Raw genomic sequence first — 144,179 nt, 5'->3', positions numbered from 1 at the left:
AAAACAGTTGGTGGTTCCAACTAAGTACCGGGGGAAGCTCTTAAGCTTAGCCCATGATCATCCCAGTGGCCATGCTGGGGTGAACCGAACCAAGGACCGGTTGGGGAAGTCCTTCCACTGGGAGGGGATGGGCAAGGACGTTGCCAAGTATGTCCGGTCTTGTGAGGTATGCCAAAGAGTGGGAAAACCCCAAGACCAGGTCAAGACCCCTCTCCAGCCACTCCCCATAATTGAGGTCCCATTTCAGTGAGTAGCTGTGGATATTCTGGGTCCTTTCCCAAAAAAGACACCCAGAGGAAAGCACTATGTACTGACTTTAGTGGACTTTGCTACCCGATGGCCAGAAGCAGTAGCTCTAGGCAACACCCGGGCTAACACTGTGTGCCTGGCCCTAACAGACATCTTTGCCAGGGTAGGTTGGCCCTCCGACATCCTTACAGATTCAGGATCTAATTTCCTGGCAGGGACCATGGAAAAACTGTGGGAAACTCATGGGGTGAATCACTTGGTTGCCACCCCGTACCACCATCAAACCAATGGCCTGGTGGAAAGGTTTAATGGAACTTTGGGGGCCATGATACGTAAATTCGTCAAAGAATACTCCAATAATTGGGACCTAGTGTTGCAGCAGTTGCTGTTTGCCTACAGGACTGTACCACATCCCAGTTTAGGGTTTTCACCGTTTGAACTTCTGTATGGTCACGAGGTTAAGGGGCCATTACAGTTGGTGAAGCAGCAATGGGAGGGGTTTACGCCTTCTCCAGGAACTAACATTCTGGACTTTGTAAGCAACCTACAAAGCACCCTCCGACACTCTTTAGCCCTTGCTAGAGAAAACCTAAAGGATGCTCAGGAAGAGCAAAAGGCCTGGTATGACAAACATACCAGAGAACGTTCCTTCAAGGTAGGAGACCAGGTTATGGTCTTGAAGGTGCAACAGGCCCATAAGATGGAAGCATCAGGGGAAGGGCCATTCACGGTCCAAGAGCGCCTGGGAACTGTGAACTACCTCATAGCATTTCCCAATTCCTCACTAAAGCCCAGAGTTTACCATGTTAATTCTCTCAAGCCTTTCTATTCCAGAGACTTACAGGTTTGTCAGTTTACAGTCCAGGGAGATGATGCTGAGTGGCCTGACGGTGTCTACTACGACGGAAAAAAAGACTGTGGCGTGGAAGAGGTGAACCTCTCAACCACACTGGAACGTCTGCAGCGGCAACAAATCAAGGAGCTGTGCACTAGCTTCTCCCCATTGTTCTCAGCCACCCCAGGACGGACTGAACGGGCATACCACTCCATTGACACAGGTAATGCTCACCCCATTAGAACCCCACCCTACCGGGTGTCTCCTCATGCCCAAGCTGCTATAGAACGGGAGATCCAGAACATGCTACAGATGGGTATAATCCGCTCATCTACCAGTGCATGGGCATCTCCAGTGGTTCTGGTATCCAAACCAGATGGGGAAATACGCTTTTGCGTGGACTACCGTAAGCTAAATGCGGTAACTCATCTGGACAACTATCCAATGCCACGCACCGATGAGCTATTGGAAAAGTTGGGACGGGCCCAGTTCATCTCTACAATAGACTTAACCAAGGGGTACTGGCAAGTACCGCTAGATGAACCTGCCAAGGAGAGGTCAGCATTCGTCACCCATGCAGGGGTGTATGAATTTAATGTCCTTCCTTTCGGCCTTCGAAATGCACCCGCCACCTTCCAGAGGCTGGTAGATGGTCTACTAGCAGGACTGGAAGAATATGCAGTTGCTTACCTTGATGATGTGGCCATTTTTTCAGACTCCTGGCCCGAACACCTACTACACCTGGAAAAGACCTTTGAGCGCATCAGGCAGGCCAGACTAACTGTTAAGGCCAAAAAGTGTCAAATAGGCCAAAACAGAGTGACTTACCTGGGGCACCAGGTGGGTCGAGGAACCATAAACCCCCTACAGGCCAAGGTGGATGCTATCCAAAAGTGGCCTGTCCCAAGGTCAAAGAAACAGGTCCAATCCTTCTTAGGCTTGGCCGGGTACTACAGGCGATTTGTACCACACTACAGCCAAATCGCTGCCCCACTGACCGACCTGACCAAAAAGACCCAGCCAAATGCAGTTAAGTGAACTGATGAGTGTCAAAAGGCCTTTACCCAACTTAAGGCAACGCTCATGTCTGACCCTGTGCTCAGGGCCCCGGACTTTGACAAGCCATTCCTAGTAACCACGGATGCATCTGAGCGTGGTATAGGAGCAGTGCTCATGCAGGAAGCAACAGATCACAACTTCCATCCTGTCATGTTTCTCAGCAAGAAACTGTCTGAGAGGGAAACTCACTGATCAGTCAGTGAAAAGGAATGCTACGCCATTGTGTACGCCCTGGAAAAGCTACGCCCATATGTTTGGGGACGGCGGTTCCAGCTACAAACTGACCATGCTGCACTAAAGTGGCTTCATACTGCCAAGGGGAACAACAAGAAACTTCTTCGTTGGAGTTTAGCTCTCCAAGATTTTGATTTTGAAATTCAGCACATCTCAGGAGCTTCTAACAAAGTAGCTGATGCACTCTCCCGTGAGAGTTTCCCAGAATCTAGTAGTTAAAAACTGTTCTTAAAATGTAGAAGTCTGTTAGTTATATACTTAGTGGTATATGTAAAGGTGCATGTGTTGCAGTAATCTGTTTATTTTAAAGTTCTAGAAGGAAATCGCCACCAGTGAGCTTCCCCACTGTCTGCAATTTGGGGGGCGTGTCATAAACAGATAGCTAAGGGTTAATGTCTCTTTCACCTGAAAAAAAAGTAACCTGAAGCACCTGACCAGAGGACCAATCAGGAAACAGGATTTTTTTTCAACTCTGGGTGGAGGGAAGTTTGTGTCTGAGTTCTTTGTCTTCTGCCTGAATCTCTCTCAGCTAGAGAAGGATTTTTCTATTTCCTGCTTTCTAATCTTCTGTTTCCAAGTTGTGAGTACAAAATTGTTTGTTGTTTTGTATTTACATGTCTATAGTTGCTGGAGTGCTTTGAATTGTATTCTTTTTGAATAAGGCTGTTTATTCAATATTTCTTTTAAGCAATTGACCCTGTATTTGTCACCTTAATACAGAGAGACCATTTGTATGTATTTTTCTTTCTTTTTTTATATAAAGCTTTCTTTTAAGACCTGTTGGAGTTGTTCTTTAGTGAGGAACTTCAGGGAAATTGAGTCTGTACTCACCAGGGAATTGGTGGGAGGAAGAAGTTAGAGGGAAATCTGTGTGTGTTAGATTTACTAGCCTGACTTTGCATTCCCTCTGGGTGAAGAGGGAAGTGCTTTTTTTTCCAGGACTGGAATTAGAGAGGGTGGACTCCCTCTGCTTAGATTCACGGAGGTTGCTTCTGTGTATCTCTCCAGGAGCACCTGGAGGGGGGAAGGGAAAAGATTTATTTCCCTTTGTTGTGAGACTCAAGGGATTTGGGTCTTGGGGTCCCCAGGAAAGGTTTTTGTGGGGACCAGAGTGCCCCAAAACACTCTAATTTTTTGGGTGGTGGCAGCAGTACCAGGTCCAAGCTGGTAACTAAGCTTGGAGGTTTTCATGCTAACCCCCATAGTTTGGACGCCAAGGTCCAAATCTGGGACTAGGTTATTGACACACACCCCCTCCCCCAACTCCACTTTGGACCTGCCTTGACTCCGCCCCTCCCTCCCCCATTGGATCCCTCCCCAAATCCCCACCCTGGCCCCACTTCTTACCCAAGCATGCCGCATTCCTCCTCTTCCCCCTCCCTCCCAGGCTTGCGCTAATCAGCTGTCTGGCGGCACAAGCACTGGAGGGAGGTGGGAGAAGCAGGACGCAGCAGCCGGCTCAGGGGAGGTGGAGGCAGAGCGAAGGTGAACTGGTGCAGGGGGGGCGGGGTTTGGAGCTGCCAGTGAGTGCTCAGCCCTCACTAATTTTTCCCATGCGCCGGAGGCTCTTGGGGTTTTGTTTTGTTTTTTTTTTTTTAAACACACACACTTTTGTTTTTTCCTCTGGCACCAGCTCTTGGTGTGGGGGGGGGTTCTCTCTCCACCGGAACCCCTCCCCTACCCCCCACATCCCGATATTTCATGTCTCTCGTCTGGTCACCCAATGACCCTCAACCAAAACTAAAACAATCAGCCAATGGACTCAGAACTTCCATTTTGACAATTCTTTTTTAATGAAAAATCCTCAACATTTTGAATGAAACTTTTTGCTGAGCACTGTTTATCAGCGAGCATGGTCACGCCCTTCATCACTCACAAGGGTATTTCACAATGCAAAACAAAAGCAACCAAATGAAAGTGGTCCTTTTTCCTTTCACTATATTTTGCACAGATATTTCCACTACTTCATGACAAACGAATTAACAACCTTCAATTTTTTATGACATTTGCGATTTTAATTTCAAAATGTGCAAAATTTTGAAGAAAAAAAAGTCTCTCTCTCAAAACTTCATGCACACAGTATTGGAGCAGAAGCAATGGAAGGACTGATCCCACATCCATTAAAGTCAGTGGGTGAGATCCTAAGCATGTTTGAAGTTAATAGCAAAATTCTATGACTTCCATTTCATCCAAATGGGCATCCATCTGTTGACTTCAATAAGCATTGGATACAGTGCTAACTGTATCGCTCTATTTTGCATTATAGGTAGATCTAATTAAATTATTTGTTGTGGTTAAATCATCTAGTGGATGTAGCCCTGCTTCTGTGTCAAGGCATTTGAAAACCAGCGCTGGAAAAATGTGTGTTCTTTGAACTGTTTGAATGAAACAATTTCAATCTATTGGATTTTTGGCAACTGTTCACTTGGACTGTCTGATTTTTGTGGCGTGTGATTGGTTACCTGAGTGACATAATTTTGTTTCTGCTACCTAATTGAATAACTGAAACTTTAAGATCTAGAATAAAAAAATCCCAAGAAATGAAGCAGAGTGAATAATGTCAGATGTCAAGAGCGTAAAGCAGAAGTGGCTTTTGAGATCACATTGTGAAATAATAGGAACAAGGAAGGGGAACCTAGAATAAATCTTTGGGGAAAACCTAGAGATTGGTCTAGTCAATGATGCATATTCATATCATCTAGGGTCTCATCCACCATCCGATTAAGTCAGTGGAAGAGCTCCCGTTAACTTCAGTAGTGTAGGATTAGTGAGCAATGTCTGACCATACAATATTGGAACATCTGGGCTACTATTCCTGAACAGTAGTTCACACTGCTCAGTGTGAAAGCATGTGAGTGACATCTATATTTATGGCAAGACACAACCACAGTGATATATGAGAGAGACTAAAACCAGCGTGGAAACTATCTGCAATGATTTCCATAAACAGCCACAGGAAATGAGTAACTTAATAAAACCTGCTTCCAGGATGTGTTAAAATAGAACCTGATGCTGATCCACTGCTTATTATTGTGGTTTAATTTCATTTTCAAGGGTTCTGCTTTTAACAGAACATTCAGTCCTCACCTTACAAAAACTGCCTGACGCTCACCTGCTTTATTTCATTCATGTTACACAGACGACAGGGTAATCCACCCTATTGCCTTTCTACCTACTTTGCTGTTCAGCTCCAGTTACAACAAACATACCTGGAACAGCAAGTCATAAAAATCTGAAATGGTTCTGCATATCACAGGGAAGGAAGTGCTGGTTTGGGGCAGCAATACCAAGAACTTTGATGGTTCCATAATGTGTAGTTCTTATAGCAAATGCAAAATCTTATGCCATTGATGCCCATCTCTCATAAGAACATAAGAACAGCCGTACCGGGTCAGACCAAAGGTCCATCTAGCCCAGTATCTGTCTACCGACAGTGGCCAATGCCAGGTGCCCCAGAGGGAGTGAAGCTAACAGGCAATGATCAAGTGATCTCTCTCCTGCCATCCATCTCCATCCTCTGATGAACAGAGGCTAGGGACACCATTTTTTACTCTTCCTGGCTAATAGCCATTTATGGACTTAGCCACCATGAATTTATCCAGTTCCCTTTTAAACATTGTTATAGTCCCAGCCTTCACAACCTCCTCAGGTAAGGCGTTCCACAAGTTGACTGTGCACCGTGTGAAGAAGAACTTCCTTTTATTTGTTTTAGATCTGCTACCTATTAATTTCATTTGGTGACCCCTAGTTCTTGTATTATGGGAATAAGTAAATAACTTTTCCTTATCCACTTTCTCCACATCACTCATGATTTTATATACCTCTATCATATCCCCCCTTAGTCTCCTCTTTTCCAAGATGAAGAGGCCTAGCCTCTTTAATCTTTCCCCATACGGGACCCTCTCCAAACCCCTAATTATTTTAGTTGCCCTTTTCTGAACCTTTTCTAGTGCTAGAATACCTTTTTTGAGGTGAGGAGACCACATCTGTACACAGTATTTGAGATGTGGGCATACCATGGATTTATATAAGGGCAATAAGATATTCTCAGTCTTATTCTCTATCCCCTTTTTAATGATTCCTAACATCCTGTTTGCTTTTTTGACCACCTCTGCACACTGTGTGGACATCTTCAGAGAACTATCCAAGATGACACCAAGATCTTTTTGCTGACTTGTTGTAGCTAAATTAGCCCCCATCATATTGTGTGTATAGTTGGGGTTATTTTTTCCAATGTGCATTACTTTACTTTTATCCACATTAAATTTCATTTGCCATTTTGTTGCCCAATCACTTAGTTTTGTGAGATCTTTTTGAAGTTCTTTACAATCTGCTTTGGTCTTAACTATCTTGAGTAGTTTAGTATCATCTGCAAACTTTGCCACCCCACTGTTTACCCCTTTCTCCAGATCATTTATGAATAAATTGAATGGGATTGGTCCAAGGACTGACCTTGGGGAACACCACTAGTTACCCCTCTCCATTCTGCGAATTTACCATTAATTCCTACTCTTTGTTCCCTGTCTTTTAGCCAGTTCTCAATCCATGAAAGGACCTTCCCTTTTATCTCAGGACAGCTTAATTTATGTAAGAGCCTTTGGTGAGGGACCTTGTCAAAGGCTTTCTGGAAATCTAAGTACACTATGTCCACTGGATCCCCCTTGTCCACATGTTTGTTGACCCCTTCAAAGGACTCTGATAGGTTAGTAAGACACGATTTCCCTTTACAGAAACCATGTTGACTATTGCTCAACAGTTTATGTTTTTCTATGTGTCTGACAATTTTATTCTTAACTATTGTTTCGACTAATTTGCCCAGTACCGATGTTAGACTTACCGGTCTGTAATTGCCGGGATCACCTCTAGAGTCCTTTTTAAGTATTGGCATTCCATTAGCTAACTTCCAGTCATTGGGTACCGAAGCCGATTTAAAGGACAGGTTACAAACCTTAGTTTATAGTTCCGCAACTTCACATTTGAGTTCTTTCAGAACTCTTGGGTGAATGCCATCTGGTCCCAGTGACTTGTTAATGTTGAGTTTATCAATTAATTCCAAAACCTCCTCTAGTGACACTTCAATCTGTGACAGTTCCTCAGATTTGTCACCTACAAAAGCCAGTTCAGGTTTGGGAATCTCCCTAACATCCTCAGCCGTGAAGACTGAAGCAAAGAATCCATTTAGTTTCTCCGCAATGACTTTATCATCTTTAAGCGCACCTTTTGTATTTCGATCGTCAAGGGGCCCCACTGGTTGTTTAGCAGGCTTCCTGCTTCTGATGTACTTAAAAAACATTTTGTTATTACCTTTGGAGTTTTTGGCTAGACATTCTTCAAACTCCTCTTTGGCTTTTCTTATTACACTCTTGCACTTAAGCTGACAGTGTTTGTGCTCCTTTCTATTTGCCTCACTAGGATTTGACTTCCACTTTTTAACAAAAGTCTTTCTCTCTCACTGCTTCTTTTACATGGTTGTTAAGCCACAGTGGGTCTTTTTTAGTTCTTTTACATTGCACTGTTCAGGCAGTACTGGATCAGACCTAGGGTCAAATTCCCATTTTCACCTCCCCCATTTGCAGTCATGGAGAAGGCAAGGGCAATTTAATTCTGGGACCACTGTTACTCTTCCCACAGGCAGATGGTGAGCAGGTATCATTGTAGTCCTGCTATAGGACTACAACTTCAAATGCTAAGGTCTCCCACTGGGGCCCTTACTGAGAATGCCTAGAGGAGGTGCTGAATTAACACATCTCACAGCTGACCTGCACCTCACCCCCAACACATTGACTATTGAAATGAGGCTGCCAATTTCAAGCCCCCCTAGCAGTGAGGCTTGTGGGCAATTTGCACTACTGGGTCCAATTTAAGGCCCGTCTTGACAAAGCCCTGGCTGGGATGATTTAGCTGGGGTTGGTCCTGCTTTGAGCAGGGGGTTGGACTAGATGACCTCCTGAGGTCTCTTCCAACCCTAATCTTCTATGATTCTACTGAGGCCTGCAACCTAGCTTTTGCCCTTGGAGTGAATCAAGCCCCTAACATTTTCTGTAATCCTGGATTTGCCATATTTTCCTGTCCCTTGCAAAGCACATGCTCAGAATGTCATAGTTTAGGAAGGTCATAATGAAAATGGGTACCATCATCCTAAATGTCATCAAAACTATTATTTAGGGCCGTTAACTCAAGCGATTAATGAAAACCAAATTAACTAAATTAAAAAATAGTCTTGATTAATTGCAGTTTTAATCTCATTGTTAAACAATAGAATACCAATTGAAATTGCTATTTAATACTATTTCTTTTGTTTATCTTTTTTACAGTGCAAATATTTGTAATCAAAGATAATATAAATACTTACACTTTGTATTCTGTGTTGTAATTGAAATCAATATATTTGAAAATGTAATAACATCCAAAATATTTACATAAATGGTATTCTATTATTGTTTAACAGTGCGATTAAAACTGCAACTTTTTTTTAAGTCTCACAATTAATTGCTGTATCCTGATCTGTAGATTATGTATTAATTATATTGATTACTTAAGAATTCCCATTTATCACTTTGAGGGTTGACAGGTTTTTATTCCAAGAGCAGACCCAGTATTATTCAAATTATTATATAGTTGGGAATCCTGATGTGCACAGATGCAATACTCACACTATAAGAATTCTGCTAAATGTATTAATAAACTATTTGTAAATATAGAACAGTCACAAACCTTCTAACCCAGCAAGGTAGATAGAGAGAATACAGAATGTACATCTGCACATCCATATACTCACACCATCCCTTGCAGAACAGCTTGAAATGTTAGCCATCATCTTCCTCATAACCATTGTCTTGCCCCTCATCACCAGTGGCCATCATTTTGACACCTCCCCAGGGCTACATCTCTCTCCTATTGCCTGTAGTCTGGGATGCCACTTTTATAATATGTTACATTGATGCATATTCAGTAGGTGTTTCACACCCCTTTCTTATTTGTATTTCCCCACTGTACTAATGTTGGAGTGTCCTTCTGCTATAGGTTAGTACATCAATGATCTCAACTTATTATCATATATGTCAATTCATTGCCATGGCTCTCTTGTGGTGATGTATGTGCTGATGTAACTCTCGTACCTGTTATTGTTATGTACTTCAATTTGTTGCCATGACAATCTTGTGGTTGAACTCATGTTCCTGTGGCTGGAAATTCCTCTTAAACAGTCTATTTTCAGCTCCCCAATACTTGAGGTTTTTCGTTCAGTCATTTATCTGTGCCAAAGTTCTTAGGCCTCTAGCCTTATGCTAACTTGCTGAAGCTAATATCTTACAGGATACAGACCTGTAGGTCCTTGTATTACTGATGAATATAATAAAAGGCAGAATATAATGCAAAGCAGTGAATATAATAAAGGCAAGCTAGCCCTATGGGCCACATCACAATTGATTTTTTTAATTGTTTGACAGCCCTACTATTATTACATCACTATGCTCCTCGAAGACCCAACTGAGATCAGGGCCCCATTATGCTGGGCATTATACAAACATAAAGTATGACGCAGTCTGTGCCTCAAAGAACTTACAGTCTCAGTAGACAAGATGGACACTGGGTGGGAGGGGAAATAGACGCACAAGAGATGAAGTGACTTGCTCAAAGTCATACAGCAGGTCAGAGGCAGAGCTGGGAATAGAATGCAAGTGTCCTGGGTCTTAGTCCAGCAGTCTACCAACTGCACCCCACTGCCTCACAATACACTGAATGGAAAATATCTGGCAATAATAAATTTTCAGGGAAATCTTACAAAACGTTCCATTTTTGTGGTTTATAGATAATCAAGTTGCCCCTTTTCTGGCCAGGAAATAGAGCTTCGTTTTTAAATGACTTTTTAAATTAAATTTTTTAAACCTTTTTTTCTCCCCAGGAACATAAGACCTCTAAATTGCATGTTTCATTGCTCTGATTATGGTCTTCTAAAATCCCATTTTCTCAACATACTTAAATATGCTTAATGCTAATCAGACCCTCAATCTATCTCTAGAAATGTGTTTGGGCTTTTTAAATCAAAAAGAGTCTCTAATTTTTATTGAGACAGGGGATTATACTTGCAAGTACATTTAAGTAAAGCATTATCTTCCCCAGTTCCACTTCTCCGCTCTTCATTTAAATCTGACAGGAAAGCAAATAAAAGCTACAGAGTGCTAATTAAAGAAATTTGTCTCATAACCTGGTCATTTGCTGTTCTAATTTTTTTAGAAAAATAAGATTTTATTAACTAACAATAAATGATTTAAGAATAAGACCACTTTTTAAATCATAGTACAAGGCTGCAATTGCTTAGATAACTCTCAACTGCTTTACAAAAGCATATAGCTGGCAAAAGATGCAAGAATTGAAGGCTGACATTTTTAAACCTGAATTATTAGATGCTTTCTTCACAAGGATTTGAATGCATTTTACCTGACTGCATTTAATCCCACAAAGTTGATATATGATAGCAAAGTCTAGCACACAATAAATTTCACCCTGAGTGGACAGAGGTGCTGTCGAGTCTTATCTTTAGAATGAAAGCAGGAGACCTTGGCAAGATTCACTTCTAATTAAATTTTACTCTCCATTGAGCACTCTGCTGAGGTTCACAGTTTCTGGCAGAAGAGGATAGTCTCAGGCTGTCTTCCCACTCCTGATAGATCAGATGGTTTTTCATATTTCCATAAACATTCTCACATCTTTTCACACCATCAAAGCATCAGAGTACCTTCCCAACACCTTCTGGGTAAAATGGGCCTTTTGTATGTTGCTTCTGGAGCTAGCTAAATTTTAAATGTTGGGTGAACCTTTCTAAATCCATGAGTTCCTTGCTTTAAATTATAGATGATGACTAAAACCTCGAGCACAAATATATTATATGAACGATTTACACATCTTCCCCAGTTACTATAAGTAGCCTAATGTTTAAAAAAACAAAACAAAAAAACCCCCACATTTTCTTCTGCTTTTCAGTACCAAAAGAGATCCCTTTGTTGAAGGAAGAAAAAGAGTAAATATGTTGAAAGTGCATTGTTTTAAATATAATGAAAACAGGTGTCACTTCATTGTTGTATTTATTAAAACAGTGTGACCCTGGTGCATGGAATGTGCTCCCAGTAAACATCTGCTAAGTCTTTTCATTGTCCTCTTTCAAATCCCTCCTTAAAACTCTCCTCTACTGTGATGTCTGCTATGGGTATTCAGTTGTGTGCCAGGGCCGCTGCCCATTAGGATGTTCATAGTCATTTTCACTGTTACCTTGTGTTTCCACCATCTGTTGTGGCCAACTGTTGTCTGTCATCTTATACTTAGATTCTTCCGGGCATGGACTGTCCTTTTGTTACATGCTTGTACAGCACCTAGCATAACAGGGCATTGATCACTGATGGGGGGTCCCAGCTGCTACCAAAATACAGAGAGTAATAATTCATTGAGAACAATATTCACCCTTGAGCAGAAGGCCAGTGCAAGCTTTATACACCAGAGTTAGGAACAATAAAGTGATGCATACATGACGGCCATGCTCTTGGCCACCAGGCTGGAACTGAACTGACGAACTCATGGCCTAAAAGCACGAATTACTAGACCCTGAGCTAAAGCTCTATAGGTAAGGTTGTAACCACTGTTCCCTCTAATTTTTCCCACCCATGTGTGGAATGAATTTTGTTTTGTGTACCGCTATGAAGGTGATGTGTCTCACATAACAAAATTCATGTGGTGGGGGTGGGGCCAAGAGGTTTGGTGTGTGGGAGAGGGCTCAGGGCTGGGGCAGAAGGTTGGGGTGTAAGGGTTCTGGCTGAGGTGTGGGCTCTTGGATGGGGCTGAGGATGAAGGGCTCAAGACTGGGATAGAGGATTGAGAAGTGTGGAGGGGGGGTGAGGGCTCCAGCTGGGGGTGCGAGCTCTGGGGTGGGGCAGGGGTTTGGGATGCAGGAGGGTGCTCTGGGGCCATGGCAGGGAAAAAGCACTCCCCTCAGCTCTCTCTCCCCACAGCAGCACCTAGGCTGTGGGGAGAGGCGTCTCTCCCCGCCGAGGCAGTTCTGGGGCTGGGGCTGCAGGATAGGCATCCCGCCCCCGGCCCCAGCAGGTCTGGGCCAGGGCTGGGTTCGGGCTTGGGGTGGGGCATCCCAGCTGCTCCTGGGTCTAGGCTGAGCCATTCTGTCCTCGCCTGGGCTGCACCACCCCAGCCATGGCTGGGACTGGGCAGGGCCACTCCAGCTGCGCCTAGGTCTGTGTCACCCTGACTGCAGCTGCGCCCAGGCCGGGGCACTCCAGGCATGCCTGGGGCCAGGCCAGGCCAGGCCAGTGAGTCCATGCCTGGATCGGAGCTGTCCGAGTCATGCTTGGGGCTGGGACGGGACGCCCTGGCTACAGCAGGTCTGGGCCACAGTAGAGTTGGGGCCAGTGGAGGGGGAAATATCTGGCAATAATCAAAACAGAGACTGATAAACAGTGTCCCATGATATAATTATATGTGGCACTCTGAGAATTCCTGACATTTCCTCAGAACAACACTGTGATATTGATAAAATAAATATCACAATGAAATCTGGTTGAAAAATGGAGAGGGGAGCAGAAACTGTTCATTCTAATTCCCCCTCCCCCTTTTTCTTCCTATGGGAATTTGGATGCAGAATTTTTGCAGATATTTTGAAATATTTCAGCCAAGTCCAGTGATGACCTACATTTACAGACGGGATGATGAGAGATCATTCAAGGCTAAGATACAGAGAATTTCCTCCCAACTAACTAGTCCAAGACCACCACAAAGCAAGCAAGTGGAGAATCTTGAACTAGAACATCAGAATTTCATGTCCACACTCAGTCCACCAGACCAACGCTTCAAATTGATGGGACACTCTGAGGACCAGATTCAGTCTTTGGATCAATGAAAGCAATTTTAACTGAAGTTAGTGGAAGTTATATTTGTGCCAAGAATGAATTGGGCCTTTAGTGTTTCAAGAAAATTTCGGCACCATCTAACTGAAAAACACTTGCTAAAGCAAAGTTTCTTTGCTAAGAACATCACTTTAAGATAACTAAAATTAACTTTCCCTCTGTCGTTTTCTTTCACAAATACTCATGGCTTTGCCAGGTTTGCCTTATGGAAGGGCCTGGAATGTTTCTCTCTTTGCAAAAAGTGTCTTTAAGAGAGAAATATTACACTAGTGGCGCTGAAACGAAAGTGATCATTTTTGCTTAAGCAAGAAAACAGATCTATGTTAGCTAGCTTTCCAAGGTCATAGTTACTGACTGGTTCTATAAAAGAGTGAAAGATATTGGTCTTGCTTTCTTGACACCTCCTTCATGTTGCTGATGGATGGTGTCTATTGTTACAAATGAAGATTTCCTACAGAATGGCAGTCAGGGCAAAAGACTGGTATTTTCCAAGAGGAGAAAGCAAACCTGCCAACTTACAGTGTGTCAAGAAAAGATCAGTTTTGCCTCTCTGAACAGCTAATATATCAAAATAAAGAGCAAATTGGTAAAAGCAACACTATCAACAGTGCACAGCCCACCTACCACTTCTGTCCTTACAGCTTTTTGCCTAGGCTCTGTCTTCCTTCAGGTGTTTTACAACAAACATTTCATCATGGGCTAGATTGTAACTTGGGCCACGCAAGTGACTAAGGAAAAGTAGAAGCAACAAAGAATCCTGTGGCACCTTATAGACTAACCGACGTATTGGAGCATGAGTTTTCGTGGGTCAATACCCACTTCGTTGGATGCATGTGAAGGAGAAGTAGGAAGCTCTTGCACAGGCTGTCTGGATCTTGGGTCTTGGCATTTAGGAGTAGGAAGGTACTGTGTGCTGGCTCACTCTCACCCACAGCAGCTGACGAGGGGGGGAGGCAGGAGAGGTGGAGCCTTGGCTCCACCTTCCCCTTCTCTTTGTGCAGAACAGCAGATGTGGTGTGGGAGATGGTCATAATTTGCTGCTGGTATAAGCCACCAACAAATTATTACTCCCCATGCAAGGGGGAAGTGAGGAGAGATTGTGACTCAAAGGTACCCTCACCACTGAACTATTGGCTATTTTGGGGTGGGTGGGTGTCTTTCTCACGTTTTTTTGAAAAAAAAATCCAAAGGGTCTCATTTTTGTTTTAATGAAGAATAAAACAAAATTTTGCAAAACCTGGGTATGTTTTGTGAAATAGAATTATTGTTTTTCATCCAGCCAATGCCAGATGTTACCCAGCTTTTTAATGGGGATCCTAATATTTACCTGCCCCAATGTGCTCACGGTCTAAAAAAGAAAGGAAATGGATGAGAAACAAACAAGCCAAGATATGGGGTAGGAGAGACAGGGTAACAATATTTGGATATGTGCAATCCTTAGTCAGGAGCAATGATTACAACTTTCCACATGCCTAGCCATTATTAGATTATAATTGCCCGTGAGTCTCAGGGCAGAGATGAGTTTTGAGCTGTGACTTGAAAGAGGATAAGACACCTTATGAATTTTCAATTCTAATACAGTTTTCAGTAGCTCATCAACAGATTGTACTGCCCTAATAGTGTGCCGTATCCACCTGTTTTCTGTTGTCTTTTACATGGACTGTAAACTCCACAGGGCAGGAGCCATCTCTGTGATAGGCTTGTACAGTGATTCACTCAATAGGACTGAGGTCTCTAGGCATTACTGCAGTGCAGATAACTTCTGTGTCAGGTTGAAATGTTCCAGGGTGCAAGTCTATTTGAAGGTGATATTTCTGAAGAGTTTGATTAAAATTTGTTTATTGCGCACGGTTTCTGAGAATACCGGAAAGGAAAAGAATACAGTTCACCTGTTTAAAAACAAAACCAACCCCCACCCCCATCTGTAGCACCAAAACAGTCAGGGGAGGGGGGAAGATGAAACCTGGCAGGAAAATAGGTTTTCAGGAAGAGGGATACTTTTCAGTATTCCAGTCATAAGAGTGTTGCTAGATACAAGCTTGGCATGTTTATAATGGAGACCTGGAAGCAATTATAGAGAAGCATTGTGGCCCAGTGGCTAGAGCACAGACTGGGACACAAGTGACCTGGTTTCTATTCCCATCTCTGCCACTGGCCTGCAGGGTGTCCTGGGGCAAGTCACTTAACCTCTTTCTGCCTCAGTTTTCCTATCTGTAAATACTGGAACTATGATACTGACCTCCTTTGTAAAAAGCTTTGAGATCTAGTGACAAAACAGTGATAGAAAAGAGCTAGGTATTATTAAAAAATGCACTGCCGTATACATTTTTCATACATCATCTGCTAGCTCCACTACAGAGACTGTTCAGAATTTGAGTCCTAGGCTGCAGACCTCCTAAAGCCATAGGAAAGAGTCCTTTGTAAGAATTGTTATTTTTGGACCAAGTAGTCATTAAAGGAACAAATAAGTTTGAGATCACTAAGACCTTGGCTTCACTGATAAAAATGTAGTATCCTTAACTCATGGTAGCTAATGCATGGCAAAATCATAGTGAAGTCAAGGTAGTTTGCAGTTTTCACACCAAATTAGCAGGTTCAAGATAAACCGCACAGTCTTTACCTCAACCTGCTAACTCCTGTGAAAACTACAGAGTGCCTCATGTTCACCGGAATTTTTCTTGTGTTATCATATGTTAGCTAACAGTGGTGCAATCACACCTCTTCTCCTAACGAAGATGTGCCGTATAGTGGGCAGAGCCAGTGCTGCGTAGGTACTTTAACTGTGCCTCTCCATATTTTCAAACCTTTGGGTTTCTTGTACATTTAACCTGGCTTCTGAAGGGTTGGGTTTTTTTTTTTTTTTTTGCTTACTGCCATGTACTTCTAAATATGCTTAGCCCATAAGTTACTGACATACTCCCAAACTTAATTTTACCTAGATGTTTTTAGTCTGGTAATATAAGTGTATTAAATACCACTTTGGGGCATTCATCCTTCATGGTGAACAGTTCACTTTGGATCTTGTCACTTTTGTAGGTGGCTGGTTTAATAAATAAATTGCCATCTCTTCATTGTTAAACTGATTGGTTGTACTGCTGTGTCTCAGAACCCATGGCCTGGATCGGGACCCCGTTGTGCACCTGTCGCCATAGACAAATTCAACTCCAGCTCTGGAGAGATTAAATACAGACTTATCAGGCTGCTGCACAGTTTTACCCATTCCCTTGTTCCTAAAAGATTTCTCATTTATTAAAAAGAAAATTTGGTTAATTGTTAATTAGAAATGCATACAAATGTGATAATAATTAATTAACATAATCAAATATGACAAACTTTTAACAACAAGCTTTACTTGTTCTCCCCTTGATTTCTTGAAAAGAAAATTGCAAAAGCTCTGGTTAATGCTCCAGTTACCTTGAGGGCTATGACCTTCAGATACAATCATGCAAAACAAGCAAAGGCAAAGCAGGAAAATCACAGCTGGTGAACTACAAAGGCTGTAGTTGTACATAGAGGGCCCTGTTCTCCATTGCCTTTCACTGACTTTGTCCAGGTGAAATTGACCATTCAAAGTGAAAAGCAATGGGGAATCAGGCACACGGAGTCTGATGCCGAAAGGTGCTGAACATCTGTCATGAAGGGTTGAGAGCTCTCAACCCCATTGACATTGGGGCCAAGCTTGATTCCGCTGATGTAAACAGTGACATTCCCAATGACTTTAATGCAGGGCTGGCTCTAACTTTTTGCTGCCCCAAGCAAAAAAAAAAAAAAAAAACAAAACACACCAAACAAAAAAAAAAAAAAACTACCACACACCTCGCTGTAACAACCCCCTCCAGCACCACCCTCCTGAATCAAAAACAGAAACAAAAAAACAGCACCGCCCTACCCCACCAAACCAAAAGCAACCCCCTCAGCACCACCCTGCCCTGCCAAACCAAAAACACCCTCCCCCAGTGCCACCCCACCCCACCAAATCAAAAACCACCCCCTGAGAGCTGCCCCGCCAAACCAAGATTTACCGCCCCTTACAAGATGCCGCCCCAAGCACGTGCTTGGTTGGCTGGTGCCAGCCCTGCTTTAATGGGACCAGGATCTGGCCTTTGGCGGCACACTGCAAGACTAGCTTCTCAGAGCTTCTTTTCACTCCACATGATTTTCCTTTGTAGGAAGTGTGTTCACACAAGGATTGGGAACACTTAGTTTGAATAGGAGGAGACAAATTTATGCAACTGAGCCTTTGTCCAAAACTCAGGCTAAAAGTTTAAGGCAGTCAAGGGTCCCATGCTGTTCTAGACCACAGTACAAATGGGAGCCTGAAACCATGGAAGGAGAAATGCCACCTCTGTGCTATGCCTCTCACATCCAGAAACATATCCACAGGGACTTACAGGTTTGCAGCTCAATACAGCTGGAGGGAACAGGGCAGAGACTGCCTAGTGTCTCAGGTTTTGTCGGCAACAAGGCCTGTGGCAGCACTGTGAGCTCTGCTCCCAGTATCCAGCAGAGGCCAGTTTGACTTGAACTGTAGGGTGGTCTCTAGCAAGATTATTATTATTGTTGTTCCTCAAGAGCCCTGTCACGTCAGAATGGACAAGTCCCCCAGAGTGACCTTCTCAAAGCCACACAGTGAGGGTCCAGTCCTGAAAAAGGCTGAGTTCTGTCAACTCCCATTGGCTTCATTGGGTGTAGAGGATATTCAGCAATTTACAGGATCAGGCCACAAAATCAGAGCTGGGATTAGAGTGTTCGACTCAAAGCCTCATGTTTACTGCATGAGTGTATTCACCTTGTGGTGTGCAGTTAAGGCCTAATTAACTGATGCAGTAGTTATCATACAAGTTGCGGGGGGAGGGGAGGTCCTTTAGCAAAGCTAAGAGGCTCAGCAAAGCCCACAATAAATAAATAAATAAAAAAATCAGGTGTAGGATTTTAGTTTAGCTTCTATAAAGCCTGAAAAATGGCAGCAAAAAATATATGAATTGCCCATCCAAAAGTGTCCATTTGAAAGGCTCCAGATTGATGAATGCAATAAAACAAAGCTTTTATTTATACTACACTGTTTAACTAAAACTTATCCATTGCTCTTGGCAGGCCTCAGATGATACTCTTGGAGGTAACTGTAATTGGGCTCCTGAAATACAATGACAGAGAAACTTGTGTTGGAGGCTTCATTGCATTCAAGTTGTGTCATCCCTGAAACATAGACATTTCTGAAGAGTCTGGGAGTCTTTCCAGTATATCTTTTCTATGTGGCTACTGATAGCTAATTTTGAAAGGGATCCAAGCTCAATGCTTTCAGGTAAAGGCCATTTCAGTGTTGCAACAGTAGCAGGAGGTCCTGTTCAATTGCCCTCACTCAGTTCCCCCTGGGGCAGCAGCAGCAGCAGCAGCAATTTTTATGCAAACAAACAGAAGGCAAAAACCATTTAGCTACTGCTACCTAGGTTCCTCCACTTAGTCCATCACCATAGCACCGGGTTAATGAATTTACCCCTCACAACATTTATTCTCTGAGGTAGATCATCATTATGATCCTCATTTTCGAGGTGGACAAACTGAGGCATAGAACTCAAGTTCACACAGCCCTAGGAACGTAACTTAGGTTTTCTGAGTTTCCATCTAGTGCCTCAACTATAAGGCCATCCTTTCTGTTTAGCTAAAATAACAGCTGTATTGCAATTACTTCTGTGCTGTGGTTAATAGTGTATCAACATAGGGCAGGTAGGATATCAGTTACAAAATTAGAAGGGCTAGTAATCTCTCCGGTGAAGCTCTCATTCTCTCATACTCTGAAAATCTTGTTACTCTCCATAAACTAAGGCACAATAAAATGCCTGGATCTGAATGCACGAAGGAGCATGTTACCTGCTTGCAGCTTCTCCTGTGTCCAGAAAAGCCATGCTGCATTACTATCCTAACAAGCAGTATGACTTTGAGCACCATAATAGCAAACATCTGTGTCCACTCCCATAGTGACCAGTGAGAGCTAATTTTCTCCAACCGGGACAAATCATCATCTTTAAGGATGACAGCGTGCGTCTCTGTGATGTATAAATGTGCCTTCCCCTTTAGCCTGAGAGAAAATTTGTTCAAGCAAGGGAGCAGAAACAGGGGCATAATAGCAAGGGTGCCTCTTGTGGAAAACCAGCTGTTAGCTATTTATCTTTGTGCAGTAAATGAGCCTTTATCCAACATACAGCTGTTCCTTCCTATCCTGCTTGTTAGTTACACCAGCTTCATGCATACAAGAATGATCAGTAAATGGTTTTCTCAGTATTTAAAGTTTTACATCAGAGGGGTACCCGTGTTAGTCTGGATCTGTAAAAGCAGCAAAGAATCCTGTGGCACCTTATAGACTAATAGACGTTTTGGAGCATGAGCTTTCGTGGGTGAATACCCACTTCCTCAGATGCATGTAGTGGAAATGTCCAGAGGCAGGTATATATATGCAGGCAAGCTAGAGATACTGAGGTAAGTTCAATCAGGGAGGATGAGGCCCTGTTCTAGCAGTTGAAGTGTGAAAACCAAGGGAGGAGAAACTGGTTTTGTAGTTGGCAAGCCATTCACAGTCTTTGTTCAATCCTGAGCTGATGGTGTCAAATTTGCAGATGAACTGAAGCTCAGCAGTTTCTCTTTGAAGTCTGGTCCTGAAGTTTTTTTGCTGCAGGATGGCCACCTTAAGCTCTGCTATAGTGTGGCCAGGGAGGTTGAAGTGTTCTCCTACAGGTTTTTGTATATTGCCATTCCTAATATCTGATTTGTGTACGTTTATCCTTTTCTGTAGCGACTGTCCAGTTTGGCCGACGTACATAGTAGAGGGGCATTGCTGGCATATATTACATTGGTGGATGTGCAGGTGAATGAACTGGTGATGGTGTGGCTGATCTGGTTAGGTCCTGCGATGGTGTCGCTAGTGTAGATATGTGGGCAGAGTTGGCATCGAGGTTTGTTGCATGGATTGGTTCCTGAGCTAGAGTTACTATGGTGCGGTGTGCAGTTACTGGTGAGAATGTTTCAGGTTGGCAGGTTGCCTGTGGGCGAGGACTGACCTGGCACCCAAGGCCTGTGAAAGTGTGGGATCATTGTCCAGGATGGGTTGTAGATCCCTGATGATGCGTTGGAGGGGTTTTAGCTGGGGACTGTATGTGATGGCCAATGGAGTCCTGTTGGTTTCTTTCTTGGGTTTGTCTTGCAGTAGGAGGCTTCTGGGTACACGTCTGGCTCTGTTGATCTGTTTCCTTATTTCCTTGTGAGGGTATTGTAGTTTTGAGAATGCTTGGGGGAGATTTTGTAGGAGTTGGTCTCTGTCTGAGGGGTTAGAGCAGATGCGGTTGTATCTCAGTGCTTGGCTGTAGACAATGGATCGTGTGATGTGCCCGGGATGGAAGCTGGAGGCAATGGCTTGCCAACTACAAAACCAGTTTCTCCTCCCTTGGTTTTCACACCTCAACTGCTAGAACATGGCCTCATCCTCCCTGATTAAACTAACCTCATTATCTCTAGCTTGCTTGCATATATATATACACATCTGCCCCTGGAAATTTCCACTACATGCATCTGATGAAGTGGGTATTCACCCATGAAAGCTCATACTCCAAAACATCTGTTAGTCTATAAGGTGCCACAGGATTCCTTGCTGCTTTTAAAGTTTTACACCTGTTCTTAGTACTCTTTAGTTCTCACATATATTAGTTTAACTACACTGGCAGTTTATCTCCAGGCAGAAAAGACAGGGTTGTTTCTATTTTCATGGAGATGAATGAATAAAATGTTGTTTATTATTTAAGGTATTACAAATTCTAGAGGCAGTTATTCTATCTTCCCATCCATCTATGAATTTCTAATGCTTCTGTGTCATATTGTGACCTCAAAATTCTATTTGGAATGAAAAGTTCCCTGAACTGGTGGTTTGTCCAATGAAACATGCTCCTATGCATATGTCACATCATTCTTCGTCTTTATGTTCATTCAGCTATGCATTTCAGCATCCTTCTAAGCCAGCTACGGTGCCTTTTCTCATTCAGACCACAGTACTGATTTTAGAAGCACGCAGGTCGACTATGTATATTTTCTACCCACAACTAGGTAGCACTATATTGGATACATCTAGTCTTCACACCTGTGCCTCTAAAAGATAGCTGATGATAGAAACAGTTCTTTATGAAACAACATCGGCCTCCCCCTAAAACACAGGCACACGTCACCACTCAGAATATAGGCCCCTATGGGTGAAGGGGGTTTGCTGGGTATTGTTTGAGTAAAGGGAAGGAGGGATGAGAGAGAGAGAGGGGCAGAAGAAACAGGTCAGTAACACACAGAGAAGGCAGTAAGAAGCTCCAGGCACAGCCTTCTCACTGAGAAACTGGCCCTTAGTAAGGCCCAGAAAGAGAGTTTGGGGGCCAAGTGCTGGCTGAAAGGAGCTTGGAGCTGCAAGCAGAGAAACTCTCCTGTTGTTCAATTCCTCCTGTGTTCAGGGAAACAGGACTTTGTATGTTCTTTTTAAATAAACAGGACTGCATCAAAGATACCTGATTCCATTATCTATTTCTCCTCCTAATGGAGGCAACCTGCAAGGTTACCAATTTTGGCTAACTGCTGGGGTGAAAAGGGGTAACAGAACATACCTCACATATTTCCAAGTTGGGCTGGCCATAGCTCTGAGCTATGTAAGAGACTGCTTAGGACTCCATACCTTGGGGCCTGACACAGACTTGTCTCTCTCAGACTGGCCCAGTCTCCCCCTCTGTTAACAGGGCAGAAATGAGAGCCATCTCTTCTCTAGTTTGCTTCTGCCCTACTAATATCAAGACCAACATCAGAGAATACCAGCAACTTATTTCCTGATTCCCCCTGGAGCCTTTTTATAACGTCGAGACTCCACTGCTGCTCAAGATCCCAAAAGCCACAAGGCCATCTCTCTAACTAAGTCCATTTTTTAAGACAACGAGGTTTGAGGGGATTAGAAAAGAGATGATAATTGCAAATCATCCCCACACATAAGCAGGCCAAATACAGCAGGGTCGAGTAATTCATCCATCCCACTTCTTGGAATTAAAAGGTCTTTCTTATAGATTGAGAATAAATTAAACATGAATCTATAAACCAGAGCACTCTAGTAAACTCAGAGAGTAATGAGTAGGTAACGGGAAGCACAGCATAACACATGCAAGGATATATTTGCTCATTAAGCGCTACACATAAATATGCGGCCTTCTATTCTGAAGGACATGAAGAATGGGGCTGTAGGTCGAAAACACTAAAGAGGCACAAACAAACATTTGCTCTCACACATCCACTCACATTTGCTCTTGTCAAAACAGACAGACATGGAAAAAGAAAAGGAGAACAGAGGGGACACATTCTATTCACTGGCATTTTAAACTGGGGAGCATTGCATAGTATGGAGTTTGAGCTTTTCTGAACCTCTGGACTTAATTTTTGGGGGATTGCAAAAGTAGTTCGAGTATTTCTAGAATTTAAATGTATTTTTACCAAGTGTAATTGCTTTTGTAAAAAAAAAAATACAAATAAAAAAAAAAAAGTTTTCCTTACCAAAGGGGAACCTGTAATGTATAGTAGTGTCACTCATAGCATCACCAGGGGATACATTCATTTCCACTTTTGGGAAAGGGACCCTCCCCCTTGAAAAGCTAGCATGGAATAAATGGATGTCCCACACACACACCCCTATATAGATTTATTTACTCTGTTCCTTTTTTCCCCCATCATCTCCATTTGTTTTCACTCCATCCACAATCTGCTTGTTTGATTGCCCTGTTTCTCATTTGATTTTCTCTCAGCCATCTTGTTCACTCTCTCCAATGCACCCGATAATATTCAATTCAGGTTGAGATTTTGAATCCAGTGTTCAAACGGGTTAGTAAGAGGAAAGCTGGGGACTCCATGAATCCACTTTGCGATTGCTCTTTTGTGGATGGTGCTCAGACGCTATGGTGATGTGGGTCAGTATAAAACTTTAACATCGTTAGAGCCAAATGAGCTCTCTCATCCCTAGTGGAAACTGTCCTTTCCTTTCCCTAGCTCTCTCCCAAGGGAAAGGTGGATGTCCAGTAGCATAGCATACTGCTGTAATCCAGAAATTAGTATAAGTACTTTATATTCCATAGGTTCCCTATGTCCTAGAGCACCTGGAGTCCTGAATATTAGTTGATCTGATTAGTAGTGGAAATTCAGATTAGCAAAGGAGACTTTGCATAGCCGCCTTTCTAATGGTTCTTCCTGTACTAATTAGCATGGCTAGTGCTGCCTGCTGATGCATAAATAGATTCTTGAGCCATGAGAAAGTGTAATAGAAGAGGACAAAGGGGAAATCTCACCATTTCTGTAGGAGAGATGCCTGGGAAACTTTACAGTGTTGCAAGGGGCTGCAGTGATGTTCCAGAAAAGTATCCATCCAGCCTGTGTGGCTCAGAAGCAGCTGCAATGTCACTGATGCATTTATGCCTGCCAGGTCAAGAACTCCACCCTCCAAGTCAGAGAATGGACCCACCAGCACTAATACATATAAATCAAATATTTATCTGCTATTTTTCCGTATACGACTTTGGTATTTCCAATACGTTACTGGGGAAGGGCTAAAAGGGGAACGGCTAGTCGGGGGCGGGGGGGGGAAACACTTGATTAAATCTCAAGACTACAAAATATTCAAAAATATTAAGATCTGACTCAGGGTGTCACATTTTCAAAAACTCCTTAATGACTTCAGAGATGAAGTCTTATTTTCAAAGGTGATGTGATGAGACCTACATGCCTGAAAGCCAACAAGACTTAGGACGCATCTATACGATCAGTTAGTGTGTAGCAAGCTGGGGTGTAAATCTGTCTTGTACTAGCCTGATACGCTCCGACTGACTGCATGGATCCTACTGCCACGCATTGGAAGTTCCCTAGTGCACTTTGGTCTACTACTGTTTCAAAGTGGAGTAGATTGAAGTGCAGTAGGGAAATTTTCAGCATGCAGCAGCAGGGGCCGCATAGCTAGGTAATGTGTTGCAGGATAGAGCAAGGTAGATTTCACTCCAGCTCCCAGCACACTCACTGGTCATACAGACGAGCCCTAAGTCATTTAGATGCTTTTGAAAATATCACCCCAAGATTAGAGTTGGTCAAAACCCTTTTGACTAAATGTCTTCTGTCGACAAAGGTTGTTCCATTGAAACCGAAGTGTTTCGCAAAGATATTGATTGTGACGACATTTTCAGTAGAGAGGAGTCATGCTTCTCCACGTGCATGGAATGAGCTCTCAGTCCTAAGTCTGTCAGACCCTTCTCATACTGCTCCTCTAGGACCTGCTCCAATTGCGAGTGAGGACAATGGGCACTGAACTAGGCCTAGGAAGACTTATTTCTTCCTAAGGCCCACAAAACCAACCCATGTTGTCAAATGCCTCCTCCGGTCCAATGCTGTATAAGAATAGAAATAGAGAGAAGAGCAAAACCACCTACTGTGCTATCCAAGCACCTTCAACACACACACGGATGATTGGGCCAATAGACATAAAACTGGATTGTTTGCATTACTTCCAGGTTAAGTCCTGTACTCTTCATGTGAAGGGAAAAATCTTTGCTGATTCTATCAGTGAGTAAGCTGGGCATACTGCAGTATTTCAGTCTTGTCATTAAAGGACTACATGCGCCTCTCTCCACTTGAACAGTGCGTCAGGAAGCAGAAGAACCTGAATCCTAGCGGAAGGGTTAGGGTAGAGCTGTCCTGAAGGAAAAGGTGACTGTGTGGTATTTTCTTTGCTATCCCAGTCCTTTGAAGGGTAGCTTCCTCCCTCCCTCCCACCCACAGAGGATAACATGGAAGCTTTGCTTTGTGTAGCTGAGCAGACATAACCAAGGCAGGGTTGTTGTGATGACATATCACTCATTGCAAGCGTTGGTCTTTTGCTCTTTACACTACAACACAAATAATAAAACCACAGTGGGGCCCTAGCAACCCTGTTTACTAACTATACACAAACATCTGAGGCTTGGCTATATACTTGCTTTGACTGGTTTCTGGTGGTTTTGAAATATTAACCAGAGTGAGTGTCACTAGAGAGCTCACACTATTCAAAGGGATAATACCCTATTCCTAGATGCTGCAGCAATGTTTTCTCATGACAGCAGAGCATGCGGTGAATTCTACTGCCAGGAGCAGGACTGATTCCCTCTGCAACATTTATACCAACTGCAAAGGGTGTGTGAAAGGCCAGGCTACAGCATGGTACCTGTGTGAGCTGTGCTGCCATTGCTGGCAAGGGTGGCCAGAGCATATACAGATAAGGGGTTTGTGGGCCCTGGGCCATAACAAGTGGGAGCTCTTTCCCACCTCTTCCACCTGCAGTCCTGTTCCCCACTGCTCCTCCTTGGTGCTTCTGCCAAGGAAATGGAGTCAGGATATGGGGGCTTGTCCCTCCATCCAGCACTCTGCCGAGGAGTGGGGCCCTGAGGCTTCCCCTGCCCACCCAGTACTCCTGCTGGGGAGCAACGTCGGGGCACAGGGACTTGTCCTGCCCTGCTCCCTGACAGGAGCACCGAGTGGGTTTCCAGGTGTCCGGTTTTCAGTCAGAACACCCAGTTAAAAAAAAGGAACCTGGTGGCTCTGGTCAGCACCACTGACTGGGCTATTAAAAGTTGGTGGTTTGTGGGGTTGGCAGGCTCCCTATCTGGCTCCATGTGGCTCTGGGAAGGGGCCAACATGTCCCCACTCTGGCTCCCAGGTGCAGAAGTGGCCAGAGGGCCTCCAGGCACTGCCCCTGCCCTGAATGCCGGCTCCTTAGCTCCCATTGGCCAAGATTCACAGTCAATGGGAGCTGCAGGGGCGGCACCCACACCTAAACACCTTCTCAGAGCCCATACCCTGAGCCAAGCCCCCTCCTGCACCAAAACACCCTCCCAGATCCTGCACCTCAACCCCCAGCTCTGAGCCCCCTCCCACACCTAAACACCCTCCCAGAGCCCTACTCCCCTACACTCTGAATCCCTCAGCCCCAGCCCAGAGCCCCCTCCTGCACCCTGAAACTCTCATCCTTGGCCCCACCCCAGAACATGCACTCCCAGCCAGAGTCCTCACTTCCCCTGCACCCCAACCCCCTGACCCAGCCCAGAGCTCCTCCCATACTCCAAACCGCTTGGCTCCAGCCCCAAGCCCCCCTTCTTCACCTCAAACCCTTCGTCCCCAGCCCCGCTCTGGAGCCTGCACTCCCTGCTGGAGCCCTTACCCCCTCCTGCTCCCCAACTCCTTGCCCCAGCCTGGTGAAAATGAGCAAGTGAGGGAGGGTAGGAGTAAGCAAGTGACAGAGGGAGAGGGGATGGAGCGAGCAGGGTTGGGGCCTTGGAGAAGCTGGTGGAGCCAAGGATGAGGGTTTTAGGGTTCAGGAGGGGGCTCTTGGCTGGGGCTGAGGGATTCAGAGTGTGGGGGAGATGCGGGCTCTGGGAGGGTGTTTGGGTGCAGGAGAGGGCTCAGGCTCCCCCTGCTGGGCAGGGCAGGGCAGGGCAGGGCAAGAGTGCTTGGTTTTGTGCAATTAGAAAAGTTGCCAACCATAAGCACTGGGTTGGCAGAGCAGGGCAAGTTCCTGCTCACCAGTAGGAGTGTTGGGCAGGCAGAGTGGGTCAGGACACAGAGGTGCCCATTTTTCTGGGGCCCCCTCAATTGGCTGGGGCCCCTGGGCACAGCCCCATTTGCCCATTGGCTAATCTGCCACTGGGCCTGAGGGGGTGCAGAATTAGAGAGGAGCCGTGTGTGTGTATATATATATATATATATATATATATATATATATATATATAGCATGAGATCTGCAGGCTGTTGGCTGGTATTTCAACCTGCACATTCACCAGAAAAGTTCCCCTCATTCTGCACCCAGCTATCATCCCCAGGTATACTGAAGGAGCAATGCAGCCAACTGACCCCTCAAAGAACTTTGCACATCTCAACAGATCTATGATCCCATTCCAATCTATTTGAAATAGAAGCATGGGGTCCTATATATTTACATATTTCTCATGGTTTGGAGCAGATTTTCGGAACAGTTCATGGGAAAGCTGGTCCTGAATGTATTTCAGAAATTCTGTCTAGTGGCTAATTTGACTAAATAGTGATGTTTTACTTTTCACTTGTTTATATACTCCAAGATTTCAAAGATATTGTGTGCAGTTTAATTAGTATTTTGGGAATTGGGTCTGGCAGGCTTCACGGTTGCTTGTAGAGTGGAAATTGTCAATTAGCAGTATGCTAATCATTGCACATGGGTCATGTTTTCTCATTTGCACCTTTTACCCTATGCCCACTTTCAGAGTGTAAATTGGATCCCCTATAGTTTGGTGAGAAAAAGATAAATGGCTTGAGTTCACTTACACATCAGTTGTGCCTGGCATCTCATGAAATAGCAATGAGCACACACCAAGCAAGGGGGGGAAAAAGTCAGTTTCTCATTTCCATCTTCTCCTGTGATTCATGTAGGTTTTTAAAATAATCGTTGCATCTTGCAAACTTTTGTAGCGCTAGAGAATATACTGTACTTTCACTCTGCAAGCTCTACGTGTTCCTTACAAACATGGTTGGTTTTCCTTGCAACACACACCATATAACGTTAATGTGCCAAGTGCTTAAAAAGCCACAATAGAATTCTGTGGCAGCAAATCTGTGTGCGGCAGGAAAGGAAGATATAGTGAAAGGTATATTGTCTGTGACTATTTCAGTAGCATTAACAGGAGTCTTAAAAGGGAACCCACAGAAAAGAAAGAGCTTACTGGTGGGATTTTTCAAAATGCTCAGCCTGGAATTGCTTGCTATCAAATCAATAGGAAACCCCCCATTAATTTCAATAGGAGCAGTCTTGGAACAGTCTTGGGCAAAGCTGGGAGGCAAGATCAAACCAGTATCTTAGATGCCTATATACAAATGCAAGAAGTCTGGGTAATAAGCAGGAAGAACTGGAAGTGCTAATAAATAAATACAACTATGACATTGTTGGCATTACTGAAACTTGGTGGGATAATACACATGACTGGAATGTTGGTGTGGATGGGTATAGTTTGCTCAGGAAGGATAGACAGGGAAAAAAGGGAGGAGGTGTTGCCTTATATATTAAAAATGTACACACTTGGACTGAGGTGGAGATGGACATAGGAGACGAAGGTGTTGAGAGTCTCTGGGTTAGGCTAAAAGGGGTAAAAAACACGGGTGATGTCGTGCTGGGAGTCTACTACAAGCCACCTAATCAGGTGGAAGAGGCTTTTTTCAAACAACTAACAAAATCATCCAAAGCCCAAGATTTGGTGGTGATGGGGGACTTCAACTATCCAGATATATGTTGGGAAAATAACACCGCGGGGCACAGACTATCCAATAAGTTCCTGGACTGCATTGCAGACAACTTTTTATTTCAGAAAGTTGAAAAAGCTACTAGAGGGGAAGCTGTTCTAGACTTGATTTTAACAAATAGGGAGGAACTTGTTGAGAATTTGAAAGTAGAAGGAAGCTTGGGTGAAAGTGATCATGAAATCATAGAGTTTGCAATTCTAAGGAAGGGTAGAAGGGAGTACAGCAAAATAGAGACAATGGATTTCAGGAAGGCGGATTTTGGTAAGCTCAGAGATAGGTAAGGTCCCATGGGAATCAAGACTGAGGGGAAAAACAACTGAGGAGAGTTGGCAGTTTTTCAAAGAGACGCTATTAAGGGCCCAAAAGCAAGCTATTCCGATGGGTAGGAAAGATAGAAAATGTGGCAAAAGACCACCTTGGCTTACCCTTGAGATCTTGCGTGACCTACAAAATAAAAAGGCATCGTATAAAAAATGGAAACTAGGTCAGATTACAAAGGATGAATATAGGCAAATAACACAGGAATGCAGAGGCAAGATTAGAAAGGCAAAGGCACAAAATGAACTCAAACTAGCTATGGGAATAAAGGGAAACAAGAAGACTTTTTATCAATACATTAGAAGCAAGAGGAAGACCAAGGACAGGGTAGGCCCACTGCTCAGTAAGGAGGGGGAAACAGTAACGGGAGACTTGGAAATGGCAGAGATGCTTAATGACTTCTTTGTTTCGGTCTTCACTGAGAAGTCTGAAGGAATGTCTAATATAGTGAATGCTTACGGGAAGAGGGTAGGTTTAGAAGATAAAATAAAAAAAGAGCAAGTAAAAAATCACTTAGAAAAGTTAGATGCCTGCAAGTCACCAGGGCCTGATGAAATGCATCCTAGAATACTCAAGGAGTTAATAGAAGAGGTATCTGAGCCTCTAGCTATTATCTTGAGGAAATCATGGGAGACGGGAGAGATTCCAGAAGACTGGAAGGGGGCAAATATAGTGCCCATCTATAAAAAGGGAAATAAAAACAACCCAGGAAACTACAGACCAGTTAGTTTAACTTCTGTGCCAGGGAAGATAATGGAGCAGGTAATCAAAGAAATCATCTGCAAACACTTGGAAGGTGGTAAGGTGATAGGGAATAGCCAGCATGGATTTGTAAAGAACAAATAGTGTCAAACTAATCTGATAGCATTCTTTGATAGGATAACGAGCCTTGTGGATAAGGGAGAAGCGGTGGATGTGATATACCTAGACTTTAGTAAGGCATTTGATACGGTCTCGCATGATATTCTTATAGATAAACTAGGAAAGTACAATTTAGATGGGGCTACTATAAGGTGGGTGCATAACTGGCTGGATAACCGTACTCAGAGAGTAGTTGTTAATGGCTCCCAATCCTGCTGGAAAGGTATAACAAGTGGGGTTCCGCAGGGGTCTGTTTTGGGACCGGTTCTGTTCAATATCTTCATCAACAATTTAGATGTTGGCATAGAAAGTACGTTTATTAAGTTTGCGGACAATACCAAACTGGGAGGGATTGCAACTGCTTTGGAGGACAGGGTCAAAATTCAAAATGATCTGGACAAATTGGAGAAATGGTCTGAGGTAAACAAGATGAAGTTCAATAAAGATAAATGCAAAGTGCTCCACTTAGGAAGGAACAATCAGTTTCACACATACAGAATGGGAAGAGACTGTCTAGGAAGGAGTATGGCAGAAAGAGATCTAGGGGTCATAGTAGACCACAAGCTTAATATGAGTCAACAGTGTGATACTGTTGCAAAAAAAGCAAACATGATTCTGGGATGCATTAACAGGTGTGTTGTAAACAAGACATGAGAAGTCATTCTTCCGCTTTACTCTGCACTGGACAGGCCTCAGCTGGAGTATTGTGTCCAGTTCTGGGCACCGCATTGCAAGAAAGATGTGGAAAAATTGGAGAGGGTCCAGAGAAGAGCAACAAGAATGATTAAAGGTCTTGAGAACATGACCTATGAAGGAAGGCTGAAGGAATTGGGTTTGTTTAGTTTGGAAAAGAGAAGACTGAGAGGGGACATGATAGCAGTTTTCAGGTATCTAAAAGGGTGTCATCAGGAGGAGGGAAAAAACTTGTTCACCTTAGCCTCCAATGATAGAACAAGAAGCAATGGGCTTAAACTGCAGCAAGGGAGATTTAGGTTGGACATTAGGAAAAAGTTCCTAACTGTCAGGGTAGTTAAACACTGGAATAGATTGCCTAGGGAAGTTGTGGAATCTCCATCTCTGGAGATATTTAAGAGTAGGTTAGATAAATGGCTATTAGGGATGGTCTAGACAATATTTGGTCCTGCCATGAGGGCAGGGAACTGGACTCGATGACCTCTCGAGGTCCCTTCCAGTCCTGGAGTCTATGAGTCTATGAGTTATGAGCAGTTTGGGGTATCCCATACAAACTGCCCTGTGTAAAATGGTGAACTCACTGTTAGATAGTTATGATAAAATTAGATGATTAGATTAATCAAGACCGCCCTGTGAAACAAACCTACTGAGATTGTAAACACTGTGGGGCAGGGATTGTTTAATTCTGTTTCTACAGCACCTAGCACAATGGAGTCTTAGTCTATGACTGGGATCCCAGGACCTCCAGCAATACAAATAAAATAATAGACAGTGGAACCCCACCAGTTCGACTCCCCTACTTGCAGTGTGTCTATTCCTCTAGTTTGGAAATACTGTAAGATGAATGACTCACAAAGTTAAGATTTGATTGTGTCAATCCTATTTTCACCTCTGCAGCATTTAAAGAAGCCACCCTTCCCTTTCTGTCCCACAGGGCAACTGTCATCCAAACACCCTAATCATGTGCTGCAATGTTTTCCAGTGTACCTAGGGGCTGTATAATAGTACAATGAAATTAACTGGACAAAAACTGATTATTCATCCAAGCAAAAACAGTAAACGCCACAAAGAGAAAGTAGAACCATAGAGTTTGCTCTTATGAGCAACATTTCTCTTTTCTCTGATTTCCTTTCGAAACAGCTTCTGCACGAATACTTCCTACAGTTTCAAAATAAGGCTCTGCATCTATCATAGATCCGGTCAGACTCCCCTGCTGATAGATCACCCGATTGCTGTGAGGAAATCCAGCCTCTGGACCACGGTGTGTTTTAAGCCTTCCAGTCTGAACAGAGCTCAAGCACCGTCCCTGTTTTGGGGGCCCTAGGCACCCTCTCTGGAGGCAGATCTTCTGTCTAGAGCCCTATCCTCAGAGCTTGGACCACATAGTGCCTTCTGCTCAGCCCCTGGACCCAGTGCAGACTCCATAGATTCCTCTGTAGCTTAGACACACATTCTCCCATAACTCCACCCAAAGGTATGAACCTTTGGGTCTACCTCTTCCAGGAACCACATGGTAGCTATAGTGTATAACACACAGACACCTTGCACACAAGTGTAACACATCCTCATGCTTAAATAAAGAGCAATAAATATACAGAGGGTACAGGTCATATGGAAAAAAAAACCAAACAAACATCCTGAATGCAGTGGCCCTCACTCTAGCTCACTCTTCCCTTAGGAGACCATCTGTGTTCAGGTAGACAAGGGTCCCCCTGACTCATGCAGCAGCTTCCCTCATCTTAAACTGGGGGAAAATAACTGAAGACCTCCAGATTAAAGCCACTCCAGTCTCAGCTATCAGGTGATTCCCTGGTCAGCCTCAGGTGCCCACAGAATTCTACCTGGTGACTTCATTGCCAAGCAATCTTTCCCCTGACAAACCAAATCTGCTGTCTATTGTCTAGGATGTTTGTATTTCAATACAGGAATACCCAGATTTTATGATCTTCTATTGTCAGCCCTGTACTGCTACGTTTGGAATTTCAGTCCAACATGGAGGTAAAGAGGCAGCAGAGAAGGTAAAAACTTCACATCCAAAATGAAGTCTGCAGTCTGACACATACATACATAATTGAGAGAGGGGAAGGGGAGAGAGAGACATCCCAGTCAAACTGAATAAAGTTGTATGGATAGATTTCCCCATATCAAGCATCATACTAAATAACAGAAAAGATACTAAGTGTTCCAGCAACTACAATGAAATCTGTTGTTTGACAGTATTGTAAAGAAGTAGCACGTCTCTCCCTATTAAAGAAAGAAGGCTAGAAAATTATTGGGAAAGAGTTAGTATAGATTTTCAGAAAATAAATATTTTAAATTAACTCTTATGATATATCTTTTTTCTGACTGTTTAACATGACACTTATACTAAAAGAGATGGGGGAGGAGGGAATCCTGAGCTGTTGATTATAGGATTTTGACAGGCGTAAATGGGTAACCATTCTGATAACTCCACTTACAACACATACCTGTGAAAATGTCTTGGTTCCCCTAAAATTCAGGGTAGCAGTCCTTGTTCTTGACTGAAGTTACCTTCCTGCTAGTTGAAGAGCTCACATGCATCTTTGCATTTGACTTCTGTATGCACACTTCAATTCCATTTCATTTTTCAGTAGAGACAAAGTTAAGTATTTGCACAATATACAAGCTGGCATTTTCTCTAAATTAATGATAGTCAAAACACATTTTAAGACCAACATAAATACAGCGAGAGACCAATATATGTATACTAGTACCTGGAGCAGTCTGCAGTAAAAAACTGACAGAGACCAAAGTTTCTGAAGTTAGGTGCCAAAGTTAGGCCCATAAATCCAAATGTAGGCACCTGTGTGTAAGTGACTTGATATGCAGAACTACTGAGCACCCATCGCTCCAGCTGAAGAAAATGAGCGCTCAGCACATTGAAAAATACAGTCCCTTTTATGAGCGCCTGAATTTGGAATTGCTGGCTCCTAGGCCACAGCGTTCTCAGAGCCCACCTTGGCTGACTGGTGTTTGTGCATTACCATCTGTACTGATCTCCTTTAAAGGACAGCCTTTTGTGTTTAATGCTAGACATTTAATTCGTGCCCAATATTTGCAAGCAGTGTACACAGTCTAAGAACAGTAATTAATCCTTAGGCCACCCCTGTGAGGTAAGGATTATAATCTCTATTTTACAGCTGAAGAACCAGAAACTCAGGGAAGTTGTATGGCTCAGGGAAGTTGTGAATCAGAGGGAGGAGTGGGATTAGGATTCAGGAGTTTCTTGTTCAACCCACTAGACCAGGCTGCCTCTCACCAACAACGGAAATGGGAAGTTATTAGATGAGAAGTAGGAAAGGTAGGTACTTACTATGGGTCTGATTCTGCACCCACTGAAGCCAATAGCAAAACTCCCATTGACTTCATTGGTTCAGGATCAGCGCCCACTTCAGAGCTAATTAAATCCACTGAACAATTTGACCCATTTCAGTATAAATGTCAGCCCAAGGCAGTATTGCATCCCCAAGCTGGCATTTCCATGTGCCTTGAATACAACTCAAGTTCTGAATGAAGAAAAATATCCTGGGCCTACTCAGCTAAGTCATTTTAATTGAACAGACCTTTTAAAGTTTTACTGCTTTCCAGAGCACGGGCATTTTTACAACCTGCATATTTGGTGGCATTTGATTTTAATTTACAGCTGGATGAACTTGTGTCAAGCTCTCTGAAGTCTATTCTTCATATTTGAGTTTCATTTTCTGCCACGTCCCTTTATGAGCTTTCAAGATCATTAAAGTTTTACAAGAGTCCTAGTTTTCCTGACAAAGCACAAAATCTCCCTATAGAGACAGAGCCAGTAGGGAGACATTTATCTTTAGAGTAAACTGATTGTTCAGAATCATAGCTTGCCTTTTTAAGCCCTAACTCAGATCCAATGACTGGCATAGCTTGTGGCTTCCACTGCTTGTTATAATTTTTGTTCAAACGTTTATACCATAGATGTCTTCTTGGTCCTTTTGTTTGAAGTCTAAATGACAAATATTTAAGGCCAGATTGGAACCCCCTGATTTCCAGTGATGAATAATTATTCATGAGCAGCACCATTGACACACACAAATGGGAGCAAGGGCTTCACAGTATGATCCATAGACAATAATGATTTTTCAAATGACTTTTAGTGCCTAAGCTCAGTGGGGTAGATTCTGATATCCTGACTCCTGTTGGGCAGCAATTTACTTCACAGGTGGTTTTCATGGAGGGTGCAAGCATTGCAGGACTCACCCCTGTGGCACCTCCTGCTGGTGTCTATCAGGAATTAGCTCCCTCTACAGGCCAGTGATCTGCCTTACCGCTGGCCCCCATGTCCCTCCCAGGACCCCAGTGCCCCTTTCTCTGGAATGCTGCCCCTCTGGCCATAACCTCTCAGTTTCCCCTCCCAGGGGAACCTCCACCCTCTATCCCCACCTTGCCTCAGTGTAAAGCTACTGCCAGTCACCAACTAGTCCCCATTCCCTGGGGCAGACTGCAGTGCCACCCACTCATCCCTGTCAAGGGGGTTTGGACCTGCTGCCTCTCTCTGCAACCCAGTGCCTCTATGGGGCCTTGAACAAGGCCCTGCAGCCCGGGGAGTTGCCAGCCTGGAGCTCCCCAGCCCTGCCTCACTCCAGGCACCCTGAGCTTCCTAGCAGCCAGGCACTGCTCTCTCCCAGCCTGGAGCAAGAGTGGCTCTGCTCCTGGCTTCCCTGGCCTTTATAGGGCCAGATGGGTCTGTTTGGGGCATGGCCACAGCTGAGGCTGTTTCTCCAATTAGGCCAGCTTTCCCCCCTGCCCCAGCCCTCTCCAAGGGCTGGCTTTTAACCCCTTTCAGGCCAGGAGCGGGTGACCACCCCGCTACAGAGGGCCAGACCTTACGTTTCTGGTTGCACTTTTCCCCTCACCTCCTTCTGTACGCACTCCCTATCCGTGGCCCCACGAAGTCCCAGGGCCTCCTGGTCAACCTCCTCCTCGCCCTGGCAAAAAAGGCCATCCACGCGACCAGGGAGGGGAGGTTGGCCGATGGAGACTCCGGTGACTGTGGGGCTTGCTTCCGCTCCATGGTCCGATCACGCATCCGGGCGGAGTTCCTCTGGGCGGCGTCCACTGGCTCCCTTGATGCCTTCGAGGAGCAGTGGGCGCTGTCCGGCGTTCTCTGCTTGGTGTCCCCGTCAGGTTCCCTCCTTCTGACCCTTTGACCTCACTCCTGTCCCTGTTCTTTTATTAGCTGTCCCCCGAACTCAGTGGGTTCTGTGGCCCTGTGATTCCTCCCCTTAGGCTGGGGGAGGATCCTTTAGCAGTGGGCGGGCTTCGCCTGCCCACTTCCCAGACACCCAATAGATACAGAGGGCCAGACAGAGGCCGTCCCTGCAAAAAGTGTGTTTGGAATGGAAAAGGGTGTAAGAAGCAGAGCCACACAGTGTTTTGGGGAGGCTTGGCACAAAATCTGAAACTTGAGTTCCCCCCCCAACACACACACACACACACTAAGGATGCAAATAAATAAATAAATAAAAATAAAAAGCCACCACTGGGCCTGCCCATACTCATCCAGCAGTGGCAGGTCCCATCCCAGGGGTCTGGGCCTGGCTCCCCACCAACAGTTATGCAACTTGGTGCACAGGGTCACAGTGCCATTCAGGGCCAAATCATCAGAAACCAAAAACTGAGTGGTGCTGTGACTCCTGTACCACTCCCTCAAATTTGGTATGGCTGCCCCCTCTGGCATGACAAAGGGGAGATGGGCCAAATTTGAGTGAGTGCTGCTGCAGCCTCATGGGATAGGTCACAATGCCACTCAGGTTAGGGATCATCTCCTATGGGAGGACCTGGGGCACACTGCCCCCTTCCCCACCCCAGGCAGTGCTATGCATTCATTGAGCTTGCCCTGAGGGCAGGAGTGGTTGGTATGTTCCTTCCAACATGCTTCACCTGTGTCCTCAAGGAGGCACGGTGATTTCTGGAGCTCTCACCACGGTGACTCCATTTCACCCCACAGCTCATGCTGGAGCCAGTGTGAACCCAGAAAAATTCAGGGTGCCCAAAGAGGCTTCAAAATGGTGAGTTACTGTAGATACTGCTAGTATTAGGAGTGCATAGGGAAGTTTAGCCAGAGTCTGTTCAGCCATACAGCTCACACAGATTCATGGCCAATTAGAAGCTATCTGAGGGAACAAACCATGACACTGGATCTTGGGCTACTGCTATGTGACCCCCCATTTCTAAGTGCCAATGAACCTTTAACTTCCACATCACGTGGGCAAAAGTATCCGTAGTTTAACGTCCAAAACAAAGGACGGTCTACCTCTAACATTGTTCTCCTGCTACTGCATGTTGTTTAATGTGTGAAGGAATCCCAGCTGGTGAAATACACATACCAAAGTGTTGGAAGAAGGTGTACGTTAAGGGAGTTAGACTCCCTTAGATCTGACCTATACTACAGACTTACATTGGTATAACTATGGGGGCTGTGAAAAATCCACACCCAGGGACATGGCTATCACCTCTCAGGGAGGTGGATTAACTACACCAGTGGGAGAGCTCTCTCCCATCATCACAGAGTAACTTTACTCAAGTACTACAGTGGCGCAGCTACATCAGTGCAGTTGCATCGATTCAGCACAGTAAGTGTCAACCTGCCCTTAGATCAGTGGTGGGCAACCTGCAGGTCACATGTGGCCCATCAGGGTAATCTGGTTGCAGGCTGCAAGACATTTTGCTGATCAGGGGCAGCTCCAGGCCCCAGCATGCCAAGCACGTGCTTGGGGTGGCAAGCCACGGTTGCGCTCTGCCGGTTGCCGCGAGGGCGGCAGGCAGGCTGCCTTTGGTGGCGTGCCTGTGGAGGGTCCGCTGGTCCCGCGGCTTCGGCGGACATGCCTGCGGGAGCTCCACCGAAGCCGCGGGACCAGCAGACCCTCCACAGGCAAGCCACCGAAGACAGCCTGCCTGCCGTGCTTGGGGTGGCAAAATGCCTAGAGCCGCCCCTGTTGCTGATGTTGAACATCTGCAGGCTCAGGCCCTCTGCAGCTCCCAGCGGCTGCAGTTCTCTGGTTCCTCCCAACAGGAGCTGAGGGAAGCGGCAGCCAGCACATCCCTTAGACTATAAGTCACACATTGGTAGTGGAGATGTAAATAAACCCAAAGGAGTCTAAATTAGGACACACTGCTTCTGAATTTAGCCCATCATGTTTAGCGAGTTTAAAGGAATTCTTGGAAACGTTTCTAAATAAATTACTTTAGAGAACCTGCTGATTTACTCTTTACTGCTGCTTTATCTTTCCATTGTCTTATAGTTTACCTGGTTAAGCACTGTACTGCAGTGTGTGACATTTTCCTTAGTCTTTTTCATGAGGCACAGTATATTCCTCCTTTGTTGACTACAGTAAAGATGAACACAGGGGAAATGGAATGAAAGGCAAACTCAGAGCACCACTGGACACAAGCACAGGAAGTCAGCTTCAAAACATCTCCTGATACAGGAGATGATTAACACCACAAGGCAGGCTAATGTATCTCCAGCCCCACTTAGCTGAAGCCCATAATCATTACTGAACTTGCCAAATGAGATGTTTACAGGAAGCAATTCACCCATCCTATCACCTTTTGTTGTTATGAAGAGCATGAGAGGGGTTAGAGAAGATGTATATAGAGGTGAGTGACTTAGAATTCAATGCCTACAAAACCTCCCTCTGTATAAGTATCAACTGACTCATATAGAAGCAGTGACATTTTGCTGAGGTACCATATACACTAGATGGCACTTCAGAGGGAAGATCTCTCTCTCTCTCTCTCTCTGTATATATATATAAAGAAAAACTTCCTGTGGGACGATCTGTTAGTCTGTGGAATAGACTCCTAAGGGAGAGGCTAGAAACTACATTGTTTCCTGCATTTTAAACTAGACCGGACACATCTATGTCCTACAGAAGAGTCCTGAGTTGGATAACGAATGGATTAGGTGAAACCAGACAGATCTACACACCTAGGATAATTAAAGACCAGCAATTTAGGGGCACCTGATTCACAGAGGCCAATTGGAAGTAGAATCACAGAATCATAGGGTTAGAAGGGACCAAAAGGGTCATCTAGTCTAACCCCCTGCCAAGATGCAAGAACTCCAGTTGAGTCAATGGATTAAAACTGGTGTACATTAGATGATAATTAAGCCTAGGATGCTAAAAAACAGTTCCTAGCAGTCTCCTATACAATGAAAGACTGCATCTGGACACAATGATTAATATCAATAAGCATTTTAGCTCAGGTACCAGAGTGATGGGCGTAGAATAGAACAGAAACACCATCAGTGAACAGCAAGACATAGAAGAAAGACCATCTATGGTCAGTTTGTTGGTATTAGAGTTGTATGGATACCAATGCTTTTTTAAAATCTCAGAAGTACCTAGACAGGTTCATTCCTCGGTGGAGGGGGAGGTTAGTAGAGGCATACAGCTCAACTGGACTCTGTTATGTAGCAGAAGTGTATACTTCCATGAGAGTAAAGGAAATGTGGGGCACTGAAACACCCAGAGCCTGAACAAGAGAAACCGGCAGATAAAAGTATTTTTATTTTTAGATTTATTTCTACATTTTTATTTTTATCAAACAGATATGGATTTTACCTTAATATGAAGAATCTCTGTGCTCTTACATAGTACAGCTGGGGTCATTGCTATTTAGGAACTATAGCACTCAGTAAAAACCAGGTACTTTTGAAACACAGGATTGTTCCCGTTCTGAAGAGCTCACAGCCTAAGCTGTCTGGCATTCAGGCCGAGATGGGGCTGCAGTTGTCTCATCTGAATAGAGGCTTCAAATTTTTCTACACTTTGCTAAATCCCAACTCATCAAATAATATCAGTCCTTCCACTGGTAGTGTTGACCGATATATGCTGGTTAGCATATTATATCATATCAGTAATGTATATTGTCTGCACCATTTATATCATCATGCATTAAGCACAAATATTATAACAGTTATATAGCCTAAACTGGTCTATACATTCACTATAATTCTGATCACTTATGCTATGTATCCCATAACATCTTGCATTTGCTAAAATAAGTATTTGGCATAGGCAGATAGGAAACATGTCAAAATCATGATCCATTCGATCAATGGCTTAGTACAAGCGAGGGAAGTACCTTCATGGACCAGTACCTGCTTTGGATACCAGCATTTCAAAGAAAAGGAAGGAGCAGAACAACAAATTAGGGAACTGGGGCAAACTGATGGGTTGGATTTTAGTGATGTGTGAAGAGATGAGTAATGTGTAAAATCATCATGTAAATAATACCAGCTGCAATGTGAGACTCTGGGAGCACACCTTCTTCATCAGGTAAATGGAACATTGCTGCACAAGGCAGCTTCCTGGAGACTGAGGTTGTACAGAACCTTTTCTCTGTACAATATTATTGACATAGAGCAATAAATCCAACTGACATTGGTTATTTGGTCTCTTGAGTATATTTTATAATGAACAAAGTATAGTCAAGCGATTGACTATGCAATTTATCAGCAGCAGTAACAGAAAAGATGGCTGCATCCACCACATCAGATAACTTGTATGGGACTGGTAAAGAGCTGGACATCAACAGACAGTGCTAGGTTAGGCATTACCACCTAAGTGTGGTAGGAATAAAACACACCAGTGCCAATGCTGCTATATAGTCTGGAATAAGAAGCTGCTGTTGAATTGCAAAGCCATGTGACGAGGAGAAGTCCGGCTGCTCCCACACTGCTTTAGCTGCACCCAGCCAACTGGATCCACTTCACATTCAATGCAGGTGTTACCATATTGCGCAATTCTCTTAAAACCACACAAGACACCAAAAACTAGTTACAATGTCTCTTTAATAAAGTAAGCAAGTGACCGTGGCTGGCCCGTGTGAAGTCTTGCTGGTGAAGCAGTTGTCACAGCAGATGGTATCCTTTTTTGTTTTTTTCCAGGCTGCAGTAATGGCAATGAACCAGTGTGAATATTGTGCAAAGGTTGTAAATGTCACAGTCTGTCTGGGCACCTGTACAAGAATCTGACTGTATGGAGCAGATGTCAGTGATATAAAAAAAAAATCCCCACTGCAAGGCTATCCTCCTGAAGAGATACTAGCTAGTGGACCCCAGAGCTGGCCCTGCTGATCAGCTCACTCGGGTTTGCAGTTGGCGATGAAGGTGAGGATACAGCAATTCACTTAGGCCACGTCCAGACTAGGGTATTAAAATTGATTTTAGATACGCAACTTCAGCTACGTGAATAACGTAGCTGAAGTCGAATTTCTAAAATCGAGGTACTCACCCGTCCAGACAGCGCGGCATCGATGTCCGTGGCTCTCCGTGTCGATTCCGGAACTCCGTTCAGGTTGATGGAGTTCCAGAATTGATGTAAGTGCGCTCGGGAATCGATACATCGCGTCCAGACTAGACGCGATATATCGATCCCCGAGCAATCGATTTTAACCCGCCGATGCCACGGGTTAGTCTGGACGTGGGCTGAGAAAATGTAATATCAGATTACATAGACAAACGTCACTCCAACAAGAGATAAAGTAGGATGGCAATTAGATCTATCAGTCTTCTGCAAGCAGGGTGACCAGACAGTGAATGTGAAAAATCGGGACAGGGGTTGGGGGGTAATAGGAGCCTATATAAGAAAAAGGCCCCAAAATCAGGACTGTTCCTATAAAATCGGGACATCTGGTCACCCTAGCTGCAAGTTAGGACAATGGTGCCTCTTACTAAGCAAAATATGGTGCTGGTGACTCAGCAAGTGGGGATCTTCTCTCGTGTAGAACTGAGTGAGTGGCTCAGCAGAGTGGCTCCGGAAACTGTGCTTGGCAAGTGCTGTTTTGCAGGAGGTGAATGGAGACAGAGGGTTATTTATTTTGGGATGCACGGAGGTATTGCAGTGAGGAAAGCCACATAAGACCTAGATATATAGGGATGTAAAATCCAAGGTGTTGTTCATTTATGATGATTAAAAAGTCCCATAGTGATTCACATTCGCCCTTGGGGAATAAAATCCCCTAAATAAAGAGAAAAATATTTCTGAAACTCATACTAGCTTTGTAAAATTTCCAAACGCAAGCAATCGGTTGTGAAGTTCACCCAGATATTTGGAAATCTATATCCCATATATCAGTTCAGATGTTGGAATATCATTAGATTTGCTTTATTTTCTTCAAAATACAATGGGCCAAATTCATTGCTGGTGTAAACTGGTGCAGCTCTGCTGAATAAATAAACTGTACCGATTTATATAAGTTGAGAAATCAGCCTGCTATTTTTTCTGTATTATACCTGGAACATGTCACACTAGCTACAGCTAAGGCGGCATAAGAATTTATTTAAGTTGCTTATAACATTTGTAAACTCTGACCTCTGAGGCTGAAATGTTCCAGGTCTGGCTTCTTTCTGAGGGTGAATATTTTGAAAAACTTGGAGTAAAAAAATAATTAGTGAAAGAGACAGGGACGCAAGTGGACCATGTGCCATGAATGAGGGAGGGGGACAGTGTTTTCATATGCACTTGGATGGTATGCAGTACAGGAGTCAAGCACTGAATAATGAAGATAGAAATATTGCTCAGATGCCTCTTCATTCTGTGTCATCCAGCCTGTCTACTGAATGCCGCAGGGGTCCTGCAGGGATTATCCCAGTGGTGCCCAAACTTTTCCTGTCACACCCCCCTTACTGATAACAAAATCTGTTGCCCCCTGCCCATTACTGCACAGTTGGCTCAGCAGAGGAGCTTGGGCTGCAGGTGGAGCTGGGGTTGGAGTGGAGCTGTGTGTGGGGTCAGAACTGATCTGGGGCAAGAGTGGAGCTAGGTGGGCCCCCACTATGCACACCCAAACATTCCTCTGTGCCCCCCTTGGGGGGGGGATGCCTCACAGTTTGGAGACCATTCAACTATAGTTTGTAATCACATAATTAAAGACCCTCAAGACCCCAATTCACAATCCAGCTCTGTATCATAATGGATAACTATTGCAATAATAACTTTACTCGCAGTTTATTATTCAGCTATTAGATCCCTCTGTGTGCTGTACAAAGATCCAAGTAGGGTTTAGTACCTGGTAAATAAAGGAGACAAAGCTGGAGTGCAAGCTCTGTGACAGCCTGTTTGTATCCATTCGTGTAACTGCTTTCTATATGCCTCCTGATTAAGATAGACTGTGATTCGGTATATCACAGTGTGCACAAGGAAGCAGAGTTAAAGTTGCATGAGAAACCTTAACTTTGGCATTTTCTCACTTGAGTGTTTTGCCTCTGCACTCTTAATGGTCTGTTCAATGGGGGCAGCAGGTTATCTGGAACTGCAGTATGTGATCCATGCACAGTATTACTGATCCAATATGGTCCTTTCTCAAATATGCAGTTAAAACAGAGATCCAGTAGTACTGTATCATAAACCAAAATTCTATTGACATACAAAAGTGATGGTGCATGGGGAAATTGCTAATAGCTCCTAATTAATACCACTGCAACATACCTATTAGAAATGGGACTGTGTCTCCAACTTAACCTTCTCCTTAGAACAGCGCATCCTATTGTAAGAAGCAATTACAAATAAACCCATTGTGAGTTTGCTTTTGAGCACAGACTGCCCAAAGGTCTACAAAGCTAGCTCTGTTTCTGAGCAGAGATCTCAGTTTACATATCTCATTCCCTCCCATCCCACCTCAACCTTTTTTTCCAGTTTATAGCTCATGTTGGTGCACACTTAATAGCCACCTGCTTATAGTCCATCACAACTTCAGCTCTCCCTGAGCTGAACTGCTTCTGTGTGCACATGCTGAAGCCCTTCCCATAAACCCTTCACATCAGGAACTGGATGCACCGTTCAAAGCAAAATAGGCTCAATTCACACTCGCTGGCTCAGTAAGGATTCACCCATGCTGCATGGAAATGGGTGTTTCCACTCCTCCTTCCCCTTAGCGATTTCAGCAGATGAGAGCAGTTTAAATCTCAGGCTGGAAGCAACAGAGGTTTCCAATTAGAGGAGGCTGCACCAAGTGAGCATAACCCCAATGACCATAGCCAACCACTCTACCACACACACAGTTTAGGAGTTGCAATAGATGTGCTTAGGCTCCTCACGTCAAACATGAAATTGCACCATGTGGCTTGCACCATTGCTACCATTCAGTTGACTTTTTGCAAGTCAGGGCTTCCCATGAGGCTTTATGCCACCTTCTGCCCACAGGGACTCTGACCCAAATCATAGAAGATTAGGGTTGGAAGAGACCTCAGGAGGTCATCTAGTCCAACCCCTTGCTCAAAGCAGGACCAACCCCAACTAAATCATCCCAGCCAAGGCTTTGTCAAGCTGGGCCTTAAAAACCTCTAAGGATGGAGATTCCACCACCTCCCTAGGTAACCCATTCCAGTGTTTCACCACTCTCCTAGTGAAATAGTGTTTCCTAATATCCAGCCTAGACCTCCCTAACTGCAACTTGAGACCATTGTTCCTTGTTCTGTCACACCCAGTAAAAGAAAAACGTTACTTTCAGCACTATTGGGGCCTCACTTGGCTAGCCCAGTACTCTTTGGTTGTTTCTTCAATGGTGCCAGGGCTCTCTAGCCCAACTCCAACCACCATCCTTTCCAGTCCTTCTAGCGGAGTGGTTGTTCACACTTGACACTCATTTAGGAAAATCTAGTTAATTCATTCATAATGGAATCCCCCTTCCCATGTCCAAGAGCTGGGTGCTTAATAAGGGTACAGTTGATAAACACTCCTCCCCCACAAAAAAATCCCACAGCTGTCAGACACAATGTACCCCCTATAGGCTTCATTTTAGAGGAGTGGGTTGTTCACTGGTGGTTTTATTTTCATACTGCAAGCAGAATTAGTTAGAAGAATAGAATGCCAGCTCTGACAAGTGGCCTACTGAGAAAGTCTTGAATACTAACTTCACATAGTACATAAACTGTACTTTAAAGCATGGTCCTCCTCTGAAAACACAGTGGGCTCAGTTTCCACTTGTCCACCAGCAATTTCCATAGAAACCATGCCAAATTACAATTTTAAAATACTTTATTCGCTAATGGCCTACCTGCAGACTCAACCCAGGCTCTGAGAGTCAAGCTGGTTTCTTTCCCTCTTATACATCAACACCAGGAATAAAAGCTCTGCAGGCCAAATTAGACCCTTTGTGGAACCTGTGCAGCCTCATTGTCTCCAGTGCATTTGCACAAGTGGACCTGAATGGAATTAGGCAAACAGCTGCACAAGGTAGAGTAGAAGCGAGCTCACTCTCTCTTAGCTGGATTTGCCCTGCAGAGCTAACAGGCATGAAAAAGCAGCAGAAAATCCAAACAAATCCATATTGTAGTGACTAATGTTAGCAGATACAGCTCTGCAAACACACTGAGAGTAGATCTGCTGAGTAAGAAGATGCCTTTTCCGCAGAGATCCTTTTCAGAGTAAAGCATGTCCTTTAGAGGGATCATATGGCTCATGGGCTGTGAGAGCATTCAGCGAGGGTAGCAAAGTACATCCTAGCTAGCCAGCCCTGCTAGATGTTCCAGGAGGTACGCATATTAATCCTGGTTTATGTGTAAGCTTTGGAAGATCTCATTGTCACACTGGTATCACTACCCATAATTCAAAAGGCAACATTTACTAGTAACCACCAAACCCCACCCCAGATACACCACAATTCTTTCTTCGTCCAAGTACAGTGAAATACTATGGTATCTCAACTACCATGATGCAATTGACTTAACCATTGTACCTCCTTTCAATTTACATAAGTACTTCATTAATTTAATATACCACATTTGCCAGATTTTATATGGGCTCTCATCAGTATACAATAGAATAAGTAAGCACGTTTCTAATGAATTCACTTGATTGCTTTGAAGCCTACAAAACATGTAAGTTACTTAGTACCTGGACAATATGTACATGTTTTATAACTATTTTTTCAATTTTCTTCAGCTCCAGGCAAATTCTACCATAAACAAAAGCTAATAAACCTTGATTTAGAAGCCATAACTGCCACATGATATTGTGAGAGCAGCAAAATAGAAGACTGCATGGCAACTCTCACTTTAGTTAAAAGTACTTTTAATGACTTCATCCTTCATGGGTGCCCAAAGAACCCTGTGAAATAAACCTTTAACTCTTACATCGGTTCTGTCTTAAGGGTAATGAGCCATATGTGAAGACATCTGCAATGTCTGAAAAGCAGTATCATTAATTAGAGAGAAGACAGGACACTTTTGGACTGCGGGGGTGACGGGGGGAGACGAGAAAAAGTCCTTTCAAAAAGTCATCATGGATGAAGAAGGACAGAAACATAATACTTGTCCTTTGTATTCTATGAAGGGAACATTGCATACACATTTTTTATTTCCTGCATGTATCAGGGAATAATGTTATTGCAGTATGACTGACCAAGTCACCACAGAGAATGTGGAGAGCAAACTCTGTGAAAAGGTTAGTCAAAAACATTTGTTATTTGATTTGTACTAAAACCTCTGAGTTAGTTCTGTATAAAGTCTTAAGGGAGATCCAGTTGCAGACTGCACACTGCACAGATAGTATCTTCTTTCCTCCTTCTACTCCTCCTTAGCATAAAAGCATAGCCACTTGGGCATTCTTACCTTGGAGAATATTTTGGCAGAGTTTTCTGTGGAAACAGAAGACTCAATGTTTGCTGCTGACTGTTGGACTCCATTTGGGGTCATGTGAAAAAAGTGTGGCTATCTATATCTTTACACAGCCATCGGGTGTCAGGAATGCAATATTGCAAGGAAGGCAATGCTGGCTTACCACTGGAGCACGGAAAACTGCCAATTATAAGCGGGTGTGGTCTTGTTTTAATTCTGGGTTCTTCGGTTTTTATGGGTGGTTTGTTGGCAGTGGCGCATTGCTTTCTCCTCTCTTGGCTGAAGGAAGAAAGTTAGAAAGTGTTTTAATTGGTAGAATAAAATGCACACAAAGAAAAGGGGAAGAAGTTGCACGGGCATGTGCACAGGGCTGATTAGCTAAGACCAATAAAGGGTGGACCCATGGGACTAACTTAAAACTGGTTTCTAGCTTGGAAATTTGACATATATCAATAGCTTGTATCACTCTTATGAGTTCACTCTAGCTTAACTTAAACCAGGACTTCAGCCAAGGCCAGAAGAGACAATTGTGATCCTCTAGTCTGACCTCCTGTGTAGCACAGGCCACAGAACTTCCCGCAGAATAATTCCTAGAGCAGAGCTTTTAGAAAAACATCCAACTCTGATTTTAAAAGAATCAATGCTGGAGAATCCACCACAACCCTGGGTAAATTGTTCCACTGGTTAATTACACTCATCATTAAAAATGTATGCCTTATTTCCAGTCTGAATTTGTCCAGCTTCAAACTTCCAGCCATGGATTGTGTTATACCCTTCTCTGCTAGACTGAAGATTTGTTCCCCATGTAGATGCTATAGAATGTAATCAAGTCACCACCTTAACTTTCTCTTTGTTAAGCTAAATATATTGAGCTCTTTGAGTCTATCATGGTAAGGAATGTTTTCTAACCATTTAATCATTCTCATGGCTTCTCTCTGAACCCTCTCCAGTTTGTCAAGGTCCTTTGTGAGTGAAATGTGTTCTTTTAGGATCTTAAATAAAAAGGTCTTTTTTATAGATAGTTGCAAAGGACTTCTGCATTCTATGTGCCCTTTCTCTCCTCACTGATTCTACACAGCTAAGTCCATGGTCCAACTTTTCCACTATACTTTTCTCTATACCTAAACGTACAGTGGGTTTGATGCACAACAGTATCTGAGTATGCCTGTTTTTCATTTAGTGAGAATAAATGCTCATGACATTACACCTTTTTACTGTGGGTGACACCATTGTGGCAGGTTCCCCCTGGGATGCCACCTAAAACTGGGGTACCACTGAGTCCTCTGACCCACTAGCCTGGGCTCCCTCTCTCCCTGTGCTGCTGTGGCAAGCTGCAGACCTGCTCCTGTTCCTACACTTCCACCGGCATTCACACAGGTAGGGACACACCCAGCTGCAGTTACATGCAGGCTCTCTGATCAGTCACTGCATGAACCAATAATAGAAAGGCTACAGCCAAGGTAACTCTCAGCTTCCCAGGCAAGCACCCTCTCTGGAGCATAAACTCAAAATTATACTGTCTTGCACTGCACAGGGAACTGTACAGTCTAAAGCTCATAGAGTTTGTCCCTGTCCTCCAATGTGAAGAGGAATATGCAACAGAATTTTCCCCTTGAGCTACAATTTCCCATGCATTTCATTCAAACTCACTGGTTTAGAATAAAAACGTAAAATAAGTTTATTAATTACAAAAAGATAGATTGTAATTAGTTTGTAGATAGATTGTAAGCAGTTCAAAGCAGATTACCTAGTAAATAAACAAAAATGTAGACTAACCTTAACATACTAGAAAGACAGGATTTGAATTAACAATCTCTCACCCTGACTGATGATACAGGCAGGCTGCAGATTCTTAAGGCACAAGCTACACTTGCACTGCCCCAGGCTTTCAGACACAGGCTAGAAATCCCTTTAGCCTGGGTCCAGCACTTCCCCCAGTTCAGTCTTAGTTCCTCAGGTGTTTTCAGAAGTCCTCTTGTGTGGGGAATAAAGAAGAACAGATGATGTCATTCCCTGCCTTATATAGTTTAGCATATGGCAGAAACCCTGTGCCCCAAACCTCAGTTTGTGGAAAAATACTGACATCCGAAGATGGAGTCCAGAGTCACGTGGCCTGGTCACAGGCCCTTGCATAACTTGCTGTGTCATAGCAGCCATTAATTACAGGCTGTCTGGAATGTTTTCAGGAAGGCTCACCAGGTGATGGATAAGCTTCTCCTAAAACCTATTGCTTTCCCTAATGGCTCATTACCCTGAATAGGCCCTTCCCCACCCACCAGCTAGACTGAAAGCATCTTGCCTAGTGGGCATTACCCAGATGTAACTACATTTGAAATACAGATACATAGAAAATATTCATAACTTTAGATATCAAAATGATACATGCATATAAATAAGATAATCATATTCAGCAAATCATAATTTTTCCAATGACACCTTACATGACCTGTCTTGCATAAAATGCATCATAATTATGCTCTAATCACATCATAATAATATAATTATGAAGAACATCTAAGTATGCCTGTTTTTCATTTAGTGAGAATAAATGCTCATGACATTACACCCTTTTACTGTGTGGTGTCCCCTTTTGACACTAAAAAAAACTTATGAAAAGGAGGAATAAATGGTGTTTTATCTGGATTTCTGGCAAATATTTCATAAAAGAATTTACACAGAGTTAGGTGATGCAGTAGGTCAGCACACTAATCTTTCACCATATGCAGCCTATGTTCAAGTCCTAATTTAGGTGACATTTAGTGGTCTCATGAGAGAGTACACTCCATTTCTTCAAAGGGACTCATGTTCAACTGAGCACTGCAGAATTTGACCCCATAAAATTTGGTGATATTTGCAGCCCACTCCCCAGGCCAGGGTCAGCTCCAGGCACCAGCATTCCAAGCTGGTGCTTGGGGCGGTATTCTGCAATGGGCGGCAGTCCCTGTTGTTTCGCCCCCAAGCAGTGCGACGAATTGTTGCCGTGGAGGGCGGGGGCAGTCCATGTGCCCTGAGGGCTGCACGCGTGTTTCCACGGTGGCGGCAATTCGGCAGCAGCTTCTATGTTTAGCTGTGCGCTGCAGCTTCAGGTAAACATAGAAGCTGCCGCCGAATTGCCACCGCCGCGGAAACGTGCCTGCTGCCCTAAGAGTGCACGGACAGCCACCGCCACCACCACAGCAATTCGGTGCGCTGCTTGGGGCGGCGAAAACTGTAGAGCCAGCCCTGCCCCAGGCAAACCCCATACTGGACTGGCAAGCATTGCTAAATCAGAATTTAGATCAGGGGTGGGCAAACTATGGCCCGCAGGCCACATCTGGCCAGTCGGACCTTTTGATCTGGCCCTCAGCTCCCATCGGGGAGCAGAGTTGGAGGCTTACCCCGCTCCACGCAGCTCCCAGGAAGCAGTCGGCATGACCCCCCTCCAGCTGCTACGTAATATGTGGAGGTGTGGCCAGGTGGCTCTGCGCACTGTCCCATATGCAGGCACTGCCGCTACTACCCACTGGTCATGGTTCCCAGCCAGTGGAAGCTGCAGGGGTGGTGCCTGCGGATGGGTCAGTGGGCAGAGCTGCCTGGCTGCATCGCAGAGCTTGAGGGAGGACATGCTTCTGGGAGCTGCTTATGGTAAGCGTCCCCTGGAGCCTGCACCCCCATGCCCCAATCTTCTGCCCAGCCCTGATCCCCCTCCTGCGCTCTGAACCCCTCGATCCTAGCCCAGAGCCCTCTCTTGTACCCCAAGGCCCTCCTCTCCAGCCCCACCCCAGAGCCCACATCCCCAGCCAGAGCCCTCACACCCCTCTCCCATACCCCAACCCCCTGCCCCAGCCCTGATCCCCCTACTGCCTTCTGAACCCCTCAGTGCCAACCAGGAGCCCCCTCCCACACTCTGAACTCCTCATCTCCAGCCCCACCCCAGAGCCCGCACCCCCAGCCAGAGCCCTCACCCCCCAGGTGCCCCAACAGCCTACCCCATCCCTGATCCCCCTCCGACCCTCTGAACCCATTGGTCCCAACCAGGATCCTCCTCCTGCACCACAAACCCCTCATCCATAGCCCTACCCCAGAGCCCTCACCCGCCCTGCACCCTAACCCAGAGCCCCTCCCGTACCATACCTCCTCATTTCTGGCCCCATCCCAGTGCCCAAACCCTTGGCGGATCCCTAACCCCCTCCCACACTCCTACCCCCAATTTTGTGAGCATTCATGGTCCACCATACAATTTCCATACCCCAATGTGGCCCTCAGGCCAAAAGGTTTGCCCACCCCTGATTTAGGGTCTCTGGAATGTCTATCCAATGGGACAACCGAGGAGAGAAGGGTGTAGAATCTGAACCACTGGGCCTGAGTCAAGACAACTTATTCTAAAGCTGTAAAATTAACACACAACATTTGAAATGTTTGAAACAGAAATCTCCATGATGAATATTCTCCCTTTGATGTTACTCTCACGTCCTATTAACACTACACACAGACATATACACATCTGGATTATTCAGAATTCAAATAATCTGCTGATCATTTGCTCCCCAGTCACGTTCTTCCAACAAACAACTTTAATGGCAACCGTTCCAGATTTCTGAAGGAGAGGAAACACGTTCAAAAGTCAGGATGTTTTATGGTATGTTCCTTCCTGAAAATAAAGAAGCCACTGTAGCAATGAAATTACACAGCAAATTTTCACGGGTTTGCGCTTCTCCTGTAACCCAATTAAGGGAAATGGAAATTTGAAATGTTATTCTTAAAGTCATCAGTCATTCAATAATGTAAATAAACCCTACCTAGCATTGTTAAAAAACTATTGTGTGCTTAGACAAAGCATAGTTATGTTCAGGGAAAGAAAATTAATATGACTGCTCTATGCAATAGAAACATGCTAGTGAACCCTTCCAGGAAATGACAGGGCTAAAAGAAGGAGACACACATGGGATGAAATTGGAATTTTAAACAAATAACATTGAAAATAATGACATATACCTGCAGACCAATTAAGATGATAACCTTCATAAAAATACCACTTGAAATTGGGATGTACCACACGCTATAGCAGGGGTAGGCAACCTATGGCACGGGTGCCGAAGGCGGCACATGAGCTGATTTTCAGTGGCACTCACACTGCCCAGGTCCTGGCCACCGGTCCGGGGGGCTCGGCATTTTAATTTAATTGTAAATGAAGCTTCTTAAACATTTTAAAAACCTTATTTACTTTACATACAACAATAATTTAGTTATATATTATAGACTTATAGAAAGAGATCGTCTAAAAATATTAAAATGTATTACTGGCACGTGAAACCTTAAATTAGAGTGAATAAATGAAGACTCGGCACACCATTTCTGAAAGGTTGCCGACCCCTGTGCTACAGTCTCTCTCTTGCCGTTTTTGATTTTTAAAAGGAAAATCTGTTTCATTATCAAAAATTTTCCTTGTAAGGGATATTTTAAAATACTAGACCTGACAAAAATGTTCATGATAAAAACATATTATGAGTAAGGCCCCCATCCTGCAAGCACTGTGCTTAACCTTAAACAGATGAGTGTTTAAATGTTTGCAGTTTGGGACTGAAATTTGCCTTTCACATTTGCAAAACTGCAGCATGTTTTGACGAATGTGTGTTAATGTCCCCTGAAGACAGCATGGTCTAGTGAACCAAGCAAAGGAGTGAGAGATATTAGGTCCTGAATTCTCTTTCCGATTCGGCTACAAACTAGCTTTCATACAACTTGGCATTTATTTATGCCTCACAAATACCACCGTGACTTAGATAAATATAATTACAGATGGAGAAACTGAGACTCTGAAAGAAAAAGGACCTGATTCTGATATTTCAGTAATGTTAATTTTATACCAGCATATCTCAGCTGGAGTTATTCCTGATTCACCCCTGTGCAAAAGCAATACTGAGTGCAAAGTGATTTAGTTAAGATCATATTGATCAAATTAGTGCCTTCATCAGAATTAGAACTCGGGTCTCCTACCACAGAGAACCCTGCCTAACCTGCTAGAGCACACACTTTCAATTGGCCCATCACTGTGAGAGAGACTAAGGCCAACCCCCTCAAATGTATTTAGGCCCCTACCTCACATTGATTTCAATGGGGTTAGGCACTTAAATACCTCTGAGAATCTAGGTCTATGACCCCATCTGCACTACAATAAATAAGAACCATGCGCTAGGCAGAACACAGTACAGATAGATCCTTCCTAGCAGTAACACAGATTAAGCAGTGAGCAGAACCAGACAAACCTCCACCCTGTATCCTGGGTAGGACTCTAGTCTGCATCCACCCAGGGGGAGGAGCAAGGTGGAGTCTAACACCCCATTGTACAACAGCCAAAACACCCCGAGAGCAGCTGGTCAGCCCCTCTGCTAGCACCAATGCAACAAATAGCATGTAGCAGGTGAGGCTTGGAAACTGGATGCTGCTCAAGTGCTGACCCTCATTCCCCCAGCCGAAGATCTCGCCCCCACAGCCAACCTCACTAATATACAGACTCAGTAGCAACAGTACCAAGAAGGGTGCTTCAGTGCTACCCACGCTGAAAGAGCATAGAGAAGAGGGGAACTCTGAGGGGTAGACATGAACAGCCACTGCTTATTTAAAACCCACGTGCTGCTTCGCTAAAACACTGCTTTAGAAAAAGCCTTTCATTTTGCCAAACAGTTTTTGTAAGTCTGCCTCTGTTCTCTAATAGAAGATACACCTGCATAACTGAACCTTGTCTGTGTTTCCTTCCTATAGGTTCATCAGCAGTAGCATTGTACCTGGGTTGCCCCCTCCCGCAGCAACTGAGCCATAAATTGGCAAGTCACCAATGGGAGAACATAGTGTAATTGCACATAACTGACAGGACAGCAGAGCAAGCAACTACTCCAGGAGTGGAAACGTTAATGCCAGCAGTGTATAGATGTGGCAGCAGTCATTTTTGACTAGGGATGAGATTTGGAGGTGTTTGAATTGCCAGATTGCAGTGTGATACCTGCAGTGCTATATTTAAAACTTATTTGAAAGCCGGTGTGCAGCTGGTGAGTCATTAGAAAAACTCATAAATTGCTCTTGTATGCGGTTCCATTTAAAGACAATGGATCATTCTCATCTCTGACTGTTCTTCACAAATCCATGTAATTTAGTTTTTAATGGAAACAGTGTTGCTTTTGTTAATTATTTTTTTCCAATACATGGGAAAAGGTTACACAGTAATTTGTTTTAGGAGTCATCTCAAGGATTTGTGAAGTTTTCGGGTTTCCTGTTAATTGTAGAGAAACTGTCGGCAGCAGTTTGTCTTTTAAGACAGAGTAAGATGTGTTTAGAAAACATCTCTGCATAGAACAGTTTAGAGATCACATATTTACTTCATTTATTTATAATGGGCAGATATTCCTGCTTATACCTTTAATGGTCTGTCGCTAAAGTAAGTCAGTTAGGGCCTGCATTTTGAAATGTGGGTGTGTAAAGGGATGAATTGCACATTTATAAAAATCAGGCCCCAGGCTGGGCACCCAGAAAGTTGAGGCACCAAAATTACACTGGAAATCCTGGCCGCAAAAGGTAACTTCATAAGGGTGGGATTCGGTTCTCTTTTTATGTGTTTTAAATGTAAAATGCTGCATAAGTGCTGCTAAATATTGAAACATTGCACAACATGTGGCATAGTGAAGCTTCCCATTCATGTCTAGTAAGGGAATTAGTTCCTGGACATGAGGCAAACAACCTACTCTGGCCATTTTTATCACCAGGGTACTGGCCATCGAGTGAACTCAAAGGTATTTTTAACAATCAGGAGTCTAGGGGCACACCGGGAGTCATTATTACATGGCTTCTTCTCAATTTATAATTTTCTGAGGGGTATAATTCCTTGGCCCCACTCTTGATATAACCTGTTCCACTTTCATGGTCCTACTCCTTCATCTGAGGAGCAATTTAGTACTTAAGTGTTGAAATCATTGTTTCTTCTTTCACTCTCTTCCCTTAATGCACGCTATTATCAAATGCGCTTTTATATGAATTAACAGAGGCCAATTAGCAAGAGCTTCAGATAAGCTTTTCTGTGCTTGATTGTGTAGCAGAGATATTAAATGACTGATGTTTTATCTTAAAGTTACAAAACCAAAATAACTAGCTGGTATAATTGAAGTCTAGAAGTATCCTCATAGGAGCTACATAGTCAGAAAATGATTCTAATTTATGTTTAAATGGATGGAAATTAAGGAAAAGAAATTGCATAGCAGTGAACTTCTATTGCAGCTGTCCTTTGAAGACAATTGTATAATAGACACATTATGAATGCAAAATAAATATGATTATTTGGCTATGCATAAATATAGTAATAATCTTATAGGAACTATTGCAAGCATTTCCAATTTGTTTCTAATCCAAACTAAACACATTAGTAAATGACATATTGTTCAAGGTCTTGTGTTTGTAGAACTCAGGTTACACTGATGAGCATGTTTAGGTATGCTTGCAAATCCAACACACAATGGGTTACCACCACAGTCTCAGTACACGAAGGCTAAAGTCTAGAGGGCTTAAAAACACACACAGAACATCAGAAAAACTCATAGGTTCTATGGCACAATTAAGCCTGCTGTGTGTTTTTTACTAGACTCTGCTGTCTTCTACCAGAGTAGAGCAAACATTGCATTTATTGCTTATGTAAATCCATTGATAAACTGAAATTTATAATTTCTGAACATTGGCTACAGTCATGTTTTGACTTTCAGGGATGCTTCAGAGAAAAGCTTAGAGGGCCTGATTCTTTAGTCACCTATGCTGATGTAAACTCATCTGACTTCTGTGGATCCCAGGACATCTACAAGAGGCCAGGGGTGAAGTCAATGAGAGTGTGTCATTGACTTCGGCATGGTCAAGATTTCACCCTAAATGTTGTAGGGAGAGGGAGTGGAGACAGTGCTCTGAAAGCATCTGATTCATTATTCCATGCGATGCAGGGTTGATCCAGGCATAGTCTTTTTGTGTACAATTCATGACCAAGGAAAGTGGGTTAAGTCTGACAAATAATTGGTTTGTAATGAACCATTCAGCCGGTCGTAATGCTACAATTCATTATGCACACACACAAATCTAACTGGCAAGCAAAATGAAAACAGCAAGTGTCAGATGTACAAGAAGAACAAATCTAGGCTTAAGAATTGATAAAACAGACTTTCACAGTGATTACTAGGTGGATGGAAAGCTAAACTATGCAAGCACAAATCCTAATAAATTAGATTCTTGTTGGACATAATCCTAGCAGATAATAGACAGTCCTGATGGAAACTCCTTTCATTTTTAAACAAAATACAAATGATTAATAATAGTAACAAAATAAATTGAGTGAATTGGGAAAAGGAAAGAAGACAGACAAGGAATTCTCATTGACACCTGCCACATTCCAGAATAATTCCCAGTGCTGTCACTCTAGTGCAAGAAAGAGCAGAATCTGGCCCAAGATTTTCACAGGAGGATTCAGTACAACATGAGACAAAAGAAACAGTGAGGGCTGAGTTGTGGCTGCTAGAGTCTCTGGATAATTGGGGTGAGAAGAGGTGCACAGTCCAAATTGTGGTGGCTGAAGGCATGCATTAGGTTTGCATAATGTCTCCCAGAGTAAGGGGGGGCACAGAATTTTAGAAATGTTGGGCTGGAAGGGACCTCAACAGCCCCATGTGTTGAGGCAGGAGCAAATCAACCAAGATGGAGAGGATAGCTCAGTGGTTTGAGCATTGGCCTGCTAAACCCAGGCTTGTAAGCTCAATCCTTAAAGGGGCCATTTAGGGATCTGGGGCAAAAATCAGTACTTGGTCATGCTAGTGAAGGTAGGGGGTTAGACTTAATGACTTTTCAAGGTCCCTTCTAGTTCTAGGAGATAGGTATATCTCCAATTATTATTATAGACCATCCCAGAGAGGTGTCTGTCCAACATGTTCATAAAGCCCTCCAGTGGGGACTCCACAACCTCCCTTGCAACTCTGTTCCCCATCTTAACTATCCTTATAGTTAAAAGGTTTTTCCTAATAACTAACCTAAATCTCCCTTGCTGCAGATTAAGCTCATTACCTCTGGTCCTCTCTTTAGTGGACATGGAGCACCACTGATCACAGTTCTCTTTATAACAGCCCTTTACATCTTTGAAGACTAACAGGTCCCCACCTTAGTCTTCATTTCTCAAGACTAAATGTGCTCAGTTTATTTAACCTTTCCTCATAGGTCAGGTTTTCTAAACTTTTTTTTTAATCATTTTGCTTCTCTCTTCTGCACTCTCTCCAGTTTGTCCTCATCTTTCCTCAAGTATCAGAGGGGTAGCCGTGTTAGTCTGGATCTGTAAAAGCAGCAAAGAATCTTGTGGCACCTTATAGACTAACAGACGTTTTGGAGCATGAGCTTTCGTGGGTGAATACCCACTTCCTCAGATGCACCATGCTCCAAAACGTCTGTTAGTCTATAAGGTGCCACAGGATTCTTTGCTGATCTTTCCTCAAGTGTGTCACCCAGAATACTCCAGTTGAGGCTTCACCAGTGCCAAAGAGTGGGACAATTAGGTCCCATGTCTTACATAAAATACTCCTGTTAATACATGCAAGAATGATATTAGCCTTTTTTGCAATTGCATCACACTGTTGAATCATTCAATTTCTGATCCCAGGATAACCCCAGAATCTTATCAGCAATACTACTGCCTCGCCAGTTATTCCCCTTTTTATAGTTTTGTATTTGATTTTTCCTTCCTAAGTGTAATATTTAGCTCTTGAATTTCATCTTGATGATTTCAGGCCAATTCTCTAAAATGTCAAAATTTTCAGTTCTAATCTTGTCCTCCAAAGTGCTTGCAACCCCTCCCAACTTGGTGTCAGCAGCAAGTTTTATATGCATACTCTCCACTTGATTATCCAAGTAATTAATGAAAATATTGAATAGTACTGCATCCAGGACTGACCCCTGCAGGAGCCCACTAGATTCACCCTCCCAGTTGGATAGCAAACCATTGATACCTTCTCTCTGAGTACAGTCTTTCAGCCATTAGTTTGCTTATGAGCATATCGTGTGAGTCTGTGTCAAAAACTTTATTAAAATCAAGATATTTCACGTATTCTGCTCCCCTTCCATCCACTAGGAGAGTACCCCTATTCCAGTCAAGGGACTTATCCCACCAGATGCCAGTTAAGTCATAATTTATCTGATGTGCTAATAGTTCTAGTTCTTCCTGTTTATTCCCCATATTCCTTGCATTTGTGTATAGACATTTAAGATGTTATGCAGGTTCCCCTACTGATTTCCCTCTTGTTGCTCCTGTGGCTCTCCTGTTTACACCACCTGTTCAGCAATGCATTAATCTCCAGGATGTCTGTGTCCCTGTCTAGGCCCTAACCCTCAACCAGGAGGGTGAACAAGAACACAACCTGTGCCCCCCGACTCCTTCACTAATGTTCCTTTGCTGATCTGCTCAGGGTCAGACCAGGCAGTATCATTAGTACCCATGTGGATCAGCAGCATGGGGTAGCAGTCAGAGGAACAGATGATCCTCTGCAACCTTTCTATACAGTTTCTGACATGGGCTCCAGGAAGGCAACACACCTCCCATAACATAGGTGTGCTGGGAGCCATTGAACCAAACTGTAAACCCTATATATAATGGAAACCACTTCAAGCCAGGAGGTTCAGCAGCACCCCCTGCCCTCCTAGTTTCAGCAACTCTTCTGGGGCATCATGTCAGGTTAGCAGATGGATGCCTCCATCCCCCTCAAAAGGGAGTCCCCGACCACCAATATCTATTGGGTGTGTTGGCCATGAGCCTCCCAGCCTTGGGGGAAGGCTGTTGTTTCTCAATGCAAGGGAGCGCTGCTTATTGTCCGATGTAGCCAGAAGCCAATTCTCCTTCCTCCTCTGGTGTCACAGTTGTTATCAGTAGTAGGCTAGCATCCTCTGTCCCAGTGTTTCCACGTGCATTCTGTCAATGAAGTCCTCATGCTGCCAGATGCTACGAAGATGATTCACCTCCTCCTACAGAAATAATACCTGCTTCCTGAGGGACTCCACCAACAGACACCTCTCACACCTGGTGGTTCCCCTTGGCTGGCCTTTGCCAGTGGGTACAAGCAGGCTGCATTCCCATGCAGCCCACTGGTGAGTGGTATGGTTCCCACTGTGCCCAATCTACTGAGGATGTGAGTCTGTTCTATTCCCACGTAGTAAACCTTAGCTCAGTGTTGCTGCTTTTGCTTTTGGATCTCAGTGTCCCTGGTATAGTCCCTGGTATGTCTGTCAGGATGACAGCTGTCACATAAATGGGGACTTGGCTGGGATTTCAACTGCTGTAGGCCTCAGACACTCAGGATAAGCTTCCTTTATCCAGAGGAAATATGTACCCACTGGTAAATTTGTATGATAGGTCCCGCCCCATGTTCCCTCTTCCCAGAGCTGTTACAGTCTTATCTATAGAACCTTGCACCTGAGGCTCACGCTTTTACCTTGGGAGGTCCCTGGTTCAAGCCTCAGTGTGTCAGCTAAAATGGCAGCTGTCACAATAGCTGGTACTCAGGATGGTATGGTCATGGCTTTGTTCCCAATGTACCTGACATACTCCCCTCACGGGTGTGCAGTTCTGTGGGAAGCAGCAGCTGGACCTTGCCTTTGCATTCCAGGAGGGTGGGAAGCTGCATTATGTGTGTCTGCTGTGTTGTAGAAGGGAAGGAAGGAGCATCATATACTTTCTTAGGAATTCAGAATGCAGCCCAAATGACTGATTTTTTGACCACAGTCAAGATGAAAAGCGAAGTCTGAGAGCACAGTGTGTATAGGCCACACCAGACAGCTGATCTCAACATTGGCAGTGGAGCCACTATCACAAGGTTGTTACAAGGAGGAGGGAGAAAAATTGTTCTTCTTAACCTCTGAGGATAGGAAAAGAAGCAATGGGCTTAAATTTCAGCAAGGGTGGTTTAAGTTGGACATTAGGAAAAATTTCCTAACTGTCGAAGTGGTTAAGCACTGGAATAAATTGCCTAGGGAGGCTGTGGAATCTCCATCATTGAGGATTTTTAAGAGCAGGTTGGACAAACACCCGTCAGAGATGGTCTAGATAATACATAGTCCTGCCTTGAGTGAAGGGGACTGGACTAGATGACCTCTCGAGGTCCCTTCCAGTTGGGAGGGCTTTGAAGAACTCTGTCAAGCTGCTATGTCATGGAAAATACAGTACTTCCATGGAAAATACAGTACTTGCAACATGAATACTCATGCATTCTCGTTTAAACTTCTCGTACCACCTGCTCTCAGACATACAAACGTAAAATTCTCTTCTGCTGGTGTTTGTGTGACAAAACTCAATAGTCCAGATGTTTGCAGAAAGTGAATATCCATCCATGACCTCTAGCAGAATCCACTGCAAGATCCCAAGGCTTGCCTTTTGTAAAACGTGAACCATGTCAAATGACTGGAGCAGAGATGGTCAACCTTTGGCTCTGGAGCCACATGCAGCTCTTCAGAAGTTAATATGCATAGGCGCTGACTCCAAGGCTGGAGCTACAGATGCTAACTTTCCAATGTGCTGTGAGGTGCTCACTGCTCAACCCCCTGCTCTGCCCCAGGGTCCTGCCACTACTCCACCCCTTCCACCAAGGCCCCTGCCCCTTCCCCCAAGCCTGCCATGCCCTCGCTCCTCCACCCTCCCCACCAGAGCCTCCTGCATACTGCAAAACCACTGATTGTGATGGCTGTGAAGCATGGGGAGGGATGGGGAGGCGCTGATGGGTGGGGCTGCCGTTGGGCAGGAGGTGCTGGGGGCTAGAAGGGGGGTAGCGGATGGGGGGCTGCTGACGTATTACTGTGGCTCTTTGGCAATGTACATTGATAAATTCTGGCTTCTTCTCAGGCTAAGGTTGGCCACCCCTGGAGTGGAGTAAAATAAAGAGCAGTCTCTTATTAGCATTCCTACATGTCACATCGCTGAAGCAAATCCATCTGCTAGTGCTTGATCCTGCTTCTATTATAGTCAATGGAGTAATTCCCACTGCAGATGCAAGCTCAAGTCCTTAGATATTACAGGAATGGGTCATTTAAAATGCCTGAGATTGATTTTCTAAGTTCAAGCAAGCACTTGCAGAATTTTTGGTTTTTTTGTGGTATTTGCTAAACCCAATACTAACCAACACGCAGGCGGTGATGTTCAAAAATCTTCTAGATTGCCCTAATTCAGAGTAAATCTCCCATGAACTCCAATGGAAGCAGTGTCAGGCCAACTCTGGAGGGCTTTTGAAAATCTCACCCTTGATGTAAACTGGTGAAAGGCTAAATTCTCAACTGTGACAACAACTTAGGCCATTGGAAAGAGATGCATTTTTGCAGCCAAAACACACTTACAAATATATGCTCACATCACAACATAGCATGCTGACCAACAATATTGCATTGGTTTTTTGTACTGCCCCAACTGTCTGTCTGTATCCATCTTTTGTCTCTTGCCTTATACTCCGATTGTAAGTTCTTTGGGGCAGGGCTCTTCTGTCATTTTGTTCTGTGTTTGTACAGCCCTTAGCACAAGGGGTCCTGGTCCATTACTGGGGCATCTAGATGCTACAATAATATAAATATTATTCATAATAATAATAGTAATAATGTTCAATAAATAGAAACCTTGACCTTTTTTTCGCTTAGCTTGAAGCAGAGGATTATACTGAGTACAATGTACTGACTAGAGTCTGTATGTGTATTTGATTAAAGAGTCTAGAGTGGGGACCAGACTCTGGTTCTGTATCTGATAGCGTGTATCAAATCACAATGCATGTATTTTAATAATTAGTTGATGTGTCTTTGAAAATGCATAAGCATTCAGTGAAACCTACTGTAAATTAATTGTTTCATCGAGTGTATTTAGGATACTTTAAATTCAGTGCTAACAAAACCTTCCCAGCTTTCAGCTCTGAAACATTAGCCTTATACAATTTCACATTGCTGTAAATCTCCGAATGACAAGCAGATGAAGATAGACACCTTATTATGTGCAAAAGCTATAAAAGATGGAGAAACTGGTTTATCTCTGTGGTAAAGTCATGAATAAACTGAATGAATTTGGCAAGCAATTCATCAAAATATAAACCACACTGTAAAACAAATTTATATACTCTTTAGAAGCTTCATCTAAAGCCCATTGGAGTTTTTCTATTGACTTCAAAAGGATTTGGATCTAGAATTAAATGAAGATTTGAAGCCAAATTCAGAGGTGAGGTGTAAAGTGGTTTGACTGAACCTAAGGTGGGATAATTTACACGTTCATCCCTTACCTTTAAAGCACTTACCAGAGCGTAACTGACCACCACTTACATATTTCCTCTCCATTTGGCTCTTTGACCTGTTGTGGATTGAATAAGACAAAGATAATTTTCTTTTACACTCATTGACATATCATTTCTTTTAACTATAGGTCTCTATGCCTCTTTGCTGTGGCATTGCCTCAGTGCCTATAGCATCCACTGCTGTAATGTTTTGCCTTCACTAGTGTAAAGTGCTTCCTAAGAACTCATCCATAATATAAGATGAACATAAATTGTTTAACTGGCCAAGTGTTGTCCTACAGACTTGGACCTAGCAACTCCGTCACCTGTAGGCAGAGAGAGAAACTGCTTATGTCTCCTTGTTAATTGCTATGTTCTTCACATGTTGATCCATGTCACTTTAACACTGCTAAGTCAAAAATAAATATTTTGAAGGCCCCCTGCTGTCAGCAAGAATTGGGTACATACAGCTGTAGAAGAGAGAGGATTTTTTCATATACCATTAGCCAAGATAATGACTGATACGAAAAGAGGTTCCTCCAACCTGTCTCAGAAAACTTAGTAGGAATGCCCACTAATGGCTGCCTGCTGTAAATGTCTCTCAAGAAAAGGACTGTTCAGAAAGAATAGTGTTTCCCTTGTGTTTACAAAACCAGAGTGAGCTCTATGTACTGGACTTAGGGGTGCGTTGACACTAACAGGGCCGGCTCCAGGCCACAGTGCTCCAAGCGCATGCCTGAGGCGGCACGCCGCGGGGGGTGCTCTGCCGGTTGCCAGGAGGGCGGCAGACTGCTCCGGTGGACCTCCCGCAGACGTGCCTGTGGAGAGTCCGCTGGTCCCACGGCTCATGTGGAGCATCCGCAGACATGCCTGCGGGAGGTCCACTGGAGCCGCGGGACCGGCGAGTGGCAGAGCGCACCCCGCGGCGTGCCGCCATGCTTGGGGCAGCAAAATTGCTAGAGCAGGCCCTGGACACTAAACCCAAACTGAACCCAAGCATTGTGCTGCACACCCTTTATTTACTTAAGAGGGTCAAGGGGAAAATTCTAGGGCCTTTCACAGCTCAGAACTGTACAGGTTTGTAAAAGATAGGACAACATTGTAACTGCAACACAGCGCTTGGTGAAGAAAACTTTGCTGGCAGCCTTGAGGACTGAAATCGTCCTGCTCTCCATAGTACAGGCACAACACAGGCAGCTGTAGTGCAAGCTGCCCCATACTGCCTTGCCAACATGCCTCAAACCTGTGCCAGGGGCTGTGACACAGAGGCTTCTGGGCAAATCGCCTCTGATTCTTTGCAAACAACTCTCACCTCAGTCCTGTCAAACTCACTACATCCTTTACATGTCTCACAGGAGATTTGTCTATAAAGAGTAACATGTAAGGTCTCTTTAGAAAGCTCATAACTTAGCAAGACCCATAACCATTGTGAGATGTATGTACAAGTAATATTTAAGGAGTAGTATATTTACACGGAAATTGTGCTATATGGTCTTGGAGTAAAAATTAGCCACCAGGACATAATACGTCTCAGTGAAGGCCCATCCCTAAAAGGAGGGGATAGACACCATGCCCTAATTAGCCAGTGATGTAATGCAAGGCTCAGTTGTACAGCCTTGCTGTATCCCAAGACTTGCAATCGAAAACCATCAGAGAAAATTGCAAACAATCAAAAACACTTGAAGGTAAAAAAAGGAACATTACAACAGCCAGATTATCACCCTGTTTATGAACAAAGACAAAAGACTGTTTAGGAATAAGACAGAGTGGGAAAAGGTGCTCTGTATCCTTTCACTGAGGAGATATTTTGGGGACCAGAGATGTTCTCATGAAAGATTGGATCCTGGTTCCTGTGAAGTCAACAGATTGAACTTGGGGGTGGGGGGAAACCTACTTAATTAGATAGGAAAAGTAACTATTAATAAGTGTAGCCCCAGGTTCACATTTTATGATTTTGTTTTGTGTTGCAAACATTTGTTTCCATCACTCTCTCTTGTTTCTAGTGGAACCTTCATTCTTTCTTAAATAAACCTTCATTTGGTTTGTTATAAATGTTCACAAGTACTGTGTAGTTTACAGGAGTGGTGGCTTAAGGTAAAACTGATAAACTGGGGTACGCTTTTCCTCTGGGGGCAGACAATCTGGGATTTTTGTAAGCAGCCTGTGTCAGGGGCTGGGTATCATGATGGAACAATCCAAAGGGACTTGGGGATTGGGGTGTACTATTGTTAACCTGCAAGATGAAGAGAGGCGGGTATAGCCCAGAGGGGAGTGCTTGAGTGACTGAGACTGGTGGACTTAGGGAGATGATACCCAGCCAGGCACAGGCAAGACTGCCTCATGTTGGAGGCAAGGGGTAACACTGTGACTCACAGTCCTGGGTACCCCAAGAACCATCACAGATGTGACAGTATAGGTCTGTTTCCAGGGCTCTCTGCTGCTTTCACCTAGTAATGTTACCACCTGTCAATAATCAGGAAGATAAGGGTGCTTTGTGATATGACCACTTGTCCACTGCAGACCTCGCCTGAGCTCAGTTCATTACATGTACACCACTAAACCACGACTGGATGGCAATGACTGAGTGTTAGGCTGACTTCAAACCAGCAGCCTGGATGGGAGAATATATCCCTCTGCCAGACCCCTGAGCCAGCCAATCTTCCCACTTTTACTCTTTTTCAGAAAGTCCTCTTTCTATCTGAGTTTGCCATGTGAGCAAACAGAAGACATCAAACCACATACATGAGACAATCTCAGGAGCAAACAGACTGACAATAGTGAATATTGTAACAGGATTGTTGGGAGATGTGCCACAAAGCTAGGGTGACCAGATACCAAGTGTGAAATATTGAGACACATTTTTTTTTCGAGGGGAGGAGGAGTGTACAGTTGTGTATATAAGACAAAGCCCCTAATATCAGGACAGTCCCCCTACACAAGCTGGACAGGTGAAAGGGTAGGGATCATACAAAAAGCAGCCCACTGCTCCTCCAGATTGGGGGTTCAACACTCAGCCAATAACTCATTCTCATGAAAAAGTTAAGCTATAGAAACACAAGGGAACCATTCTCCACGCAGCATGATAGGAACGGCAGAGCCCTGGATATGCCCTAAGCACCATCTGACAGTGCGGGAAAGAAGAGTTTGGGTTCAGAATTTTGTGGTTAGGCTACACAAGGCCAACAAATTTTCACACAAAACCCAGTTGCATTTGTTTCTATTTTGAATCCCCAGCAAACTTTCATGTGATAGCTCTGATGGAGCTCAGGGGTTCTCAAACTGGGGGTTGAGACCCCTCAGGAGGTCACAAGGTGATTATATGGGGGGTGTTGAGCTGTCAGACTCTACCCCAAACCCCATTCTGAATCCAGCCTTTATAATGGTGTTAAATATTTAGAAAAGTGTTTTTAATTTATAAGTGGGGTTGCACTCAAAGGCTTGCTATGTGAAAGGGGTCACCAATATAAAAGTTTGAGAACCACTGAGCTACTCTCAGGATCAGTCCCTCTGTCTGTTACATTTTTATTACGCCAAATGAAACCATACACAGCCGAAGAATGTATTTCAGACTAAGGAAAGCAACGAAAAAGGACAAATATAAAGTCTGCATGAGAAAAGGCAGTGCAACGCAACTCTAGGAACAAAGTGGCTGCCATCTCTATATGCAGGTCCAGTTCTTTGACAGCTTAAAGATACAATATATGGGAAATGAACATTTCATAGCTACATACATCAAACCTGTAAAATCCATTCTTGTAGTTCCATGAAAAATGGTTAAGTAGATCTCGCTATATGTGTTTTGATATACATAATACTATCTATAATTTCCTGCACAAATGAATAGCAGAACTGACCTCAGTATATTGAATGTTAGTCATCAGGAACCCCACGGTACTTCATGTTTTGTTAGACATTGTTATTACCTGCAAGATGCTTTTAAAAATTAATGGTTTACTCTTCTCCATATTAATTATTCATCATTATTATTATGGCAGCACCAAGACCAAAGTCCCAGGGTGCTAGACACTGACCAAACACAGCACTAGACGGTCTTGCCCCACAGAGCTTCCAGTCTAAAGAGTCATCCACAGGCACTGACTTTTTTTTTTCCGGGTGGGTGCTCCAACCCCACTCTGCCCCTTTCCCAAAGGCCCCTCACTCCATCTCTTCCCGTCCCCACTTTGCCCCCCAGAGCACCCTGCCCTCCCACCACTTCTTCCTGCCCCCACTTAGCCCCTCCCCTGAGTGCCCTGCCCTCCCACCACTTCTTCTGCTCCCACTCTGCCCCTCCCCTGAACAGGCCCTGCCCTTGCTCCAGCTCTTCTTGCCCCTACTCTGCCCGCATCCAACCAGCACCTCCCACCCACTGCCGAACAGCTGCTCAGTGGGGCCTGCCAAACAGCTGATTGGAGGGGCCAAGCAATTGATCAGCGGGTGGCTGATGGATGTTGAGCACCCAGTATTTTTTTTCCATGGGTGCTCCAGCCCTATAGTCAGAACAGACAAAGACAAGGGGAAAGGGTATAACTTATAAGCAGAAGGAATAATACAATGTCTAGCAAATGGCATGCTAATGCTGTGGTTTTTTCTATTTTGGGGGAGTGGGGTTTAGTGCGAAGAGGATAAGTTATACAGAAGAACAAGGGAAGGGAAGGGGATGCTGATTGGAGGTGGTGGGGACAGGGGAGGAAGGAGGACTGAGCCAGGGGCAGGAGTGAAATGAGGCTGAAATGAAGAGGCTGGGCAGGAGGAGATGGAACAAACAGCCAGTTAGCACACAGGAGAGAACAGCTAGTCAAAACTATAGAAAATACTCTGATAGTATCGGTCCCTGCCTCTGCGGCTGCTCCTGCCAGCTCCGGTAATGACAGTAAGGAGAAACATTGATTTGAGAGTCTTTCACACGGCATTGCATGTTTTCTTTTAGCAGTCTAACTATGATCAACAGATCGGAACTCCCCTAAATACGGTACTTTAATATGGATAGCTTGTGTTTCTAAGACTACACTGACCCTTTGGCTCAACTTGGAGTGAAGGGCAGTGCACAGTTGCTTTGCCCTGGAGCCGCCCGAGGCTGGAATGATGATGCAGAGAATCACAATTCTGCTCATACTTCAGCGTTGCTTGAATGATTACTACAGCCCACAAAAGAATGCAACTTATTTGACCTCTTGTCATAACCTTAGTCCCAGATTTGGACCTTAGCGTCCAAAATATGGGGGTTAGCATGAAATCCTCCAAGCTTAGTTACCTGCTTGGACCTGGTACCTGCTGCCACCACCCAAAAAATTAGAGTGTTTTGGGGCACTCTGGTCCCCCTGAAAAACCTTTCCTGGGGACCCCAAGACCCAAATCCCTTGAGTCTCACAACAAAGGGAAATAATCCTTTTTCCCTTCCCCCCTCCAGGTGCTCCTGGAGAGATACACAGACACAAGCTCTGTGAATCCAAACAGAGTGAATCTCCCTCTCTGTTCCCAATCCTGGAAACAAAAAGTACTTTCCTATTCCCCCAGAGGGAATGCAAAATTAGGCTAGCAATCCAACACACAGATCTCCCCGATTCCTTCCTCCCACCAATTCCCTGGTGAGTACAGACTCAATTTCCCTGAAGTAAAGAAAAACTCCAACAGGTCTTAAAAGAAAGCTTTATATAAAAAGAAAGAAAAATACATACAAATGTTCTCTCTGTATTAGATGATACAACACAGGGTCAATTGCTTAAAAGAATATTGAATAAACAGCCTTATTCAAAAAGAATACAAATCAAAGCACTCCAGCACTTATATTCATGCAAATACCAAAGAAAAGAAACCATAGAACTTACTATCTGATCTCTTTGTCCTTACACTTAGAAACAGAAGATTAGAAAGTAGAACTACTTCTCCAAAGCTCAGAGAAAGCAGGCAGCCAGAAAAACAAAGACTCAGACACACAATTCCCTCCACCCAAAGTTGAAAAAATCCGGTTTCCTGATTGGTCCTCTGGTCAGGTGCTTCAGGTGAAAGAGACATTTACCCTTAGCTATCTGTTTATGACACGCCCCCCAAATTGCAGACAGTGGGGAAGCTCACTGGCGGCGATTTCCTTCTAGAACTTGAAAATAAACAGATTACTACAACACATGCACCTTTACATATACTACTAAGTATATAACTAACAGACTTCTACATTTTAAGAACACTTTTTAACTACTGAATTCTGGGAAACTCTCACGGGAGAGTGCATCAGCTACTTTGTTAGAAGCTCCTGTGATGTGTTGAATTTCAAAATCAAAATCTTGGAGAGCTAAACTCCAACGAAGAAGTTTCTTGTTGTTCCCCTTGGCAGTATGAAGCCACTTTAGTGCAGCATGGTCAGTTTGTAGTTGGAACCGCCGTCCCCAAACATATGGGCGTAGCTTTTCCAGGGCGTACACAATGGCATAGCATTCCTTTTCACTGACTGACCAGTGACTTTCCCTCTCAGACAGTTTCTTGCTGAGAAACACGACAGGATGGAAGTTGTGATCTGTTGCTTCCTGCATGAGCACTGCTCCTATACCACGCTCAGATGCATCTGTGGTTACTAGGAATGGCTTGTCAAAGTCCGGGGCCCTGAGCACAGGGTCAGACATGAGCATCGCCTTAAGCTGGGTAAAGGCCTTTTGACACTCATCAGTCCACTTAACGGCATTTGGCTGGGTCTTTTTGGTCAGGTCAGTCAATGGGGCAGCGATTTGGCTGTAGTGTGGTACAAATCGCCTGTAGTATCCGGCCAAGCCTAAGAAGGATTGGACCTGCTTCTTTGACTTTGGGACAGGCCACTTTTGGATAGCATCCACCTTGGCCTGTAGGGGGTTTATGGTTCCTCGACCCACCTGGTGCCCCAGGTAAGTCACTCTGTTTTGGCCTATTTGACACTTTTTGGCCTTAACAGTTAGTCCTGCCTGCCTGATGCGCTCAAAGACCTCTTCCAGGTGTAGTAGGTGTTCGGGCCAGGAGTCTGAAAAAATGGCCACATCATCGAGGTAGGCAACTGCAAATTCTCCCAGTCCAGCTAGTAGACCATCTACCAGCCTCTGGAAGGTGGCGGGTGCATTTCGAAGGCCGAAAGGAAGGACATTGAATTCATACACCCCCGCATGGGTGACGAATGCTGACCTCTCCTTGGCAGGTTCATCAAGCGGTACTTGCCAGTACCCCTTGGTTAAGTCTATTGTAGAGATGAACTGGGCACGTCCCAACTTTTCCAATAGCTCATCGGTACGTGGCATTGGATAGTTGTCCGGACGAGTTACCGCATTTAGCTTACGGTAGTCCACGCAAAAGCGTATTTCCCCATCTGGTTTGGGTACCAGAACCACTGGAGATGCCCATGCACTGGTAGATGGGCGGATTATACCCATTTGTAGCATGTTCTGGATCTCCCATTCTATAGCAGCTTGGGCATGAGGAGACACTCGGTAGGGTGGGGTTCTGATTGGGTGAGCATTACCTGTATCAATGGAGTGGTATGCCCGTTCAGTCCATCCTGGGGTGGCTGAGAACAGTGGGGCGAAGCTAGTGCACAGCTCCTTGATTTGTTGCCGCTGCAGACGTTCCAGGGTGGTTGAGAGGTTCACCTCTTCCACGCCACCGTCTTTTTTCCCGTCGTAGTAGACACCGGCAGGCCACTCAGCATCCTCTCCCTGGACTGTAAACTGACAAACCTGTAAGTCTCTGGAATAGAAAGGCTTGAGAGAATTAACATGGTACACTTTAGGCTTTAGTGAGGAATTGGGAAATGCTATGAGGTAGTTTACAGCTCCCAGGCGCTCTTGGACCGTGAATGGCCCTTCCCATGATGCTTCCATCTTATGGGCCTGTTGCGCCTTCAAGACCATAACCTGGTCTCCTACCTTGAAGGACCGATTTCTGGCATGTCTGTCATACCAGGCCTTTTGCTCTTCTTGACCATCCTTTAGGTTCTCTTTAGCAAGGGCTAAAGAGTGTCGGAGGGTGCTCTGTAGGTTGCTTACAAAGTCCAGAATGTTAGTTCCTGGAGAAGGCGTAAACCCCTCCCATTGCTGCTTCACCAACTGTAATGGCCCCTTAACCTCGTGACCATACACCAGTTCAAATGGTGAAAACCCTAAACTGGGATGTGGTACAGCCCTGTAGGCAAACAGCAACTGCTGCAACACTAGGTCCCAATTATTGGAGAATTCGTTGATGAATTTTCGTATCATGGCCCCCAAAGTTCCATTGAACCTTTCCACCAGGCCATTGGTTTGATGGTGGTACGGGGTGGCAACCAAGTGATTCACCCCATGAGTTTCCCACAGTTTTTCCATGGTCCCTGCCAGGAAATTAGACCCTGAATCTGTAAGGATGTCGGAGGGCCAACCTACCCTGGCAAAGATGTCTGTTAAGGCCAGGCACACAGTGTTAGCCCTGGTGTTGCCTAGAGCGACTGCTTCTGGCCATCGGGTAGCAAAGTCCACTAAAGTCAGCACGTACTGCTTTCCTCTGGGCGTCTTTTTTGGGAAAGGGCCCAGAATATCCACAGCTACTCGCTGAAATGGGACCTCAATTATGGGGAGTGGCTGGAGAGGGGCCTTGACCTGGTCTTGAGGCTTTCCCACTCTTTGGCATACCTCACAAGACCGGACATACTTGGCAACGTCCTTGCCCATCCCCTCCCAGTGGAGGGACTTCCCCAACCGGTCCTTGGTTCTGTTCACCCCAGCATGGCCACTGGGATGATCATGGGCTAAGCTTAAGAGCTTCCCCCGGTACTTAGTTGGAACCACCAACTGTTTTTGCGGCTGCCATTCTTCCCGGTGTCCACCAGAAAGAATTTCCTTGTATAAAAGTCCTTGGTCTATAACAAACCGGGATCGATTAGAAGAGCTGAGAGGCGGTGGGGTGCTCCGTGCCGCCGCCCAAGCTTTCTGAAGGCTGTCATCCGCTTCCTGCTCAGCCTGGAACTGTTCCCTTGAGGCTGGGGTCACCAGTTCTTCCTCAGACTGTGGACTTGGGCTTGGTCCCTCTGGAAGCGATGTAGGTGATGGGGTTGTTTCCGTTGCTGGTGTACCGCTCTCCGCTGGTGCACCTGAGGGTATTTCAGGCTCTGGCTGAGCCTTTTGGGTATGACTGTCTTTTGCTTCTGCCAGTTCTGGCTCGCTGGCGCCCTCTGGCGTTGAGTTTGAAGATGTGGTTGCACTTGCTGGTGCTGGTTGCTGTTCCAGTTCCGGGCCTGGGACTGGAGATGCTGTGGCTGTTTCAGTGGTAGGCATGGAATCCGGGTCCACTACCTCTGTCTGGGTCTCTGGTAACACAGACGGGGCCTCTGTGGACGGCTCAGGAACAGGAATGGGTCTGGAAGCTTGCCTGGTTTGGCTACGTGTAACCATTCCCACTCTCTTGGCCCGCCTCACCTGGTTGGCCAAGTCTTCCCCCAGTAGCATGGGGATAGGATAATTGTCATAGACTGCAAAAGTCCACATTCCTGACCAGCCTTTGTACTGGACAGGCAGTTGAGCTGTAGGCAAGTCTACAGCTTGTGACATGAAGGGGTAAATTGTAACTTTGGCCTTGGGGTTGATGAATTTGGGGTCAACGAAGGATTGGTGGATAGCTGACACTTGTGCCCCCGTGTCTCTCCACGCAGTAACCTTCTTTCCGCCCACTCTCAAATTTTCCCTTCGCTCCAAGGGTATTTGAGAGGCATCCGGGCCTGGGGATCTTTGGTGTGATGGTGGTGTAATGAATTGCACTCGCATGGTGTTCTTGGGACACTTGGCCTTGATATGTCCCAGTTCATTACACTTAAAGCATCTTCCATCTGATGGGTCACTGGGCCGAGGTGAGTTACTGGAGACTGGTGAGGTTGAAGGGTAGGGTATCTGTGGCTTTACTTGGGTGGTATGTGGGGTCTTTGGCTGTCCTCGGTTGTAGGGTTTATGGTCTGTGTGCCCCCTGGGGTAATCGTTCCCCTTGACAGTAGCTTTCTTGCTTTCTGCCAGTTCCATCCATTTGGCTCCAATCTCCCCCGCCTCAGCGATATCTTTGGGATTTCCATCTTGTATGTACCGTGTGATGTCTTCAGGAACACCATCCAAGAACTGCTCCATTTGTATGAGGAGGTTCAGTTCTTCCAAGGTTTGAATGTTGTTTCCTGTTATCCAGGCCTCATAGTTTTTGCAATGTAGTAGGCGTGTTTGGGAAATGACACCTCGGGTTTCCACTTTTGGGTTCTGAAGCGCCGACGGGCATGATCTGGGGTTATCCCCATTCTGTATCTGGCCTTGGTTTGAAAAAGTTTATAGTCATTCATTTGCTGCTTAGGCATTTCAGCTGCCACCTCTGCTAAAGGTCCACTGAGCTGTGACCTTAATTCTACCATGTACTGGTCTTCGGGAATGCTGTACCCAAGACAGGCTCTTTCAAAATTTTCCAAGAAGGCCTCGGTGTCATCACCTGCCTTGTAGGTGGGAAATTTCCTGTGCTGTGGAGCAATATTTGGCGCCGGGTTGTTAGGGTTGGCTGGCACATGCAGCCCAGCTTTTGCCAAGTCCAGTTCATGTTTTCTCCGTTTTTCCTTCTCTTCATGTTGTTTTTCCATTTCTTTTTGTTGTTTTTTCCATTTCTTTTTGGTGTTTTTCCATGTCTCGGCGGTGGGCCGCCTCTTTTTCTTCTTGCTTCCTTCTGTGGGCCAACTCTTCTTCTGCTTGTTTCCTTCGGTAGGCCACCTCTTCTTCTTCTAGTTTTCTTTTGTGTGCTGCCTCTTGGGCTGCCTGTTCTCTTTGGAAGGCTGCCAGTTTCATGCTTTCTTCCTTTTCTTTCATCTCCATCTCTTTTTGTTTTATTTCCAGTTGTCGCCTGTGTTCAGCTTTTTTGATTTGTTCTTCGGTGTCGATTTTTGCCTTAGAAGTCATGGTTCCTGTTTTCTTGTGTTGGGGTGCCCTCCGGTGTTTATCTTCTGAACTGCAGGTTCTGTTGCCTCCTGAAGTCTGCCTAGCAACAGTGCTTTTTCCTTTTCTCTCTCTAGCTAATGTTCAATGAAGGGAAACCAGAAAAACCACTTTATTTGCATGCCTATAAGTGCTGGTACTTGCCTCCTAATGGGAGGGCTATTGCATGACAAAAGACCCTCAACAGTCTCTTAATGGCTTCTCGCTTAACATGCAAGCCACAAACTGCCAGAGAGAGCAGAAAAAAAAATTCTCTCTGGTTCCCTTTTAAAACCAACTGTTTCTCTCTGCTAAAAAGCCCTTAGCAGAGAAAAGAAAAATATAATATTTCTACTGGCTTCTGGATTCTGTCTATATCCCACCTGCTGCTACACCATGTCATAACCTTAGTCCCAGATTTGGACCTTAGCGTCCAAAATATGGGGGTTAGCATGAAATCCTCCAAGCTTAGTTACCTGCTTGGACCTGGTACCTGCTGCCACCACCCAAAAAATTAGAGTGTTTTGGGGCACTCTGGTCCCCCTGAAAAACCTTTCCTGGGGACCCCAAGACCCAAATCCCTTGAGTCTCACAACAAAGGGAAATAATCCTTTTTCCCTTCCCCCCTCCAGGTGCTCCTGGAGAGATACACAGACACAAGCTCTGTGAATCCAAACAGAGTGAATCTCCCTCTCTGTTCCCAATCCTGGAAACAAAAAGTACTTTCCTATTCCCCCAGAGGGAATGCAAAATTAGGCTAGCAATCCAACACACAGATCTCCCCGATTCCTTCCTCCCACCAATTCCCTGGTGAGTACAGACTCAATTTCCCTGAAGTAAAGAAAAACTCCAACAGGTCTTAAAAGAAAGCTTTATATAAAAAGAAAGAAAAATGCATACAAATGTTCTCTCTGTATTTAGATGATACAATACAGGGTCGATTGCTTAAAAGAATATTGAATAAACAGCCTTATTCAAAAAGAATACAAATCAAAGCACTCCAGCACTTATATTCATGCAAATACCAAAGAAAAGAAACCATAGAACTTACTATCTGATCTCTTTGTCCTTACACTTAGAAACAGAAGATTAGAAAGTAGAACTACTTCTCCAAAGCTCAGAGAAAGCAGGCAGCCAGAAAAACAAAGACTCAGACACACAATTCCCTCCACCCAAAGTTGAAAAAATCCGGTTTTCTGATTGGTCCTCTGGTCAGGTGCTTCAGGTGAAAGAGACATTAACCCTTATCTATCTGTTTATGACAATCTGGAATTTCAAAGCGCTGCCCCGGCAGCGCTGCGGGAGCGCTGCCGCGGCAGTGCTTTGAAGTGTGAGTGTAATCAGAGCAGCAGCGCTGGGAGAGAGCTCTCCCAGCGCTGCATGTAAACCACATCCCTTACGGGTGTAGCGTGCAGCGCTGGGAGCCGCGCTCCCAGCGCTGCTGCCCTGATTACACTGACGCTTTACAGCGCTGTATCTTGCAGCGCCCAGGGGGGTGTTTTTTCACACCCCAGTTGCAGCGCTGTAAAGTGTGAGTGTAGCCAAGGCCTGATGTGCTGCCTGATATCACCATTTAGGGTTTCCTTATTTCTTGTCTAAATTAAACCATCATTATTATGATAGGTTTTGTGGTAGCACTCAGGATATGCTGGGCACCGTCAATACATGCAGGAAGAGACAGCCCCAATCTGGAGAACCTCACAGCATAAGGCTTTATTTAGGAAATCATGTAAGAAAGTGTTTAACTTCAAGCATATGTTTCAATGCATTCCTGAATTGTGGTCTAAGTGCATGAGATGAATTGCTCACTATATCACAACCCAAAGCTAGTTTAACCTAAATATATTTTTCTCTCTCTCCTGTTTGTGTATAGGAGCCAAAACTTCCAAACCTGGGTTCCTAAAGTTAGGCTTCTAAGGTACCTAACTGGTTGGGAACTGTCAGGCATTCAGCCCAAGGATCAGAGTGGGTGCAAGATCCAAGCACTGGAAACTAGGGGCCAGGGTCAGTAGTCAGAGCCAAGAGCCAAGCACCAAAGATCTGAGCTGAGCTGGAATCACGAGGGGCAAGCAAGTTAACAGGCAAGGGGAAAGGTCTGAGGCAAGGGCAGAGCTGGAGCTGCAGGAACAAGGCAACACAGGAACAGCTACAGTAGCAGGCATGCACATTAAGCAGCCAACAAATTGCTACTGTTGTATTAAGAGCTGGTCTGCTGGACTTTCCATCCAATCTGGTGGCATTGCAAACGGGCAGGCCGCTGCAGGCCAGTTGCCCTTGTCAGGACCTGATTCCTGACAGGGACAGAGAAATGCTTTAACCCTACCGTTTCCTACCACTTCACAGACTGTATGTCAGCATTCACTTGTTAACCAAAGCCTCAAAATATTCCTTAATTAAACCACTATAAAGGAAACAATAGAATAACAACAGTAAAAAGGACATTGTTGCTGGACTGTCCCTTGATGACAAGATGTCATTCAGATTATGAAAATTGCAGCAAACTTGTATGTAATGCTTTAAAGCTTTAGACAAAAACATTTGGCTTCAAAAGTTGAAATATGTTACCATGTAAATCTTCTTGTTAATTATATTTCTTTCTTATTAAGAACATGAGAACAGCTATAGCAGGTCAGAGCAATGGTCCATCCAGCCCAGTATCCTATCTTACAACAGTGGCCAGTGCCAGATGCTTCAGAGAGAATGAACTGAACAGGTCAATTTATCAAATGATCCATCCCTGGTGTCCAGTCCCAGCTTCTGGCAATCAGAGATTTAGGGACACCCAGATCCTGGGGTTGCATCCCTATCCATATTGGCTAATAGCCATTGATGGACCATGAACTTATCTAATTCTTTTTAGAACCCAGTTACAGTTTTGGCCTTCACAACATCCTCTGGAAATGAGTTCCACAGGTTAACCGTGCATTGTGTGATGAAATACTTCCTTTTATTTCTTTTAAACCTGCTGCTTATTAATTTCAATGGGGTCTTGTGTTATGTGAAGGGGTAAATAACACTTCCTTATTTACTTTCTCCACACCACTCTTGATTTTATAGACCTTTATCATATCCCCCTTTAATCATCTCTTTTTCAAGCTAAACAGTCCCATTCTTTTTAATAATTCCTCATGTGGAAGCTGTTCCATACCCCTAATAATTTGTGCTGCTCTTCTCTGTACTTTCTCAAATTCTTTCTTGAGACATGGTGACCACAACACCACGCAGTATTCAAGAGGTGGATGAAGCATGGATTTATACAGTGGCATTAGGATATTTTCTATTTTAGTGTGAATCTACACTTCAAACTCTCACTGCTGCAGCTGCACTGCTGTAGTGCTTCAGTGAAGCTGCTACCTACTCCTATGGAAGATGCTACCTATTCCTGTCGACTTAGCATTGTCTACACCGGGGGTTAGGTCAGTTTTACTGGAATGTAAGGGGAGTGGATTTTTCACATCCTTGATTGACATATTTATACTAACCTAATTTCCTAGTGTAGACCTGGCCTTATTATTATTTTTGAGTCTCACTGCACATTGGGCAAATGTTTTCAAAGAGCTATCCACGATGACTCTGCGATCTCTCTCTTGTGTGGTAACAGCTAATTTAGACCCCATCATTTTGTATGTATAGTTGAGATCATGTTTTCCACTGAAACACTGAATTTCATCTGCCATTTTGTTGTCCAGTTACCCAGTTTTGTGAGATCCATTTGCAACTCTTTACAGTCTGCTTTGGGCTTAACTCTCTTCAGTAATTTTGTATCCTCTGCAAACTTTGCCGCCTCACTTTTCAAAGCTATGCTAGTAATGTTATTCTTTAGTTTTATTTTCAATCTGGTTCTGACTGATAACATTTTTTGATCAAAGAAAAAACAGAGGTTGTTACCAAAAGTAATGGTATGTAATAAAGTTGTTCCACTCCAACAATTAAAGACATTTTAGTATGTAATAAAAGCAGTGCTATTTTTTTAGCTTGAGATGAGCAACATTAATTCAGACACTAATTTGCACATGATATATTATTGATGGGACACAAAAGCATTTATAATTAGCGATCTTAAAAATAAATATATATTTTAACATATTAATAAGCAGAGTCCTCAGCAGGTTGTAATATGATCTTTCTTAATGGAGACAAAATGTGAGAGTGGCTATTGATTAAATTCAACTGCATGGACTAGCCTTTCCTGCCTTAAATGATCTACCGAGATGCACTAACATGAAAGGGAGGGAGGGACAACATTCTGTGCTGCTTAGGCCCCTATATCTTGCTTATCATAGTAACTGACCATGTTCCAATAGTGCATTTAACAACATGACTAAAAACTGTCACGTGTTTGTTCTCTCATCCTCTCCCTAGGAGGAGAATTGTGTGTGCAGTGGAGAGTTTTGTTTTGGCACGGCGGAGTTTCTCGTCATTGTTATCAATGTGCATGTTGCTAGGTGCTTATATGAGAGAGGGCAGGTGGAAAAAGTGTGCTTTGCACTTGGAGTGGAGGGTGGTGAAGTTTGGGATGGTCCTTAGTTCCTATAGCAGTTCATTCCACTGTCTCAGACCAGCCTGCAAGAAAGTTCTGTCTCTTGCTCAGACAAACGTTACCCTTATGGGGGGGGGGATATCCTGGCCTCAGCCCATGGAGCACGTTCAAGATAAAGACCGAGATCTTGAACTTGATTGGCTATTCTCTGGGAAGCCAATGTAGAGACCAGATGTGATGTGTTCAAGGTAGCTTGTGTTGCCAAGAGGCTCTGTACCGTTCTATACCAGTTGGAATTTCCTAAGCAGTATCTATAACATTGCTGGAGTCCAGAAGGGACATAACAGAGGTGTGAATAACTGAGGCCACACCGTTGTCTACCCGGATGGGCTGGGGTTGGTACAGCTGCCGGAGGAGCTGCCGGCGTACTGCTCCTTTCCCTGCTGCGGTTCCTGGGAGAGCCAGTTCAGGGATCTCCCAGGAACCGCAGGAGGGAAAGGAGCATGTTATAAACAGATGGTTAAGGGTTAATGCCTCTTTTACCTGTAAAGGGTTAAAAAGTTCACCTAGCCTAGCTAACACCTGACCAGAGGAACCAATGGGGGAACAAGATGTTTCAAAAGGAAGAAGGGAAGTTTTTTCTTTGTTTAGAGTTTCAGTTTCAGCCGGAGTGAAAAAGATCAAGGAACCAGCCTCTTATCAGGGTAGTAAGTTTTAGAAAGGAATAAATAGGTTTATGTTTATTTCTTTGTAACCTGTCTTATGCAATTAGAGGTAGAATCAAATTGGGTATCTGGGTATTTTTTTGTGTAACTAAATTTGTGCCCAGGGAAACATCCTCTGTGTTTTGAATCTGTTGTCTGTGAGAGTAACTGGTATGCTAATCTCTCCCAGAGGGTTTTCTTTTACCTTTCTTTTCTTTAATTAAAAGCCTTTTTCTTAATATCTGACTGATTTTTCCTTGTTTTTAGCTCCAAGGATATTGGATCTGGACTCACCAGGGATTGGTGGGGGAAAGGAGGGGGGATGGTTAATTTCTCCTTATTTTAAGATCCAAGAGGTTTGGATCTGTGTTCACCAGGGAACTGGTGAAGTCCCTCAAAACTACCCAGGGAATAAGTAGTGCTTGGGGGATGGTGGCAGCAATACCAGATCTAAGCTGGTAATTAAGCTTAGAAGTGTCCATGCAGGTCCCCACATCTGTACCCTAAAGTTCAGAGTAGGGAAGGAACCTTGACAGAGCAGAACGGGGGGCCGTCGGGCAACCCCACACTGGCAGCTGCTGTACCGCTCCTAGCACGGCTCCCCCGCCCTTCCACACAGCTGCGTGTCCTGAGTCCTCCTGCCTGGGATCTGTACAGCAGAAGTCTCCAGCGCAGTGGGAGGAGGACAAAGCCCCCCTCCCCAGGTAACATGGGATGGATGTGGATCATGGGGAGAGGATGGGGATAGAGCGGGGCCCCAGGCTGGAGGCAGGGCAGGGAGGAGTCACATGGGTGGTCACGTGGAGAGGTCATGTCCTTTTCTTTTGTGTCCCTCCCATAGGGGGATCATGTGGGGAGGTCACGTCCTCCCCTTTGTATTCCTCCCATGAGTGCAGTGTACCAGCAAGAAATGATTTCTACTTGCACCGCTGCCTGTAAGATACAGCATACTGGTCTAGATGGACCACTAGTCTGATTCTTCTTTCCAAAATCTTTAAGGATCTGCAGCTCATTACTCGGTTATTTGCCTTTATAAAAGGAAAGTCACATAGTTAAGGCAAATATCTAAGAGCAAGGAGATCTAACTTCTATTCTTAGCTCATTTGTTCAAGTCACTTAACTGTGAATCAGTTTGCCCTCTGTATAATGGGGATAAAACCACTTACCTATCTCACAGGATTGCTATGAAGCTTTCATATAATAATATCTGTAAAGCAGTTTGAGTTCCATAGATTATAATCACTACAGAAATACAAAGTATCAAGGGACCATATTTAAAATTCAACCTGATGAGGCAAAAGAAAAGATTAATTAGGAAACAAACTTGCATTGGTTTCCAAGGGTATGGACAAGGTGATCTACCAGGCATTTTCATCTCAATTTTTTATTAGAATGAGTTTGGCTAACAATGTATTATAGAAGCCAAAAAAATGAAGTATTCCAGTGATTTGTGGAATATATAAAGTTTGGAGGCCCTGTCTAGGTCTCATACAGTGCTAGTGATACGAGCTCTTACAGGCTAATCTACCTCACTTTCCCTAGTAAGAAGTGTATAAAATCACATGTGAAGGTAAGTTTAGTTATTAGAAGCATTATAAAAATAAATAAATATAATGGAAGTATACCACCCTCCTAGAACTGGAAGGAACCTTGAAAGGTCATTGAGTCCAGCCCCCTGCCAGGACCAAGTACTGATTTTGCCCCAGATCCCTAAGTGGCTCCCTCAAGGATTGAACTCACAATGCTGAGTTTAGCAGGCTAATGCTCAAACCACTGAGCTATCCCTCTCCCCAGGGAGGAATTATAAATATCACATAATTTAACACCGGAAATACTTATATTTTGGTGTCATACAGTGATATGAAATGTTGCTGTTCTTTGCATTGCTTTTCACTTATACTACATTACCATGTAGTTGTTAATAACTGCCTGATGTTATGGTACTCTCCTACCCCCTGACAGAAGACTGTACATGGTGCAATATCATAGGCACGATGGAGTGAATTCTGAGTGATGGGGGTAGCATTAGGTCAGAATTCCCTTGCATTGGTTGGCTTGCATATGTGTTTCTTGCTTAAATAGTACCTTGGTTCCATAAGTTCATTTTAAAAGTAGTTAAGATTTTTAAATATATTAATTAATTAATTCAACGGGCAGAGGCCTGGCTATGTTCTTGTGGTAGGGAGTAAACTTCCAGCTTTTTGCTAAAGGGAAAACAGCTGAAGCAGCAGTTAATAGGACAAACCTAGGAGATCTCATAAAGAAGGTTCCCAAGGAATCAGACACACAGAAGTCAAATGAGGGTGGTAGGAAGGGGAAGTTAATCAAGGCATATGTTAGACAGTGCATCTCCAAACAGGGGCTTGACCGTGTAACCCTTTCTCCTGTGTCTAACAGGGGTATGACAAACAGAAGCACTGCTAAGAAACTGCTTGAGACAAGCAGCTGCCAACAGCGCAGACAGAGCCTGGGAGGAATTAAATTGAAACTGCCTAGCTAGCCTTTGTTTGAAATCCAGGCTAGCTCTTGGCACTGATACAGAGAAGAAAAGGAATTAAAAGCCAAAGGCCTGACTAATGACAGTGGGTCTTGGATAGCCTTCATGTGACTAGGACCACCTAGACATGTGCACTGAGACTGAAGAGATTCCATATTTGGGGGAAAGGAGCAGCTTGCCAGAGGCTTCACTGGGAGCCTCCCACTCTCCTCCCTCAACTAGTTGTCCTTGAAACACTATGCAGAGAGAGAAGCCGGTCCCCCCAGCCCAACACTCACAAGCCAAGGGAAGGCCTTGAGAATTGGTGAGAGGGGATGGATCACTTGATGATTACCTGTTCTGTTCATTCCCTCTGGAATCCCTCTGCTTAGATTCACGGAGGTTGCTTCTGTGTATCTCTCCAGGAGCATCTGGAGGGGGGAAGGGAAAAGATTTATTTCCCTTTGTTGTGAGACTCAAGGGATTTGGGTCTTGGGGTCCCCAGGGAAGGTTTTTGTGGGGACCAGAGTGCCCCAAAACACTCTAATTTTTTGGGTGTTGGCAGCAGTATCAGGTCCAAGTTGGTAACTAAGCTTGGAAGTTTTCATGCTACCCCCCATATTTTGGATGCTAAGGTCCAAATCTGGGACTAGGTTACTGACAGGAGCAACCTCCGTGAATCTAAGCAGAGGGAGTCCACCCTCTCTAATTCCAGTCCTGGAAACAAAAGCACTTCCCTCTTCACCCAGAGGGAATGCAAAGTCAGGCTAGTAAATCTAACACACACAGATTCCCCCCGGGACTTCTTCCTCCCACCAATTCCCTGGTGAGCTGCAGACTCAATTCCCTGGAGTTCCTCACTAAAGAAAAACTCCAACAGGTCTTAAAAAGAAAGCTTTATATAAAAAAAGAAAGAAAAATACATACAAATGGTCTCTCTGTATTAAGGTGACAAATACAGGGTCAATTGCTTAAAAGAAATATGAATAAACAGCCTTATTCAAAAAGAATACAATTCAAAGCACTCCAGCAACTATAGACATGTAAATACAAAAGAACATATAAATCCCTATCTGATCTTTGGTACTTACAACTGGGAAACAGAAGATTAGAAAGCAGGAAACAGAAATCGCTTCTCATCCGAGAAAGCATACAGGCAGAAGACAAAGAACTCAGACACAAACTTCCCTCCACCCAGAGTTGAAAAAATCCTGTTTCCTGATTGGTCCTCTGGTCAGGTGCTTCAGGTTACTTTTTTTTCAGGTGAAAGAGACATTAACCCTTAGCTATCTGTTTATGACAAGCCCTCTGGAAGCTTGCAAAGCCAGACAGTTACCGGTCAGTCGGGAATCAATTTGGAGTGGGCAAATCTACTGTGGGGGATGCTGTGATGTAAGTAGCCAAAGCAATCATTAAGCTGCTGCTACGAAAGGTTGTGACTCTGGGAAACGTGCAGGTCATAGTGGATGGCTTTGCTGCAGTGAGATTCCCTAACTGTGAGGGGGCAACAGATGGAACCCATATCCCTATCTTGGCACCGGAGCACCAGGGCACCCAGTATGTAAACCGCAAGGGGTACTTTTCAATGGTGCTGCAAGCACTGATGGATCACAAGGGACATTTCACCAACATCCATGTGGGATGGTCAGGAAGGGTTCATGACGCTCGCGTCTTCAGGAACACTACTCTGTTTAAACGGCTGCAGCAAGGGAATTACTTCCCAGATCAGAAAATAATAGTTGGGGATGTTGAAATGCCTGTAGTTATCCTGGGGGACCCAGCCTACCCCTTGATGCCATGGCTCATGAAGCCATACACAGGCAGCCTGGACAGTAGTCAGGAGCTGTTCAACTACAGGCTGAGCAAGTGCAGAATGGTGGTAGAATGTGCATTTGGTCGTTTAAAGGCGCGCTGGTGCACATTACTGACTTGTTCAGACCTCAGCCAAACCAATGTCCCCATTATTATTGTCGCTTGCTGTATGCTCCACAATCTCTGTGAGAGTAAGGGGGAGACCTTTATGGCAGGTGGGAGGCTGAGGCAAATCACCTGGCCGCTGATTACGCGCAGCCAGACACCAGGGCGATTAGAAGACCACACCAGGAATCGGAGCGCATCAGAGAAGCTTTGAAAACGAGTTTCATCACGGGCCAGGGTACGGTGTGGCTGTTGTGTTTGTTTCCCCTTGATGACCCCCCCCTTGATTGACTCATTCCCCGTACGCAACCCACCCTCCCCCTTCGATTACAGCTTGCTTAAGGAAATAAAGTCACTATCGTTTAAAAATCATGTATTCTTTATTAAAAAGTCAGTATAAAAAGAGGGAGAGAACTGACAAGGTATCCTGGGTGTGGTTTGGGAGGAGGATAGGAGGGAAGGAAAAGGCCACTAAAAATATTTCAAAGTAATGACAGCCTTTTGATTGGACTGTCCACGGGGGTGGAGCGGGCGGGTGCACGAAGCCTTTCCCCACGCGTTCTTACACATCTGGGTGAGGAAGACATGGAACACAGTGAGTGGTGAGGGTGGTTACACAGGGGCTGCAGCGGCACTCTGTGACCCTGCTGCTGTTCCTGAAGCTCCACCAGACGTCGGAGGATGTCAGTTTGATCACGCAGCAGCCCCAGCGTTGCATCCCGCCACCGCTGATCTTCCTGCCTACACCTCTGATCTTCCTGCCACCACCTCTCATCTCGAGCGTCTCTCCTCTCCTCAGTTGGTCCCTCCGGTCCTCACATTCACTGGCATCTTTCCTGTAATTTGATACCACGTCCTTCCACTCATTCAGATGAGCTCTTTCATTGCGGGTCACTTCCATGATTTCCAAGAACATTTTGTCTCATGTCTTTTTTTTCCACCGCCTTATCTGAGCTAGCCTTCGGGATGGAGTAGGGAGGCTTGAAAAATTTGCAGCTGCATGAGGGAGGGAAAAAAGGGAGAGAAATATTTAAAAAGATACATTTTACAGAACAATGCTTATACTCTTTCATAGTGAACAACACTATTCACATTACATAGCACATGTGATCTCAGTACAAGGTCACATTTTACATCTTAATATTGAGTGCCTGCGGCTCTGGTGTTAGAGATCTCACAGACGCAGGTCCGGGAAGCAGAATTCAGCTTGCATGTGGCCATACTAAGCCATTGTCTTTCGGCTTCTACAGCCTTCATATACACAGTGCCCTCCTTTCCCAAATACCAAGCAAATCCCGTTCAGTGCTGCTTCTTTCCTGTTAACATGCAGCAGCAGAAACCATCCCCCCATCCAATTCTCTGGGATGATCGCTTTACCCCCCGCCCCACCGCTTGGCTGGTATCATGGAAGATCACTGCTAATCTCCCCCCATTCTCCCCCCCCCCACCACGTGGCTGGTAACAGGGAAGATCCCTGCTAGCCAAAGGCGAAAAAGTTCATCGCCATTACCCCACCCTTCCCCCCACTTGGCTACCTGCAAGGAAGGATTTCTTTTAAGCAACAGGCAAACAGCCCAGTAGGAATGGCCATCTCTGTCCCCTTAATTAAATTCCTGAATTTCAACCAGGTTACCATGAATGATTTCACTCTCCTGAGGATAACACAGTGAGATAAAGAACGGATGTTGCTTGAATGCCAGCAATCACCGGGACCATACGCAGCTAGGCTTTGTCATGCAATGATACCAGATTACTTGCCACATGCATGGTGTGGTCAAGTGTCCTGCCATGGTGGACGGAATAAGGCTGCCTTGCCCATAAACCTTCTGCAAAGACTTTTGGGGTACCTCCAGGAGAGCTGCATGGAGATGTCCCTGGAGGATTTCTGCTCCATCCTCAGACATGTTAACAAACTTTTCCAATAACTGTACTGGCTGTGAATGCATCCCAAGTCCTCAGGGCAAATCAATCATTAAAAATGCTTGCTTTTAAACCATGTTTTATATTTACAAAGGTACACTCACCAGAGGTCACTTCCATGGCTTCATTGTCTGGGCTACTGGCTTGGGAGGGCTGGGAGGGTAATTCCGTCTGGGTGAGAAAAAGCTCCTGGCTGTTGGGGAGAACGGAGTGCTGTGTGCTTTCTGCAAGTTAATCCTCCTTTTCCTCCTCCTCATCTTCCCCGTTCGCAGAATCCTCAGCCATGGCTGAGATTACCACCCCCACCTTGGAATCCACGGACAGGGGTGGGATAGTGGTGGCGGACCCCCCTAGAATTGCATGCAGTTCAGCGTAGAAGCAGCATGGTTTCAGCCCTGCCCCGGACCTTCCGTTTGCTGCTTTGGTTTTCTGGTAGGCTTGTCTGAGCTCCTTAACTTTCACTCTGCACTGCACTGAGTCCCTGGTGTGGCCTTTCTCCATCATAGCCTTGGAAATTTTTTCAAATATTTTTTCATTTCGTCTTTTGGAACGGAGTTCTGTTAGCACGGAATCCTCTCATCATACAGCGATCAGATCCAGTACCTCCCGTGCGGTCCATGCTGGAGCTCTTTTTCGATTCTCAGGAGACTGCATTGTTACCTGTGCTAATGAGCTCTGTATGGTCACCTGTGCTGGTGAGCTCTCCACGCTGGCCAAACAGGAAATGAAATTCAAAAGTTCACGGGGCTTTTCCTGTCTACCTGGCCAGTGCATCCGAGTTCAGATTGCTGTCCAGAGCGGTCACAGTGCTGCACTGTGGGATACTGCCCGGAGGCCAATACCGTCGATTTGCGGCCACACTAACCCTAATCCAATATGGTAATACCGATTTCAGCGCTACTCCTCTCGTCAGGGAGGAGTACAGAAACCGGTTTAAAGAGCCCTTCATATCGAGGTAAAGGGCCTCGTTGTGTGGACGGGTGCAGTGTTAAATCGGTTTAACTCTGCTAAAATTGGTATAAACGCGTAGTGTAGACCAGTTTACACACCTAACCACTAAAATGATGACACTGTACATTGAGAATCAAGTTCAGCGCCAGCAAACTAAGGGTTGAGACTTACCTTGAGCACAAAGAACCCAGGGTTCATTTGTTCTAAGGTGGAGCATAGAGCCTCTTATGAGGAAGGTGCAAGCAGATTTTACCTCACTTAGATATTGTGGGGGAGGGGTGTTCCATGATGGGCTTCCATTGCATTCTGAAAATCAACAGACCTGGACTCTGTCAGCCCAACAGAGGAAACAAATTCAAAATGGAGGGATCTCCAATGGAATTGTCTACATACATTCTAATCTAATGAAAGTGCAGCTGGTGATTCAGCTGCAATGAGGAGGGATGAGGCAGAGACAGTCTTCTAAACAGATAAGGCCTGGCTTAAGGAAGCCTTTAAAGAGAACTCCCTGAATTAAATTTAGGAGCAAATAAAGATTCAGCTATAAAATATGGATAATTATACTGACATCCTTCGCAACCCATTTCAAGATCTATGGAGCTAGATATGATGTGTGCGGGGGGAGTATTTTATTTATTTGTTATTACTAGGGACTTTTTCATGAAGACAGGTTCTTTGTTTCTTCACTTAAATCATAATTAAACTTTCTAAACAATGGCCCCTCTATTTTCAATGCTGTTTTCACAGGCAGCAAGATAATCCACTTCCTTTAGCCCTTTACCTGAGACAATGTCTTACTTCAGCATATGTAATTGTGCAGTACAGGAAGGAATACTCCTGGGGTGCATCTTTACTAGAAAAAAGGTGCTTTCTTGCCTCATGTTAGCAACGTAAGAACATAAGAACAGCTGTACCGGGTCAGACCAAAGGTCCATCTAGCCCAGTATCCTGTCTACTGACAGTGGCCAATGCCAGGTGCCCCAGAGATAGTGACCTAACAGGCTATGATCAAGTGATCTCTCTCCTGCCATCTGTCTCCATCCTCTGACAAACAGGTGATAGGGACACTATACCTTACCCATCCTGGCTAATAGCCATTAATGGATTTAACCTCCATGAATTTATCCAGTTCTCCTTTAAACACTGTTATAGTCCTAGCCTTCACAACCTCCTCAGGTAAGGAGTTCCACAAGTTGACTGTGCGCTGCGTGAAGAAGAACTTTCTTGTATTTGTTTTAAATCTGCTGCCTATTAATGCCTCCTTAGTCTCCTCTTTTCCAAGCTGAAGAGTCCTAGCCTCTTTAATCTCTCCTCATATGGGACCCATTCCAACTCCCTAATCATTTTAGTTGCCCTTTTCTGAACCTTTTCGAGTGCCAGTATATCTTTTTTGAGATGAGGAGACCACATCTGTACAAAGTATTCGAGATGTGGGCGTACCATCAATTTATATAAGGGCAATAATATATGCTCAGTCTTATTCTCTATCCCCCTTTTAATGATTCCTAACATCCTGTTTGCTTTTTTGACAGCCTCTGTGCACTGCGTGGACATCTTCAGAGAACTACCCACGATGACTCCAAGATCTTTTTCCTGACTCGTTGTAGCTAAATTAGCCCCCATCATATTGTTGTATAGTTGGGGTTATTTTTTCCAATGTGCATTACTTTACATTTATCCACATTAAATTTCATTTGTCATTTTGTTGCCCAATCACTTAGTTTTGTGAGATCTTTTTGAAGTTCTTCACAGTCTTCTTTGGTCTTAACTATCTTGAGCAGTTCAGTATCATCTGCAAGCTTTTCCACCTCACTGTTTACCCCTTTCTCCAGATCATTTATGAATAAGTTGAATAGGATTGGTCCTAGGACTGACCCTTGGGGAACACCGCTAGTTACCCCTCTCCATTCTGAGAATTTACTATTAATTCCTACCCTTTGTTCCCTGTCTTTTAACCAGTTCTCAATCCATGAAAGGACCTTCCCTTTTATCCCATGACAGCTTAATTTACTTAAGAGCCTTTGGTGAGGGACCTTGTCAAAGGCTTTCTGGAAATCTAAGTACACTATGTCCACTGGATCCCCCTTGTCCACATGTTTGTTGACCCTGAAAGAACTCTAATAGATTAGTAAGACATGATTTCTCTTTACAGAAACCATGTTGACTATTGCTCAACAGTTTATGTTTTTCTATGTGTCTGACAATTTTATTCTTAACTATTGTTTCGACTAATTTGCCCAGTACCGATGTTAGACTTACCGGTCTGTAATTGCCGGGATCACCTCTACAGCCCTTGTCATAAACAGATAGTTAAGGGTTAATAGAACAGGAGTACTTCATGTCTCTTTTGCCTGTAAAGGGTTAACAAGTTCAGTGAGCCTGGCTGTCACCTGACCAGAGGACCAATCAGGGGACAGGATACTTTCAAATCTTGAGGGACGGAAGTCTTTGTGTATGCTGTTAGTTTTTGGTTGTTGTTCTTTCTGGGTTCTGAGAGTGACCAGATGTGCAACCAGGTTTCTCTCCAATCTCTCTGCTACAGGCTCTTATATGCTCAGAATAACAAGTACTAGGTAGATAAGGCGAGTTAGGTTTATATTTGTTCTCTTTATTTGCAAATGTGTATTTGGCTGGAAGGAGTTCAAATTTGCATTTTGCTGAAAGGATTTTACTTTGTACTTGTATACTTAGGCTGGGAGGATATTCCCAGTGTCTATAGCTGAAAGACCCTGTTTAAGAACCTGATTGTTTTTTTATTCTGGAGTGAGACCCCAAGGGATGGGGTCTAAATTCACCAGGGAATTGGTGGGGAGAAAGGAGGGAAGGAGGAGAGAAAGGTTAATTTCTCTCTATGTTAGGATTACTTTCTCTCTCAGGGAGAGTCTGGGAGGGGGAAGAGAAGGAGGAGGGAAGGTGAATTTTCCTCTCTGTTTAAAGATTCAAGGAGTTTGAATCACAGTGATCTTCCAGGGTAACCCAGGGAGGGGAAGCCTGGGAGAGGCAACGGTGGGGGAAAGGGTTTACTTTCCTTGTGTTAAGATCCAGAGGGTCTGGGTCTTGGGGGTCCCCGGGCAAGGTTTTGGGGGGACCAGAGTGTACCAGGCACTGTATTTCCTGGTTGGTGGCAGTGCTACAGGTTCTAAGCTGGTAATTAAACTTAGAGGAATTCATGCTGATACCCCATCTTTTGGACGTTAAGGTTCAGAGTGGGGAATTATACCATGACAGTCCTTTTTAAATGTCGGTGTTACGTTAGCTAACTTCCAGTCATTGGGTACAGAAACCGATTGAAAGGACAGGTTACAAACCTTAGTTAAAAGTTCTGCAACTTCACATCTGAGTTCTTTTAGAACTCTTGAGTGAATTCCCGGTGACTTGTTAATATTAAATTTATTAATTAATTCCAAAACCTCCTCTAGTGACACTTCAATCTGTGACAGTTCCTCAGATTTGTTACCTATAAAAGCTGGCTCAGGTTTGGGAATTTCCCTAACATCCTCAGCCGTGAAGACTGAAGCAAAGAATCCATTTAGTTTCTCTGCAATGACTTTATCTTCTTTAAGTGCTCCTTTTGCATCTTGATCATCAAGGCTCTCCACTGGTTGTTTAGCAGACTTCCTGCTTCTGATATACTTAAAAAACATTTTGTTATTACCTTTGGAGTTTTTGGCTAACAGTTCTTCAAACTCCTTTTTGGCTTTTCTTATTACATTCTTGCACTTAATTTGGCACATAACCTGAGGTAAAATCCTAGTGATGACAAGACAGATTGCAGTTTTAACACAAGTCAGCAGGTCAAGGTACACCCACAGCTCCTCCATAGTCGTTACCTCAACCTGTTAATGTAATAGGCATGGGGAAAGCACCAGTCAAATGTTAAGTATAATATTTTCCCCTTTTCTGTACCTCAGCTGCAGTAGTACAGAGCAGAGTTTAGATTTTTTTTAGAACGTATATATACAGTAGAACCTCAAAGTTACAAACACCTCAGCAATGGAGGTTATTCGGAACTCTGAAATGTTCTGAACTCTGAACAAAACGTTATGCTTGTTCTTTCAAAAGTTTACAACTGAACATTGACTTAACACAGCTTTGAAATTTTACAATGCAGAAGGAAAATGCTGCATGTAACCATCTTAATTAAAACGATACAAGCACAGAAACAGTTTCCTTACCTTGTCAAATCTTTTTTTTTTAAAAAAAATTCTCTTTATTCTTTTAGTAATTTACATTTAACACAGTACTGTACTGTATTTCTATATTTGCTTTTTTATATTTTATTTATTTATTTATTTTTTATCTCTGCTGCTGCCTGATTGCATAATTCCAGTTCTAAATGAGGTATGTGGTTGACCCATCAGTTCGTAACTCTGCTGTTTGTAACTCTGAGGTTCTACTGCATATAGTGATCGGGTGCTTACCTCACACAGATTGTGAAAGCATTAATAGGAGCCTGAGAGACCAGTTTACTAACCTAGGTGGGCCAGAACTAATTAGAAATAAAGGCCTGTGATGCCAAGGACCCCATGCCTCCATGGAATACTGACAAATACATAGCTGGAATTCATCTGGCACACCTGTGTGTTAGTCTTGTTAAAATAGGTTTTAGAATGATCAGAATCTGTTTAGTGTTTAGCATTTATGGAATGCTGGTAGGTTGCTGCCTGCATTAATCTCACTTGTAACACCTGTATACCATATTGTAAGGTAATATTTGAGCATTTGCTCTGTAACCATGTAAATCCCCACACAGGAAAGAGACATTTAATCCACTTAAATCATAATTACACTTGTAGACAATGGCCCTTCTATTTTCAATGCTGTTTTCACAGGCAGCATGTATGAAATGCTGGTCTTCAGCAGAAGGTGTTTGCAGCTCAGAGCAGAAGGGGGATGGGCCCTAAGAAGAAGGAACTGTGGCCATGTCTACACTAGAGAACTGTACTGTTGCAGCTGCGCCACTGTAAGATCTCCCATGTAGCCGCTCAGTGCTGACAGGAGAGAGCAGTCCTGTCAACATAATTGAACCATTCCCCCCAAGCAGTGGTAGCTATGTTGGTAGGACAGCGTCTCCCACCAACATAACGGTGTCCACACTGGCGCTTCTATCAGTGTAACTTTTGTTGCTTGGGAGGGTGGTTTTTTTCACACCCCTGAGTGACATACGCTATACTGACAAAAGTGCTAGTTTAGACACAGCCTATGTCTCTATTTTGTTTGGACTCTGAGAAGGGCAGGGTTTCTAGGCATAAGCAAGAGAACCCCAGTGCTTAGTCTTGGTGACCCCTAAAGTGCATGTAGAACTTGCTTATTATAGAAGCTTCTATTACCCTTTGAAACTTAAGATTGTAATTTATTTGTGTGTATATGTTCTCCTACTTTAATCTTCTGAATAACTTCCTTGTTTCCTAGTAAATCTTTAGATAGTTTATTATAGGATTGGCTACAAGAGTTGTCTTTGGTGTGCGACTTAAAGTGCAATTGACGGGGGTAAGTGACTGGTCGTTTGGGACTAGGAGTAACCTGAAAATTATTGTGATGCTTTGTGTAGAGGAATCATCTATCACAAAGTTAGGCCTACCACAGGGAATGTCTGTGGTTCCATGTTAAGGTTGTTCTAGTGCCTGAGGTTACACTGGATAACTGGTTGGTGAAAGTACAGAACTCACAATCAAGTTGGGGTTTATGCTCTGGTTAATAGTCTGTCCTGAGGTGGGTACACATGCCTTCGAGCCACTGCAAGGAGAGTAGTATTTGTCTCAACTAAGAGTTGGGTGAACCCAGATGGAGAGAGTAGATCAGGTAGGAACTGCCCTTTCTCTGGGAAGGAGCCAGAATAGAAAGATAAGAGAGAGAAAGGGAACCAGATAGGCTTCTCCTGGGGCAATCTGGAAGCCTGACTGATGCAGGGGACCTGATGAGCTGAAACCTGCTGGAAAACCCTGAGAAAGGGGAGGCATATGCCAGCACCTGGATTGGAGGTGTGATCAAACCAGGAAGCAGCAGCAACAAAGAAAGCACTGGTCTGAAGGTTTTTTTGTTGGGTTTTCATAAAAGATCCTGTGGCCCCAGAAGGGGCAGGGCTCTAAAGTGCTCTGGACAGAACGCCAGGAGACTTGTATGGCTGGAATAGGCCAAAAGAAGGTGGGGAAAACTGAAGTCAAAAATGCTACAGTGCCACAGCCAGCCAGGAGCTGGGGGTGTTGGGACAGCAATTTTGCTGTATATATAAAGAGTTAAATCTCTGAGAACACAAGTGACAATCTCTAGATAAAAAAATGTTTACTAAATATATAGCCATAAAAAATGCATAAATTAACCTATAATTTTGTGATGCACCTGTGAGTATTGTCTAACAACTTTAAAAGATAACACTTTCAGAGACTTTCCACACGTTTTAATACTTGTTGCTACCCTGGGTATAAGGCAAATTGTAATTACGGTCACACACCTACATACACTTTCCTCAGGCTCTTCTTCAAGTGGATTTACCCTGTCAGTGTCTGTGCAATGGTGTCCAACCCCTCTATTTGCATGACAGCTCCTTGAAGTTGGGAAATAAGAGATAGTCCCACAGTCTCCTTCAAATTTCCCTTCAGTCTTTGCAGTTTCCATCTGCAGAAAATTCTAGTCCTTTTCTCTAGTGGGGTAAGGGAACTTGCAGTCCGACCCAACAACATGGCAAAGTCCTGGAAACACAGTCCTTACAGCAGATCCTTCCAGTCCATGCCTTGGTCCACCAGTGAGTCCTCCAATCTGTTTTCTTCTCTTTCAACTTATAAACTCTTCCCCCTCCCTTTGAGCTCACACTGGTTCAATGCTCAGAATGACTCTGAGCATGCTCTGCCAGGCTGCTTGCCCACAATGAAAATCACCCTGTAGTTTCAAACAGCTAATGAGTACCCCTAGTGTCTGACACAGCCAATTTCTGGATGATTCCAGACCATCCAGTAGAGTCACTTACTCACCCCCGGCAAGTGTGCAGGTACAGAGTTCCCAAAACCAGAACTACTTATCCTCCCCATAGTTACACCACCAAAGGGGTTTCTCTAGGCTTTCACCTTGTGCTACTTACCACATATTAACTGGCACAAGGCAAGTACACACCATTCTTCCTAGTGAAGACAAGGCCCTTAAAATCTTATCCTGCAACTAGCTCCTCACAGACCTTTGTGGACACCATTGAGGCTCCACACAGAGCCAGTTACAGACACAGGACCTAAGTGAGAAAACGTAATACAAATAGGAGAATCGCTTTGTTTGTTTCTATTAGACCTGCTCAGAAAACTACCACTGGTTTTTCTACTACCCTTAGTCAACCTAGTAAAGAGCAGGAGACTAGATTTTGTCTCTAGGCTGGCAAATGCTCACTACAGATTTTTCTCAGGCTGAGGTGTAAACATTGGGCTAAAGCAGAGATTGGTAACCTTTGGCACGCAGCCCATCACAGAAATCCACTGGTGGGCTGGGATGGTTTGTTTACCTGCAGAGTCCACAGGTTCGGCTGATTGCAGCTCCCACTGGCCATGGTTCTAGGCCAATGGGGGCTGCGAGAAGCAGCGCAGACTGAGGGATGTGCTGGCCACTGCTTCCCGCAGACCCCATTGGCCTGGAATGGCAAACCGCAGCCAGTGGGAGCTGCAATCAGCTGAACTTGTGGATGCTGCAGATAAACAAACCATCCAGGCTCACCAGCAGATTTCCTTGACAGGCTGCGTGCCAAAGGTTGCCGATCCCTGGGCTAGAGTCTGGGTAGTGCATATGGTGACAGAAGCTATAGAGCCACACCACCTTGAGGGGAGCTTAGAATACTCTCCAAGCATCCTGTGTGCTCTTCCTATATCCTTTCAGGATTGCAGCATCTCTCCATCCCCTCCTCCCACCAACAAGCCAGTCCTGCTTTGCAAGGCAGAGCAGAGTGGGTAGCCATAGCCCAGTTCCAGCCAAAATTACAGCCCATGTGCTCCTCCTGTACCCGCTGGAGTGCAAACTACCCCAAAGGGGTTGTGAAAGGGTAGATTGCACCCCTGAGGGTACAGAAGGAACACATCTGCTGTAGTTTTGGCTGGCTCTCACTTAGGCCACACATAGAGAAGGCAAGACTCTTTGTGTCCTTATCTCTACCAACACCAACATGTAAGGGGCCCCTACTTAGTTTTGACAGGGTAAAACAGCCAGGAAAAGACTAAGGGCCACCTGCTTGTCACATGATCCAGATGGTGATTCAATGGAATGGTGCATCCCCTTTCTGGTGGCTGAGAAGCAAGAGACAGGCCTCTGGGGACTGTCTCCCATGTTGTGTTGTGTTAATAAATCTGAGGCAAAGGCTTGTACAGATTTGGGTGTGGCACTGGTTTGTTCCTGGGCTGGTAAAAGCCCAGCAGTATGTAGCAAGATACCTTACAGTGAAGAGGTGAACTAAGAATTGATGGGTATGTATGTTACCTAAATAAATGTACTATCTCCAAATAGACAAGTGGTTATAGACTAGTTGGAGTTTTATATATACCCCGTAGCATCTTGAAACAACTGACTGTTATTCCCTAGAATCCAGGGGCAGGTCTACATTTAAAATGCTCCATTGCCGGTGTAATGCTTAAGTGAAAACGCTCCTATGGTATGTTCTTGCAGAGCTTGTATTGTGGCTATGCAGGGAAGCACAGCACTGTCATAAGGCTGCTGAACATACTCCATGCCCCATGCACCTTCACGTACCCCCTTGCACGAACAAATGCTTAGTCCACAGGCTCTGAGATGAAGCCCAGAATATAGCTCTTTTACCACCTAGGCAGTGCATGATTCCCAGAAACCCATGTGCCCCGCTACCTCTACTCATGCCAACGTAGATATTGAAATCCACAAGAATTCAAATGTCCTCACGTCTGTTCTGCTTGCTCTGTCTTTTTCAGTTTTTATGTTCCTTTGGGATTAAGCTTCCCCAGCCCAAGAACAAGAAATGTTCTCCACTATGGTAGGTTGAAAGAGGATTTTTAATGACCTCTCGAGGATTAAATGAATAATTTAAAATCTACAACAGCTTTAAATGAGTTTTGCTTCTTGCTCAATGTAAAGCATGCCATGAAGGGGGATTTGTTCTCTCTTCCTTGTTTGTTTACAATGGAGTGACACAAAATCCTGCTATCTATTTTTATTTGTGTTAATCTGGCATTTACTGTTGTTTCATTTGTTTATGACTACATGCATCAAAGCCCTTCAAAGCCATTTTGATTGTGCTAAGTGGAATGGGTAGATTATAATGGTATTTTTCTATTAATTAACATGCACAAGTCAAAGCAGTGCTGTATGTAAAATACAGCTAGTCATTTGTCCTTCTGTTCTATAATATGGATGTTACGAATATACAGTCCTTCAATAATGGGCGTGAATGCTAGGCAAATGCACTATGTCACACTTTTGAAGACATAGTGGGATACCATATTATCCCATTCATGTACCCAATTGTGACCCAATGGCTTGAATGGTGAGACATCAGGGCTTTGTTCAGAGGAAACCCCCATATGGGACTGCTCAGAAGTTCTACTGACAGGATGATTTCAACATTTTAGGGTGCAATTTTCGAAAGCACTGGGAGTTATATGAACGTGACCTTCAATGGGAGCAGAGTTTGGCTGACATGGAGAACTTTTGAAAATCCCATCCGTACGACTCATTTCTAGTCTGTAGAATTTGGTCCCAAATTCCAGAGGTGTTATCAGAGTGTTACTACCTTGGGTTACTGCTCTACCTGACTGGATCTCAGCAGTCTTGGCTATATCCTCACAGTTAAAAGTGTCTAGAGTGAGTATTTATCAAGATGGAGGATGCCCTGGAAACTTCTCATCCTCCTGTGCTGTTTTTTCTTGCCCATGTGCTCCTATATTATTTTTTGCTAACTTATTTTTTGATCCTTCTCTTCTGTCTCCTGACATCACACTAATATAGCCAAAGTGGCTGCCATGGCAGTTTCTTGAAGTTCACAGAGAAAATGCAGTCCTGGTAGATGGGAAAGTGCAGGATAGGAATTGGTGTCATTGCAAACATCTTCCCACCAATTTCATTCAGTTCTAGCCTGAGGCACTCAAGTGATATGACTACATCACCTTCTAGTGGTTGATTCACACTGGATATAAGTTTTAAATAATGATTTATTACAAGGTCATTGGAGAGAAAAAAATTGTGACAAATAGCAGGTTACACTAATTATTTTTTTATTATTAATTATATCCTTTAGTCCTTGGTAATTGATTTTCTCTATGCAAATCAGCCTCTATACTATCTCTATACTATCTAAAGTCCTTCCAAAATTAAAACCTCTACTATGCTTGTTAACAAAGCTCAGTTTAGAAAAGTTAAAAACTTCTCTCTGCCAAACATACCACCAGTGGGATCTTGGGTACAACAGCTATAGAGCTGACGGACAGATGCAGATCTCTCTCATGCTGGCATGCAGAGCCCCGTGGGTAAGCCACAGAACACCAGGATTATCTGTTCAGAGGTACAAGAAGGCAGCAGACAGCCCCTGCCACTCAGCACCAGACACTGTCCGAGAGGATGGAATGTTGGGAGAGTACTGGTAAATTTAGGGAGAGGAGGTTTTGGAGAGTGACTAACCTCTCACAGGGAGTGAGGAACCAGGAACTTCATGGGGATGGTGTGGGTGTATGTTGGGCAGAAGAATCAGTGAGGACAGGTGGTGTTGGTGTCTTAATCGCGGGCAGCATGGCAGATAGCTTGTTTGGGATATTGCAGAAAGGGAGCATAACTGGGAACTAGGAATCTGTTGAGGGAGTGAGAGGATCTGGGAGCTAATTCTGTGGGAGGAGCTTTGTGAAGGGTAAATGGATGTTTGTGGCTGGAATACCATTAGTCTGTCCAAAGGGCTGTCGAGTAGTAAATTCCGGATAGGGAGGTGAGGGAGATCGTGTGGTGCTGGAGGACAATGTAGGAGAGCAAGGATGGAGGAGCATGGTCATAATATCATTCATCAAGGAGTTCCCAGTCTGGAGTCTGGGTCAGCCTGCAGCAATGACCCTGCCTCCTGCTAAGGTTAATGACCTCAGGAAGAAATAATATTGTCCCCAGAACAGATCGTGCATACTGGGCCTTTGGTAGTTCGATCGTAGTTTCAGAGTAACCCAGACAACACAACTGCATTAGCATATTGAGAAGCAAATCCATCTTTTATCTTCTCTTGACATGTAACTAATGCAAGAGAACATCATTTGCATCCTGGCAGCAAAGGCTAAGCAAATTGTGACTCTGGGAGAGAGGTTTTGGTCTCTGTATAAACTCATTGAGTGCCTTCTCCCATACAGATAGACTTGGCACTACTCTTCAGTGACTCATAACTCCCCCATTCTGGTTCTGAGCAGAGCTGATTTCTAGTCAGATTTGCAGAGGTGCTGCATGCCAGCAACCGTTATTAAAGCCAATGGGAGATGTGAGATCAGCTAGGCCAGGTAGGGTCTTGGTTTTGCTTGGATTCTGGCATGACTTGTTACTACACAGCTCCAACTCCAGAGGCAGCTGGACCCTAGCAAAATTAATCAAATTGGCAATTTGCCTAAGAATATGCAAAACCAATGAGATAGAGATAATTGTTTTCTTAGTAGGAACTGCCACACACACAAACCCCTTTCTAGTTCTCTCATATTTTTAAATAGGTTTATTTAAAATGGTTTTAGTGTTGGTGAACTGTCTTGATAGGCCAACTCCAGAGACTACAGTCTTGCATTCATCCATGTAATAGATAGATTTAGGGCCTTGACAGTGCACAATAATGCTGCACAATGGTTTAAGATAAGAAACGCGGAGGGATTCTGTCCCCAATTAAAACTACAGGAGGAATGATTGTTAGGTAGACTATAGTTACCCTAGTATCCCTGAACCTGAAAGTTTTTGTAAGGTTCACAAATAGTTGACATCCTTACTCAACAACTCTAACCAAACAGGTTGGATGGTCCCAAAAGTTCCTCAAAATACTCCTGTAAACCTGGCATCTTTCATGACAATTCTAATTGAAGGCATGATGTTCCTCAACAAATAGGACATTTAATACCTCCTCCTCGCACCACCCCCCTCTATGTCCTCTATGTGTTTACATAAAAGATACAATGATAATACCAACTAGACCACAGCAATCCATATGTCTTAACCCCATCTAGGAGAGATCACCTCTTGAGAGTAAAGGATAACTTAATCTCTATGCCATTTCAATCCTTGTCCTCTCTGCTGAGACTAGCTGGATGATACCAATTAGTGCCACCTTCCCATTTTTTTTTCTTTTGTACATTTGGATCAGAGCTCTTACCAATGAAAATATGTCAAATGATAAATTTTGGAATCTAGAGACATGGGGTATATATTAAACAGAAATCTAGGAGTTAAAACTATATCTCATTACTAATCCTCAGAACCATCCATCCCCGGCTAATCTTTAGAGATATTTTAAAACCACACTAATGCACTCCAGGGCAAACATTATCCTTATGATCCTGAAAATACTCAACTTTAAATCTTATCTAGCAAATGAATTAAATGTATGAAATTATCACACTACAACACTTCCTTACATGTCTGAGCAATTAAGAGTTTGCAAGTTCTTTTGCTAGAATTGTTACACTAAGTAAATGTTTATATGGTACCTAAAATGCTATTTGATTACACAGACATTCAGAAAAAAATAGTCATGACATAGTCTTCAAAACATCTGAAAGATGGAAAAAGAAAGAACCATATCTAGATTATGATGACATTTCTCAGGACATGTTCAGCATTACTCAAGGCTATTGATATGGTTCAGTGGACTGGCAGAAGTCCAGATAGCAAAACCAGAATTTGTAGACACCTTTGTTCTTGATGTAATGTGGAACCGGTACCACATTTTAAACTTCACTTTGTCAGAGAAATGTGGCTGAACTAGCAACTGGAGTAATTCCACTGTCTTTAGTGAGGATTCAACAATGAATTTGGCCCACTTAGTAGAAAAACATAAATCACACTATAATTACCAAATTTTCTTTCCTTTTGTTTTAGGAAGTGGGAATTTATTAAATAAATGAATGGAGGTGAATTCCTTTCAGTCCCAAATACACAGAGCCAACAAGCCGCCTTTTACACACAAAAAAGCAGTAAAACCCTTCCCTATTTCTCATAAAAATAGTAAATATTTCAGTTTCTAAAATCTATGGTTTTTTAATGTTGAAAGGTGTAGGCAAATACATGTTTGAATTCTACACCCTTCTCTGCATTAGCTGCAGGAATTATATCCTGATCTATTTCCTGATGCAAAACATTACCCTTTGCCAAGTACTGGTACATTATAAGGGCATTAAAAAGATATCTAAATCCTTTATCAGTCAAGATTTCCAAGACATCATAATGGACAGATGCTATTTCAAGCTAAGATGAAAGCTTTACATTATCGTGATCATAATTTATGCACTATGTGGTTCTATAACCACAGCTAAACTCAGGGAAGATTTAAAAATTGTGGCTTTGTTTGAAAAAAGAGAAGTAGTTCCCTGCTTGCAATTAGTAGGAAAAAACCCAGCAGAAGAATTTCAGTGACACATGCCTCTTTGAAAAGGGATCTCACATGTGTACTTGGCAGGCTGAAAGTGAACCAAGGTGTCTCCAGAGAAAATGAATGAATGGTGGTTGTAGCTGAAAAATGATCAGTATATCTCTAGGGAACGAATCATTCCAAGATTGCAGCTTTTTTAAAAATATGGCTTTGGGCTTTTAAATTTGGGCTATAAGGAGAAGAGGCAGAGTGCCCTTCAACTCTGGAAAGCAACACAAACAAACTATAGTGAATGCAGCTCAGTAGGTTATACTAAGTTCTTTGAAATGAATAAATTGATGATGATTGTGCTTATGAATGATGCATCTTAATGCTAGCATTACAGTCAAAGCTAATCCATCCATGCTATGTTCATTTAATTATCAGATCTTCTGATGATTTCACTTACTGATGAGGACCCTCAGCTTCCTGCCCCTCAGAGTCATAACACTGAGGCTGAGCTGGAGGCTAAAGTGGGTCCCTTTCAACTCCATCATTTTACGTGACAGTTTAGAGTGTTTAATGGGCTAAAACTTTCCTTCTCCTGCAGCAACAAGAGCACATCCTTGCAACTGAGTCCTTCCTGATGGCCTTTGATCAGGTCCAGGTGCTTGACAGACAATCAACTGCCTATATGGGCTTTTTCCTTTTAAATTAGCTTCCCATAAGTAGCCTGGGCCCAAACTCCCCTTAAAGAGACCAGCAACCCCATGACACCTCTGCACTGACATTCATTACTCAACATGGAATACAGGAGCTATGTATCTAGGTTTTCAGTTGGTCCCTCACCACAGTATCCGAGGGCCAAGTATCTGAGTGTCATTTTTCCTGAGGGGAGCCAATTTCTCTTCCTTCTTAACAAGAGCTTGACTTTTTTGTTTTAATTCAACATAAAGGTGCATGAATGTTGGTGAGCAGGGGCTTGTTTCCAATAGAGAGTTGTACTGCTTGAGCTCTACAAGTACAGTTAAAGCGGTACAATCCCCCTAACAGGCATACTGTCATGTCAGTGTAAAGGTGATTGATACCAGTTTAGCTATTCCAGTTCAGCTATGGGAATAAGCTATATCCGTGTAAGGCACTTTTATAAAGACATAAATGTGTCCACACTAGAAGTTGTGTCGGGACAACTACTTAGGTAAAAATAAATAAATAAATGCATCCCTACCCAAAATAGTTGCATATGTACAAAGAAGTCTTTGTAGACCAGGCCTTTAAATCTTAGGAAACACCAGAATTAAGGTTGCTTGTGCCACTTTAGTGCAGTTCCATTGTGCATATTATTATGATGCAGACTCACAAGCGTGACCAGGGGGTCAATTCACTTCCCTTCACTGCATCCTCCAAGCTATCAAGGGAAGTAGTGGTTTCTCCATCTCCTGATGTTTTCCAATGAAGACTAATTGCTTTTCTGGAGCGTGCTTTGCTCAAAAACTAGCTCCTGTGCTATACAGGAGGCCTGAGTCATGCAGAGAGTCAGATTAGATGAGCTAACGGTCTCCTCTGGCCTTAAAGTCTACAAATCTCTGAAAAACTGAGTATTTCACATTGAGCAGCTTCTAATGTTTTCATGTGTAGCCTGCTTGATCCCCAGAACTAACAAAGAATGAGTGGGGTGATACAGGGGGAGCAGTTCAAACATCCAAAGGGGCTGGGTAGGGGCACGACATGAGCCGTAAAGGGCAGGATGGGTGTGGCAGTGACATCACAAGGGCCTTTTACAGGATCTCAGCTTATTGGTCAAAAGAGTATGGGAGGTGGTGACTACGCAGAGAGACCCTGACAACGGCCATGCAGGACAGGCTGCAGAATAAGGGCAATCTCAGAGACCACCATTGCTTTGCTGCAGCATGTCTCCTTCTTGAAGTCTCTCCTTGAGGACAGAGAGAATTCTGGTTTACATACATGAATGCGAGGAGGAACCCCTTTGGATTTTTCTCTTTCTCCACTACCACCTTTTCTACAAAAAAATATGTCCCTGTTGAGAAGGTAAGAGCCTCGGGTTTGGAACCTATTCCCCCTGATTTATCTGGTGCCAGCCAAATTCTATGCATGGAGAACACTAGAATAAGGTTGGAGAATTTTTTTCCCACCTTGGCCTTTGTCCCTTATAATCACTGGGGACACTGGGGTTTGTCTTTTTTGGTTTCCCTTTTGCAAAAAAGCCATAATCAATCAGATGCTTGACAAATGTCGCTGCTTCTCTCCATTAGTTGTCTCTGAGCAGTTCATGATTCTCTCTAATGTTCTAGTTCCTTTAAAATACTTGCTGAATAATAATAATACTGCTGTGAACTGTTGTCGGTCTGTAGCTCGTTTGAAATCACTTTATTCATTCAGTATATGAAATTCAAGACTAATGATTAGTTTGAAAGTCAGGACTCCTGAGTCCTATTCCCAGCTCTGCCACTGACTAGCTGTATGATGTAAGACAAATTCTTTCATCTTTCTCAGCCTTAGTTTCTCCCTCTGTCAATTAGAACAATCCTCTCATACTGCTTCATGGTGGGTGAAGGTTGGGGATTTGTGAAGATACGTTCAAGAGCGTCACTAGTAGCAGTGTATAATATGAGGTGTCCTGTCATGTTGAGTCATGGAAAATTATGACATAATGCAGTAGGATCCCATTTATCCAACCCTCCATTATCCAGCTCACCATATTGAACAACCAGCGCACACAGGTCCAGAAGCATCTGATTTCTCCTGTGGCTGTTAGATGGTGTTGCAGCCTCTCACTTTCCCATTCTTTGGATTATCTAAATTTTTTATTATCCGATCTGATCCCGGTCCCAATTAGATTTGATAAATTGGGTTCTGCTGTATAATAGCAGAAATATTCTATTATTCTATTATTTTATTTTATTATTTTAAAATCTTTACAAGGAGCAACTATTAAGCCCAGACTGAAGCATTTTACCTAGTTTTCTAGATCAAAGTGTCTGTTCTTTGTGTGCAATGAGACAATTTAACAGTATGTGACAAATAGGAGATGCTTTTGTTTTGCAAAAAAAAAATTTGCAAAGAATTTTCATCCAAATCGATTTATGATTTCAAGAAGCATATTTATTTAATCTTAATGGATTTTCAAACAGAAAACTGTTTCGATGAAAAATTTCCCACTATCTCAATTCCTCAGCTCTATCTGCAGCTCTGCAGAGTTTGTTGTCTGTTGGTTAGAGCGAGAATGAGCACAGTTGGCTTTTCTCTCTCGCTTTGCCATTGCCTTGTTGTGTAGGTCATCTCCCTTCTCTGTACCTCAGGGTCCCAATCTGTCCAATGGGAAGAAGGACACTTCTCTAACTCCTGGCAATAGTAAGTCTGGGTGAGATAACGGGCATAAAGCACTTTGTGAAGGAGAAAGGGTTGTTTCAAGTTATTGAGCACCAAGGCATTCTAAAATTTGCTAAAATATCTTGTGTAGAGGAACAAGAAATGGTCGGAGACAAATTTTAACCATTGGTTCCTGGCTCAGCATTTGTTACCTTAACAAACCAGGTGTTATACAGCAGTTCTCTTCTGAGATCCTAGAAAAAGAATATCTCCACATCCATTAACAAGATAGTATCTCTGTTTATAAAGGGGAACAAAGGAGAACAAAGAGGACCTGGGTACATACAGACTAGTCAGCCTCACTTTGATATCTGGAAAGATACTGGAACAAATTATTAAACAATCAGTTTGTAAGCACATAGGGTTATAAGGACTAGTAAGCATGGATTTGTCAAGATGAAATCATTCCATTTCCTTCTTTTTCAGAGTAACTGGCCTAGTGGACGTGGGGAACCAATAGATATGATATATCTTGGTGTTAATAAGGTTTTTGACACAGTCCCATATGACAATCTCATAAGCAAACTGGGGAAATGTGGCCTAGATGGAATTACTATAATGTGGGTGCACAACAGGTTGAAAGACCATACTCCAAGAGTCGTTACCAATGTTTGGCTGTCAAAATGAAAGAGCGTATGTAGTGGGATTCTGCAGGGGTCAGTCTGGGTCCAGCACTATTTGATATTTTTAGTAATGATTTGGATAATAGAGTGGAGAGTACATTTATAAAATTTGCAGATGACACCAAGCACTTTGGAGCACAGGCTTTGAATTCAAAATGCCCTTGACAAATTGGAGAATTGGTCTGAAATCAACAAGATTCAGTGATCGTGGAGCTTTAGAAAGGGATTGTTGCACCTAGGACAATGCTTGTATCCTGCAGGTCACAACTAGCCATTGTCTCTCCAGATTGGGACAATGTTCAGTGTTGGGGCAGGTCCCATCCTCTCTGAACTCCTGATTCATGAACAGCTCATCAGGAAGGAGACACACCCCTTGCCCATCCCCAGCTCTAAAGTGCTTGGTGGGATGAAGGGAGTGACTGTGAGGACAATCCCCCTAGTTATCTCAGTGCCCTTAGGAGATATGGGCTGATTCCCTGGAGATCCTCCTGTTTCTCTAGGAAAGAGCCAGTGACAGCACAAAGTCTTAGCCCCTTTGCTCATTTGCACAACATGTGCACCTGCCCATTGATGCTGACCTGCCTCCTTCCCCCACAGCATGTCAACTTCTGGAACAGGACCAGAGTGTCCCAGGAGAAAGCCAGGGCCATAAGGAGCAGTACAGCCCTGCTCCAATTCACGATCGCCCTCCCTGAATTTGATGTAAGTGACCTCTGACCCCAGCTTCCTGACTTTAGGTGTAAGTGGGCTGGCTCTGACAGACATTAGGATCTACTGCTGCAGGGGCAGTGGGCTAGAATTTGTTCCCCTGGAGGAGGCAGAGTCAGATCAGGGAATGAGATAGGTTTCAGTCACGTTCTTCTTTTCCTGCCTAAGTAGGAGCCTGGACCTTCCAGGGTACCATGCTCCAGCCCCTGCTCCTGCCAGGTTTGGGCCTAGCCTTGGGTCCCTTCTTGTCATTCTGGAGCAGCTGGGGCAGCAAGTCTTCATGGAGGGCCCTGCCCACATCCCTTTGCTCCAGGCTCCCTTGGGCAGGGCCGGCCTTAGGAAGTGCAGGGCCCAATTCAAACAGTTTCGATGGGGCCCCGGCAGGGAAGACCAAAAAAAAAAATGTGAAAAAAACACATGGGGCTTGTACTCACTGGGCGGTGCTCCGAGTCTTCAGCGGCACTTTGGAGGCAGGTCCTTCACTCGCTCCAGATCTTCAGCGGCACGGAAGGACCTGCCACTGAAGTGCCGCCGAAGACCCAGAACAAGTGAAGCCCGGAGCGCCTCCAGGTGAGTAAACATTAAAAAGACACCTCTAGCCAGGGAAGAGATTCTCACTGGGCATGGGGCCCTCTTAGGCGCAGGGCCCGATTCAGGGGAATTGGTGGAATTGGCCTAAAGCCGGCCCTGCCCTTGGGGGCAGTGAGAATTAAGAATCTAGCTCTAGCTCCTCTCTCCCAGCATCTCCTGCAGAGGGACTTGGTGGACAGAGACTCCTGGCCCAGGGGAGACCAGGAGCTGACAGTAGAAGGCTAATGGATCCCACCCTTCTCTTCCTTCCATTAGAACTCAGTGGCCAGCGGCCACTGCTATCCGGCCACCCAGCTCTGAAGGCAGTGCAGCCTCCAGCAGCAGCACAGAAGTAGGGACAGCAATACCATACCCTGCTACTCTTACTTCCGTGCTGCTGCTGGTGGCAATGCTGCCTGAAGAGCCGAGCAGCCATACAGTAGTCACCACTCTCCAACCATCCAGCTCTGAAGGCAGCATACAAATAAGGGTGGCATGGCCCACCCTTATTTCTTCACTGCTGCCCCCAGTGGCAGCACTGCATTCAGAACTAGGCAGCCAGAGAGCGGTGGCTGCTGCCCAGGGCATTCATGTTGTTTGTGGTGTGGGAGGACTATTCTTTTAATCTCATTTCTGTCCCCTGGGATGGGAGGGCCAGTTTAAAAAATATTCCCGTGCAGGGCCCAAGTAGAGACGCAAATATGCTTGCTTATCCCGGGGTGCTAAAATGCCTAGTTATGGCACTTTTTGTTGGCACACTGTCTGATGGAGCCCGCAAAAGCCCCATACCATAGTCTTGATGCCATGGCCATGGGTCAAGGTGGCCATCTTATCTTTGACATCACAGCCAAAACCCAAGAGTGCTTTTGCTGGGAGAAAGACCCACTGAGGACCTGATCTTGAGCAGTGGCCCAGACCCTTCTGAAATGTTGATGACTCTAACTCCAGCTAGGTGGCTGAAAAGATTGTACTGGAGCAGTTCACACAGATCCTCCTGGCAGCGAGACCAGAATGGTTGCTGCAACCTAGACCCAAGATACCAGCTGGTGTGGTGAGCCCGACAGAGAATTATAAGGCAGTCACTGAATCTTTGAGGCCTGAAGCCATCTATCTCAGAGGATTGCTTCCTGCAGACATGTGGGCCAGATGAGGAGGGTGGCCTCTGGAAAACTATATATTTTACCCAAATCCATGGACAACCCGCAGCTATTGCAGATCCTGGAGATCTAACATCATGTAGACTATAAAGCCATGGAAAAGCCTGATCCCAAATGAGGACCCTCCATGGGCATCATCTTCCCTTTGATGAGGAAGAGGATGAGGGCAATACCTTGATGGGAAGCTGTTTTGTTTGTGGACAGCATGGTCATTTCCACTGTGACTGCCCCTTCATGGACTGCAATTATATTTGCAGCCATGAACAGCTTATACCAGGGCTCGGAAAAGAGGCCTAGCTAAAACATCAATCCCAGTATAGGTTAATGGGATAGAGGTACCAGGACTGCAGCCAAAGATTGGTTAGGAAACAGCTAGCAGGGCTTGGAGACTCCTTTGTAGATACCATCTATTTTCAGTACATACATGGTGATGTATGTCTATATCCCCGTGTGTGGAGGAATCTTATTGTACTTGTGCCAAACCTGAATGGATCAACTCATTTTTCCATTGATTTCCAGAAAATAAATATGCTATTGACATTTGACACATATGCTATGTCTAGAGTGGACAAGTTGCTGGAGAGATTAGAGGCCACCAAATATATCCCCCTTTTGTCAGGTTAAGATTGGTATTGGAAGATTCCTTTGACACTCAAATCACAAGAAAAGACTTTATTCTCCACCCCATTCAGTTAATATCATTTCAAGACCATACTATTTTGGTGTTCATGTATCCATGTCATTCCGATACCTGATGGATTGCGTACTCCAGTCTCCTGGGCAACATGCCACAGTGTACATCAGTGGCATTGTCATTTACAGCTACAATTGAAATGACGATATAGATCATCCAATTAATCCCCTTTCAAGGGCAATAAATAGGTCCCCAACAGACAACAGGTTGCTATGGGCATGAAATGAAAATACAAGACTGTGGGCCAAGCTCATCTATATTCATTGGCTTCCTAAAGACTTCTTGGACCAGGCGAACATGTGGAGAAATAAAAAACTGTAAAAGTAAATGCTTAAAACCTAACTTAAGAAACTGTTTTTATTAAATATCTGAAATAATGAAAAAAGAGGGGGATGGAAATGCATAGTACACCTCTCCCCCGATATAACATGAATTCGGATACAACACGGTAAAGCACTGCTCCGGGGGAGGGGCGGCTGCGCACTCCAATGGATCAAAGCAAGTTTGCTATAACGCGGATTCAACTATAATGCGGTAAGATTTTTTGGCTCCCAAGGAGAGTGTTATATCGAGGTAGAGGTGTATATTGCTATATTTTGTAACCAGAACTTGCTGTTAATATAACAGTTTCCAAAGTTTTCAATGTGCTGTCAGCCAGTCTCTTATGAATGATAGCTATTGTTAGAACATAACACATGATATGTTTTCAACAAATAAAATATTCTAGGGATGTTTTTGTGCATCTTGGACGCATGAGGAGAAATAAGATCAAAAGCCAAATGACTACAACCACCCCAATGTATGAAATCGTTCCTCCTGGAAATATGGAATTAACTTTTCAAAAATGAAGTTTGAGTACGTCAGATTTTGGCTGCCTGATTTATGACACCAGAAGATGATTTTCAGTGTGCATGAACCTGCTTCACATGCTCACCCCTTTCTGAAAATCAGGTCCCATTAAAGGTGACTAAAGAAAGGAGATAAGTATGTTTGTTGAAATTGGTATCTGAGCCAAACTAGAATCTGCCATAGTACCTGGGGTTTACAGACCCTAAATAACTCAATTTGAAATGCCATGGGAACTTTGCTGAGCACAAATAGTCAGGCCCTTCACTTATTTGGTCACATCTAAAAGGAATACCTTTGAAGAATGCAGACCAGTGACAATGCATAGACAGGGATTTTGACAATGGATTACTAAGTGAGTTAACATTTCATTATAAAACTAACAGTATTGGACAAATTCAGGCATGCTGTATGTGGCTGGAATTCCACAAAGGTCATTGGGACTGAATAGGATCCGAGGGGCCCAAGCCCCCTCTGTGTTACTGCAGCTAATTTCAGTGGAGTTACACACTTTAACACCAGACTAATGCACTGGGGATTGGGCTCCATCTTTTTATTGTTCCCTTTGATAACTGTTTCCATAAATACTCTTCTCACTGTAAAGTAAAAAAGTTTAAGAAACAGTGTATCTCCTGTCCTGATGCTTTATAAAGCATAACGATAGTTTCAGAAAAGTTACTTTATTTATTTTGTTTGCTTGTACAATATGTTATATTAAAGATCAGATCCTTATTCACCTCTCTCTGTGGAGGATACAGTGTCCTTCAAACCCCAGTAGTAGAGCACTTTTCTTTTTTACAGCCATGTCAGAGTTTGTGCATAGTAAATCATAGAATCTCAGGAGATCATCTATTCCAACTCCCTGCTCAAAGTAGGACAAATCCCCAGACAGGTTTTTACCCCAGATCCTTAAATGGGCCCCTTAGGGATTGAATTCACAACCCTGGATTTAACAGGTCAATGCTCAATCCACTGAGCTATCCCTACCCCTAGATGCTATTGCTTGTGTTAGGTTTGTAGTGCAGATGATTAATAAAGTTGGTTGAATGCTCTCCCTACAGCAGCAGAGTGAATGGTTCCCTGCTTTTGGCAGTACATATTTACAACATGACCAGGCTAGGGAGGTTCCTTGAAGACTTTGTCTGGTGACACGAAAGGATGCTGAAACCTGAGCTGTTGCTCTTCTAGCCTGTAGTGTATGGGGACATGTGCAATGCAACCGGGAGGTGTAATTCCTAGCTAGGGTAGACGTACACGCATTAGCTTTGATTGAGCTGGTGTGCTAAAAATAGCATTGTGGTTCTGGCGGGATGAGCAATGGCTCCGGCTAGTTGCCTGTGTACAGTCCTGTTTGAGATCATAGGTACCTGTGGAAGTGGCTAGTCTGAACCACTGTCCATGGTGCTGCAGCCACACTGCTATTTTTTAGAGTGCTAACTCAATTACAACTAGTGCATGTATGTCTACCTTAGCTAGACATTACATCTCCCAGCTGCAGTGTAGACAGAACTGCTAAGAATAGAATATACTTATACAACACACAGCCCCTAGCCTCTGCCTGGTGCTTCATCCTGTCAGTTGGGTGCTGGGACAGCTGCAACTCTGGTTTCAACCTCCTGGGATGTCTCTAGCATGGTCCTCCCAAAGATCTTGCCAAACCCCTACAACAACATAAAGGGAAGCAAGCCAAGGTCTGATATTTCCAAAATAAAATGCAAACAGAGAAAGTCTCAACAAAACTTTGCAAAGCCAACTTCATATAGCTTAAAGGAGCAGCAAAGGGCACAAGCAGACCAAAAACAATATGTGTCTTTTTGTAATTCACCAAGACAATCCTAATATCCAAAAAGTAGCCAGCATGATGTGGCCCTGGGAAGAATACACCCTACCTACGAGCTACAGTCCCCCTTTCACCTCTCAAAGGATAGAGGTGCTGAGCATCCCTGCTTCAGCTGTCAATATTATTCTGAAGGCTGGTAGAGAGCAAAAGCAGTCAATGTTTAAAGTCTTTCTTGTAGCTGCTTTAACAAAGTAAACAGCATTTTTGATGTAGGCAAAAAGAGAGAGAACAAAACAAGTCTTTCATCTCCTCCAATAAAAGCCACATTATAACTTCTTTTTCAAGTCCTTTTCCTTTCCCCGCTCTGCGATCCCTCAAGGACTGAGACAGTGTTTTCTTCATAAACAGATCTCTCCACAGACTTGAAAATGTCACCGTTAACAGTGAACTATCCCAGCTGTACAGAGAGCACAGGGGTCCTCAGTAGTCCTTTCTGTAAGCCCTCAAGGCTCTGAACCCCCTGGGAAAAGGGAAGGAATTATTCAGGAAATATTTTTGAAAATTTGACTAGTATTAAGAATTTAACATGTTGGCTGGCACAATCAACTTACTAAAGCAATAGATCAAACATGGAAAGGCGTACTATACATTTCAGTTATATTGTACTGCGTGCTCTGACAGCAGCTAACAGTGGCAAAAGCGTTAAATTGCAAGTTGCAGTTTCTGATGATTTGTCAAATTGAACAGGTTAGCTTTATAGCTGAAAGTACTAGTCCCAGTGTATTTTGGAATATAGAAGTTTTCACAATGTTGAGTGTGACTTTTATTCTATCCAGTTAATTATTGACAAATATTTTTGCTGTTTAAAGAAAAATATAATTGAAACAGTATTAATAATGAAAAATGTCCATAATTTGGACATAGGATTATGGTACTAAATCGAAAGCACTACAGGGGGCCAAGTGGCATTTTAAAAATAAAAGCACAGACTTATACAGCACCGACTTCTTTTTTTGCTAAATAATCCTCTCATTTCATAGAACTAAAAATCAAAGCAGCAGTATTTTAAGTCAGAGTTAACACAAATAGCACTTTGCATTTTATAGCACTTTTCCATCAGAGGATCTTGAAGCATTTCACAAACACTGTTAATTAATAATACCCAGCTATTCTGTTCTGTTCAGGTTCTTGTACTACATTCATCACCCTAATCTGAGAGTGCTGTCTGGAAGTGCATCAAGCAACGTGACTACACATCTGGAATGTGTAGTTTGTTCTCTCAGCCTCTCCCCAGAGTTGCACTACAAGTGCAGCAGAGTGTCTTGGTTTGGTAGGGTGTGTGGTTTTGTTTAGTTTTGTTTTTCCGGGGGAGAGGGGGTGGTTAATATAAATATACCTGTTGCTAGGTGTTTATATTAGAGAAGGAAAGGTCAACAAAATGCACCTTGCACTTAAATTTCCTAGGGAAGTTGTGGAATCTCCATCTTTGGAGATATTTAAGAGTAGGTTAGATAAATGTCTATCAGGAATGGTCTAGACAGTATTTGGTCCTGCCATGAGGGCAGGGGACTGGACTCGATGACCTCTCGAGGTCCCGTCCAGTCCTAGAGTCTATGAATCTATGAAGCAGAAGTGGGAGGGGGCTTGTGATTGTCCTTAGTTCTTGGAGGGCGGTTCGTCCCATTGGAATGACTTCCCAAGGGTCATGGTGGATTCTCCTTTACTGCCAACTTTTAAATCAAGATCTGCTCTAGGAATTATTTTGGGGCAGTTCTACAGCCTGTGTTACACAAGAGATCAGACCAGATGATCACAATAGTTCCTTCTGGCCTTGGAAGCGATGATTTTTAGCTGTGAATGCCTCTGTGTGCATGTTTACCACTACTAGGGCATGAGCCTGAGGGAAAAAAAATGGAGCTCCACAGATATCATGTGTGTTAAAGAAATACAATTTACCTTGAAGTTATATGACTTGTATGAACTTCTCTAATATGAAACACTCTCTTTCATATTTTTCAGTCCACATGCTTGTGTAACGTGTTTAAAATATGATCTATTACCACATATACAAAATACACATTCCTTCCACCCACATGGATAGTGGCATATATTCTGTGGCAGCTGAGCACCTAGGCAGAGGGGCCTAATCCTATAAGATGGCTAAGCACCCTCAACTTCCATCAATTCCAGGAGGAGATGAGAGCACTCCAAACAGCATTTGATCCACGTCTTCATGGGATCAAGCCTGTGGTGTGGATACATGTTCTCAGTGCAAAGTAATGTGAGCAGTACTTTGAACAGTGTTGACAGATATTTGGCTGAGTGTGTGTGTTCTCCCTGTGTGCTGTCTCAGATCTGTGCAGACAGTTGGTACAGCAGACCTGAAGTGACCCACCCAATGACCACAAGATCCGTTAAGATATGAAGGCGCCCAACCAGATTTATTGTCAACGAAGGATGGTAGTAGTATCCTGCAGACTCTACTGAAACAATGGACTAGCTCAGTGAATGGCAGGACTTTCCGTTCCTTCCTCGGCCAGACAAAAACACTTCATTTTATACATCAATACGAACAAGTTACATAATTGCTCCTCTGACATGGTTAGTCACTGCCCCCTGAGGTGAGTTGTTACCACCCATTACCTTGTAGATGTTGGTTTAATTAAAACATTTTTATTCATTACACTGTCATCCTGACCTCGTCTCGTTACCTTTGAGGGGTGTGTTTGTACCATACTTGGTATAGGGGTGTTTTGATACCATCCTTCTAGAATATGTTTGTGTGAGTGTTCTGTGCCTAGCATCTCTTAGAAATATGTGTTTTTGCAATATTAGCCCTATTCCTACCAAATTCTGTGAGCAGGGCCTGCCTTTGCTTTAATCTGCAAAGTTCTGACCCCTGCTTTAGCCCAGGCCTCATACCAGGCCTCTGATACAAGGGCTTATGTCTCAGGCTGTATTCTTACTACAAACAGTATTAAGAATAAGCACTTGGCCACTGAAGAAAAGACTTAATAGAAAAACCAAGCTACAGGATATGTTACCAGGAATGCCAGAAAGCTGGGAAATTGGCCACAGATGACAGAGAGAAATGTATGGCCTGTTTGGAGACTTATTATGCTGATATATTTCAGGCTTAATAGAACTGTTGGTGTCGCTGAGTTTTTCATGACCCTCACTGTGAGAAAGGTTGCTACCATGGGGTTGTCATCTGGTGCTTTGAGCTCAAATGAGAGAACATCATATTTGTTGGCTAGCTCTTGAGTCTTCAGGGAATAGAAAGCTGCAGGACAGAACATCTGAGACCAATGGTAACACTAAGGCCACATATGAAAACAAACAAAAAGCAGTGATGGGCCAAAAATGTCAGAAAAGCAATATTTTGAGATAACATAGGTCAGAAGAAGACTGTCTGGATTGTCAATTAGACGGAATAAAGACCATGATACAGGTCAACTGCTGGTTGGCACAGCAATGAAATGTGGAAAGTGTCGGTGGCTCAGCATTTGAAATGACTACTTGTCAGCTGTCGTGCAAATTCCTGCTGAGTACAGAAGCATTTGTCCTCATTTCTTTGAGTCAACAATCTGCTAGTCCTGACAAAGGTTAATGTGTCTGCTACTCCTGAGTAAAGCATGTAATGCGCTATTGCAGAGGTAGAATAACTAAGTTAGGGAGCCATATTTAAGCTAATAATTTTGGGGCCTGATTCTTCACTGTCTTTCACCTTGTAGAGTTGTTTACACCTGCACATAGCATGGATATACATGACTGTTTTGGATAGTAGACAATTGGACTTTATATCTTGAAATATCTTTTGCAAGCCAATTTAAAAGAATTGTTCTATTTCAGTTACTATGGCACATATGACTAGAATTCTAGTGAGTGCTATCTGCTACAATTAAATTGTTTACGAGTTATTCTATGGCTTTGTTTGAACTGTGGATCTTAGGAGGTTCCCTTATTGCAGTTTTGGACAGATGTGCTATACCCTACATCTGTTCATTACACTAATAACACTCTTCACTCTGAAGCCATTAATACTTAGGGAAGAAAAACTGTGTGCTGTGGAAATGGGGTCTATTTTGTAATTATAAAAATGATCAAGTGACTAATACCTTATTGGGGAAATATTTAATGATGCAGTTTTTATTTACAGCATTACACTAAGTGTCCCTGTTCTCTAGATTTCTCAGCATTTCCATTACACTTTATTTTGAAGGGGTTAAGTTTTACCTGATCCTCAGATTGTCAGCCCAAGTTAGGTATTTTCTCTTTATGTTTATCTAAATGCCTTTAATTTTAAGGTAAGGAAAACATTATCTTTTTTGTGGTTGCAAGTTTTGGAGAGAGGGTTGTTGTTGTTTTATTTTTTTCCTCCTGCTTTTACAGAAATATTATTTATTATTTGTCTATTGTGGTAGGACCTAGAGATCCCAACAGAGCTAGGGGTCTCGTTGTGCTAGAAGCTGTACATAGAAGTAGTCCTTGCTCTGAAGGTCCTATAGTCTAAATAGACATGCCACAAAAGTATGCATCGTTCTCCCTATTTTATAGATGGGGAAGTGAGGCACAGAAACATTGAGTGGCTTATCTGGCCAGAACAGAAGCCAAAAACTGAACCCAAAACTCATCAATTTCAGTCCAGTGCCTTAACTATAAGATTTTCCTTCCTGTCCTATAGTTCCTGAACTATTGAAATCAATAGGGCTCCATGTAGACACAGGAGCCTGCCTCCACAAGTCCATTTGCAGGGTCAAATTATAACTTCCTTCAATTGCCATCTGTCTCAGAATGCAGAATATGCCATGAAAGCATCCCCACTCAAATAAATATATTTATAGATTCCTAATGCTTGGTGATGGGAGAATCAGTAGCCCAAGTTGCATGCTCTGGCCAGTTAAGCTGGATTTGTGGCTGCTGTACATCACTGGAACAGCACAAGGCAGCCAAAACATAACGGTGAATCTGTCCCTTGAAATTCAAAGCACTAAAAATCAATAGTATTGGTAGATTTTTTCCCTTGCTGTATCACATGTAGGGTTTCTTTATGTTATTTCCTGTGCTTTTTTCCATGGCTAAATCTTGAGTCAATCTAGTTTTCCCCCAATTGTTGAAATGACTTCAATCAAACTCAAGCATGTGCTCACCGTTAAGCTTCTCTGAATCCAGGCCTTTAATATGACTCCTATGGAAACTGGAAATCAGACTATTATTCTGAAATTATTTTCAAGTCCTGGAAATAGAACTTGATTGTTTCATTAGCCACCCACCTAACTCTCAGTATGAAATATCCTGCCCTGCTCTGAAAATCTCAAAACATCACTGCAAAATGTTCTAAAGATGCAGTGAATAAACAATACATTAAGTATTTTCACAAATCTAGGGCAATCAGCTATCATATTCTTGTAATAGATATTGTTCGGCAGAGCTGATCAAAGTAGTCATTGCAAATAATTAATCTAAATTAATAATTTAGCCTTCTTGTCCATTGGCAAATTATTCTTCTACAGATTTTGATTTTTATGAATGCATTCATTAGTCACAGTTGTTAGAACAGTTTATGTGCACAAGTTTTATCGGATGGGCTGTATTCACTGCATCTGTTCTTTATTCATCATGGGTGAAATTCATACCTATGCAGCACAAGCCCTATGCACGTCTCAAATTCCAGAGAGCTTTGTGGTGTGTGGCTGGTCACATGGAATTTTTTCTGGTTCACAACTGAATGACTGCAACTTTTTAAACAGGTAAATAATGAATAGGAAATACTAGGTATTCAATTTCACATACAAATGCCTTATTCACATACAAATATGAGTACACATATAAAGAGCAGCCATTCCCCAAATACACAAACAGATGCTCATTTGCACAAACTAGAATTTAAAAAGTGTACAAACATGGTTTAACAGCTGTTCAGAATTCAAAGGAATGTTAAATACCATTTTGCAGCATTCATAATAGCTGAAAGACTATTAATAATGAGGATTTTTGAGAGCATGCACATATCCCCTGAATCTCATCATTGAAAAACTGTTGTAATTATAGTATAGTCTGACCAGAATTAATACGCATTCTCTTTTCATGCATCTCATAATTCAGAATTATTTGTATCTATAAATTGAATTATTTACATAGTATTTTATCTATTATTATTATTATTTGAATTACTGTAGTGCCTAGGCACCTTAGTCATGGACTAGGCCTTCACTGTGTTAGGTGCTGTACAAATGCAGAACAAAAACATAGTCTCTTGGCTCACAATCTGAGGATGAGACGAGATGGACACGGAAAGATGGAGGAGGATAAGGCAACAATGAGACAATACTGTTGGTCACAGCACACCAATACCCTGACTGTTGCTGTGTAGGTTTCACAGCAAAGGAGAGTTTTAAGGAAGGATTTGAAGGTTGATAACATGGTTGCTTTGTAGATGTTTACAGGAAGTGCCCAAGCTTGAGGGACAACACAAGAGAAAGGACGAAGATGCTTGTTTGAAATGTTACAATGCAGTTAATAAGATGTTGTTGTTACTTATTTGGTAAAGAGAATACCATATTTGATCATTAATTGTGTCCAAGAATTTATGATTCTGTTATTTTCCTCTTCCATTTGCTTATAAAACTGAGTTGTAACTAGAGTTATAGTGGAGCTGAGCATATCAGGATGATCTTGAGAGATGAGGGTGAAATGTTTGATTATGTCAAACTTTCCCTATGTCCGAGATTTTATGGGGCAAACGGAGCATTGGACTTGAACTAGGGAGACCTGGGCTCTGTTGCCCACTCTGCTGGTGGCCTGCTGGGTGACCTCGGGCAAGTTACATCACCACACTGTGCCTCAGTTTCCCCATAAAATGGGCACAGTGATAACTACCTCCTTTGTAAAATGCTTTGAGATGGGCAGATATAAGAGATAGGTATTAATAATAGTGTTTTGTCTGTGTTGGAAATGGGCTTGGTGCTTTGGCTATTTCAAGTATGAGGATGAGGCTCTGTCTGGGTCACACTTTTAACAAAAGCTGAGACATAACCAGGGCTTCAGCAGTGCCAGAGATGGGAATGAAGTTTGGCCTATGTAAGTGCCTATCACACAGCTTTGCGTATGTCAGAGGGAGATGAATTTCAGTATATACAGAGAGGGGGGAAGGCACTCTGATTACATCAGAGGTTGTCATGAAGCTTTTCCTACATGGCATTGAGGGTCCGCTGAGATGGTCATGGACTATTGCCTGTCACTGAGCTTGATGGGATGGCATTTTTTGCTATGTCAGAGTTGTGGATTGTAGCCCAGTGGGCTAGCTTACCTGTATTATGTTCATTGCTTTGTTATCCTACTTTATTATATTTAGCAGTAATGCAAGAATCCTACAGGTTTTTATCCTGTAAGATTTGGCTTTAGTAAATACTATGTGGCTTAAGGCCTATAAACTTTGGTATAGATAAATTTAAGTAACTCATAAGTTTTAGGAAACTAAAAGTAGCATGCAAGAGGGAGAATTTTGTCCAAAATACAAACATCAGCTACCCACAAAACACAGCTAACTCCAGCACAAAGCATAGCTAACCCCAGCACAAAACATAGCTAACTCCACCATCCGGAAAGTTCCAGACAGAACCTCCAACCACCAGGCTGCCATGACAGCAAATTACTGTATATGCTAACAGAGTAACACCATACATATACTAATCTATAGAAAAGGGACAACTTAAGGGGAGAAAATATAAATAAAAACCTCTATTAAATATGCATTAGTCATGGCAGTGTCAGTGTAACCTACTATAAAAGTAATATCCCAGGGGCAGCAAATAGGTTTAAAAAAATGTAAACCTTGAAAGGGGCCAAAATAATGGTCATCGGGAAAGATAAAAACAATAACAGTAATAAAAGAAATGGTTAACTATAAAAAATAAGGGTGAAAGAATAAATGTTCAAATGTACTTTCTGTATTATCTCTATCTGCTTTGTTAAATTTGTGTGTGTATAATCTCTGCTAAATTATTTATAAATCATATATTTAGATATATAAAATGTTCCTACAGTGTAAGTGTTGCACTTATGCACATCAGGGTTCCCAAATTATATAATAATTTTACAATAATCTTACTGGGCCTAATCTTAAAATAAAAACCTATTAATCCTCAAGTTACAATTATATTTACAGAACTTTGGGTCAGGCTACAGATGGCACCCCAGATGGGACCCCAAGGGGCGCATGGGGGTAAACTCCCTACCCATGATAGGTAACTAACCTTTAAAAATTCTAAATTAAAATCTAAATTAAAAATCCAGATAACCTCTGAGTCAAAAGTTGGTGTCTGTCAAAAACATGCACTGTAACTCAGCAAAAACTTCCTTTTTTCCTTTCAGCTGTTGTTCCTCTTTTCTGGTTCTTTAGTCTATTATGTCTGCTTTTCTTAGTGATAAAAGAAAAGCAGTAACAGAAACAAACATCAAAAAAGGTGCACTAAACTCAAGTTTTTAATCATTAGGCATGCCAAAAACAAAATTCAAGTGGGGTAATGTAAAACATCACCCTGATTGCACTCCTTATTGTATATATTTAACTAGTCACTGGGGTTAAAATCTTGTAAAAATTTCTTATACATGTGTAAAGGGGGCTTTTAATTGTTAAACCAGTTAAGGGGTTAATTATTTAAAATAAAACTTCTCTATATTTGTATATGTGTCATGTAACTTACATAAGCTTTAAGTAAGTTACAAAAAGTAAAGTTGGTAAGTAATAACTCAAATTAATTAAGTAGTTAATAATAATTAAATAAATAAATAAAAAGCTACAAAACAGTCTTAGCACAGCTGTAAATACAAGTCCAACTTTCACCTAAGCAGGGTGTTAAAATCCCCAAAAAACTAAATAAAATAATAATATAAAAATGGTTAATTAAAAGGTATTTAAAAAAAACAAAAAAACCCTTACCAATAGGTACCAAAAAATTTGTTTCCCCATGGGTCATAAAAACCTTATAGCCATGCCTTTTCCCCATATTATGTAATCCAACAAGCCAACAGTTTCTGTGCCTTTAATTTACAATATCAAAAAAATCCTCAGCAGCAAAAATCATTAAGACTTTAACCAGCAGCTAATATGTTGCCAAAAAAAAAAAAAAGTGCTTTTGTACCCTGTGCTAAAAAAAAAAAGAAAAAAGTAGGCATAGCAAACTGCTTCTAACTGAAGCTTAGCAGTTAATTAATAACAAAATAATAACAAATAATTAAAATTAAAAACCCGTAAACATTTAATTATATATAGAAAGTCCTCCAGCAACAGTGATTAAAAAAAAATGTAAGCCAAATACTTTCACCTTAAAAAATAAGCAATTAAATGTTGTAAGTAAAAAAACTTCCTTTTAAATAAAAAAAAGGTTCTGTCTAATATGTCTAATACACAAATACAAGGTAAAAAAACCCTTTACTATTCCTAACCCATAAGTGGTAAAAGCAATCAAGGTAATGCCTTTAAAACAAGTTCAAGCATTTAGTACTTGCTACTTGCATGTTTGTGTTCACATACTTTTTTAATCTAACTAATCAATTGTGAATTATCATTCCATGAATAGGTATCAGGTTAGTTACAACTCCAAACTTACCATATAAGTTAAAGCTTCTTCAATATATAGCAAACTTTGCTGCCCACAAAATAAATCGTGCTTATCATTATAGGTCCTAATTCAGCAATGTAAAATATTAAATTAACCTAATTACAGTTTTGCCTTCATACTTCTTAAAAAATATTGGCACCTGCTTTAATTCTTTTTTTTCCCACCCATTTCTGTTTTAATTTAAAATCTAAAAATTCAAAAAGAGCAGTTCCTAACTTAATAATCACATTTATGTTATAGGCAAACCAAGGCTATATACCTAAACCAATATATATACCTAATAATTTCAATCCTTAAAATTCCTAAACCTACTCTAAATAACAATGTTTAATTCATTGGTGGTATGTTAAAATTACTTGTTAAACTTTTTATAAACTTATTTTTCTTTTAAAGTTATTTTTATGTTTCGTGTCACATAACTAAACCATTTTTCTTTTTCTCTTTTCTACGCACATATTAAAAAAAATGTATTAAACAATAATCTTTTGCGCAATTATTAGTAATACATTTTTTCTTTGTGGCACCGCACTATTTCAGGAGTAAAATTAAAATCTAAGCACCATGGTGTCTGTCCCTCTATAACACCTACAGTGGTTCAATCTTTATAAAAAAATCAGCCAAAAACATAGGCACGTTTGTCTCAATAAACAATTTATGTAAAACTAACTCTTATATATATTTATTATTAGCTTTCATTTAAAATCTGTCAGGCAATCTGGCCAGTTGTTTGGCAAAACCGAAATTACAATTCAAAAATTCCTTAAACAAACCATCATCCTATTAGTGTAAAATTAATAGCTCTTTTATAGTTACAGTGCTTTTATTTTGCTTGGTTCTCAGAATATAGCTAATGTAACCTGGTATTAAAATAACCATCAGGGTTTTCACCCCAACAAGGGGTGGGGGTATATGTCTAGTAAAATTAATCTTAACTATTTAGCTATTTGAATGTTCTGAGAACCAGTATTCCCTGTAAACTGCACACATTGGGGATGGCGGGGGGAGCGAGGAGAAGGCAAGAACAGGACCCGGTGAGGCTGGAGTGGCCATCTCAGTGCCCAGGATTGGACTGGGGAGCAGGTAGGAACCAAGGTGATCACGCTGGGGCCAGGAGCAGCTAACCCCGGTGGCCAGCGAGAGAGATGCAAACGGCCAGGTCCCAGCCCAGAGCCATTGCGCCCCCCTCAATTGAGTTTCAGAAGCACCCCTCACAACCAACGCAGAGTGCTCACACCACTCCCCATCTTATTGTTCTAGTCCCCTCTCCCCCTGTTCACAGTGAGTTCCTGGTTTCATGTCTGGCCAATATTCATGTCGGAGGTGTGGTTTATATGTATAACATGGTGTAAGTATAACCTAGAGCTTGCACTGAATCCTCTTACCTGAAATAATTCTCTCTTCCATTTCTCGCACCTGAAAGGATACATTCAGAGAAACTCATTCAAGGGCCCCAATCCTGTACACACACGTGTGTTTGCAGAGCTGGACCCTGAATGATGCCCAGTCACAGATATCCACTGACAAACAAGACGTTCTTGCATTTGACTGTTTGAGCAGAAGCAGTAGCCAGTGCTTGGGCTGGTTTCTTCAGTATTTTTGTTTGATTGTTTAGGGGCAAAGGGAGGCAGGAAGGAAAGAAGCTGACAAACTCAAGGGGCTGGGTTTACGCAGCACATTCCTTCTGTTGGCACACATGGGAGCAAGAAGGAGCAAACCCCACCCCCTTTCACTCCTGCTCAGACTCCAGCTGCAACATAGAAAGCAAGGGTTCATCACCAGAAACTCCCTGCTATGAGCAAGTAAGTGGGGAGGGGCAGGAGCTCTGCTCTGTGGCCAGAATAGCTGGCCAAATACACAGGGGGAGTAAGTTACTCTTATAAGAGCAGTGAGATAGTTGACTTTTCCTCCAGAAAAATAGGGGAGCAGGGAAGCAATTGCAGCTGAGTGAGAATTAGTTCTCTGGGTTCTTCCTCAAGCAAGGTACCTGTGCGTCACCCCTCACTCAGAGCAGACTGTTATGTTGTAAACTTGTCCCTGCAAGAAAGACACCTTATTTCCACATCGACCGACACAAACTATTTTTCTGGCAAAATAGGAAGAGTGAGTGGAGGTGTTACCTGGGGTTCTTTCAACCCAAAGCTCTTGGTAACTTTAACTCTATGTGAGATGGTGTCAGGAAATAAATCATGGGAGACATGGCTGTACAACTGACAGAAGGCTGGCACAAACAGGACAACACAAGAGTGCTTTCACTTAAAGCTATACTTTACTTAGCCTCAAGCACTTACACACGTCCACAACAGGTTAGTAAAACACCCCCAACCCTTGATAATTACTGAAGCTTAGTGTGGCTCTTGGGTGGCACAGCAGCAGCCCGCCTGCTGGCGGGAAACACAAGATGCATCCAGAGGGAGAGTCCAGTCCTGAAGAGTCCCCCATCCCAACTCTTCCCCCTTATTTTATACATTAGTAACACAAAGACATGTCCCTTAAAGAAAACTTGTTAAGCAAGCAGTTTCAATGGTCAAGCAAGAGGCTTCCTTCTGATTACTGATTAACCAGGCGTGGGTTTTTCCCAGAGTTTGCAGCCTTGAAACCCTGTTAGAACATTCCTGAGGGCACATCCTGCTCCTTTAAAATGCATGTATCAGCAACTTTAACACAATTCTTATCAGGAAGGACACAGGTTCAAGCTGCCCTTTCTATGGCACCCAAAACCCCTCCCCTCCTGCCTTGGTCAAGCTGAGGCTGATACATGGCCACTTTATAGCCTGCTGACTTGGCTGCTTTTAGCAATAAGCCATAGTGGTTTCAGGCATTTTACTAGTTTGCCAAAATCTCCCGTACAGAGGAAACAAGTGGGGAGGAACTTAGGATAGGGCTAATGGTGGAAGTTAGTGGAGCAAAGTGTTGTGGCCCCAACCTCCTCCAGCTTTAATGTACATTCAGGGACATTATACCTGGTCTATGTTGTATTTTTCCAGTGCAGATGCAGGCTGTGACTGAAGTCCATTTAGTTAATTCAGTGTTCCAATAATTTGTTTGATTCTTCCATCCTCCCACACACTTTATAAAATTAAAAACCCATCATACATCTCCCTGAAAAACAATGCTCAGTTGCAACACATAATCAATTCAATACAGTTATTATGACCGCTTAAAATACCCTAACACATGCATAATGGAGTAATTAAACAACAAATAAATAATTATCCAGCACAAGAGAGGAATGAGAAATGTACAACATATGCATTTTGTTTTCCTCTAGCAGGATGACTGAAATGGTACATTATGGGAGATTTGTTTTACTTTCTAGTGATTACAGGATGTGTCGCTGCAATACAGACAACACACTTAGCTGGCCATCCTTACAAATTGGGATAATAGAATGAGTTGATTGAGCAGCCCTGAAGTATACAAATAGATGTTGTTATTTTTACTCTGCTGGATCTCTGGCTGCTAATGAACTGAGCTGAATGTGAATAAAATATAAAACCAATGGAGTTTGGATTTTCAAAGCCCCTGATTATGAAGGAGTATTTATAAAGGAGCTATTTTTAAAATATATAGATTGGTCTAACTTGAACCACTTTAACTACAGCAGCTAATTATCTATATCCGATGCTCAAAGTGATCAGCAGCTCATACTGGCAAACCATTAATATTCCTGATTTTTTAAAAAGATTTTTACATAGAATAAGAAAAAAATTATGTACAGAAAATAATGGGCCAGATCCTAATTGGTGAAAATAGTTGGATCTCCATTGAACTATGCTGATTTACACCAGTTGAGGAATCAGTTAAATAATAATAAAAAAAGGACCTGTACGTAAAACAAAACAATGTGAATGTAATGGCCGTAAGCAGTATTAGACAAATTCTCTCCCATTGAACTCTGCATCATGGAGCCCACTGAAGCTCTCTGGTGCAACCTGCCATTGGGTACTGATCCAAAACCAATCAATGGGATTATTTCCATTGACTTCAGTTGTAGGAGCAGGATTTTATAATTGTACTATGAGAATTAATGTATGATTTGATTTCATCCTGCCAGCTACCCTTTTTGAACAGCAGAAAGGAATGACCCTCTGGGATATGGGATCCTGTTTCCCACATGCATTACAAATTGGGCCCTTTTTAGTTCTTTCCAGGAGCATCAGATTGCAAACGACAGAGCCCAGCTCCCCTCTATGACCAATCTGGCTGGCCACTAGATTGATCCAGACTCTAGACTGGCAACTATAAACATTGACCGGTGGGACTGTGTGCATGGTGTGTGTGTGTGACTGAAAAGCATATGCTAACTGCTGTATTCTCAATAAATGTGGTGTGTTGCCTTCTCCCCTATAAAAGATCTCATGTGCTTTGTTTAAGCATAACACAATGTGCTTTGGATCCACCTGTTGGAGTGAAATAGCATCATGAGGGGGCTACCTTCTCTTTCCTAGGCTGCCTGCCATCACTGCAGCAGGTGAGAGTGTGACTCCATCCACTACCTTTTGGGATTCTGTCAGAGAAGGCACCAGACTGAAATGGAGGTGGCACCTGGGTAGAAGGCCCTCCGCCTACCTTTGTTCCCACATATCTGGCCCTGGCAGGTCCATGGGGGTTGCTGCAGCTCCATGGCTACAGTAGCCTCAGCAAAGGACAAAATACATGGGGGACCAACTTAGGATGTGGCTCTGAGCTCATTAGCATTAACTACCCTCCCCCATCAGCAGCTCCACAGGACCTGTGGAGCAGCCATGCTGAGCCCCTTCCTCAGCTTCAGCAAAGCTGGAGCAGAGTTCCCCCATCTAACACTGAGGAGTCGGCAAACCTGTATGCAGCTGGGCCAGGAATTGGCCCTGTGTGCTGAGTGCCCCACTAATCAGGCAGAGAAGGGCCTTTATTCAACACACACAAATAAAAACAAAGCATGACATGACCTCACTGTGTGCAGCGTCTCACACGCACACCGTCTCCCAGACAAGTAGGAAGAGTACAGGAACAGGAGAATCGATAGTGCCAGCTGGGGTTCGTACAGAAATGTGGAAGGATGAAGCAGAGTTGCAGGAAGGCTGGCTCTACACCTCCCTTGCACGCCTCCTAACAACCTCTCTCCCCACTTGGCTTCATGCTGTCCTCTTGCAGTGCTGTACTTAAGACTGATAGTCCCTCCTTTGCTCTACCCATGAAGGGCCTGATCCAAAGCCCGCTGAAGCCAATGAGAGCCTTTCCACTGACTTCAGCTGGCTTTGGATTCGGCTCTCAACAACCAATCACCCCTTCCCTCAATCTTCCTGGGGTAAGATCCTTCTGCCTTAAAAGAACAATTAGCAGATAACACAGTTTCTGTTTCTAATTGTTAATTATCAGAGCATTATTGATATTATGTTTCTTCTCCTGCTCTACTAATGCTGTTAAATCAGTCAAATCTTTCTATAGCTAATTATGCAGACATGTTTCTGGTTTCTGGTTGATTAGAACACATCTCTGTAATTGAAAAGCATCAGTGCTAATGTCGTAGAAGGAGAGAATATCTATTTCTTGTTATTCTTTTTAATTATAGGCAGGGCTGGTACCACCGCTACTAAGGTTATCTGACATTTCCCATTATAAGAACCTGTTTTCAGTTGCTTATAACTTTGTCACATTTAAACCATTTAGGCTGATATTTGACATATCGGGTGTCTGACTCAGGCTGAGTGGGGGAAAAGGGCTGTTTGTTTTGTGGGGGTTAAATAAGGCAAGGCTCCTGCAGAAAAAAAATAGCATGTGATTATGTGACTTAAGACTACTATTATGCATAGGCACAAGGGAGCTAAATTAAGGTTGCACAAGGAACCTTAATTCTGTCACTTCCTAATATTTAAGTGCTTGAATTTGCAACCTTAACAGCCTTTTGGCCCAGATCATGCCCCCTAGGTCTGTGTGTGGATGGAGCTATCCGCACATGGATCTCCCACCCTACCATACAGAAGCAAGTGTCTCAGCAATCTCAAGGACACCATCCCTCTATCAAACCCTACAGAGCCCTCTTCTTGGGGTCAGGAGCCCACACTGAGAGGTGAGAGGTCAGAGATCAGAGACCAAGCCAGAGGATTCACATCATTCCCTCTTCCAAAGAGCTTAGGCAGAAAAGATAATATAACCTGAAGCGGTGTTGTCTTTTCTGTCAAGTGTTCCCCATGCAGACAGATTTCCTGGGGGCAACTGCAGCTGTCAGAAGTCCCAGGTACCATGGCTCCAATTAAGCCTTTGCCATGGAGCCAGGGTTAAGGCGATGGGTCCAAAGCAGTGCATAGGTGCTGGAACTAGGGGTGCTACCACACCTCCTGGCTTGAAGTAGTTTCTGTCATATGCAGGGTGTACAGTTTGGTTCAATGGGTCTCAGCACCCCCACTATACAAATTGTTCTAGCACCCCAGGAGTAGTGGGGAGGGCCCATAGCCTTGATGCTGTAGGGGGACTTCTGTGGGAGGATCTTCATTGATATTTCCTCTCCTGCAGCCCCATCCCACAGCTTTTACAGGAGCAGCTGAGCTAGGCCTTTAAGTCTTATCTCCCATAGTTAATATGGATGACTCATCTCTAATCAGCTAGACATTTATCATTGGAGATGTCTGGAATTAAATAGAAAAGTCTGGTAAATGATTCTGCCTTTCTTTGTCTGTGTTAGCACCCCTTAAATAACACAAAGGGAATCCCTGTATTTTTAAATAAATTGACATTTGCTGCTGTTAATTTAGTCAGTCGTGATGACACCAAGGCATTTATCATTAACGTTTCAGCTTCATTAATGTAAAGGACGATGGAACGTAATTACAACATGACTAAAAAACAAATGCCACAAACGATAACAATTACAGATCCATCTGGGGGGGCTTAAAGGGATGAAAAACAAGAGTGTTCTTTCCTGGTGAGGGTAGAACACATTACGACTAGCTTATGAAAATAAAGTAACAGTCTAAAATTATGGCAGACTGCAATCAGCCTAGGGGAAATGCACCAGCTGGCGGACAGCCCACTCAGCACCTGTGTGGACAAGTCATGATGCCTCTGCATTGGAGGGAAAGGGCTCAGGCATTCAGGAATCGGGAGTCAGCCACACCCACTGTGCAGGTGGGGTTGGCCTCTCTGCTAGTTCCAAATAGGCCATTGCAGTGGGGAGAATGGGGACTGGCCAACAAAGAGGACACTTAACCAAACTTGTGTAGATTTGGTGGCCAGAAACCCCCGCGTAGGAGAATGGAGTGGTAGCAACTGCTGCTCTGGCCTATTTAATTAGCTGGACAGTACAACACCCCCACTAGACTATCCTATAGCCCAGTGGCTAGGAAACTGTCTTCGCATGTGAGGATCTCAAGTTCAGAACCCTTCTCCCTATCAGACAGAAATGGGCATTGAACTCAGCTTTCCGACAGCCCAGGGAAGTGCCCTAGCTGCAAGGCTAAAGCTTCTAAGGGAAACACCTCTTTCCACCATTTTGTGAATGACACCTCAGTCCCATCAAACTTCTTTGGAGGGTTGGGGAGGCAAACTGTTCAACAAATTCATGTCAAATTCATGAATAGTTTCTGTGACCTGAGGGGGGAAAAAAGCATTTTTTGGCAAATGTACTATTTGCTGAAAAAAAAATTGTACAGCTGTAATTTTTGATCTAATCTGTATAATCCATCTCTCTACCTCCTCTTTGCAGGGCTGGTGCAACCATTTAGGTGACCTAGGCGGTCGCTTAGGGCACTGGGATTTGGGGGGCACCATTTTCTTCGGTAGTGATCGCAGAGGCCGGATCTTCGGCCACCCCAGTCGCTGCTGGCATTTAGGCGGAGGGAGCTGGGGCAGGGGAGCGAGGGGAGGGTTGCCTGCAGCATGTAACGGGGTGGCAGCATGCAGGGGAACTCCCTGCCCCAGCTCGCCCCTGCCCCGCCTCCTCCCCGAGCACGCCATGGCCACTTCACTTCTCCTGCTCCCAGGCTTGCAGCGCCAATCAGCTTAGGTGCTGCAAGCCTGCGAGGCGGGAGAAGTGAAGCAGCCATGGTGTGCTTGGGGTGCTCTTGCTCGTGCATGGAGCAGGGGTGAGCTGGAGTGGGGGGTTGCCTCAGGGTGGAGGGTGGGGGGTGGGGAGCTGCCACAAGGGGGGCACCTCATGGCGGAGGAGGGTAGCTGCCGTGGGGGGGGCCTCAGGGCAGAGAGGGGGAGCTGCCGTGGGGGAGAGGCCCCTCAGGGCGGGGGGGCGGGGGGGGCGCAAGGTGGAACTTTCGCCTAGGGCATGAAACATCCTTGCACCGGTCTTGCCTCTTTGGCACCATCATTGTCCTGTTTTGTTAGACACCAGATGTGGCTCTGGTACAGTGGAATGTAAAGTAATTGACTGATCGTGCACTGGGATCCTTCAGTTTCAAAAGGTGCTGTAAAACACAATATATACTTACGGTTAGCTTGGTTTATCCTCTGGAAATTATTTGGTTTTGATTTTACAAGACTCAGACAGCTTCTGTTACCATTTCCAGTGGCTGGCTGGGTTTAGTCGATTGAGTTCTGTTGGAATAATGTTGTAATTTCTAGCTACTTTGACAGTCATTTTCATTGCATGAGTTAAATTGCTACAATGATCCGTCCACTGCATATGCACACGTGAGTGAGAACGAGAGAATCTGACCACTTTTTGATTTTCCAGTTGCATCCTCAAGTAAAAATGTCTGTGATGTCTGGCACCCAGAAAAAAAGAATAGGAAATGGATCCTACGTTATCTGTCCCTTGTTAACATGCCAATTTCTTAAAGCAGTGGTTCTCAACCAGAGGTATGCATACCCTGGGCTATGCAGAGGTCTTCTAAGGGGTACTCAACTCATCTAGATCAGTGTTTCTCTACTTGGGTTTACAACCCTGAAGGGAGTCACAGGATAGGTTTAGAGGGGTTGCAAGTGCAGGGTTGGCATTGGGGGTAGCAAGTGGGGCCACTGCCCAGGGCCCCACAAAGCTAAGTTGTATGTTTTAGCCCTGGGTGGAGGGGCATGGGCTTCAACCCCACCACCTGGGGCTCGGGCTTCAGACAAAGCTCACAAGTGAAAAAGAGGCTCAAGTATCACACTGAAATATAAGTACAATACTTATATTCCAATCGATTTATTTTATGATACAATAACAATGAAAAAGGAAGCACTTTTTCAGAACTAGTGTGCCATGACACTTCCGTATTTTATGTCTGATTTTGTTAGCAAGTAGTTTTTAAGTGAGGTGAAACTTGGGATATGCAAGATAAATCAGACTTGCAAAAGGGGTTCAGTAGTCTGGAGAGGTTGAGAACCACTGCCTTAAAAGAATTAATACTGAGTGATAGTTTTTGCCAGTCATTCATGGTTGTTGCCTGATGTTCAATGCAAATAAGCAGTGATACAATCTTGCTTGGCTGTGAAATTATTTTGTTTCTTCCCTTCTTGAATATGGTTTCAAAACAAACCCATTCCTCATATAGAGAAATGTACAGGAAGAGGGAAGACTCTGCAGAAAATGAGTTTACAGAAGACGTGATACTGGGCTAGATGGACCTTTGGTCTGATCCAGTATGGCCATTCTTATGTTATGTACTAACTCATATCTAAAGCAAGGAGTTTCAGGTCCCATGGAGCTGCTAGCAATACATCTTGCAAAATCTGAGAATTTATAAGCAAGATGCTTGGATTCCTGAGGCTGTTGAGCAAGGCCCCTCTGTTCTCTCTCCCAAACTTGCCAATGTTTGTTACTCATGATACGTGATGCTTTTCTTAAAGCTCCAGCTCCTGGATTCAGGTGAAGATGTGAGAATCTTAGCTTTTATATAAAAAAAAAGTCTCTAACCCTCAAGGCAACAAAGGGAAGCTTGAAATTGTGACCCAAATGTTCTCTAAAGCTTCATAAACCAGAAGAGAAATCAAAAGAAATCCCTTATGTGTATTTTTTTAATGTCATGGATATTAAGCTGGTCTCATGATTTGGGGAGGAATGACTGGTGATTTTCTTATGGCAAAGGGTTGGCAATATTTCTTCTGTTTCACTGGCACTGCTCCTGCGGAGTCTCTGCTGTGCACGTACGGTACCAGCTCCATCCCCTCCCATTTCTGTCTCTCCTCACTGCCACCTCAAAGCACCCAGCTTTGGGGGGCCTCCCTATGTTCAGAGCAGGAGGGAGCATGCTACAAAGCAGATGCTTCCTCACATCCATGCCCCAAATACTTCCTAAGGATACTCAGATCTGAGTCTGGTTTCAGTCCATCCTTAGCATTTGTTATTATGACACAATATTTACATTGAGCTTACAATTTAAGATAGTTTGTGGCTGCCCTCCCTCTCAAAAATATTATTTCTGTTATGGTAGCAGTAGTACCTAGAGGTCCCAAGCAAGATCTGGGCTCCATTGTGCTAAGCACTATAGAATACACATACTAAGAGACAATACCTGCTCCAAAAAGCTGAGTCTTACTACACAAGACAGACAGAAAGGGAGAACACTATTACAATCCCCATTTTACGGGTGGGGAAGTGAGGAACAAAGAGATTAAATGACTTGCCCAAGGTCACACAGGAAACTGTGGTAGAACTGGGATGTGACTCCAGATTCTCCAGTCCCAATCCAGGGTCTGATCCACAAGACTAACCTCCCTCTCTCAAGTGTAACAGACAAAACAGTGAGGAACCTTCTAGGAGTAAGTTTCTACTGCTGAGCATAAGGTAAGATGAGTCATCTTGCCTTTGTGTGATCAGGGATGCTTATATGGAATCTCAGGGCTTTGCTAGTCTTCTTTACTTATTTATGGAGTTGTTTGAAGTTTCTCTTGTGGGGCACCCACCAATTTGCATTATTCGGAGTCCAGAGCAGTGCATGTTCAAACATAGCTTGCAAACTAATTCTGTCACAATTAATAATGAATCTCCAACAGCCTTGCCTTTTCCACTCCTTCTTCTAGCCAACTACAGCACCTCTGCTTCCATTTACTGATCACAGAAGTGTTCCTTTGTAACAAAGCCATTTCAAAGTGGTGTCTTCCTTGATCTATACAAAGAGAGAGTGTGACACTGCAGAGCATTTGTGCTCTCACTCTCTCTCTGATATGGACATCATAACCTGATGCTATTTCTGTGTTGTAGTCCCAGCCTTAATTTTAACATCCTTTTCTCCCTCACTAAGAATTCCATTGTAGTGGAGCTCTTCGTCAGAATTCGTCTGTCTGTATGTAGCAGTACTTCAGGGGTCAGTACTACCTCTCCTCCTGTCCTTTTCTTCTTATTAATAAGCCTCAGTGCTGAATGCAAAAAGCCTTATACATTTATGTATGCAGATGGAACTTCTATTTTCACTGAATGATGAGGCGTTCTCTTTTCCTAGTTCTCTTTCCTCTGAAATGGCAAATGTGATCCTCTGTCAATTATCACCTCTCTCTTTGTAAGACTTGGTAAAAGACGTAGCTTAGCCTTTGTGTCCTTTCTTCTACTTCAGATCTTCAGCTAATGGCTTCACAGTTCAAGCCATGCTCATCAGACTAAGAAACATATTGCTACTTTGTACTAGTACTTTGATGTAATATTATAATTTCTTATTATTTGTATTACAGTAGCACTCAGAAGCCCTAACCAGAGCAGAGACCCACTGTTCTGAATGCTCTACAAACACATAGTGAGCGACCCATTTCTACCTGAAGAGCTTACAACCTACGCCTGCAATCCTGCAATTGAAAGACACAGGTGAATTGCTGAGTCCGCATGGGACCCTGTTGAAGTCAACAGAGTGCTGAATGGACACAGCTGTTTTTCCACGTGCTACCACTTCCATGATGAGAGCCTAGTTTAAGACAAAGTGACTTCGTTCTAAGCCTACTACTCAATTTTAACCAGAGATGTCACATATATTCCAATTACATGAACGTAACTGGCAACTGCATACTATAGGTTCATTTCTCTCACCCATTGGACCAGATTATCTGGCAACATGGTAAATTCTCCTTCCATGGGAGTCTTTTAATTAAGATTAGATGTCTTTCTAAAAGATATGCTGTAGTTCAAACACACGTTGCTGGCCTAGATGCAGCAATCAAGGGGTCAGAGCTATGGCCTGTGGTATGCAGGTCACACTGATTCTAATGACCCCTCTGACCTTAAAATTTATGAATCTGTAAAACCACAGAGTATCTGTAAACGCGGGCGGTGGGGAGGAAAATCACCCAGAGGCTAAATACATGGAGCACCTGATTCTAGCACATTTTCTAACTTGCTACAAAAATCTAAAATATCCCGATTTATCATTCAACAACAAGCATCTTCTTGGATGGAAGTGGGCTTCTTTTCAAAGAAAACCCCTGACAATTTCAATTTTCAACATTTCTTCCAAACTCAAATCAATTCACATCAAAAACATTCTGAATTTGATGTAAACAAGACCATTTGGTAGAAATTTGATAAATAACAAAATTTGAATTTTAAAGTATCAGGGAGAAATTTTCATCTCTTTGGCAACACTCTAAGCCAAAACATTCATACTTTATTCTTTTTTGTATGAAACTGTAGATGTTGCTTATTCAGGCCTTTAGGAACTGCAGGAATAATAATAAATTATTGTTACATGGCATAGTGAAAAAAGGGTTAATAATCTATTATGAAAAAACAAATCCAATGCGAACTCCAGCAATGCTGGAGTACAAGAGGTGAATCAATTCATGTGCCTTGGCAGTAACAGGAAAGCCAATGCAGTTATCCAGCAGGAAATAATGTCATGAATTGGAAAGGCAGCACCTGCTTTTATCAGCTTAAACAAGATCTGGTCATTGCAAATCTACAACTTAAAGACCAAGTGACAAATTTTCAACTCAAATGTTATTTCTGTCTTAACATATGAGAGTGAAAGCTGGAAATCCATCACACGTACAGTCAGATGTCCAAATGCCTCTGAAAGCACATTACTTCGAACAGACTTAATTTATAACTATCAAGATTTGTTAGAGAGCTCAGTCATGGTGTCTGATATGGGACACAGCTAAGAGTGCCAATCTCAGGTCAGACTGTCAGAATGTAGGGCATATACCCTAGACTGGTGATATACTCTATCATAAGACTTCACTAAGCCGGTAACAAATCTGTGCTTCCAAAATTACGATGAATTATGAATTATGATGAAGCCACAGATAGTCCCCTTCAAGCCCTCTAGCCTCTCAAATGAGACTTCACCCCAGGTCAATATGTACTTGAGGATCGCACCAAATACCATGGTGCAGCCAATCTTTAGTCAACTAACTAAAGATTTATTAATAAAAAAGGGAAGAGATTTGTTAAATGGTTAATGTGAATCATATACATTACAGTTGATTTCAGAGTCTGTAGATCAGGATACTAGCAGTGATGTTAAATCTGCCAGTTGGCAAGAAGTCTCTCTGGTTCATCTCAAACACTGGGGCCCTCAGTTCATTGTTCAAAGCTCTTCTTTGTTATAAGTTACAGTGCAGAGGTATGGCGCAGGAAAAAGGAAGAAGATGGTGTCACCATCTCCAATTTATACCTCCCAGTGCATGAAAGTTATGGGCACAAAGATGGAGTCAGGGGTGACATGTCTTACGTACTCTTGCTGAGTCATGAGGTAGCCATTGTCTACAGGCTCTCTGAGGCATCCTCAGGAAAGGCCCTTTGGGAGAGTTGATTCTCCTTAATGGCCCATCACCATGACCAGCTGGTCTTGATGTAACTCTGTCTTGTGGGTGTTATCCAGGAACACGAGGTGTTTGAGATATCAACACAGAACAGAGATTCTTAATTTCATATGCAATGATAATACATGCATACAAACAGGATAACATTGTTCAATGGATTTAAACTTTTCCAATGATACCTTACTAGGCATACTTTGTATAAGTTTTATCACAATTTTGCAACTGTGTTGATACATCAGTGGTTGTACATTAGTGTAAACATGGTCATCTTTCTTTTAATACAGCGTCACAAGCTCAACAACCCTTTATCTCTAAAATTATCCAGAAGAGAAGATGGAAATATCTGGGATGTGTTAAGAATGAAGCCAGAGCATGGGTCAGAGCGGGTTTGCCAGTGGGCAACTGGAGGAACACACGAAAGGACCTGACCAAAGGAATCCCTCTATCGACTATTGCTCATGGAAGGAAAACTTATGGGACTTAACAACAAAGAGTGGCCCAGGGACAGGAAAAGTGGGACTCTGTTCATGCCCTAAGCTAAATGAGACAGTGCAGGAAGGACTCAGATTCAAACACAACCTCATGATATACTTCTTGGTGAGTTAACTCAACCAGGCTGAGTCCTCAGAATGAAGAAGGCAGTCCAGGCTCAAACTACAACCCACATCTATTTATTATTAGAAGAGGGTAGAGCAGTTGCCCTCCTGTGCTGGTATTGCTATACAGAACAATTTGGCCAAGCCAAGAAGCTCACACACCCACTCTGAACTTCCTCTCGGAATTACTTCCAGAACAGGATCCTTCCCATATGAGAAGAGTCACATCCTTTACAGGCTGTATGTGACTGTTCTAAAAAAAATGACCTAGCCACCACAGTAACTTTATTACTTTACTATTTACCCTGGTGGTGCCCAGAGACCCCAATCAGGATGGAGGTCCCATTATGCTAGACATTGGTCACACATACGGACCCTGATCCTGCAAAGTCTCACACACATGATTAACTGTACATGTTAGGACTATTCCCAGTTTAACACATGTGCAAGTCTTTGCAAGATCAGTGCCCTAGTTAGACAGTTCCAGCCCTGAGGAGCTTACATTATAATTAGACAAGACAGGTAAACATAAATTGTCAGACAGAGCCAATTCCATGGCACCTTTTTACTTGCTTCTACGGATAATGGGAAAAGATCTGACATAATGGAATCCTGTCTAACATAATGGAATGTCCTAAAGATCTGTGTGCCAAACTAGACAGGATGTAATAAAGACCATATGAGCCGGTTTCCTTAGCCAAAAAAGTGTTTGTGAAAATGAAGCATAAATATAGAGGTAGCTTTATAAACAAAGAAAAACTTGCATTTGCTTATTATTCATTAAGTTTTAAAAGTGGAATTTTATGATGAAGAAGTGGAATTTAGTTAGTAGAATTTGCTGTGCATAGAAAAATATACAATTAGTGCTGCAGGCAAAACTACTTGGATAACAGATAACAGTCATCCAAATATGATGCTCAGCCACCACGGTGGCAGAGAGCCTTATAGAAACAGAGAGAGAATGGTACCAATAAGTTTTTCTAAAAACTTCTTATTGCTCATGATCAAGATGTAATGGAAGAACTGAGAGAAGAGGTTTGCTGTGCTAATAGTTGATAATGGGCTATCATTTCCATCACCTCAATTCCATTCCTGATCTATCTCCTGCTCTCTCCCTGTGACTCTGAGCATCTCATCTTTATTATTATATTTCTTTGCACTGCAGATTTGCAGCATGTACCCTGCCTTATAGCAACATGGAATATTATGAATATACTAGCCAGTGACTGACCTGATGAAATATAGATGAAGTGTGAGGGCAATCTTACTTGCCTGTTTGACTTAATGAGTCTATTTTTACATTTCATGTTAGCTCTGCCTTCCATATGTTCTCTTCATCTGCTCTACAATTCACTGGAGTCACCTTAAAGTCTTTGAAGTACATTTTGTAACACTCATTGGATTGGGGATGACTGTTAATGCAAGTTCTTTTTGCTAAAGGTACTGGCAGTCATTTTAGGGACAAGCCACTGCCAAGGTTTTGCTCTGTTTTATTTTATTCCTTAATTTCTAACTGCTATATTCTGGCTGCCAATGAAGGGACTCACTTGGAGACTCCCGAATGAGTCTCTACAATCATCATGGGCAAAGTATACCAGTTGGTACAAGGCTATATGACCTACTATTTGGGAATTTGGTCTTCCTCATCTGGGCAAAGACTTTTTGTTCTGGAGAAACATTCCAGCATTTAATAAACTTTTCTCAGCTCCAGTTTAATATAAATTAGACCTGGGGAAACAAGAGTGTCTTTGACTAAAGATTTTTTGTGAGGTTCTGCTTGTTCCAATCTGAATACACTGGGCCAGATCCTCACCTATTGTAAATCAGCTTAGCGTCACTGAAGTTAGTGCTCTGCTAATTTACAGCAGCTGAGGCTCTGGCCAACAGACTTATAACTTGTGTCCGTCAATTAGCTGCAAGACACTAGAGCCGTCAATTTATTCTAATTAAGGAGTTGGTCCCAGAAGTGCATTAATGCTATCTTATGTATTTATTTTGGCCTGGCATTTACTATTGTGAAAGGTGTCATTTAAAATTGATCATTCTTCCCTTTAACACTGGCACAAGAACAAGGAAGTCATTATGAAGCTCACAGAGAGAAGATGTCAAGCAAATACTGTAAACAAGCAAATGAAGGGAAATATTTCTTCACACAGCACATAGGCAGCCACTGAATTCACTGATACAGAAAGCTCTAGTAGGAGTTTGTTGTGACCAGTAAAATCACACACACACACACACACTAAGATACGCACACTAAGACTCGGATAACCCAGTCCTACGCTTCAGGACATCAGCTGATTACCAGAAAGGTCAGAAAAGAATATATGTCCCTCAGAGACAGCAAGTGTATTATGAATATTTGGCCAGGTTTATTATGAGTGCTCTTCACCTTCCTGTGAAGCATCAGGCACAGGCCTTTGCCAGAGGAGGAATATGTACTTCACACATGGGTCTAGTCTAGGATGGTAAAAAGTATGTTGATGTGTTTGTAGTTGCCCTTTAAGAATACCCGAGGTTAACAGAGGGAAGAAGGGATGTGTAGGAGCCCAGGAGGACTGGAAGCTGAACCAATGGATGAGCTAAAGATTGGTGGGGAACAAAACAGACCCAAAGGGGAAGGGCTGTACCTGACAAGAGTCTGGGACAGACAACTAGGGTTGCCAACATTCTAGTCACACAAAACCAAACACCCTAGCCCCACCCCTTCCCTAAGGCCCCGCCCCTGCCCTGCTACTGCCCTGCCCCCCACTTACTACATTCCCCCTCCCTCAGTGGCTTGCTCTCCCCCACCCTCACTCACTTTCACTGAGCTGAGGCAGGGGGTTGGAGTGCAGGAGGGAGTGAGGGCTTTAACTGGGGGTGAGGGCTGTGGGGTGGGGCCAGAAATGAGGGGTTCAGACTGCAGAAGGGGGCTCTGGGCTAGGGCAGGGAGTTGGGGTGCAGAAGGGGGTGAAGGCTGCAGCTAGGGCAGGCGGGCTCTGGGGTGAGGCTGGGGATGAGGAGTTTGGGGTGCAGGAGGGGGCTCCAGGCTGGGGGGCGAGGCCGAGCGATTCAGAGTACAGGAGGGGGCTGCAGGTTGAGGCAGGAGTTTGGGGTGTGGGAGGGGGTGAGGGCTCTGGGCTGGGGGTGCTGGCTCTGGGGTGGGCCAGGGATGAGGGTTCAGGGTGTGAGAGGGGTCCTGGGGTGGGGCCAGAGATGAGAGGTTTGGGGTGCAGAAGAGTTCTCCAGGTTTGGGTGAGGCTCAGGGCTGGGGTCAGGGCTTAGGGTTGGGGTATAGGATTACCTCAGGCAGCTCCCAGTCAGCAGCACAGCAGGGGGGCTAAGGCAGATTCCCTGCCTGTCCTGGCATCGCGCTGTGCATGCCCCGGAAGCAGCCACCAGGTCCAAGTCCTAGGCAAGGGGGCCAGGAAGCTCCACGCACTGCTCTTGCCTGCAGGCACCCCCCCCCAACTCCCATTGGCCAGATCCCAGCCAATGGGAGTGCGGAGCCAGTGCTCAGGGTAGGGGCAGCGCATGGAGCCCCATGGCCTCCCTGCCTAGGAGCCGGACCTGCTGGCCACTTCTGGGGCACAAGCAGAATGGTGCCAGCCAGGACAGGTAGGTACTAGCCTGCCTTAGCGCCGCAGCACCTCTGACAGGACTTTTAACAGCCTGGTCAGCGGTGCTGACCAGAGCCGATAGGGTTCCTTTTCGACTGGGTGTTCTGATGACTAGTTTTGTGTTTTCCTTTGGCCTTTGATTTAACTTTGGAAGGATGGATCCAGAGAGCTAAGCCACCTCAGTGCTGGCAAAGCACCACAGATCCTACAAAGGAGCCTACATGCCTGCTCCTGGATGACTGCTGAGAAGGGAAACTGAGCAACCAATCTGAGGGAAACTGAGGCAGTGGACAGCTTTCCTCCCATCCCTGTAAATTACTTTTTCAGTAATGTGTCAGAGGGATAGCTGTGTTAGTCTGGATCTGTAAAAGCAGCAAAGAGTCCTGTGGCACCTTATAGACTAACAGACATATTGGATCATGAGCTTTCGTGGGTGAATACCGACTTTGTCGATGCATCTGACGAAGTATTCACCCACAAAAACGCATGCTCCAATACATCTATTAGTCTATAAGGTGCCACAGGACTCTTTGCTGCTTTTACAGTAATATTTCCGAGGAGTCTTCACAAATGACAAGACATACATGTTGACCGAAGCCCAATAAAGATTAATGGCCAGATCCTCAGCTAGTGAAAATAGGGTGACCAGACGTCCCAATAAAATCGGGACAGTCGCGATATTTGAGTGATTGTCCCACACTCGGCTTTTTTTTTTGCTCTGCCAGCAGATCCCCCCGCCCCACCATGTGTCCTGATATTTTCTTCATCTCATCTGATCACCCTAGGTGAAGACAGCCTTGCTCCTTTGACTCCATTCGGTGGCACTCGGCTACTTCACACTAATTTCAGTATCTAGAACTTCACATCTTGAAAATATTTTTTATTTGCACAACTATTATTCCTCTTTCACCTTGACATAAATCCCAAAGGCCAGAGTCTGCCGCCTTCCTTGTTATTGCATAGTACCTTTCGTCACTGAAATAAACAAAATCTTGTGTTGTATCCCTCTAGCTCTAAAATATCTTAATTAGACCAAAAGGTAAAAAGTCAGGTCCCTTCCCCATCCAAAAAAGAACTATCTCTGAGGCACCCAAGAACATTTGTGGGCGTTATGTATTAATATTAAAATATAGTCTTCAATTTGGAAACTAATACTTTCATCTTTAGCCTCAGTTTTAAAAAATATCAAATACCTAAATGACAAATAGGAAAAATTAAATACATTTTCTAAAGAAACACCACAGTTTTACTGAACAAGTACACACTGGCCACTCATTAAGCTTTAGAGAGACAATTAGTTATTAATATAATATTTAATACTTTGTATTTTTATCTTAGCATCCTTTAACTTAATATATCAAAGAAACTCAGACTTCAGTAGACTTTGGATCAGGCCTCTGGGTCTTGTTTCCAAGTCCAATATTCTAATCACTAGATGGCACTTTTTAAAAAAAAATGAGTTGTATACTAGCAAGAGACATGGGCAGCATTTACAGATCAGACTAAACTGCACCACTGATTTCTAAACCTCTGGGGACATATTCTGATCCAACTTACACCATTACAACCTCTGTGGCTTCATGGAGGCTGCAGTGGTGTAACTGAGGACAGAATCAAGCCCCCAGTTTTAAAATGCTATCCCATTAATGTTCACTATAGAAAACTACAGGGAGAATTTCCTTTGTTCGTATTACAAGTGTTTGGAATTCACTCCTGAGTGTTTGCTGTTGTTTTTAATTTATAGTGAAGCAAAGCTTTTAAAGCTGTGCTTTAAAATTTCTTGCTTAATATTGTATTGGTGAGGTTTGATCAGGTTGTCAAATGCCCTGAGATGAAATTGTGAATCATGTGCTACCTTAATGGGCTTGATCCTGCGGGGTACGGAGCATCCTCAATACCCAGTGATATCAGTGGGCAGTGAGGGTTTCAGGCAACTTGCAAGAGGCACTATGCACCTTGTGGCAGCTGACCCAAATGGTTTGTATTGTACTGCCAGAGGTCTCTGGAGATGATGATACATTGCTGCTGCTGCTCCATTATACTCTAGTCTTGCTAGGTAAGCAGCAGTAAATCTTATTTTATTAGCATTGCTATGACCCACACTTCCACCTTTTGGTACACTAATACACGCACTCCTTCTTGCAAGAGAAAACCTTCCCTACTGTATATTACCTCTTGCAATACAATCGACAGCAGCCAAAAAAATAACTCAGCATAACCAATTGTAGAGCAGGCCAGCAAATGAAGAGTAAATCATTCAAAAGCTGTACGACCGAGTCTAAAACAAAAGGATGGCAGCTTTTCTGTCAAGTAAAGACAGGGGGTTGGGAATGTATTAGTGCAGCAGCTACAAGAACATTCAGTGATGTATCTTCACTCTTCAGCTGTCTGCAGCGCCTATAAAAATTGCCAAGTAAAACACAAAGGTGGACCACTAACATACAGAGAGAACAGTGACTCATTTTTACAAGTGATATATAGATAGGTTTTTTTTAAGCAATATGCATGTGATTAAATGCTAGATCGACAGTCCTGTGGACTTAAATCCTTTATTTCCCCATAAAAGAGAACCAGCACAGCAAATTTCCCCATATTGGATCCTTGCCCACCTCCCAAATTTCTGCATGCATCTGGAAGGGGCAGTCAAGACAGGCCTTTCAAGTCTACCTGACTTTTCCTATTTAGCTCATTTCCTACGACAAGGTACAGGCTCAGAATAGCGACTAACCATGTGCTTTGTAGGCCTTTCTACAAACTGCATGAGCGAGTCAGCTTGCCTTACCTCAAGAATCATTCTCTAGTATTTGTGCAGGGGAAGGGAGGAGGATCCATAGTCGTTCTGATCAATATCTAAGTAATTAAAATTCCCCATGATTAAAGTTCTTCCGATCTCCTTGCAGACCTGTCTTATCAGGCAAAGCATTTCCTGATCTATTTTCTCTCACCGTGGCAACTTTCAGGAATAAGCTGCCTCCATTTATTGTCCTTGGCTTTAGTTTATATAGTCTCTGCTGTGTCAGCCCTAAATACTGATATAATTTCTCACTGCAGACTTAGTATAATTCCCAGCCAATAGTCGCATCCCTCTTCCTGCAGCTGTTTTATTTTTGCTCACCCCTTAAGTGAACTCTATAGCCTGGTATTTTAAATCCCATCACTTTCCTGGTTCAGCCATGTGTCTGTTATTCCCATAACATTATACTTATCCTTGAAAATATGTAACTTAAATGCAATAATCTTATTATAGATGCTACAAGCACTATGTGTTAGTGTTTCCATCTCAATAGAGGCCATTCCAATTTTCTTGAAAGAAGGAGGCTCATGAGGTAAGATTCTCGGCTATAGCGTATTCCCCAATCCCACTAAAAGTATATTATTTGTAGTACAGTGCCACCTAGAGATTCCAACCAAGATGAACGCTTCATTGTGCTGGGTCCTATGAAGTAAAAAAACACCAAAATAGTTTCTGCCCCAAAGGGCTTCCAATTTAAATGAACAAGACAATGTATTATTGTCCCTATTTTACAAGTGGGCACTGTAGGGATTTTAATGACTTGCACAAGGTCACCCAGGAAGTCCGTGGCAGAGACACAACCTTATTTCAGCCCCCGTATGCATATCCATTTTCATACCATCTTCACTCACATATGATTTTTTTCCACAGGCCTCTGCCTCTTTCAGTGCCCAGGATGGGCCTGCTCTGGGGATGAATCAGGGCTGTGCAGTCCAGGAAGCTGTTGTGCCTAGAAACCTTGGCTCATTCGTTTCTGAAGTTGGAGGGGAGTGTCACAGTTTTGGGGTACATCTTTAGCCCCTTGCAATGGTCTGCTCAAGGAAATCCTTTCAGGCCTCTAGCTGTCACTTCTCTCTGGGCAGGAACTCACACCCCCTCCTGACCTGATGGTTTTAGCTTGCAGTCCCATTGCACTTCGCTGTGATTATCCCAAGCAGGTCTAACTAGCATCCAGGCCCTGCTCTTTAGTTTCTCTCCAAGAACAATAACAGTGATATACTAGTGACCGACCAGCTCTTTCAAAGCGAGTACATTTATTCAAGGACAAAAGCAGGCAGAGAAAACACATTAAACCAAAATAGGATCTAACAGCTTTGCAGTAGCTTCCCACCAGTCCTATAAAAAACCTTGCAAGTTTCAGTCTCTCTAGCTCTTCAGCTGAGTGGTCTCCTCCTTTGGACAATAGATTATGTCCATATGCTGACTCTAAAAAGTCCCTCTCTCAATTAAAGCTGACCCTTACATACCAGAAAGGCCCTGTCTTTGTCTTCAGGGCCTCTTATAGCTGTTTGAACAAGTATTTGGGGTCGGGAAGGAATTTTCCTCCAGGGCGGATTGGCAGGGGCCCTGGAGGTTTTTTGCCTTCCCCTGCAGCGTGGGGCACGGGTCGCTTGCTGGTGGATTCTCTGCAGCTTGAGGTCTTCAAACCAATTTTGAGGATTTCAATAACTCGGTCCTGGGTTAGGGGTTGTTATAAAATTGGATGGGTGGGGTTCTGTGGCCTGCCTTGTGCAGGAGGTCAGACTAGATGATCAGATTGGTCCCTTCTGACCTATAAGTCTATGAGTCTATGACTCCCAAGGGTAATACTTCTTTGGAGATGTTTAAAATCCCAGGCCTGGTGTACACTACAAAGTCAGATCATTTTAACTACACCATTCAAGTCTGAATAATTTCATACACTGTGCAATGTAATTAAACCAACCTAAGCCCTGGTGTTTACACCACTGGGTTACTGCCCCATGGAGAGGTGGTTTTACTTCAGTGAGGGAAGAACCCTTTTCATTGCTGTACTAATTGTCTACACTACAAAGGTGCAGCTGTGCCACTATAGTATTTCTTATGTAGACATACCCCAGGGACTGCAATAATCACCACTCAGTTTTTAATTCCTGGAGGAACTGTAGTTACCTTCCCCTATTGAACTGAACACAATCCCTAGCCTGCAATGGAACACAGAACATTTATAAATTTAATACAATATGGTCCCCAATGATCCTGTATGTGGTTGCGATGTCTGTCACAAGGTGTGGTGAATGAGGCAGGGGGGTGTAGGAAGAGACAGGAGGGTTTCGTACTAAAGGCACTTGATTGTGGACCTGGGTAATTGGATTCTATCCCTGCCTCTGCCACAGAGTTCTTTGTATGATGCAGGGCAAGTCATGTAAACCAGACTATTCACAGACAACCATTAACTGTGTGTTCCTCATTTCTGGGTGCCCAACCTGAGCCCTGGTCTACATTACGAGTTTAGGTCGAATTTAGTAGCGTTAGGTTGATTTAACCCTGCACCCATCTACACGACCAAGTCTGTTTTGTTGACTTAAAGGGCTCTTAAAATCTATTTCTGTATTCCTCCCAAGCGAGGGGTTTTGCACTAAAATCAACCTCATTGGGTCAAATTTGGGGTAGTGTGGATGCAATTTGATGGTATTGGCCTCCGGGAGCTATCCCAGAGTGCTCCACTGTGACCGCTCCAGACAGCACTCTCAACTCAGAGGCACTGGCCAGGTAGACAGGAAAAGCCCCGGGAACTTTTGAATTTCATTTCCTGTTTGGCCAGCATGATGAGCTAATCAGCACAGGTGACTATGCAAAGCTCATCGGCACAGGTGACCATGGAGTCCCAGAATCGCAAAAGAGCTCCAGCATGGACCGAATGGGAGGTACTGGATCTGATCACTGTATTGGGAGAAGAATCCGTGCAGGCAGAACTCTGTTCCAAAAGAAGAAATGCCAGTATATTTGCCAAAATCTCCAAGGCCATGATGGACAGAGTCTACAACAGGGACCCACAGCAGTGCTGCGTGAAAGTTAAGGAGCTGAGGCAAGCCTACCAAAAAACAAATGATGCAAATGGCCGCTCCAGGTCAGATCCCCATGCCGCTTCTACGATGAGCTGCATGCAATTCGGAGGGTGGGGGAGGCCCTACCACTACCCTACCACTGTCCTTGGACATGTGCAAGGGAGGAGTCTCGTGCAACAAGGATGATGATTTTGTGAATGAGGAAAATGAGGAGGAGGAGGAGGTTGAGGATAGCACACAGCAGGCAAGCAGAGAATCCCTTCTCCCTGGCAGCCAGGAACTGTTCATCACCCTGGAGCCAATACCCTCCCAACCCTCCCAAGGAGGGCTCCCAGATGATGAAGCCAGAGAAGACACCTCTGGTGAGTGTTTAATGATTAATTTGCCCTGAAGAATTGGGATGCATTTGTGGCCAGTATAGCTACTGGAAAAGTCTGTTAATGTGTCTGGGGAGGGAGCAGAAATCCTCCAGGGACATCTCTATGAAGCTCTCCTGGAGGTACTCTAAAAGCCTTTGCAGCAGGTTTCTGGGGAGGGCAGCCTTTTTCTGTCTGCCATGGTAGAACACTTTACCATGCCAAGCCAGTAGCAAGTAGTCTGGAATCATCGCAGAACAAAATATTGCAGCGAATGGGCTTGGGCTTTGGTGGCATTCAAGCAACATCAGTTCTTTATCTCTCTGTGTTAGCCTCAGGAGAGTGATATCATTCATGGTCACCTGGAAATTTGTTTAAGGGGACATTCATGAAAAGAAATCATCTGCACTGTTAGCCACATGGTGGGGGGAGGCCTGTTCATGCTGAGCTGTTCGAATTTGGCTGACAGGGATCTTCCCTGATACTAGCCACACGCTGGGGGGGCGAGGGGTGAAGCAATCATCCCAGAGAATTGTGGGGGGTTGATTGTGCTGCACATTCACCCTAAAACCACAGCCCCTCCTTTTAAATGGCCAACTCAACGGGCTTTCCTTGGTATGAGAAAGGAGGGCGCTGCTGTTTGAAACCGTTCCCACATGTTATGAAGGTTGAAGAAGCCAAAACCCTTGGCCTTAACATGGCTGCCTGCAAGCCGAATTCTGTTGCTCAGTCGAGCATTTGTGATGTCTCACATCAAACCGGCAGGCACTCAATATAAGAGGCAAAATGCGACCTTGTACCAAAAGCACATGTACTATGTAATGTGAATCGCTCGATTCAATGTGAAATAGTCTTCCCTTTGTTCTCAAAAATGTATCTTTTTAAATACTACTCTCCCTTTTTTATCTCCCGCAGCTGCAAATGTTTCTATGCTCCCCTTTTCATCTCCATCCCAGAGGCTAGTGCAAATTAGAAGGTGGAGAAAAACGCACTTGCGATGACATGTTCTGAGAGCTCATGCAGTCCTCCCGCACTGAAAGAGCTCAGCAGATTGCATGGAGGCAAACAATGGAAGAGTCCAGGAAAGCGTTAAATGAACATGATGAGAGGAGGGAGGAGCACGGTGAGAGGAGGCAGGATGCAATGCTGAAGCCAATGGGGGAGCAAACTGACATGCTCAGACGTCTGGTGGAGTTGCAGGAAAGGCAGCAGGAGCACAGACCGCTGCTGCTGTCCCTGTATAACCGCCTGCCATCCTCCCCAAGTTCCATATCCTCCTCACTCAGATGCCCAAGAATGTGGGAGGGGGAGGCTACGGGCACCTAGCCACTCCACCCCAGAAGATTGCCCAAGCAACAGAAAGCTGGCATTCAATAAGTTTTAAACTGTAGTGTGGCCTTATCCTTTCCTCCTCCCCTCATCCACCACCCCACGCGGTGCTTCCCTCCTTACCCACTCCTCCCGGGCTACATTGCAAGTTTTCTCCCTATTTGTGTGATGAATTAATAAAGAATGATTTTGAAACAATAATGACTTTATTGCCTCTGAAAGTGGTGATCAAAGGGGGGAGGTCGGTTGGCTTACAGGGAAGTAGAGTCAGCCAGGGGAGCGGGTTTTCATCAAGGAGAAACAAAGAGAACTGTCACACCATAGCCTGGCCAGTCATGAAACTGGTTTTCAAAGCTTCTCTGATGCGCAGAGTGCCCAGCTGTGCTCTTCTAATCGCCCTGGTGTTTGGCTGTGTGTAATTGTCCACCAGACAATTTGCCTCAACCTCCCACGCCGCCATAAACATCTCCCCCTTGCTCTCACAGATATACACAGCAAGCAGCAATAACAATGGGAATATTGGTTTCACTGAAGTCTAATCTAGTCAGTAAACTGCGCCAGCGACCTTTTAAAGGTCCAAATGCACATTCTACCACCATTCTGCACTTGCTCAGCCTATAGTTGAAGTGCTCCTTACTACTGTCCAGTATGCCTGTGTATGGCTTCAAGAGCCATGGCATTAAGGGGTAAGCTGGGCTCCCAGGGATAACTATAGGCATTTCAACATCCCCAGTGGTAATTTTCTGGTCTTGGAAGTAAGCTCCTTCCTGCAGCTGTTCAAACAGACCAGAGTTCCTGAAGATGCGAGCGTCATGCACCTCTCCCGGTCATCCCACGTTAATGTCAGTGAAACGTCCCTTGTGATCCACCAGTGCTTGCAGCACCATTGAGAAGTACCCCTTGCAGTTTATGTACTGGCTGCCAAGGTGGTCCGGTCCCAAGATAGGGATATGCATTCTGTCTATCGTTCTGCCGCAGTTAGGGAATGCCATTGCAGCAAAGCCATCCCACTATGACCTGCACATTTCCCAGAGTCACTATCCTTGATAGCAGCAGCTCAGTGATTGCGTTGGCCACTTGGATCACAGTAGCAGTAGATTTACCCACTCCAAATTGATCCCCAGCTGACTGGTAGCTGCCTCGCATTGCAAGCTTCCACAGTGCTATTGCCACTCGCTTCTCAACTGTGA

Source organism: Gopherus flavomarginatus, chromosome 1 (assembly GCF_025201925.1).
Source record: "Gopherus flavomarginatus isolate rGopFla2 chromosome 1, rGopFla2.mat.asm, whole genome shotgun sequence".
In the NCBI taxonomy this organism is placed as follows: Eukaryota; Metazoa; Chordata; order Testudines; family Testudinidae; genus Gopherus; species Gopherus flavomarginatus.
The sequence above is the reverse complement of the archived record's forward strand: the minus strand, read 5'-3'. Positions refer to the sequence as shown.